Raw genomic sequence first — 132714 nt, 5'->3', positions numbered from 1 at the left:
CTTCCAGGGTGTGCTCGACGAGCAGGACTCGCCGGACGTACATTACGAGGACTTCCAAAAGCTGATGGAACATGCTACGATTTCTTGCCCCTTAGTCAGGCCCAGCCCAGACAAAATACCTAGGAAGCCATGGGTGCTTGGAGAACTATGCATGTCTGACGCCACCGACACTTTTATGCGAAGCATATTACGAGGGCTCAACCCAGCTCCTCAGGCGCGGCGGTGACCATGAAATCACGTGACACCGTGACGTCACGACAGAGGAGAAGTGGCTTTGGCTCAACTCTTGCAAGACGGGCTGGGTGGGAATCGAACCAGGGTCTCCGGAGTGTGGGACGGAGACGCTACCACTGAGCCACGAGTACAACGCTTCAAAGCGGTACAAAAGCGCCTCTAGTGAATGCGGTGTTGCCTTAGAAACGCGCTGTTTCTAAGGCGTGCGTCTCTTGCTCAGGCGCACATTTCGTTGCCGCGCCGAACGCTGCTTTGCTCGACGCTCACCGCGTCCAATGCGGGGCGCGTAGTCGCTGCCCTGTAGCCCATTGTCTTACACCCCTTGGCGGGTCGACGGGAACGCTGTCGCGTTCCACTCTTGAAGGCGAAGAAGTAATGCATGAGTTGTTTCTTCGTCTAGCCGAACCAAATATAGCCAAGCAACAGCAGTTCACCAGGCTAAACAGTGGTTCAACAACTAAAATAAAGGCTAGTATGCTTCGCATCCTGGGCTTAACCTTACCTAAGCCACAGCCATTTTTTTATTACACAATTCCATACACACTTTTTTGGTGTATAGCAGCAGCCATAACAGGGTACCTTCGCTACACACCTGGTTCTGTGGGTTATGCCCAGTACTGGGAAAGTACTCTATAAGGGGTCCACCTAGTGAAAATGTCCATTTTTGCCTGCTGCTGAAGTGCTGATTGGCTGAGGGTGCCTGTTTGCTTCTGACGTGCACCACAGCCCAGCCAATCAGAACTTCAGCAGCAGACGTAATGGACATCACCACTACGTAGACACAGAATACCTCTCGCCCCCCCCCCCCCCATCAGGTGCCTGCATTTTACGGTTGTTTCTTTTTTCCCGATAAATACCGATTTAAGTGATATCCAGCTGTCGAAACAAAACCAAGAGTTTCGTCGAGATAGATCTATAGAATAAACGAGGCGTCGGCGCCAAAGAAGCAGAGACAAAGGGAACCCCTGCGGACTTCCCAAGGTGGTGTTAGATTCTACTTGTCCCGCCTGTGAGGGATATATACTATGGAGCTGTCGGAGAGGAATGTGCGAAGTAAGACATAGAGGTTGGCAGGGCAGTGTCGATCCATCAAAAAATCGGAGGCTACGGTTGGCTCGTATCAACACAGGTAATTTCAGGAATTCCCACACTGAGCGCGTTTCTGGTCACAATAATTGTCGATATTTATCGTGAATCACGATAATTTAGATAGTTCATGTTCTACCGCCGTTTGCAATCGTGCCCGCTATGTTCTCCAGACAATTAGTAATGCCGATCCGATATCCGCAGAAAATGCGTGTAGCTGCTTTTAGTTATAACTTCCAAAGGCACGGCGAGTGATTGACCAAGATATATTGAAAGAATAAGGCGCTTTAGAAGAAATGTTGGTTCGTTGCCAGGTTAGGGGAAGGTGTGACACTTGGTTATTGGCGGTGTATATATGTTTTCATTACTGCCAGGAAATTTATCGCTTTCTTGTTCGAGCAGTCAATCTATGCCTCGCATACCGTCACATGCATAGGCACCAAGACAGCCTTCGAGCTCCCTCCATAGCTTTCCGGAGTCGGGGGGGGGTGGGGGGGGGGGGTGGCATGCAGAGTTCCGCCTCCCTGCGCCCGACTTTATCATTGTCAGTCCTCTGTCGCCCACGTATGACGTTTTTTTTTTAGGTTAATCCTAACTTGTCACTTGTTCATTTCTTTCAATTGACTGAAATCTTGTTGCAGTATTGTTCGCACGAATGGGCTCAAGTGTTTTCTGAAATACAATTCTCATTTTGTGCCAATGCTGATGATATAGGGAAAATTGCATTGAAGAAGAATTGACCAAAGTAATCTTCATTTGTAATGGTATACCGGCAGCTTCTACGTAGAGGATGAATATCTTGCTAAGCATTCATTCTTTTCAACACTGCGCTGCGAGTTTTTACAGCGAAGGAACTAGTGTGGCTAGCTAGGAGCACTCCAAAAGTATATATGCTTGTTTTGATGGTGTCCTGGAAGAACTAGATCATTCAAGGAATATATATTTAGAGCTTATAACGTGCTGACAAGCTAGTTAGCAATTCATGACGTAGTTATATGTACGCACAAGCTTGAAATAAACATGAACACACCCAAAGAAGCGCTGAATTTCTTGTGTCCGTATTTTTGCAGTTGCGCTGGCTATATAACTATGCTGAATTGAGAAAGAACGTGGGAGCGTATTAGAGGTACCCATTTTCTTCAGTTTATCAATCTTTTTGTTCAGGCTATCTGTGACCTACGCGATAGCAGGATTTCTAAATTGTTTGCCCGATAACCAATTTTGCTATTCCTTTTTTTATAACCTTGTAGAATGGTTCAAATCGTAGCGTAAGTTTTTTTTTCTCCTATCGTTTTACATGGCCAACATGAGTGGCCACGTCGTAGGCCTATAGGTCCAGGAATTGTGTTCTGGAAGCTTCTTGTAGTTCGTGCGTGAATGTAAGGCCATTGTGTGCCTCCTGGAACTTGTTCACCACAGCCTTGACACTAATATCACTAAGCTTGTTATACTCGATACGTGCAAGATAATCACCAACATGTCTGAAGCGATGGTTTACACTCGCAACTTTGAGCATTTCTATCACGTGTCTCCAGCAGCAAGATATAAATCCCACAGCACCGGTGCTGAGCACGATCGTACGTGGCGATTTCTTCTTTCTGGAAAAAAATAGCTGTGCTCATATTCGATATACGCAGAGTGTATGTACGTTATTTCTAAGTACGTAAAAAAATGGTTCACAAACTATCCCCACGGTACCCGCTTTGCAGCCGTCACCACGCGTGAAGGCTCTCTCCACCATGCTATCAGCCTAGTAACCCCACACGCTGAGGAAGCTGAAGAAGTGGCCATCGCGCTAGCCACACTAGACCCAACATGCCATACCATCGTCTCTGACTCCCGCTCCGCCGTTATCAACTATATCAACGACCGTATTTCACACCAAGCCTTGCGCATCTTGCAACAAGCGCCCCGCTCAACCGACCATCAGGTTACACTCGTCTGGTTCCCGGCTCATGTAGGCACCGTCCACCCGCACCTCCCCAACCTCAACGAGGTTACCCACTCCCTAGCGCGAGGCCTAGTTAACCGCGCGGGAGAAGGGGAGGCTGCCCCCACCGGTAGGGATCGCCTGACACGCTACAATGATCTTGTGAAGTCCTTCTACTTAGAGCGTAGAACCTTCCCCGGCCCACACAACGAACTATCCCGAGCGCAGGCTACAACTTTCCGCCTGCTACAAACCAATACTTACCCCTCGTTACAACTTTACAACAAGATCTACCCAGACATTTACCCCAATCCCACGTGCCATATCTGCAAGACACAGCCAGCCACACTTCCACACATGCTTTGGGACTGTACACACCAATACCCCGACACTAACCCCACGACCCTCTCGTCGAGATGGCACGCTGCCCTGCGTAGCCCCAACCTTGACGACCCACTCTGGGCGACCCAGCAGGCCTGCGAGGCGGCGAAGAGGCAACACCTCGACGTCCCCACGTGGGAGGCCTACGCCCAGCCACCATCTCTTGATGGTTTCAATAAAGTTTATTCAGTCAGTCAGTCAAACTATTTTCAAACGTCTTGGAACATTTCCTATCCGTACAGCTTGACGCACTCATCAACCGTCTTGATTGCAGCCTCCTACGGTATGTCGTAATATAGTAGGTCTGTGACGTCGATAGGAAAACGCAGGATTGGCGGAGACATTTCGGAGAAGTCGACGGCTTGCTCCGAGTTAATCTTGCGTTTTTTTTTTTTTTGGAACCGATCGTCAACCGGTTGCAAAAGACAGGCTTGGAGATATTTAGCGAGGGCCCATTGCCAGCTTCCTCTATCTTCAATAAATGTTCTTAACGGGTGGTCCAGCTTATGGGTCTTGACCGAAAGGATGGCCAAAGAATCAATGTCTTGCGTTGTTCCAGGTTCTTCTAGATTTGTGAGTCTCATATCATGGCATTCCTTCACCGTCTTTTTATTTAGCTGTCCTATTTTCTTTTTTCTCTACATGGCTATTTTCGTATTTCTTCAAGAAAGCTCATTTTTCAAAGGTTGTGTAATTTTCGACGTTCACTATTAAGAAATCGCTGGTTTTGTCCGATAGTAGAGGTTTGAGATTTTCGTTTTTCGTGAACGTTACGAAAACACTTGGCTAACTGCTACATAAACAAATTAGTAAGGTCAACATCGGCCCTTTCGAGCGGGAGACACAAGTTATGCCATCGCATTGGTTCCCTCCCACAACGCCGCCGACAAAGCGGGCGAAGATCCTGCTATACAGTTGATTATCTCTCTGGCGCACAATGAAGGACTTGAACAACAAACATCGATTTGACAGCTGGCAACCTATTGCATACTGTTGCCCTTATAACAACCCAGCAATGGTGCAAGCATGTGCCAATCCTGCCAGAAATTGGTACCGATCTTCAACCAGTATTGGCAAACTGCAATCCAATCCAACGCTGGCCCAGAGTTAAATCCAACATTGGACAAATGTTATGCCAATGCAACAGCCATTGTCCTGCCTACGTAGGACCAGTGCTGAGCCATATCATGATCATTATTAATGCCAGCTAATGCCAGTGTGTCCCCTGCATAGGAGGAGAAATGTCCAGGCAAACTGCCCCTATTTTCGCTATTGCGAATATTCGTATTACTCAGAATAGGCGTTCTGTACTATTTTGCTCCCCACTCTGGGTTTTCTTCAATTCCTTTCCTCTTCATTTCACCATGAATTCTTTCTAGCCCATGTTCTGTTGACAGCCTCCGCCAATGCGACTAACAACGGAATGCTCTTTCATTTAAAGCGAAGCTTTCTTTCTCTCTTTTGACTTTCGCACTGCTGCTGCGGTGGGCTGTGGTCGCGCACAACGCCTCGGGAGGACGAGGGGGGGGGGGGTTCAGAGCCGGTGTATACTAGATGAGAGTGACTAAGAGAGAAAAGGCGACCGGAGAAACTCGTTTTCGCCGGACCACGTCGAATGTGCACAATGCCCTCTGGAGCTCCCTGGATACGCCACGTTAGCCGTTTGGCAGCTCTAATTATCCGTGACTCCCCTCTGAACAAGTCTGTGGCCGCCGTTTAGCTTTTGCGGCTATGGCATTTCTTGAGGTCATGGATCTGATCCCAATCGCGGCAACTGCATTTCGACGGAGGCGAAGTAGAAAACTAACGTGCACTTAGATTTTGGGACCCATTAAAGAACATCACGGTGCCTAAATTAAACCGGATTCCGTCACTGCGGCTTGCGTCTTAATCCGAATGTGGTTTTGGAACGTACCGCCCCCTAAATCCAAGTTTAATATGTCTGCCACAAGGCGATGTGCCATGTGAGGAAATGACCACGCTGAACCCTCTAAGCGGTTATAAAATATGGCTCACAACAACGCCTCAAGCAAACACCTCTCCCTGTTTGTTCTGTGCATTACGCAAAGAGCAGTGGTGCACGCAAGGTAACGTTTAACATCAACTCACCGCTCTCGTGTTAGCCTAAGCGCTGAACAAATTAAGCTTTAGTCGTCGATATCACCGGTAATTATCGTCAATGAAAGCATGCAGCACGGAAAGCTTCGCTTATATCGATTCCCACAGTGCGTGGCATCTGCATATTTCGTTTCTTTCTTTCGTTCAACAAGCACAAATGTTTTTTTTTTCTATTTATCCAGAATCAGACGCCAGGCGTCTAAGACGAACACTGCAAGTACAAAGTTACGACAAATGCCTCATCCTTCCCGATCCGTGCGCTGTGTAAACGACCTGCAACTAAATCTTCCTTGCAGGAACTCGAAACATCCATCCGACCTAGCGACAGCGTGGTTCGCATACACACAGTCTAAAAAAAGTTTATATCTGCAGTGTATATCTGCCACACAACAATAATCGTCATCTGCCTTGCTTGCGTTTCCTTTCTTGAAAACGCAGCGCACGCTACTTTCCTGTCGGCAATGCTATGTCATGCTGATAACGTGCATGCCATTCATTACTGGGAAGCACCGAGCTCGCAGCTTTAGAGAAAGGAAATGCGGACAAGACAGATGATGTTTATCGTTGTGTTACAAGATACGACCCAAAGGGCGTAAACTTTTCTTAGAGTGCACCACAGGTGTCGACAATGAATGAATGAATGAACTTTATTCCCCTTTTTAGGTCGGCATGGTCGGCAGGTCGGCAGGTCGGCAGGTCGGCTGCATGTTCATGCAGCAGTTTATTCATCTGGAGGTTGTTGTGCGTCCTAGACGTGGTGGGGTCGAGCAGGTGCCGGAGCAGTTGCCAGGTCTTTTTATTGCTGCTGAGAGTACCATGCGCTCCTTCGCAAACCTGAGTCCATTGCTGCGCCGCCAATTTCATAGCATATTGTTGGATCTGATAGTCTAATTTGGCGATTCGGATTCGGAGTTTACGATTGTAACGTGCTGTTAGCCATTTCCGAAGTAAAGCTTGCTTCGCTTCCCACATGTGTAGTAGCTTGGAGTCAATTGTGGCCAAGGGTGTGTCTAGCGGGAGAGTGGTGGTATGGGCCTCTACATCTGCTTGCAAGGCGTTCGCCCATTGCTCAATGTCGGTAATGGTTTCTTCGTTAGTGTTGCAGCGAGATTTTCTGAATTCCGTCCAATTCGTAAGCCTTAGTGGTTTCGTGGCTAATGGTCTGTGCTTAAAATCTACACGGAGTTCGAGGATGTAATGGTCGCTTCCCAAGTTGTTTTGGAGGTTTTGCCACGTCGCCTGAGTGATGCGGTGAGTAAGGGTGAGGTCGGGGGATGTATCCCTACTGACGCTATTTCCTAGACGGGTAGGAAGAGTGAAGTCATTGTAGATGGTGAAACCTTGATTTTGTATGTGCTGCCATAGAGCTCTTCCCTTAGGAGTGGATGCGGAGTGGCCCCACATTTGATGGGGGGCATTGAAGTCGCCCGTTACGACTAGTGGCTGTTTATTGGCGTTAGCTTTGGCCTGGGCAAGCATGTTCTCAAAGCGGTGGTGTCGAGCATTGGGAGGGCTATAAACATTCAACACGCATAGGGTGGGTTGGGTGTGGCGTTGAGGTAGAATTTTGATGAAATCGTGGGGGATTTCAGTACTGCTGAATGTGTCCCATTTAACAGAAAGATGTCGCCTTGCAAGTATGGCAGTGTTGGGCTTGTCTATGTGAGGGTCTTGAAACGTATTGTATCCAGGTAGCGTGACTTTCCCGTGTGTTTCCTGCAAGGCTATAATGTCAGGGAGCTCGTTAAGACTCTGTAGAAATAGTGTTAGAGATGCGCGCTTGTTGCGGAACCCTCTGCAGTTCCACTGCCAGATGACTAGACTACGGGCTGGCTTCATGATTATTGTCATTTTGAAGGACGGGAATTTGGGACGTCGCGGAGCGTCTTCCCCAGCTGTCGATTAGCTCTTGAAAACGGCAAAACTGTGCAGATGCCTCACAAATAAATGAATCAAGCTTGCTCTGTAGTCGATTTTCAAGGGCAACAAGTTTGTTATCCAGAACGTCCATGCGGTCAGTGAGGACAAATATGCCGTTTTCAACGGTGTTCTCGGTGTCTGTTATTTCGGCATTCTTCCTTTTTGCGGGTGGGGGCTGCGTGTGTGATGAAGGCAGCATTGGAGTTGCGGCTTCCGTCGTAACAGTGGATGCAAGTGTGTCCATGCGTTCTGTCGGAGGACGTGTGAGTGTGGGCGAAAGCGTTTGTGGGAGTGGTTTGGAAGTAGCAACAGGAGTGTCAGTGATATCGATGGGGGGGTGGAGCATTGCTTTGAGCTGCTTGATTTCGTTTTTAAGCATTTCGTTCTGATTTAGTAAGTATTTGATGAGAGAGCTATCAGCATATTGTGAGGAGCTGCTATTGTGGGAGACTACTCCTGCCCAGCTCACCTTTTTATGGTTGATGGGCGGTGTCTCCTCGCTGCGTGGGGTCAGCGGAGGCCAAGCTTGCTTCGATGATGGGAGCTGCGCCGATGCGCCAGCGTTCTTGCGGCTGCTGCTCTGCGGCGTCTCTTGTCCAGTGCGTTGATTGGGGGCCTGTACAGCGTTCCTGGCCGGAAGTGGCAGTTTAGATTCTGGAGGTGCCGGGGGCGGTGTCCGTGGTTTGTAGCGAAGTTTGCACTCTGAGGAACCAGTCTCGTGTGTTCCGGTGCAGATGATGCAAGTGGGAGTACAGCTGTGGTCCTGAGGAGGATCTGGCATGCCGCATTTTGGGCAGAGACATATGGTCACATTGGGGCAGACGTCTTGGCGATGGCCAAGCTGCCGGCACTTAGTACACGCCTCCACTTTTTGTCGATATGGTCGGCAGCGGAGGTCTGTGCGGAGGTAGTCAATGTAGAAGGGGACCTTTGAGCCTTCGAAAGTGACCAGGATGGAGTCTGTAGAGCCCATTCTTCGAGCAGCTAGGATGTTGATTGCTGGATTGGACTCTCGAAGGTTAGCCAACACGTTCCCCTCTACCAGGGAGGCCGGCAGCTTGATGATACCCCTACACGAATTTTTAGGGTCTGCCACGTGCGTGGAGACTTCGTAGCTCTTGCCCATGATGGCGAGGGTGGCGATCTTCAAATAACGATCAGCCCTGTCCATGCAGGGAGTGCTTATGATGATTGTGTTGTTAATCTCGTTGGCCCGGAGTCGATCTAGCGATGCTGCAGCCGTGGAGAGACCAGTGGACTTGATGACGATGTCGCGGAGAGAGACTGGATGTATGTTGGCGCAGTTGACTCCACCGTGTACACGAAGAATTATTTTGTACTCTGCGGCTGGAAGTGGTGGAGGACGTTGTTGTGGTTAATGACTAACAATTAGAGATGTTGAGAGCAAATTTTAGCTCGAGCCCAGTGCTGATGCCGCCTATCAAATACACGTGAAACCAAGAAGTGCTTTCCTCCGATAACCCTTGGGCCAATTTTACAGAAAATTGTGCCACATTTATGACCCCCCCCCCCCTTGCGCTGCGTCCCGTTCTACGTACTGGATTCTTTTCCTTGTGAGAGCTCACGCTTTGGGACGCTGCGTATGACGTCATACATCCGGGATCGGTCTACGTTCCTCAGTAATTTAACCGCAGAAGGCGACGCTACCTAAATATGGTGTACCTAGTTCATTAACGGCGCACGTTAATCATACCTCGACATTTATTCCACGTGGTACCGCTGTCGTTGTCGTATTCACATAGACAACAGGACATTACATATATGGGTAAAACATGCCAAGGTTGACGACTGGGCTTGTTGGTATAGCATATTATAGCATATAGCGCTCTGTGGTGTGTGTCTCTTCTGTGTGTCTCGTCAAAATGTTCCGCAATCTGACGTCTAACATATATAGGTAATTGCGATTGTATAACACTTAGCCGTAGAACACGTCACAATCGGTGTTTTTCTTGCTGAAGCCCGGTTTGGTACCTGTGTAGAGCCCGATAATCGGCACGTGTCCAGCTGGCCGCAATAGAAATCAAGAAATCGTCTTCAAGGCGGGCGTCGTCGTACTGCCGTTTTTCCCACACAGGCAAGCTCGCATCGCACAAACTAATCAATCTACACGAACGCGTTATTTCACCCGGTAACGCTTTCTGGAGCTCCAAGCAATGCTGGATAGAGGGGTATCTGCAGCTTAACACTGATTCTGATAATATGTTCGAATAACAGGACGCCGATTCCCGCAGTTTGTTGGATTAGTGGAATTATCTATTTTTTACCGACCACCATACACGTGTTTTTCTTTCGGCGTGTAGGTATCTTTCCTGCTCTTCGTTTGGTAGTTAGCAGGATCTCTGGTGCGCTCATTTCTTGGTATGACTGGCGCTAGTAATGCTACCCGTGTCTTCATTTCCGCTTCCAAGGCTCTTCGTTGAAATACAGTGAGGTGTTAAACACGTGTCCGAGTTTCTTCGGCTGCGAGTGCACTCGGAGACATTTCTGAGAAACATTCCTGGCGTTCACTTGTCTGCTTGCCTGCGCGCTGAGTCATCGCCCGTGACAAATGCGGCAGACTCGACAAGGTCTAGGAGGCGATCTTCGACACAATAGCGAAAGAGAGGGTCTTCAAAATGGCTCTTCCCCCACCACAGCTGTGGGGGAGGAGGCTATCGGAGCCCGGTCCGCATCCAGGCAACGTGACTATATGCCATAAAGGCAGCTTGAGTGTCACCGGTCGGTCACTCGTTCTGCATCTGCGTGTGTGGTGGACCACTGGACAAACCTCCCAACGGCACATGATCGCTACGTGTGGACCTCACATTCCACTAGAAGGTGAGTGTTGAAATTTATTCTCCATTGTCCTTTTTATGGTGCATAAGTTGTTGTTTATGTTGCATTTTATTGCACCAGAAATTTAAAAAAGGAAACCGGATACCATGCTTTATTTCAAAGCGACATATACCATGGTTCCCCAAATCTGCGCTTCCACGCTAGGATTTGCGGTACCGGAAGAAACACATTCCATTAGTTTTCTTTTTCGTCCTGTTTTCGTGGCATTCTTGACCGACATACTGACGCGAACTAATCTGCAATATTCCAGAAATTGGGCAAAAAGGCTAGAGAGCGCAATGCGTACGTGATCCTTAGAGCGCATTAGCCAACGTGCCACGTGTAGTTTGCGTTATGAGACTCAGTTACAGTCTTAGAAGTGCCTTCGCTACTGTTAGCGTTATGTAGATGATTTACCCTTCATGCTATGTCAGGCAAACGGCTTTCAGGGAGGTTCCTGCACTCTTGCTTTAGAGATGGGAAGAACCATTATCACATGTAATTCAGCAGTGAAATATATCTTTCTCTTTTTTCGTCTGCAACAAAACAGTTCAACGAGATCACAGTCGTTTTCGCGGCGCCAAACCGGGGAGCTGACCTTATTATCATTTAATTGTACATGTGTCAGTATTTGATGCCATGGTATCCGAGGTAAGGTCGGGCGACGTCCGAGAAGCGAACTTCGCTTTGGGTCCGAAGGCGTGCGCTTGGATACGATGACCGCGACGATAGCCACACCACTACGCATCCCACCAATTTCCCTATCGTGATATGATTACTTCCATACGATACGTGACTGAGTGTTGACGTCGAACAAAGAAAGCTAGAGCCAGATTAAGATGCCACCAGTAAAATGGGCCCTGGTGCATCCTCTGACAAAGCCTAGATAGCTACAAAACGAAATCAACTGCCTCACAAGCGATTCTCAGCTTTGTTCCGTCGAAAAGATTTGCTCGTTTTCTCACTCGCGCTGTGTGCTGAGCTGTCTGCTTGCACACATGAGGTGCCGCAGAAGAAAGAAAACATAATTATTCGGTTGCTTTTCGATCCGCACTTGATCCAGCAGCAGGCTACGACAGGACTCCGGCTTTAAGAGTAGGGCAGTTCAAGGCTAGCAGAGAAACTTCCGGGAATGTGCGGGTTGTTGACCTCAGTGATAGGGCTCGGTTCGGACTGTCGCGTATTATGACCCTTCCTCTCTTGGCCGCATCAGCATATATTTTATGTCCGACAAGGAGTTTCAAGTGCGATGAACCGCGGGGCTGCATTTTAACTGCGGCACTGGTGAAAATGAACTGACCGACCATCATCTCCTTCGCCTGTGGCTTACGACACCCGACGAATGTTTGCGCCCCAGTGATACAGACATTCTTGGAGATTTGTCACTCTTTCCTTTCTTAGTTCTTCCCCTCCTTTTTCCCTTCCCTTCCCCTCCTGCTGTTGCATTTAAAATGCAACCGCAGGGTTGCATTTTAAATGCAACACTTTCTGTTGTGAAAATGAACTGAGGGACTATCATCTCCTTGGCCTGTGGTTTACGACACACCACGAATGTTTGTACCCGAGTGGTACAAACATTCTTTGAGAATTGTCACCTTTTTGTTTAGTAGTGCTTCCTCTTCTTTCTACCTTCCATTTCCATGCTTCTGCCTCCTTTCTGTAGAATAGGCACGCGTCGTGCCCCTTCGGGTGACAGTTGCCAGCCTGCTCCTATCTAAACCTTTCCTGTCTCTATATGTTTTAAAAAACGAATATGAAAATTATGCAGATCCCACTGCACTGTAGGAATCGATGTAAGCGAAGCTTTCCTTGCTTGATGCTTTCATTGACGATAATTAGCGGTGATATCGACGACTAAAGCTTAGTTTCTTTATTCTTTTGCCCAACACGAGAGTGGTGAGTCGTTGTTAAACGTCACCTTGCGTGCACCACTGCTGTTTGTCCGCGGAGTATACGGAACACACAGGGAGAGGTGTCTGCTTGAGGCGTTGTTTTGCGCCATAGTTCATAACCTCTGAGAGGATTGAGCGTTATCATTGACTCACATTTGACATCGCATTATGTCATATTAAACATGACCTGGATCATGGGACTGTACATGCCAAAACCCCAATCGGATTTTGAGGTACGCCGTAGTGGCGAACTCCGGATTAATTTTGACACAGTGATGTTCTTCCACCACCTTCGTCATCAGCCTATTTTATGTGCACTGCAGAACGAAGGCCTCTCCCTGCGATCTGCAATTATCTCTGTCCTGCCTCAACCGATTCCAACTAGCCCCAGCTAATTTCTTAATGTCATCACCACATCTAGTATTCTGCCGTTCTCGACTGCCCTTCCCTGCTCTTGGTACCCATTGTGTAAACCTAAAGTTCCACCGGTTATCTAACCTACGCATTACATGACCTGCCCAGCTCCATTTCGTTCTCTTCATGTCAATTAGTACATGACCACAATTAGTACATGACCGGGGTTGTTGGAGAAATATGGGAGAGGCCTTTGCTCTGCAGTGGGCGTAACCAGGCTGATGATGATGATGATGTCAATTAGAATGTCGCCTATACCTGTTTGCTCTCTGATCCAAACTTCTCTCTTTCTGCCTCAACGTTATGCCTAACATTCTTCGTTGCATCGCAGTTTGCGCAGTCCTTAATTTGTTCTCGAGCTTCTTGGTCAGTCTCCAAGTTTCTGCCCAATATGTCGGCACCGGTAGACTGCATTGATTGTGCACCTTTTTTTAAATAATAATGGTAACCTTCCAGTCAGGAGCTGACAATGTGTGCCGAATAGGCTCCAACGCATTTTTTATTCTTCTGTAAATTTCCTTCTCATGATCAGGGTTCGCTGTGAGTAATAGCCATAGGTAAACGCACTCCTTCACAGACTCTAGAGGCTGACTGGTGATCCTAAACTTTTCTTCCCTTGCCCGGCTGCTGAACCTCATCTTTCTCCTCTGCATATTATCTTCAACCCCACTTTTATACTCTATGTTATGCTCCTCAATCATTTGTTCTTACTCGTCCTTAGTGTTGCTGAACAGGACAATGCCGTCTGCAAATCTTAGGTTGCTGAGATATTCGCCGGTGAGCTTTACTCCTAAGCCTTCGCAGTCTAATAACTTGAATATTTCTTCCAGGCACCCAGTGAATAGCATTGCAGAGATTGTGTCTCCTTGTCTGACCCCTTTCTTTATAGATATCTTCCTACTTTTCTTGTGTGGAATTAAGGTAGCTGTGGAATCTCTCTAGACGATTTCGCACATATTTACACAAGTGTCCTGCACTCCGTGCTTACGTAATGCCTTTATGACTGCTGGTATTTCGACTGAATCAAATGCTTTTAGTAATCTGTGAAAGCCATATAGAAAGCCTGATTGAACTCTGCAGATTTATTGACTACCCACGTGGCCGGACCGGCGGGTGGGTGAGCTTGGGAAGCCTTCAGAGCCGGATTCGAAGTGGCTAGGTTGGGGAAGACCACATTGCGGGCTTGGATTGCTCTCGACCAGCGCGGGTCGTTATTAAAGTCTTCGGGGCTGATTTCGTCGCCTTCTACGCTGTAAACCATCGTTGCCGAGGCCAATACGCAGACGATGCGAGTCTAGACGCACCGGTGGCCGTAGGCCTAACCGGCGGCGGCGGGGGCCCTTGTTGTGCTATAGGTACAACGCGAGGCCTATAGCGTTCCGCGCCTGGCTCGGAGCGGTAGAGTCCTTTTCGGGCAAAAATGATCGGAATTGCACCGAAAATGGTGGGAACGGGTGCCGAGCACCTTCACTAACCGATTATGAGTGGTATCAGTCCATTTCACGTAGAATATCCGCCGTCCCGAGTGAAAATCGACGGAGCCTAGGGGAGGTGTGCCCGCTCGCTCCGCCGGCCCCCTGGCGGTCCAACTTAAGTGACGCGATGTGGAGCTCAAACGGGGCACGCAAAGCAGTAGAGAAATTATCCTTCTCTGTCGTCTTGGGTGCGCCGTTTGAGCTCGCTACACGTGTACGCATCGCGTAGTGCCTGTTTAAGAATACTCGGACTGATTTCTTTTCGCAGTCGCTTGTGGGTGAAGGCACACTCAACGTTACACTCTCACTCCATGGCATGCACAAAATGCCGAGTCGCTTTTATATTGCCGCACCTGCGTTCTGATACTTAACCTTGTCTCAATATCCGGTCATATCAACCGACCGCCGCGGTGAAGTGGTTATAGACCACCTAACTTGTGAGCAAGATGACTTGAGTTCGAATCCTACTTCAGCGCACGTTTTTTTTTGTCCACCCGGTAATTTTTTATCAGGGTATAAATGCCTAATTTCATTAATTCCACCTTTGCGGAGCATCGGAAAGAATTACCGCCAGTCCCTTGAGGAGCATCGGAAAAGGGCAACTGTTAGTCCTCGAAGAAATAAGCGCATGGGGAGTAACAGTTTATCCCATCTCAGTAAGTCCCCAAAAGGACTAATGGTTGTGGCGATCCAGTTAGTCTTCAAAAGGACTAACTTCCCTACCCCTTTCAGCCGTCTTTTTTTCTTAGGGTGCATACTTTTGGCGCAGTTCATTACTTCCGTTTGCGAGTCGCTTAGTACGACTTCGCATTCCTGATCTGTGGGGGCCAGCCCGATCGCTGCCGCTATCTCCAACTGTTTGGTGCATACGCTGCATATAAGATTCTGACTTTCGAGTCTGTGTCTATGGCTACGGTGGTCTATTTATGGCCGCACGGATATTCGGCTGCGTCGACAAAGCGCGCGTTTCTCTCCCTGCCCTGTGAACGGCCCAGAGCCCCGCCTCTTGCCTTTCTTCTGACTCGGTTACAATCGGTGTGCACGTTCCTTGGAATGTTTGCCACCGTAACGGTGTCTCCGATTTCCTTGGAGAGTTGAATTTTCTGGCAGTGCTGGTTGGCGTGTACGTTATGCCAAGCTTGTTCATAATATGCCTTCTCGTCGTGGTGGTCGACAGGCGTCCGAGGTGCGAGATGCGTTGTGCTTCGGCTATTTCTTCCAGGGTGTTGTGTATGTCCTGCAGCGCCAGGAGCTCGGTGCTCGTCGAGTGCGGGAGGCCCGCGGCTACCTTGTACGTTTTCCTGATGAGGGAGGGCGACGAGGGCACTGTTGAACTTTTTAAGGGCAACAGAATTGCACAAGCGGCTGTAGCATGAACAGATGTTTATAGTGCTGCAAGTGCTACAGTGCTGTGTGGTGACGGTATGCGGTGCCAGCATTTGACTGTCATTGTATGTCTATGCTCATTTCTTTCCTCATCTCTACTTTGCTATCACTTTACCTTCCCTCGCCTCACTCCAAACCGTAGCGTAGCAAACCGGATCTACCCATCGGGTCAACCTCCCTGCCTTTCCCCTCCTCTCTCTCTCTCTCTCTCTCTCTCTCTCTGTTTGCTGATGAACGTGTTGGTCTTGTTCTTCTCCCCGATGTACCATTTGTGGTAGGTGGCCACGCACGGCAATGTGGCTGACAATGAAGGAGTAAACATTTATGTATCGACACCTTTTTTATCTAACAAGGAAGTAGAGAAAACGCCACCGGAAGTGGATAACAATTCCGTGTGTTTTGAATGAGTCTTCTACAGTTATCAGCCGAGCCGCCTGGCGTAGCCACTTATGCTTATGTGGGCATTTTTAGAAACTTCCGCGGTGGGCGAAGTATACATCTAGAACCGCAGCGCCCCGCCCTCTACGTGGTTGTACGGGACTGGCGGCCAAGCATCATTACGCAACTTCCCAAATAAAAATACGAGTCGGTTTCGGCACTTCGATTGGTGGAGCAGTAAACGAGGAATCCAAACAAACTGTGATTTTTCGGCAAATATATATTTCTGTATAATTCTTCCAGTCCTAATTCGATAGACGTTGTTGTAGTCGGATACAACCTAAATCTGCAGTGAAGCCCGGCCCAGGCCCTCATAACCGCCAGCCACTGTTCCGTCGCGAGGCTGGAAATAATTCGTACTAAAGAGTTTTCGTGTTAACCAAATAAGGCGCTATGACCACAACAAATAAAATTATTAGCAGATAATTTTATACGTTTCCCCTCGGCGGTTACAGTGGAATAGCGAAAGCCTAATCCTTTTATTGAACCGAAATAAAATGCTTGCTTCGCTGCAACCATTTATTGTGATGTTTTACTTCAGTTGGCAGTGAAGCTTCATGAGTAAAACGCGCTAAGCAGTGAAATGAACTGTGCCGCAGAAATGCTCAGTGGGAAATGCTCAGACTCCACACACTTTGTCCATGTCTGTTGCACATCTCGTTGCTACCGCCGATGAAACGACTCTTCGAGAACAGCAGATGCTCCGGAGGTGTGAGTACGACGCCATGTTGAAAAGCCCGCATGACGACGATTTTCTTTGCTTCTGTAATTGGCTGGCGCAGTAACACAACCCCATGCGATCCGTGCGCCTTGGTTGCCAACTGCTGTTTTTTTTTTAAGTTGTATTCCACTATAGAAATCTTTATTTTCCGCTTTCGCTTGCTTCCTTGTTTTTGGCAGTGTTCTTCCTGCGCGAGTACATTTCACGTAGTTCCGTGTTTGCCAAGTAAAGCCTTGTCACAGGCTTACCTGTGAGATACCCCTTATTTCATTTCCTTTTGCGATTTCATGCGTCTTTATGGCGAATGGTGGGTGTTATTCACATTTGTACTAGTAGGGATGCGCCCCCCCCCCCCTTATTTTCATAAAAAACGTACGTTGCGTTCCCCCCGCCCTCCCACCAAAAAATATCCTGGGTACGTCTACTTCTATGGAGTTTAGGTGGCTGACTAGATTGCTGACTTGCGATATATTTATAACGCAAAAACAATGATCTTTTTTTGATGATTTCTGCAGAATACTCGTACCTATTATGTAGTTCTTTGACTCGAAATAAACACTGTTGCAATTCAGCGGCCATGTGTACCACGTCATTCTGTGTCCTAGACTCTTCGGGGGCAAAAAACTTCACTAATGGAACGAGCAGGAAAAAATATAATGTTACCACAGGTTGTTTCAGTCTTTCTATCCGAAGTTTACGTTACTCTGTCTATTTAGTTAATGTATCTATGGCAAATACAGGGAAGCAGCAATATGCACCGACCATTTAAAAGGCTACTCCAACGATTTCTCATCATGTTAAGGCTATGGAAGTTGTAAGTCCTCAAGAGGCCCCTGTCACGCGTCTTGTTCGCAAAGTTCTTGCGGAAATTCGAAAATCATGTTAAGTAAACAGGTCCGTTTGCAAGTTACACGCAGGACTGCCAAATTTGGCAGAGATGTTCACAGTAGCCCCTACTGTTAACGGACTGGTTAGGACTCGTTTAAGTCAATCTTAATTAAAACAATGTACCCTTCTGCAATCCTCTCTTAATTTGCCCGTTATTTTTTTTTCTCTCCCTCCGGCGCAGACGGCACCCATTCAAGCGTTCAAGTACGTCCTCGGTGTGGAAGCACGACCTTCATGTTGGACTTCCACCTGCAAGCTGTACGTGAAAAATAGAAAAGGTCACGCACTACGACGAAGCACAATATGGAACCCCGCAACCTGTGCGTCCCGTGCACCAAGACCACCGACGAGAGATGCCAATTGCTTCAGCACCGCGAAGCCATCAACGAAGTGCTCCTTGGCGCGGGACTAGAACTGTGCGAGGACGTCCGACAGGTCGGTGGCGCCCGCCTGGGACTGACCCAGATTTACGCCTGCAACTACCCACTCTGGGCTCAACCGGACGACCCGGTGAGAAGCTCGGCGTTCAAGCTCGCCAACGATCTGCTCACTTGTCACTCGCGTTGTTTCACTGCCTTGGAAATATACTCCACGGTTTGCTGCACCCGTCAGGCGCTTGACGCACTCGGCAAGAGTGCCGCCTTGAAAAGCTTGACTGTCTGCTTAGTGGATGACGACTCTCGCCAGGACCCCAATCACCTTCCCGTTTTCGGGGTCGTACACTCTCTGCCATCACTCGACGAGCTCGTCTTCAAAGCCAAAAGCGATCCGTTCCACCCGACGGTTAATTTTGGCCGTGGCCATATTCTGGGACGCGCTCTCAGAAACCTCACGACGCTTGATGTGAGGGCTTTGGAAATGAGTATATATAACGTGCAGCAGTTGGTCAGGGCGCTCATAGCCAACCGCACCGTCGCTGATCTAGCTGTCGGATACTGCGTGTACAGAGCCAGCTTCAACGTTGTGCCCGGCGAAGTATTTGCCCGTTACCTGACCAAGAGTGCCTCCACCCTGAAGAAGCTAACGCTGAGTGACGGACCCATTCACGGTGCCCGCGGTCTCTTGAAGACGCTCATCGCGGCACTCTGTGAAATGACCACGTTGGAAGAACTGAATCTCGACTGGTCCATCGCATATGAAATCTTGTAAGTGACCACTCGACTTCATTTACTTAACGCTTCAAGGGCAACTCGGGTAATTTTTCGACGTCGACGGATCTGAATGATATTTGCTGAGTGCGTTCTTCTGCATTTTCCCTAAAATCCTGCAACAATCAGGCTCGAGAGTTGCGCAGATTTCTATAAATAAATTTCGCTCATTTCCTCGTACCACCTACCTTGCCTGCTCCTCAGCTACTGGCCACATTGCGTTATGCCCTAAAACGTGGTATACACAGAGCATGCTGGGGAATGGATGACAGTGTCGAGGAGTGAGCTAGTGATAGTTATCTAATGTTTGGCTTTAGAAGTTGCCGTCGCAAAAAGTTAGGCTCTGTGTGGGCGGGCAAGAGTGAAGAGGCATGTGATATTGCGTTGTTGGCAGCACAAACTTCAACCGTCGCCATTCGCACATACAGTTTGACCCGATGCCAATCGCGTTTAGCCGAGGTTAAGCCTATACGTCACAGCCGCGGAGTTCGTGCGGCTGCTGCTGGTGGAGCTGAGCTTCCGACGTGAAGCTAACTAGGCCACTAGGACGGAAAAAAACTGGTTGTGTAGTTCAGTTTTGACGATAGCAATTTGAGATAAACCATTCCACATTTCGTACAGTGCACACGGAAAAAGCTGAAAGCGACTACACGGCGTGCGTTGCTCTTCTTGAAGGCAGCCAGTCGCACTCGCCGTCGCTTCCCTAAATTAAACTTGGCTACGTACATTTACGTATTTTTACGTATTAATTGTTATGCTGATTCATTGTTTAGCTTCCGAACTGCACTGTTTCCCACGTACGCCAACTAAGAAGCAAGTGGAGGCCCCTTCGAACACCATACAGCGCTAACATCACCCTCGTTCAGTTGCTAACGGTGTTAATACTGACATTGGCGCTTCCTTGAGAAAACTAGAGAGAAAGAAGTTTAATGACACGAAATGCCGAGAGGTCGGCCTGAGGTATATTCCTCTAGCCAGCTACTCGGCATTGGGGGAAGGGGAAGTGGGAAAGAAAGAGGGAAGAAAGAGGTGCATGATGGGTGACGATGACGATAGAAGGAAGATGTAGAACATATGGCAAGCAATTTGGCATGCTCAAAGTCTGCAGTCCAGGCCCGTAATTTTTAAAAAGTTCAGTAATGCCTTGATGGCCTTGAAACTCGACTGAGCGTCTGGCCAAGAGCCTAAAATAACATCCTCCGACAACGGTGCGCTGTCGAGACGCGTAAGGTCCTTGACCAACCTATCACGCTCTTCCACAAACTTAGGGAAGTCACAAAGCACATGACCTATAGTCTCAGTCACATTGCACACCTCACAGTGTGGAGACTCGGTGCGTCGCATGAGGTGCACGTATCCGCGCGTAAACGCTACCCCCAGCCTTAGTCTGCGCAGAAGACTGGCATAGCTTCGTTGAATTTTCGGTGGTAGCCTAAAATTCATGGTGGGGTCCAATCTCTGGAGTCGTCTGTGGCGATTATCCGGATTGTCCCAGTGCTTTGCTGTCAATTTTCGGATGACACTGGAGAGGAGACAGTTGGCGTCCGCTCTTGAAAAAGGAATTGAAAGCAGTGACTCTCGTTCTTCGAGTGCTTTCTTCGCTTCGGCGTCGGCCAGTTCGTTGCCCTGTATACCACAGTGACTAGGGATCCACTGAAATGTGATGTGGTGGCCGTTTTCTTGCGCTCGGCAGTTTGAAGAGCCAACACTCTATAAGCGCTTTCTTTCAACACCACTCTAAGTAGTTGAAGAGCCGATTTTGCGTCACTGAAAACTGTCCATATTTGAGGAGGCTGTCGCACAATATATTGACCGGCCTCTCTTATTGCCACTAATTCCGTAGATGTTGTAGTCGTCTTGTTATGCAGACGAAACCGTCGAATGACTGTCGTCCGGGAATAGATAGACGTACCGGTATTTTGGACATTACCCATGGGGGCATATGTTGAAGGTCAGCCGGGGCAAAGTATGCTGGTATGGCAGATGCTTGGCATTTAACGGCTCTTGAAAAAGTGGAGTCCGGCCGCATATCGGGTAGTTTCGATAAGGGATGACGTCCGTGACGGCAAAGCAGTCGCAGGAATACTCGAAGAGGTTCGCATCGTAGATAGACAGGTAAAGGGGTGACGCGAGCCTCCTCAATTGTTCCGTAGGTTGAGGTGCAACGTGGAACACCGAGACATGTTTTCAAGATCTGTGCCTGGGCACTTTCCAGCGTACGCAAACATGACGGGCTCATACTTGATAAAACTGGCAGGCTATACCGAATGTATCCGACGTAGAGAGCCTGGTACAGCCGGAGTAGCGAATGCTCAGATGGACCCCATTTCATACCGGCCAGAAAGCGAAAAACTTGAGCAAGCCCAGTTAATTTTTTCTTCAACATTGCCACATGTTTCGACCATGAAACACCGCGGTCAATGACAACGCCGAGGTATTTGTGGTGGGTGACATATGGGATGGCATTTCCATTGATCATAATTGGATACCAACACATAAGCTTGCGTGTGAACGCTATCGCAGCGCACTTGTCTGGGGCCAGTTGCAGTCCTTGGCACTGCAGATACTGAGACGTTAAAGAAACAGCTCGCTGTAATCTGGCACGAATTTGTGGACGCGTGACTGCGGATGCCCATATGCATATACCGTCTGCGTAGGTACTGATGCGTACTGTATCAGGAATTATTTCCGCAAGGCCAATAAGGGCAACATTGAAAAGGGTCGGGCTGAGAACTCCTCCTTGAGGCACACCACGGACCACAGCGTGTCTTGTCGTTTCGCCAGCATTCGTGGACATGAAGACTGTACGACCATCTAGGTAATTTGCAATCCACATGTAGAGACGGCCAAAACTACGTCCTCTATAAATGAATGACCATAGGCTCAGCATCCTCATTTATGTCTACTTTACGGAACACATTCCTTGTGTGCACTAAGAGATTAAAAGAATGATAAGTAAGCAGCATAACAACGCTCCCGTTCTATGGTCTCCCGCTCGCTGTTTTTGAAGGTGTGTGTTCGCTCATATCAGCGGGACACTGAGTGATGCAGCATTGCTTACTTGCACGAAATCTCGTGTTTTGACATGTTCTGACATTACCTGATATCACAGGTGAACAGCTAGCATTGTATCTCAAGAGAACAACAAGCGGTCGCTGTACCTGCCGATGTTAGCAAATGCACCGTCAATGCTTTGAACTGTCAACGGCGTTCTTGCCGGATACAAATCCGGAAAGACGTGTTCCACATATCATAGAGTATGCGAAGGGCTTCCCTTGGTCTTGTTCCAACACGACATGTTGCACATGGGCGCTGGCTCTCGTGGTGGAAGGTCGAATGGTAACGGCGATTCGTAGCTAGCTATTGAATTCGTCAGATTCATAGCCGTCGCTGTTTGACATATCCGACGAGCTGGTGCCGCTCACAATGTCACCCGAAGGCCAGGCGCAGTCACGAATCAGCTGAGCATGTGCTCTTCGCCGGCATTTTTCGCCCCGCGCGCAAGACCGGCATTCCTTGCGCGCCTCTCCCGCTAGCGTAACTCTCGTGACGTCACACGAAGTGGTACGCTTGGCTGCTTGGTCAATTACTGCTTTCGGTTTTGCCCGTCATTGCTTATTTAAAATTATTTTCGAATTCGGGGGACAATTCTACTATCAAACGCGTGACTGCGAGCTCTCGGGAACCTAAATATTCCATCACGTTGACATGTTCAAATGATCGCCGGAACTGTCCTTTCACGTTTACTCTAGCAGTACCCCATGGACCAACCTGAATAGTCAAGTGGGTTCTACATTATCAAAGCCCTCACCTACGGTTATCGTATCGGTCTGTATTGGTGCGATCGTAGGTCAATGCTCTAAATTGTGTTTGCCTTGCCCGTTCTTTTTGTTATGCTGACGTCGTCGTTCGTTACGTTTCGTTACGCTGACGTCGACATCAGAAGCGTCGTCGACGCTTCTGATGACGCTTCTGTTGCAAGCGTGATCTGCTGTAGTTGCTGCAACAGCTTCTAGTCATCATGCGCTTGTCAAACTAGCCACTCTGTCCTGCCCACGTCTACATCTCGGCTAATCTGTAAATTATATAATTCATGCTCGCTTCTTCATAAGCCAACAATGGGCTTGATTTGCGTTTTCACAAGCTTGTACAAAGTCTCTCTTTTGACGCGTGTTTTTCAGCCCCGAAGTGACCGCTCCCTTGGCCGAACTGGTTCTTCGCTGCCCTACGATACGACTTCTCCAGCTACCTCGGCAAGGACAATCCTTCCGCGGCCACTTCCTGAATCGCTACGGAGATGCACGATACGACGTGGCATCGTGGATGAGAGTGTGGCTCAAAGCTCTGCAGACGACCTCCAGCTTGCACGAGCTGCGCCTCACTTTGCCAGACATGGACAAAGCGCAGTTTCGCACTCTATTACAAACTGTTGCTAACAACAAGACATTGAAGAAGGTGGTACTCCACGAAGTGCCGCTGATCACGGATAGCGAAGGCAGCGCCGACCTGATGGTCCTCTCCAAAGCTATCCAGGAGCTCGGCCTCGGCGACCGCGTCCGCCTCATGAACCTATTCGTAACCTTTCGGAACGCGCCCAAGATATTGGCATCCACGGAGCTTTCCGCCGTGAACTTCGACAACCTCCGCATCGAGTTCAGCGCGAAACACGACGTGCAGGAACCTTTACAGGCTTGCTGCGGGGTGCTCTGCCGCCGCGGCACTCCGTTCAGGATCCGCTGCGGTTTCATGAGTCAAGCCGCGTTCAAGATCTGCTGCGATTTCATGAGTCAAGCCGCGTTCGACACCTTGTTGGATTGGCTAGCCAAGTCGTCCACGCTGGCCCACGCGGAAATTGTCGTCGATGGTTACAGAGGAGAACCGGATTTCTGCCGTCATTGCATAGTCCAGTACGACCTGGTGGTCTCGGCGCTGGCGAGGAACGCCAGCATCGCTAGAGTAAGTTTTGTTGGCGTCAAGGTACAATCGAAACACCTTGACACTCTCTGGGACTGCGCTCGTAAGCATCGAAATCTCATCGGCATCGGCCTGGCTCCAAGTTCCATGGACATCGACACGCGCAACCCACAATACAGGAATTCGCGGAACATGAAGTTCTACGTGCAATGGATGAGGGTAAGATCCATCGTTCTACGATTCATTTTGAGTTTGTTTTTTTGGTGCAGCACATGTACGAAAACTCAGACACGTTTGCGATTCTGCCGACGTGTTCCAGGGGTGACGGCTCATACACGGGACGAACATCCAATCAATCTGCATTTATCTGGCGTGTGAAAAAAAGTTAAACTGGAGAGATAAATGCAAATGTTTCCGTCACGGAATTTCCAGCCGAAACCGCAGTGCTTGTGCGAGTGGCGGTATAGGATGTGAGGCTCAATATAGCGCAGTTTCCAACAAATAATTACCAGAGGGATCATGTCACCATGATAAGAATACACTGTCATAAGAATGTCACTGAATCAGAAGTGACTGTCACTGTCACTGAATAAGAACACATAAGAATGTACACTGTCCAACTGAAGGTCATTTTGCGTAGAGGCGCCAGCCAATTAGGTTCGCGTAGGAAAAACTGGTCTTTATCCAGGATCCTATACTCTTCATATCTGATGGAATATATCGGGCCGTATAACGTGAAACTATTCTAATATGTTTTTATGCCAATCTCCTGACGTCAAATTTGCGTAACCACCGACGCAAGAGTGAAGGGGGAAGTTGGAGACCTGGACTCAAAGGCCTGTCTCCAGGGTCCATTCCTGCCTAGTGACTGCGCACCCTCGCGTGCGCTCGAGGGAAAGAGTAGGTCAGACTGGCCGCCGAACTTTTCAGAAAGAAGTAGAAAAAGATGACTCAGAGGAGATGGAGGGCGCGTAACTTCGCCCGCGCTAGGAGTCGCCCTCTCCCCTTCGTTCTCACGGAAGCTTAAGAATGACGCTAAAACAGATCCTCAGCAAAGAAGAGTTGGCAGAACGACGTCGTGAACGTGCCGAAAGTTCTCCGAAATGTAACACGGCCACGCAAAAAACTTTCTTACACGCAAATAAACCCATGCTCGCCTGCAGGTGCGAGTAGCCAGTGCCTCAGTGATCGGCGGCAGCCATCTTTTATTCCTTTGGGAACTGTGCTGCCTGCGGCTATTCAGAAGAAAATTCAGTTTTGCTCGGCATATTAGTGCATCTTTAACGCGCATACGTCACTTTGACGCCGTGAGTTTGTTCGAGACGTCGCGTGACAGGCAGGTGAAGTCGGCGCAGTCCGAAAACTTTTGACCAATAGCCGAGGCCTATGGTGAAAAGGGGTCGAATGAGAAATGACTTTTTTTCTTTTGTTCGGTCAAATTGTGCATAATCAGTGTGCACACGTCATATCATATGGAGAGCTACGCGGTTTTCGTGACGTCGCGTGACAGACAGGTGAAGTGGGGGTGGTCCAAATAAGTTTTTGACCAATCGCGGAGGGCTGATCGCAGAATTGGAACAGAAAAATTTCGAAAAGTTTTACGTTATAGCGCCCATGGTTTCTTCAATATGGGGAAGTGAGGCACTTCGCTGTGATTTCGCGTGGGTTCAGCACGTTACGTTGCTTTATTTAAAAAAATGTAATTGCTTTGAAATTTAGCAACAATTAATAATTAATTTATCAACAACATAATAATTAGATCCAGAAGAACATTAGATGAGCATTAGACTAATCCGCACGTACCCATGATTCCGTAGTAGCTGAAGAGCAGAAGTTTCGTCCAGCGAGTTTGTTGGGAAACTCTGCTGCAATGGATTCCGTCGTGATGCTAGCGAGGGATTTTCTCCGCAGTCTGTATTGATTACTTTGCTTTCTTTATTGTCTTACAGATGCTTCGCTCGTTGAAACGCTGACGTTCGAGCTATTGTGGAAGTACAACTTTCCAACTCAGCAATACCCTTATATCTGGCGTTGCTTTTCAGTGGTATATCGGCTCTTTGATCTAACGAACAGTAAATTGCCCACAACTTACCTGCTTTACAGGCAACTTACATGACATATTAAGCTGCTCGTTTCTTTCCCCACATTACGTGAAGGTTCTGAAACCTCTAGAAAAAATGGTGACAAACCTAAGATCGCCGAAAGCAACTCAAAATTATTGCTTTTCTCCTGCCTATTCGGTTTTGATTCCCAGAACGATTGTGTGTTTTGACGTCAGCACACATTATGTGGTCACGTTGGAGCAAGACATTGCGATGCCTTGGCACGCGCTCGGGCGTATTTGCTTCCGCGTTAACACATACTGTATAACGACGTCACAACAAACTATCCTTCTGGGAATAGAAATTGAACTATAGCAGTCTAAAAGCAATTATTTTAAGTAATTTCCGCAGCAGTGACGTCTTGCCGTATTTTTTTACTGGTTTATTATCGCAGGGCCCTCAGTTGAAGGGAAAGAAACTCGGAAAATATCGTGTCACTAACCGCGCTAGCGATATTTCGTGATCGATGTAAGCCAACATTCACCTCTTAAGACTGAAAGCAATTTTTCCCTATAACTCTTTACCTTTCTTTTAAATATATGAAAACAAACTAAAGGAAGTAGTCCGGTTGTTACATGTAATGTGTCTCTTCTGGATCAGACTGAATAATATGTACACGTGCGTCTGCACATGTACATCCTTCATGCAGATGTATGAGGCACGCTAAGTTACCGAAATCACATTTTCAAGCTTAAAACTCTTGTTATATTTTGTCGACATGGCACATTCCAGCTTTGTTCTTTCCGAGGCGATTGTTCCCCTTAGGGATCACATATTCTCCAGAATCAAACAGCAAAATAGTGCACTATTTGTCTTGTCTGTCAGTTTCCCTCGTTGGCGCCAGGATATACTGATGTCAAACCGCCTCCTCCTAGAGCATATCTTTTTTTCTATCTCGTAAACCATGTTGCCACACTGCACTGGAAACAAGCGACCATGGCGTCATGGCTGGCGATTTGAACAGCTAGCAGCGAAATGCAAAAAGCTCTTCGTCAGTAAGTGCAGCCTTTTTGCTTCGCGTGTGTAATAACATCACAGCCGGCCGATGCTGTTCAGTATAGTTCTAGCGTAATAACAGTGCTCTGAGTGCTGGCCTATGTTGCGCAAAATATGACTTCCAAGGGGTTAGGGGTATTTTCCTCCACGGCTACAGCGTGGCCTTCGAGATCCGCCTCGTTTAATGTTGAGAGAGCCTTCGCGACGAGGTGCGATGTCGACGCGACGTATTTGCGCACGCGTTCATTGCAGTTTCTCTACAAAATGTTGGAGGAGGAGGGAAAGAGATAAGGAGAAGGCAGGGAGGTTAACCAGGATAACGTCCGGTTTTCTACCCTACACCGGGGGAATGGGAAAGGGGAAAACAAAGATAACAGGGAAAGAGAGGAGGGAAGGAAAGAAGGAAATTACGGTGAGTTCGCTGACGTGTGTGGCCTTACAGAAATTGCATTAATAGTCACAGATGGTCGCACAAGCCCGTCGTCCTTAAGTAGCACAAAAGTGCCTTCACCGCTTCACATTTTGTCCAGATCGTGCTTCATAGGACAAAATGTTGAATATTTGCTACAGCTGCAGGAGCTCATGCGCAAGAACTCCGATCGGATCAGTGCGGTGGCCGGGTTCGTGTTGGGCGAGGAGATCCGAAAGGGCGCCAGGGTCATAGAAGCCCTGCACAAACACCCACTGCTGCTGGAACTGGTGCGGCAACGAGCATCGGTCACCGACGACGAGGCCGAGGCGATGGTCCAGCGAGCCATGAAGAGGGTGAGGGATTCCAGCCTTCGGGACTACATGTGGCTGACCGGCGTGGTCAAGGAGAGTGTGGAGCACCTTGACACCGACTCCGAAAGATTCCAGCTCGCGGACTTGAATGCAGACTGCTGGCTCCACGTGCGCCAATACCTGAAGATAACAGATGTTGTTATCCCACGCGGTGTCAAGTCTGCGACTGGACCACCGGGCCCGTGCAACCCATGAACTCTGTTTTAGCATGGGGCCTTCATCAGCCCACCTTTCCCTCTCTCCGCACCTCCATACCCCCGAAATGGAAATTGTGGCTAGGCTACTGTACTGCCCGTAAAGACCTATCTCTTCGTGCGCAGTGCTGCACTCGGCCACGTTATGGATGTGAGCAAGACTACACAGCAAATACCGTATGCATGCGCTTACCAAGAAATAAAAGAGTTATTGTGTACAGAGAATAGGGTTGTTCTTTTCGTTTCTATAGAAACCTTATGATAAAAAATCACGCGAATGATTAGCATTTCGATTCTCCAAACAGATCAAAGATGACCACATTTATAGCTATCGAGAATTGTTGTCGAATTACCCTGGCATCGTACAAGATGTGGACGTGCTCGGCAAGGAGGAGGAAACAAAGGAGAGGAAAGACAGGGAGGTCAGCCAGTGTAAGTACCGGCTGGCTAACCTGTGCTGGGGAAAGGGGTAAAGGGAATAAAAGGAGAAAGAAGAAGAAGAGGAAAAAAAGAAAAAAAAAGAAAATTCACAGTGCGCTGCAGTGACCATAGGCTGGTAAGAACTCGAATTAGCCTAGACTTGAGGAGGGAACGGAAGAAACTGGTACATAAGAAGCCGATCGATGAGTTAGCGGTAAGAGGGAAAATAGAGGAATTCCGGATCAAGCTACAGAACAGGTATTAGGCTTTAACTCAGGAAGAGGAACTTAGTGTTGAAGATATGAATGACAATCTTATGGGCATCATTAAGGAGTGTGCAATAGAAGTCGATGGTAACTCCGTTAGACAGGATGCCAGTATACAGCTATCGCCGGAGACGAAAGATCTGATCAGGAAACGCCAATGTATAAAAGCCTCTAACCCTACAGCTAGAATAGAACTGGCAGAACTTTCCAAGGTAATGAACAAGTGTAAGACAGCTGACGTAAGCATATACGCTATAGTGTAGCGTACGCCAAGCAGCGCACGCTTTTTGCAGTTCTAGTTGGTCTGCGAGATGTTACAATCTCAGAGGCCATATGCCATGGATGCGGCTATTTTCCGACTGTAGAAATAGGTGGCGCTAACATCTCGAACATTTCTTTCGTTAGGCTTTGACGCGTTCGAAACGAGAAGCGATCTCGAAAACACTACAAGGTTATCATGATACTTTGTTGTCGAAGCGGCCTGAGACTAAGCGAAATCCATTTACACAATGATTTGCTACGAACGAAGTGCATTTTACAAAAGCATCGCCAAATTCAATTCGAAGCGGACAGCCGGGACCGCCACCATGTTTCACGCAAACTATGCAAACCACGCGAAGAAGCAAACGCTAAATCTGAGAAATAGCGTGCGTGGTCGTTTAGCGGGTCGTTTAGGGTCGTTTAGCTATGGGTCGTTTAGCATCTTGCGCATGCGCAGTGACGACCCGCTATCATAGCGTACGCAATGGTATATCGTACGTTAATCTAAAACTAGACAGCTTTAGTACTAGAATGGTATAGTAAATAGTGATTTTCTTCCCCGCAGACCTGCAGTCAATAAAATGGAGAAAGAGCGACAGAAACAACGCTAACGACACGACAACGAGGGTGCGTCGAGCAGACAACAGCCACTCAGCCCGTGAGCTCGCCTCAGCCAATGGGCGCGGCCGAAACAGGCGAAACTTCAGGAGAAGGCGACGGCAGCGCCGCCGCAATTTCAGCGCTTCTTGCAACACTCTCAGCGCTTGCCAAACCGTCCGCTGGAACCACTCCCCCATTCCAGACCCTCTAGTTTCGTTACAGTGTACTATCTAGTACACTGTAGTTTCGTGTCGCGGGAGCATCCGGTATATCCCGCGCTTGTTTGGAAGTGAGCGTCCTACCCGGCAGATGGCTCTGCATCGCGTTCCGGCGGCGCGGTGGGCAAGCAATGTGCACGAAGCGAATTTCGTCGGCAGGAGAATTCCGTTCGCTGTCGACGCCGGATACCCCAATGTGAACGTACCATTATTCTTGAACGTCACCTCAAAACGACCCGCACTAAAATAGGATCGGGAGATCCGATTTTGGGAGAGGCTGCTCGGGTGAGGCTGCTCGTCATTGCAGTGGTGCGAATCCGTTCTGGGGGACACCTAAAATGGCGTGACGTCCTCCAACACAGTTCGTTCCCATGCTGTTCGTCCAGCTCAGCACCACGATCCTGTGCTTTGCATTGAGCGGCCGTGACAGTTCAGCAGTAACCGCGTCTCCAAGGTTTCCCGGCTGTTGTGGCGACAACTTTTCTGAGAAACAGTCCTGGGGAGGGCTGTGTTTCGGCGCATGTCCCACTGCTGGTGCGCCCCCTGGCGTTCAGCTGGCTGGCTGCATGAGCGGTGAGTCATCGCCCGTGACAAATACGTCAGCACTTGACAAGACCTAGGAGGCGACCCTCGATACATAGCCAAACAGGAAGTCTTTAGATAGGCTCCTCTCCTTCCAGTGGGACAATCGGAACCTGGTGCGCAGCCAGGCCGCATGACTCTGTCATGACGTCACCCTGACTGCCACTAGTCTGTCACTCGCCCTGCGACTGCGTGTGTGGTGGACCACTGGAGATACCCGATCGCTACGCGTGGACCTGACATTCTACCAGAAGGTGAGTGTTGACATTTATTCTCCATTGTCTTGCCTATGTCGCGTAAGAGTTCATAAACGTATATGTTGCATTTTATTGCGCTAGAAACTAAAAAAGAAGAAATTGGATACCATGTCTTCAAAGCGACATATATCTTCGTTCACCAAACTGTGCACCAAGCAAGGTTTTGCGGCTCTCCTTTTCCTTTTTCCTTTCCTTTTTTTTTCTTGGCTATATTGATTGACATATTATTTCTAACTAATCGGCTAGACTAGAGGACGCAATGTGTAACTGATGTTTGGCATGCATTAACCTGCGAAGGACTGCGAAGCCCGACGTTTCGGAGCCCATTCGGCTCCCTCTTCAGGGGTTGTTCTTCGGGGGGGGGGGGGGGGGGGCGCTGTGTGCAGCTTCTAAAGGGGGCCTTTGTAAAGAAAAGAAGGGGAGAGTACGGAAGGTTGGGAGACAACACACGGGAAGAGGGAAGGGGGCGGGGGGACAAAAGGGTCAGACTGCTGGCGTGGTGCTGGGGAGCTTGACCCGCGAGAGTGCCGCTGACTGGAGGCGGTGGAGGGGAGGAGGGGAAGGAGGTTGAGGGGCAGCGCGGACGTTTTGGGGCGTGCTTTTCTTCTTTTCTTCATGTCGCCAAGGTCACGGATATACAAAGAGGGCAGGTTGCCCTTCATGCGGTTTATGCTACCCCCCTCGCCCCTCCACCGTATTCTGAATGTGCCATGACTCCAGTAGTAGTCTTTTTCGCGAGTTCGTCTCTGTTTGAAGGATTTGAGTTTCCCGGAAAGCAATTTTGTGGTCGGTGCCTTCGGAGTGTTCGGCGACTGCGCTGCGTATGCGGTCGAATGTTCTGACGTCGTTCTCGTGTTGCCTGATCATTTCTTTTAGATTTTTTTTTTTCCGCGATGTACGACGCCGGACAGTCGGCACAGCTGATTTTGTAGACGACGCCTTGAGCTTTTTCTTTTGGTGGACGATCTTTCGGCTTAGGGAGGAGGATTTTTGAAAGTGTTTATCGGTTTGTGCCCCACTTTGAGGCCTTCCATTTTTAACATTCGGCTGAGCGCTTCGCTGGTACCTCTGACGTACGGGATGGACACTCGCTTCTGGGGTTGGGGAGAAGTCAATGGCTGATGGTCCCGTTGTTTGTTTCTTCTTTTTTGTTGTCGGGTTGTTTTTCGAATGAAGTCATCTGTGTGGCCATTCCTTTTAAGTTCGTTGATAACCGTGCTCCTTTATTTCTTTTGATCCGATGAGGAATGAGTTTCGGCTCTATTGAATAAAGAAGTTACAACAGACGCCTTGTGGCTTGCCGGATGGTCAGATCGGAATTGGAAGGTAGCGGCCCGTGTGAGTTGGTTTTCGGTAGACCGAAAATTTTAGAATGCCGTCTGTTAGTGTAATTTGTGCATCTAAGAAGGCGAGCGATCCGTTCTGTTTGCGCTGATATGTGAACTGTATATCCGGGTCTATGTAGTTTCAACTGTCTCTGCAGGCTTTCGACTTGCCCCGTCTTCACCATGCAGAAGCAATCATCTACGTACCAGAGGAAAACTTTTGGTTTCTTCCCCGAAACCAAAAGTTGTCGGCTGCGTGAGCCCTGTCGTGATTGCGATCTGCGATGCGGAGACTGTAGGCGTCTAGGCGAACCGAGGGCCGATAGTGTCGTGTGGACGCTTGCTCGGCACCCGCATTCACGAAGTGAACCGCCACTGTAACTTTTTTTTTTTGGCTGTATACTTCAACCGTGAACATAAACTGATGGTAGGATTCCCTTTCTCTCACTAAAATGTCCATTACCATTATTTAGAACATCTACCAACTTTCTATTTACTTTACTGACAGTCTATTTACATTCACATTCTAGTAACATTTGTTCATACTCTGTCAAAATACTTCCTTCTTAATTTTGAATAAAGAATGTTTTAAATACACCGTTAAAAGACTTCCTTCTTACTTTTGTATAAAGAATATCTTAAATACACCGTTAAAAATACTTCCTTCTTACTTTTGTATAAAGGATGTTTTAATACACCATTAAAACACTTCCTTCTCACTTTAGTATAAAGAACCTCTTAAATACACCGTTAAAAGAGTTCCTTCTTACTTTGTATATAGAATATTTGAAGTGCCCCGTCAACATGTCTTCTTCTACCTTTTGCCTATATAACAACTTTAGTACTGCGTCAAAATGCTCGTTGCTTTTGTGTAAAGAATGTTTTACTATACATCATCAAACTATCTTTTTTTTCTGAAGGACATGTACCCTCAATACGTCCACAGCTCGTAATGTTTGCCGAAAAATATTTAGAATGGGAAGTAACTTGATAGTTTTTGATAAATTTTTCTAACACATTTTAATGCCGATATATGGCATACTCAGGAATCAGGCCCTTTGTTTTAAATCAGAGTTCCAATACAAGTCGGTAGCGAATTGTTGACGGAGTGCTACTAAAATGTTTAAAGAAATATGTTCGTAAACTGTTAGAACAAATCTTTTTGAAGCTTCTGCTGGACTACGTGAGCGTGCGGTGACGTCAGCGCACTTCGAGAAAATTTTTCGAGCTAAACCACCTGGCTGCTCTGATAGTGGAGTACTGTGGAGGCCGCGCACCAGTTGCACAGCTTTATTAACCAGCCTTAGGGCTGGTTAATTAAAGGCCGATTTACGCTTGAGCTGTGACACCGCACGCGTGCGCAAAACTGCACATTTCGCACACTGGTTCACAAGTTTTGGTATACACTGGGCTCGCACATTCAGTGTAAACCGCAATATGCGTACCAGTCTGTGAAATGTGCAAGTTTTCACCCGACCACATGCGTGCGGGAAGGTGGGTGGTGTGGCGTGGGGCTCGAGCGTAAATCGGCCCTTACCACCCACCGCTATTGCAAGGCCACCGTTTCGCTTTGCAACGAGATAATCAGGTCAGTGCACTCCGCGGTATATATAGTACGCCCTAAGCTGGAACGTGTCAGCAAAGTAGCGTCACGATATTTGTTAAGAAGAAGAAAAAGAGCCGAAACTCGGGGTAACACGGCGCTGTAACATTGCCGCCCAAAATATCCAAAAGGCTGCAAAATACTGCTGAGTGCTCCTGAGTGCGAACGAGTGTTGACCTGAGTAAGCGCACAGGTTGACTAGAAAGAGAAGCTGAATTCTTTGCAAGAGACGCCTTTTAGGGAAAAAAAGAATGAAATTATCCTTACTGTATAAAAAAATGTAGCTTTCTGCATCTTTCTTTCTGTAGCTTTCTTTACTGTATGGAAAATTCGCACGCTTTCGTCCCTACCTCCTACCGACGGCTTCTCCACATTAGAGGAAACTAATGGGACGTCGCATCAAAGTGAAGGCAAAGTAACTACATCAACTGATCTGCTTTGCGGCGATGGTAGCTTGCTGTGTGAGAAAACAGATCGAAAAGGGACAATTATACACTCTAAATACTATGCACTCTAAATATTCAATGATTTCGCTTCGCAACACGGCGACAAAATTCTGAGCTCCGGCAAGGTGTGGCGGTGCCTTTATGACACCCGTAATTATGGCATTCCGGATATCAAAGGCGATGCTTTTGCCGTGTTTGGGGCGTCTGAAAACCGGTAACGGCATAGCCGCCACGCTTTGGACATCTATTTGACTATAAAAATACTACTAGAATAGACTTCAAATTTATTTTGCGCTGGGTGCCATGAAGCAATTTTTTCTCTTTGAAAGTGGCAAGTACGAAACGATGTTTTTGCGCAAAATAGAACAACCACATAATTTGCCCTATACGATCTTATTTTACTATTTTCATTATATATCTAGAAACAAGTCGGTTTTCCGAACAATAATTGTCTCGAAAGATAAAATCATACAGCCCCTAAATGCGCAACAAAATTAAATCGGCTGTCTTGTCAGGTTCTTTTTCAACCTCGCCCATCCCCTTCAGGGAACTTCACTCCCACCTCTGAGCGCCGTTCCCAGAGGGGGAGGGGCACACAAAGGTCCGCCGCAGCTGTCACCGAGAAGCGATGAATGTGTAGGTTTCAGTCAACCCTCGCAAGGTAGGGGGGGGGGGGGGGGAATACAAGGTTCGGCGTAAAAAGGGGCTTTAGTTCTGCTGTGGTCAAGGTGAAGCGGGTGGATGGAAGGAGTGTCACATGCCTCTTTCGCGCATGCGCACAAATTTGACAGTGGTCCGAGCCGAGGCAAAGAGGGAGACCATCGCAATCGCCAACAGTACCTTTGCGACGCCGGCGTGGTACGGTTGGAGCGATGTAGGTGTTTGGTGTTGGCAATCTTGCTGTTTTTGCTGCTGTTTATGCTTATGCTGTGTTGTGGCTTATTCATCGATGCAAGCCAACCGGCCAACGTGCTTGAGAAGCCCACGGCGCTTTCTTCGTTCCGTCATGTGAACGTTTCCACAACTTCTCAGCCAGGTGCGATGCAGTGTCGTGTGCGGAGATAGTGATTTAATATTGGCCCTGTCTGTGTTTTACACTGCACATTGCACAAGTAGCGAACAGCTGTACCTCAAGACAGCACTGCGCCAAAATTTTGTCGTCTCCAAATTATAATAAAAGGTATGTTCTTTTCCATCATTCTTCATAAACAATATTTTGGTGTTATTTTGATTTCAGTTTCCTAAGGTGCATGTAGGCAGGTTATTACAGCGCGAACTGTAAGATGTGAAATGTTTTAAGAACTATTTTCTTACCTATACTTGAACTATGCCGCGCCATGCGCTTCCCTTGAATTTGCTATAATCACGAAGCGTGCAAACACTATGTTTTTGCATTGGTCGCGATGACTTAATGTGTGGTAAATATTGTCTCATCATGAACTCATGCTTTGCTCTATCCTACTCTTACTGTACAGGATGAGAGGTAGTGAAATATTGAGCGTATAGTTCCACGGTTCACAATGACATCGGTTGCACTGGTTAGACAAGTGTGACTGTGAAAGAAAATCATTCGCACTTGTCTAACCACTGCAACCTATCTCACTGTGAACCGGTATTTTTGACACTGATATTTTGTTTTCGAGCAAAAATAAATGAACACGTGAAATTACAGATGCGTTCTATATAATAAGGCGTGCTTAAATATGCATCAGTCAACCATTGGTTGCGGTCACTGACAAAGAATTTGTATTCTTGAGTACTGCTTCAAGCTTTGTAATCTGTTCATATAAAAATGGATGACACGTTTTGAACATGCGCGGTGCAGCTAGCTGGCACTTTTACGTTCTGTGTCATTCAAAAAAAAAAAACTGTTGTGAATAAGCGCTCGCGTGCACACCTTCTCTGCGTCCGTGTGTATTCTGCGGGCTACAAATTTCGCAGAGAGTAAACCGTATAAATGACTTTTTGAGTGAGTAAATTATTGATGCATATAACTGGTTAAGAAAACATTTTGGGAAACTGAAATTATTCAGGCGACAACTTTGGAGCTATAACTATAGTTTTAGGCTGTTCCCTTTTTTGCGGAAACGACCTTGCACACTTTCCTAATTTTAATAACACGTAGTGAATACAACAACGCAGCAAAGGATATGCATTGCGAAATGTGCTCCCTCCTTGCCATTTCCTGTGCAAGTAAACAGGGATGACGGCTATAATTTTAGCATTCATATGAACTTGCATGTGAACCTTGTTAAAAAAGCTGTTCTATATACCAACATATATGATGTGCTAACCTGAACATGATGTTAACACTGACCATCTTGTTTCTGCGCAGGGTTCACTCTGCAAACATTCTCAGAGACATCAGATCTGAATGTAAAAAATACATTATCATCGATGCTTGCTAGAGATTATGCGACAGCTGCCGTGCCGTAATCAACGAAATCATTATTATTTATTATTTTTATTAATTTCTCTATTACTTTTTTCATAATATTGTGTAAATATTTTTGTGCGAATAAACTTCTTTTAGTGCAAACTTCTGTTTTCCATGTACATGCACCTCCTAGGTTGCATACTGCCTTTTACCAACATGTTCACACATACTGACAAATTTTACCATAGGGGGCTAGTAAAACGTCAGTAGCAAGTACATAAGCACATGCAAGTAAACTAGTGCCACAATGTTACTACAGAACCTAAACGCTTATGTTGGTTGACGGCTACTAGATTGTTTAGAGTTATCTATGAAGATGCTTCAATTGAAGTACAATGTCCAACTGTTTACAGGATGTTACTAGGATGTATACAGACAATGGTTAATAGGTGATTGGTAGGAAGTTGGCAGAACGTTTACAAACATTCTTCAATTGGAAGAATGTTAATACGTGGTTGGTAGGAAGTTGGCAGAAGATATATGAATATTGTTCTTTTGAAAGAATGTTCCTGGGATGTATAAAGACAAATGTTCATAAGAAAGTTGTAGGAAGTTTAAAGACATCCTATGAACACGTTTCTATGGGGGGTTGGCGAATTGTTTCTAGGGTGCTATTAGAGCGTTGTTAGGATGTATAAAGACAGTTGGTAGGACTTCAATTGACTGTTGGTAGGTTCTAGTAACAATAGTCTAAAGACAGTATAAAATATGTTGCTAGAAATTTTTATAAGGCAACGGTTCAAGCCGTGTCTGGTGTTTTGTATATACCATAACTCCAACAACAGTCGTTTTTGTTACTAGGTCTCGGTTGTCAGAATTTCTGTTCCTTTGAAGGCAATTTCATGGTTCGCATTTTCGTGAGTTTTCGGCTAGGGGGTTTCGCTGTCTGGAGACTCTTCTGACATCGTTCTTGTGTTGCTTCATTCTTCAGTCAGGTTTTTCGTTTCGCCAATGTATGCTGCCTGACAGCCGCAACATTTGATTTTTTTTATATAGAGAGAGGGCGCTCGCTCTCCTAGTGAATTGTCCTTGGGTTTCGGTAGGAGATGGTTGATTTTGTTAATCGTATTGTGCGTGACATTTATGCCTTCTTTCTTTGAAATTTGGCTGATAATACTGGTACCTTGGACGTAGGGGGGGGGGGGGGCGGAGAGTCGGGGGCTGTTTTCGAAGTTCGTTTCTTTTTGCTGCCGCATTGCTTTTCGTATGAAATGGTTGGGGTCAACGTTCTTTCGGAGTTCAATAATTGTCTTTCTCTTCTTTTATCAAATTCTAAAGTGCCGTGCGTTCCGGTTCTTTTTAATACAGTATTTACTACTGACGTTTTGTAGCTTGCATGCTGATTTGCATTATACTGTAGGTAGTGGCCTGTATGCGTTGGCTTCCGGTATATTGAAAAATTTAGAGCGTCTCCTGTTCGGTTAACTCGTAAGTCAAAGAATGGAAGGGATCCGTCTCTTTCGCGTTCACAAATGAACTGAATGTATACTTCTACGGAGTTTAGGTGGCTGAGTAGATTGATGACTTGCGATGTATTTATAACGCAGAAACAATCGTCCTTCGTGATGATTTCTGCAGAATACTGTTGCCTATATATGTAGTTCTTTGACGCGAAAAAAAAAACTGTTGCAATTCAGCGCCTGCGTGTGCCACGTCGTTCTGTGTCCTAGACTCTTCGTGTCCAACAAACTTCACCAATGTGTAGGATGTAGCGTTGCACGAAAACAGTCGGAAGAATATATGTGATTACCGCAGATTGTTTCAGTATTCCCATCCGAAGTTCAGGTTAATCTATCTAATTAGTTAGTCAGCTAGCTATGGCAAACACAAGGAAGCAGCAATATGCACCGACTCCTTAAAGGGCTGCTGCGGCTATTTCTCATCAAGTCAAAGTTATGGAATATTTAGACACCCTAGACGCCCCTGTCACGCGTCTTGTTCATACAGTTGTTCCGGAAATTCGAAAATAATTTTAAATAAACAAAAAATTTCGCGCTCCGCTTGAGAACAGTACGCGCCGCCCACGAGGCCAAGCAGGCCCAGGGCCTTACTTGAGCCCTAACGCTCAGCCACGTCCCTCTTTACCCTTCCCCCTTTCAATAAAGTTTATCACCACCACCACCACCACCCACGAGCGCAAAATTTGGCAGAGATGTTCACAGAGTATCCTATCCGCAGACTGGTTGAGGACTTGTTTAAGTCTATCGTAGTTTAAACTATGCACCCTTCTACAATCCTCTCTTAATTTGCCCTTTAATTTTTTTCCTCTCTCCCTCTGGCGCAGACGGCACCCATTCAAGCGTTCAAGTACGTCCTCGGTGTGGAAGCACAAGCTTCATGTTGGGCCTCCACCTACAAGCTCTACATGAAAAAAAAAATAAAAATAAAATAGGCGCGCGCTACGACGAAGCACAAAATGGAACCCCGCAACCTGTGTGTCCCGTGCACCAAGACCACCGACGAGAGATGCCAATTGCTTCAGCACCGAGAAGCCATTAACGAAGGGCTCCTTGGCGCGGGACTAGAACTGTGCGAGGACGTCCGACAGGTCGGTGGCGCCCGCCTGGCAGTGACTCAGAGTTCGGCCTGCGACTACCCACTCTGGGCTCATCCGGACGACCGGGACAAAAGGGCGGCGTTCAAGCTCGCCAGTGATCTGCTCACTTGTCACTCGCGTTGTTTCACTGCCTTGGAAACATACTCCGGCGCTTGCTGCACCTGTCAGGTGCGAGAGGCGCTCAGCAAGAGTCCCACATTGAAAAGCTTGACTGTCAACTTACTAAGTCGCCGCTTAGAACAGCACGGGAATGACGCTGACGTCTTCGCTCTCGTCGAGTGTCTGTCATCCCTCGACGAGCTCGTCTTCAAAGTCGACAGCGACTCGGCCTACTGGGCGGGTAGACCTGTCGATGGACTGCTCCTGGCACGAGCTGTCAGAAATCTCACGACGCTTGATGTCAGTGGCCTGCGATTGAATCCGCAACATATGGAGTGGTTTGTCGGGGCGCTCACAGCAAACCCCACCATCGCTGATCTAGCTGTCGGAGGCTTCTTCTACAGAGCCGGCGTGCACGGAGAGCTATTCGCCCATTACCTGACCAGAAGCGCCGCCAGCCTGACGAAGCTAACGCTGAGAAACGCCTCCGTTGACGAGGACCTCGTTCTGTGGAGGATACTGACCGGAGTGTTCTGCGAAATGACATCATTGGAAGAACTCAATCTGGACTTGACCATGGACTACGAAATCTTGTAAGTGACCATTCGACGCTATTTACTTTAGGCTTGAAGGTAACTCCGGTAATTTTTCGAGGTCACCGTATCCGAATGGAACTTACTGAGTGCGTTCTTGCGCATGCTTCCGTAAAATATTGAAGCATTCAGTCTCGAGAGTTGCCCAGATTTGTTTACAAATGAATTTCGTTCATTCTCTCGTGCCACCTGCCTTGCCTGCTCCTCAGCTACTGGCCAGATCGCGTCAAACGGTGGTATAGGCGGAGCATGCTCGAAATGCATGGCAGACGACAGGGTTGAGGAGTGAGCTATAGTGTTTGGTGTGAGAAGTTGATATCGCAAGAAGTTACGTTATCTGTGGACGCGTAAGAGTTGGGGGGTAGGTGTTGTTGCGTTGCTCGCAGCATGAACTTGAGCCCTCGCCATCCGCACATAGCTTGGGCTGATGCCGATCGTGTTCAGCCGAGGTTAAGCCTCACAGACGCCGAGTTCGTGCACTGCTGGGCGACCTGAGCGACTGACCTGAAGCTAATAGGGCCATTGGGACAAAAAGAAAACTGTTTCTGTAGCCCAGTTTTGACGATGCGGATTTGAGATAAACCATTCCACATTTCTTACAGTACACACGGAAAAAGCTGAAAGCGACGACACGGCGTGCGTTGCTGTTCTCGAAGGCAGCCAGTCGCACTCGCCGTCGCTGTTTAAATTAAGTGTGACTACGTACATCAGAATATTTTTGCGCATAAATTGTTATGCTGGCTCGTTATTTAGCTTCTCAAGTGTATTGTTTTCCACGTAACCCACACCAAGTGGATTCCAGCAGGTATATAGCGGCCCCTTCGATACAGCATGCAGCCTAAACATGCCTCAATCAGCTGCCAATGGTGTCAATACCAACCTCGGCTTTTACTCGGGAAAACTGCGCGCTCTCTAAATGAATGACCATACACTCAACATCCTAATCTATGCCTACTTTACGGAACACATTCCTTGTGCGCATTAAGGCAATACGAAGAATGATAAGTAGGCAGCATAACAACGCTCCCGTTCTACGGTCTCCCGCTCGCTGTGTTCGAAGGTGTGTGGACGCTCATATTAGCGCGACAATGAGTGATGCAGCAGTGCTTACTTGCACAAAAACTGCGTGTTTTGATATCTTCTGACAGTAATTTTAATTGATGTCACCGGTGAGCAGCTAGCGTTATACCTCAAGCGAACGACGAGCGGTAGCTGTAGCTGCCGATGTAAACAAATGCACCGGTCAGTAATTTGAGCTGTCAGCGGTGCTCTTGGCAGGATACAAATTCGGGAAGACGTGCTCCACATCTTACAGTGAGTATGCGAAGGGCTTCCCTGTTAAGAGGTAAAGCACCTGAAATAGCAAGCAGCACGTGTAAGATCAGTGATTAGGGCTGCCCTTCGTCTTCACGTTACAGCACGATACGTTTAACATGGGCGCTGGCTCTCGTGGTGGCGGTTCGAATGCAAACGGCGATTCATGGCTATTGAATTAGCCGGATTTATAGCTGTCGTTGTTTGACAGAGCCGACGAACTCGTGCCGCTGACATTGTCACGCGAAGGCCAAGTGCGGTCAAGAATCAGCTGAGCCTCTGCTCTTCGCTGGCTTCATTCGCCCCGCGTGCGAGACCGCCACTTGCACCTTCTGACGTCACACGAAGAGGTTCGCTCGGCTTCTTGGTCAGGTACCGGTTTCGCTTTTGCGCCTCATTAATTTTTGAAAATTAATTTCACATTTGCGGAACAATTCTGTTGTCAGACGCGTGACCGGAGGGTCTCGGGAACCTAAATATTCCATTGCCTTAACATGGCCCTAAAATCTCCGGAGTGGCCCTTGAACATTTACTGTACCTTTTCCCCATGGACCAACGTGAATATTCAAGTGGCTTACATATTAGTAAAGCCCTGCGATACGCTTATTCTATTGCCCTGCATTACGGCGACCGTAGTTCAGTCCTCGAAATTGGGTTTGCCTCGCCCGCCCTTTTTGTTACGCTGACGTCGTCTTCGAACACACCCGACGACGATTTCTTGAAGCAGTGCGCATTCGGGAGTCGAGTGGGCTAACCCCTTAGCCATGTCGGATCAACCGCGGTTCTATACCACGTGATGCAAGGCGGTGCGTTGCGCGCAGACTCCAAACGCAGTGGCGTCTGTGCATGCACTTCGGAGGCCAGAACCAGCGATGACGTAGTATACCGGGATCAGGTTATGTGGCGTCGCGTAGAAGATGTTATTGTCAAAATGGTGATGAGTATGCGTGCGATTCTTTGTTGTGATGCTCGTGAAAACAGCATCAGTAGCATAATAACATACACACACGATAGAGGATGCGCTGGATTATAAAAAGCATCGAAAACGAGAATGACACCATCAAAGTCGCAGTGAGCATGCCAGGTAGGTTACACAAGATTTCACTGGACTACATGGTACGTCAATAGACGCGATGGTAGAACGAATCGCCAGTGTACCAAATACTTGGCGGAGCTGCTGCTTAAAGGCAGCCGAGTCAGTAAAGGCGATCTCGTGATTGAAGAACCAAGTCTTCGCCACATCCGTCAAGTAGAAGGAGACATGGCGGAGCTTGAGGGGTTCGTCCCAACGATTAGCGGAACTTACTCGATCGAAGTCGTCCAGCCAGTGCTCCACATCGTCCCTACGAAGACCAGCGAAGAGATGGGGGTCACGCTGGTGGCTGCTTAGAATATACGGGGTGGCTTGCGGTGTCGCAAAGGTAGCGGTGGAAGTGGAGGGTCGGTTGGCCTTAGACATGCTAGCCGACAGCGGGCGCAAGAGGCCGCCTGAAAGAAGCTCCAGGTGGTAGGCTGAGTGGGTGGAGTACTGAGTATCGAAGAGTCACCTCCACCATCGTATGTCGTCTCTGTTGGAACGACGTTTATTTGGCCCGATCAATGGCATCGAACCAGCCATGGCACACATCTGATGATGATGATCCCAAGGCACTGAAGATGAGGATCGATCAACGTAGGATAATGATGATATACAGATGAAGAAGTACGTGCGTAATAGACGCCCACAATATATTCACACTCATACCAACCAAATGATCGCGGCATTCTCGCAGACAGACAGAATGACGGACAGAGAACTTTAGTTAGGTCCTGAGGTACCCTACGCTCAAGGCGGTAGAGCAGCGGGCCGGTCCCAAGTCGGGACGGGTAGGCCGAGCCTCACCGCCGCATCGTGGGCCCCCTCGACGGCCCTGAGTTGATGTGGAAAGTTCGCAAAAATAACTATTGTAACTCCTGCGAAAAATTTACTGGAGCAGCAAAGAAGAATACATTTCGTTACTGATACTGTGTATGGTCGAGCTCTGTGCCACCAGGTGGCTGCACCGTGCAGACCATTCACATTTGCGCTTATGCTCATCCCGTTGAGCGGCACAGTCAAGCGGTCAGACCCTGTCCCCTTGAGCTTGCGTTTTCCCTCGCGAAACGCTATTGCGTTTGTAATCTTCCAGTGTAAAGTGGCGGCCGCAAACGCGCAAATCTAGGCGCCGATCGGAGAGCGGCAGTCCGATGCGCTGCAGCCAGTCCGCTCGTGTGCTGCCTTGCAGATGTACACGATGTCGCAGCTTGACATATTGCCAGTCGCTACGTTTGCATTCCACAACGCAACAAAGTCGAATCATAGTGCTCGCGAAATGAATGAGACCGAATCTAGCCGTGGAGCTCTCGTCAAAATGGAGCACGTTGTAACACAAGCAGACGCCGCTTGCTGTGTGCCGGAAGTGCTGAAATGTAGTGAGAAACAGTTCTTGTGCATTCTCTTTCTGTTACTTTCTTTTTATAGAAACAAATTAACTAAGATTCCAACTATTACGAACATCATTTGTTCGTCATAAAGGTGGAAAAATTATCGACGACACGCCCTGAACAGCCAATCAGATAGCTCGCCCTAATGATGTCATATGGATCATCTACGTCATATGGGTAGGGGCGGCTGAAAATTCCGCCGAGCAGTGTGCTGCGATCGGCAGCGATGTACATTTTTAAAACCCTGTAACAAATTACACGCTTTACGCGGAGTACTTAGATGAGTACGCATCATTATCATTAATTGATCATTATTGATGATTGATGATCATTAATTGACGTCAATTAATGATCAGAAGGAACTACTCTAACGATTCCGTACGTTTGTACAAAGTCGTTTCAGGGTCCGTGTAACGAGAGGTGCTGCATGGGTACTTATCTGGCACAAAAGCGGCGGCACATCGAGGTGCGCGAAATGCTGCAAAACATCAGAAAATGAAATTATGGAATTATGGAACCACTTTCTGATTATGAGGCACGCCGTAGTGGAGGACTCCAGGAATTTCGACCACCTGGGGTTCTTTAACGTGCGCCTAAATCTAAGTACACGGGTGTTATCGCATTTCGCCCCCATCGAGATGCGGCCGCCGTGGCCGGGATTCGATCCCGCGACCTCCGTGCTCAGCAGCCCAACACCATAGCCACTGAGCAACCATGGCTGGTCAAAACATCGGAATGGCCTCGGAAAAGCTAATCGCTGTCGGGGCAGTCCTGGCAACAAGGCTGCGAAGACACGCCTGAACGTTTGATGCCAGCCAATTTTCGCGCACTTAACTGGGCCATGAAGAATGTTGAACGAAGCAAGCATAACTATGACTTTGGGTTGACTTGTCTTGACGCATTTAAGAAGCAATTCTGATACACCCTGCGGTTAGCATGAAATTTGGTAGCGTGGCTATGTATTTGGGAAGGCGTCATGTGGTAAAATTGAAAGCCATATAAGATGGCCCCACACGTGGCCCTCTTACGGTAGGTCTTCGCAGGGTGACAGATTTGGCTAGCTGGTCATTCATTATCGTGAATGTTTGACCTTACGTTGTCCACGGTAACGTTTAGATGGCACTAAAGGCAAATAATTTGTCAACAAAACTGTTGAAATACGATTTCCCACACGCAGCACACGTTTCGTGCCAAGAAAACACTTCAAGAAAGCCGCATCCGAAGCGTCTGCATTCGTCTAGCGCAATTCAAATCGGCCGTCCACGAACAAAGAGCTGTGACGTTGCATACGCCATTACTTCCTTTAACTACCGTCGGTGAGTATAACTGGCGGTACAGTTATCATCATTTTCTTTTAATTTTTGTTTTTTTTTTTGCGTAGAACGCTAAAGTGCCGCAAACCGACCGATGACCCAGTCGAGAGCATCGCCAGACTCCACGTGGACGCACAATTTTGTGCTGCTCACAGAAGTGCGGCTTGCCGCCCGATCCGCCCGTTGATCCGTGATTCGCCCGTTGATCCGTGATTCGCCCGGTGATCCGCCCGTTGTCACATGATTGCATAACAGTAGAGCGCACCAGACTATGGTATTCTAGTACACTCTAAAACAGTAGCAACCACACTCTAAAAACCGTTGCACCCTTTGGTGTGTGCATTTGCCACACAACGGTAATCTTCATCTGTCTTGTCCGCAGTTCTTTTAATGCGGCGGGCCCGGTACTTTCCTGTAACGAACGGCATGCGCGTTATCAGCATGACGTAGCGTTCCCGACAGGAAGGTAACGAGCGCGGCGTTTTCAAGAAAGGAAATGCGGGCAGGACAGATGAAGATAATCGTTGTGTGGCAAATATACACTCCAATGAGTGTAAACTTTTCTTAGAGTGCAGTGAGCCCGCCTCGATCTGAATTGGCTCTTGCTACTTGCCGTGACAGCAAGAAATAAACGGTAAAATCACTCTCACACGGAGTGCAAAGCATCCGAGATTGCCCGCGTGGGCGGCAGTCTCGGTTACTATGGAGTCACGAAAGTGTTTGGATTCCTAGCTGTCAGATGGCGCCACATCATTTGCCACTGGTGTCGTGGAGTGTAGTGGCGATGACCGCACATTTAGATCGTTGGTGTTGCTGGTCGTCTGATAATTTTGTTTTTCTTTTTTTTTATTAGGGGCGTACTATGTTATTGATGCGGACAACAGCGAAAGTTGGTCGCAACATTTTTTTTTAAGCGGTTCTTTACCCATGTAAATAGTTTTTTTCCACAGCGAGACGCCACAGTACGGCAGGGGCCGTCAATCGCGTCGCTTGAATATCGCGTGCCCATCTATTACGGGCTTCGCGAGCCAGAAACACAAGCACAGCAGACTTCAATAGAGAAACTATGAAAAACATGAGAGCGATGATGGCGTAGAGTCGAGCGAGAACCGTCTGACCGCCCGGTCTCGTCGTTGTCAAGTGTAACGTTAATAAGTCTTTTTTTTTCCTTCTAAGAATCAAATTGATGCCAACAAGTAATATTTTCTTTCGTGTTATAATGCAATGCAATTATCTTTTTTTATTACCAGTGGTTGAGTACAAATGACAGAATTATAAGGAGGAGTTGCTATGTCATTGGGCTTAGTAATATAGTATGTCCCCGGGGAGTCCCAAGTCGTGCCATACACATTGAACCTTAATTTCTCGATTACCGAACCTCTAGCTGTTCTCGATAATATTGACGCCTTATACGTTCTCGAACATTATCAGTTTAGATTGACTTAACATTTGCATATTTATAGCGTCCCTCTGATCTTTGTTCTGTACACTCACTGCAGGTCATCGTGCCACCCACCCCCGCACTTACCGTGCACTCTTCTGAAAAGCGAACGCGAGAGGCGAAAACGTTTAGCTTGCCCACTCGCGCGTTCAAACGAATACAATAAATACGTGCGCTACATGAAACAATCGGGTTGGCGGGAGGGGAGGGGGGGATGCACGAGCACGGCAAACGTGCACAGCAATTGAACAATTACGGCATCGATTAACGATTTCCTGAAACAAAACGAACTGGGCCGAGTTCGCATAGCACAGCCGAGACTTGGACGTCACGTGCTAAGCACTGCACAGGAGGAATGAAAAATAATGTGCAGTGACCATCGACGATGATTGTCAATGTAAGCAAATAGCCCAAATGAAAAAGCGAGCGAACGACTGACAGTCCCCACCTCAATCTCGCCCATCCTCCCCCTTTTCTCTTCCCCACCTCCCCTTGGCCCTCCTCTTACGTCGGCTGCCCGAGTTATTCTGTTCATTTGTTTAGCTTTTGCAGTTCTAATATTGCGGTGCGACTTCGTTTTGGCCCATGTCGCACTTTCAATCTCTTCAGCGCACCCCTTGCGATACTTAAGCGTGCATGCAAATGGCGAGTGCATGCGCCCTTCAAAGCCAAATAGTTGCGAAATCAAAGTCCGCCTTTACGTACTCTCGTGTACATCATGGCCACTTTACCCACAGCCCAATACGACCGCGCCTTTGTAAGCGTCATCTGCTATATAGTTGCGGGAATATCCTCTAGTAATGATGAGCTTTTTTATATATGTAGCGACTCTGTCCTGCCCACGTCTACATCTCAGCTAATCCGTAAATGGTATAAATTTGTGTTCTCTTCTTCATAAGGCAACAGTGTGCTTGATACATGTTCGCACAAACTTCTAAAGCCTCTCTTTTGATGCGTGTTTTTTCAGCACTGAAGTGACCGGTCACTTCGCCGAAGTGGTTGTTCGCTGCCCTACCCTGCGACTCCTCCAGCTACCTCGGCGAGGAGAACTGTGCCGTCTCGAGTTCCAGAATGCCTACCGAGGTCCACGATATGACGTGGCGCAGTGGACGAGAGCCTGGCTCAAAGCTCTGCAGACGACCTCCAGCTTGCACGAGCTGCGCCTCAATTTGCCAGACATGGACGAAGTGCTGTGTCGCACTCTCCTACAAGCTGTCGATAACAACAAGACGTTGACGAAGGTGGTACTCCACGAAGTGCCGCTGGTCGCGAATTACAAACCCAGCATCAATGTGGCGGTCTTGTCTAGAACCATCAAGGAGCTCAGCCTCGGCGACCGCGTTCACCTCATGGACCTTTCCGTGACCTTTTGGAACGCGCGCAATATATTGGCATCCACGGACCTTTGCGCCGTGAACTTCGACAACCTCCGCATCGAGTTCAGAGCCGAACACGGCTTCGAACACGTAAAGGCATGCAGCGAGGTGCTCTTCCGCCGCGGCACCTCAACGTCGTTCAACATCCGCTGCGATAGGATGATCCAAGCCGCGTTCGAGACCTTGTTGGATTGGCTAGCCAATTCGTCCACGCTGACCCACGTGGAAATTGTCAACGATGAGCACATAAATATAGCGCACGTATACTGTGGCTGCGCCGACATGTGCGACCAGGTGCTCTCGGCGCTGGCGAGGAACGCCAACGTCGCTAGAGTGAGATTGGTTGGCGTCAGGGTGCAATTGAAACACTTCGACATGCTCTGGGACTGCGCCTACAATCATCGGAACCTCGTCGGGATCAGCCTGGATCCAACTTACTGTCTCTTCTACCCGTGCATAAATCACAGAAATTTGCGGACGAAACAGTTCTACGTGACTGCCTTGAAGGTAAGGTCGATCGTTCTATCATTTTTTGTTTTTGTTTTTTGGTGCAGCAAATGTACGAAAACTCCAGGCACGCTTGCGATTCAGCCGCCGTGCTCCAGAAGCGACGGCTCATGCACGGGATGAACATCCACTGAATCTGCATTTACCTGGCGTATGAAAAGAATTAAACTGGATAGATAAATGCAAATGTTTCCGTGACGCAATTTCCAGTCGAAACCGCAGCGCTGGTGCCAGCGCCGGCAGGATGTGTGGACCAACAAAGTGCTGTTTCCTAGAGACCGTAGAGATCTCTGTCGCCGTGATCGATGAGAACGTAAGAATGTACACTGTCCGACTCAAGGTCAAATTACGTAGATGCGCCAGCGAATTAGGTTCTCTTAGGAAAAATTGGTCTTGATCCAGCATCCTACATTCTTCATATCTGAAGGGGTATATGGTTTCTTCAATAGGAAAGTGAGACACTTCGCAGTGATTTTGCGTGCGTGCAGATACATTACCTTGCTTTGTTTAGAAAAAAAGTAATTGCTTTAATATTTAGCAACATGAAACATATAATAATTAGACCCAGAAGAACATTAGATGAGCATTAGACTAACCCGCACGTACCTATGATTCCGTAGCAGCTGAAAAGCAGTAGATTTCTCCAGCGAGTTCGGTTGGAAACTCCGCTGCAAGGCATTCCGTCGTGAGTAGCTAGCGAGGAATTTTCTCTACAGTCTGTATTGATTGATTTGCCTTCTTTCTTGTCTTACAAATGCTTCGCTTGTTGAAACGCTGACGCTCGAGGTATTGCAGACGCACAACTTTCGAACTCAGCAAAACCAGTGTGTCTAACGTCGGTTTAAGTGGTATCGGCTGCAAATCTAGCGAACAGTAAATTGCCCACAACTTACCTGCTTTGTGGGCAGCTTACATGACATCTTAAGCTACTCGTTTTTTCCCTGCATTCCATGAAGGTTCTGAAAACTCTAGAAAAAATGGTGACCAAGCGTCATATCACCGAAAAGTACTTAATTTCTTTTCTTCTGCTAATTCGGTTTTGATTCCCAGAACGATTGTGTGTTGTGACGTGAGCACTCATTATGTGGTCACGTGGGAGCAAGATATAGCGACGCCTTGACGCCCGCTCAGTCGTCCGCTATGCTGCCACATCGGCCCTCCCAATGAGTAGCAGCATAGCGGACGACTGAGGGGGCGTGAAAGCGTCGCAATGTCTTGCTCCGGCGTCACCACATACTATGTAGTGACGTCACAACACACTATCCTTCTGGGAGTCGAAACCAGTTAGCAGTAGAAAAGCAATTATTTTAAATAATTAGGGCCGCAGTGACACCTTACTGTATTTTTTCCGTGCTTTATTATCACCGGGCCCTCAGTTGAAGGGGGAAAAAACTTGGAAAATAACGCGTCCCTCACCGCGTTAGCGATATTTCGTGATCGATGTAAGCTAAGATTCATTTCTTAGACTGAAGGCAATTTCCCCATTAATACTTCACCGTTCTTTCAATTATATCAAAACTACGTAATGGAACTAGTCTGGCTGTTAGATATTACATGTCTCTGCTGGATCAGTTTGAATACACATGTACACGTGCGTCTGCACATGTACATCCCTCATGCAGATGTATGAGGCACGCTGAGTCACCAAAATCACCTTTTCAAGTTTAAAAATGCTGTTAGATTTTGTTAACATGGCACATTCCAGCTTTGTTCTTTCGGAGCGGATTGTTTACCTGTAGGATTAGGAATTACATATTTTCCAGAACCAAACTGAAATTGTAAGCTATCTATCTTGTCTCTCGTTTTCCCTTGTTAGCGTCAGGAACTATTAATGTCAAACTAACTCGTCTGAGAGCATATTGTTTCAATCTCGAAAACGATGTTGCCACACTGCACTGGAAACAAGCGCCAGCTGTCGTCATGGCTGGTGTGTTTGAACGGTTAGCAGCGAAATGCACAAAGCTCTTCGTCAGTAAGTGCAGTTTGGCATGGACCAGTCTTTTTGCTTAACGTGTGTCCAACATCACAGCTGGCCAATGCTCTTAAGAATAGTTCTAGCGTAATAACTGTCCTCTGAATGCTGGCCTATGTTGGGCAAAAATATGACTTCCAAGGGGACAGCGGCATTTTACTCCACATGCAGCACGGCTACAGCGTGGCCTTCGAGATCCGCTTCCTTTAATGTTGAGAGAGCCTTCGCGACGATCTGCGATGTTGACGCGAGATATTTGCACACACGTTCATTGCTGTTTCTCTACAAAATTTTGAACACTTGCCACAGCTGCAGGATCTCATGCGCAAGAACGCCGATCGGATCAGTGCGGCGGCCGGGTTCGTGTTGGGCGAGGAGATCCGAAAGGGCGCCAGAGTCTTAGAAGCCCTGCACAAACACCCACTGCTGCTGGAACTGGTGCGGGAACGATCATCGGTCACTGACGCCGAGGCCCAGGCCATGGCCCAGCGAGCCATGAGGATGGTGCGAGATTGCAGCCTTCGCGACTACATGAGGTTGACCGGCGTGGTCAAGGAGAGTGTGGAGCACCTTGACACCGACTCCAAAAGATTCCAGCTCGCGGACTTGAATGCTGACTGCTGGCTCCACGTGCGCCAATACCTGAAGATAACAGATGTTGTTATCCCACGCGGTGTCAAGTCTGCGACTGGCCCACCGGGCCCGTGCAACCCGTGAAATGTGTTTTAGCACGGGGCCTGCATCAGCCCGCCCTTCCCTCTCTCCACACTTCCATCCCCCCGAAACGAAAATTGTGTGCTTGGCCACGTTATGGAAGTGAGCAAGCCTATACAGCAAATCCCGTATGCATGCGCTAACCAAGAAATAAAAGCGTTATTGTGTACAGAGAATAGCTTTGCGCTTTTCGTTTTTATAAAAACCTTATGATAAAAAGTCACGCGAATGATTAGCATTTCACTTCTCCAAACAAATCAAAGATGGCCACATTTATAGCTATTGAGAATTGATAGAGAACACTTCCGGGCTGTATCAGTCAGACGAGTGTATCCAGTTGCCCCTCGGTATCATTCTCTAAAAAAAGTGTGCCACTATCTTGGACTACAATGAGAATCAAAACAGATAGTCGTCTTTGTTTATTTGTTGTCCTTGGTCTTGTTCACGCCTCACTGCGGTGAGAGCGCGCGTGCCTCTCAAGCGGCGCACTATAGAAAAACACGGGTCTTTGACTAATAAAGCAGTAGTTGTAGTCCAGAGTCTGTGTATGACGTTTTTCACGTGTGCGCAAAGGTGTGTCTCTTATTGCGATAGCGATTATACCGACACTCCAGGTGCATGTTTGGCGTCCAAGGGCGATAACACCATTGCCGCGTACGGTATGCTGTATGTGCGAGCGAAAGCACGCGACGGGAGAAGACAATTGCGGCTCAATCGGGCGCGCGCGAGGGAGGGAAGCGGGGAGGCAGAGCGGGAGGGGGGGAGGGGCTTAGACTCCGCCAGCAACTGCGTACTTAGCGCGGTCGCGCGTGTCGTATCTTGCAAGCGATCTCCACACGGCTCATACTTTTGTGCGTGCTGTGTTGTGGCGGCTCAGTGCACGTTGAAGAGATCGACAGCACGAAGGTCACTTCGCTCGCTGCTGCTGCCGCTTTTCCTCACTGCAGCGTTTTAACGGCGAGTGCGCGCAATGATCGAATGAGATGTGTTCATGTGGGCTTGTGCACGCGTGACACCATGCTTGTTAATTTAGTCAGCAAGTCTATTGGCGTTTTTCACTGGTCGATCTGGAGCAGCCGCCTGAATCCTCGAGCGAGCGCTCGGCTTTCACCAATCCGAGTGTGCCAGTGGAGCGCACGAACGCTCCGCGGGAGATCACACAGGATGTCTGCGTGCACGTGACACAAACCGGTTCCGCAAACTATGCCCAACACAATGTTGTGCGTACCGACCGGGTACCGATTTCGCTTGAAGACGGAAGTGACGCCATGTGACGCGTTCTATTTCCGCCCGAATCTGCGTCTCGGCGGCGGAGCAAGTGAGAGCGATCCGGCGCGGAGCGAGTTGATCCGAAACGACCAGTGGAACGCGCGAACCCGCTCCAGATCGACCAGTGAAATTCGGATTCGTTGCCGCGGAGCAAAAAATCCTGCTCCGAATCGACCAGTGAAAAACGCCATATGTTTACGAGTCTATACGGCTCATAAAACTACCATCCTTACTTCGTATAGCTGCCCACTAAATTGCTATCGCAATCAATGCTTCGCCTTTCGGGCGAAACTGGGACATCTTTTCAAGTGTGTTTCTTCGTCAATATCCGTTCCAGGGTGTGGTCGACAAGAAGGACTCGCCGGGCGTATATACGAGGTCTGTTAGAAAAGTGTCCGACCTTATTATTTTTTTTGCGGACACCTTGTGTCATTTATCATATGTAGCTGGGATGCTCAGTTGGACAAAGACAGAGCTAAGCAAGTTGAACAGATTAATTAAAAGGCTAGACAAAACAAAAGTGGGGTTACCGATTAACACGCCGGGTAATAAATTCATGAAACTGGGGCTCCAGAACACAATAGCCGAGATAATTGAAACTCAGCAAATTGCCCACAGAGAGAGGCTCTCTGGAACAAGGTCAGGTAGAGCAATACTAGGAGAGGTAAGGTGGTGCCCAACCGAATCCAATGTTTCTGGTGAAGGCACAGTATAACTAAAATATCGCATAAGAGAGATAATCAAGACGACTCCTTTCCCCAGAAGTATGCACCTGGTGCACAACCTGGAAAGACGAAAGGCAAGGGCCAAACCTCTCCTGCAAGAGATAGAACACGACAGCGAACATGCAGCTTTTGTAGACGCTGCATGGGTCAGAGGAAAGAAAGCCTTTACGGCAGTAGTAGTAGATGCAGATGGTCTCACTCGGGATGCTATCACAATCATGACTAAAGACACGACAGTCGCGGAACAAGTAGCGATAGCATTGGCTTTAAGGAATAATAAGTGGTCGAAGATTTACAGTGACTCTAAGATGGTTATTAGACACTTTACCAATGGCTTTGTAACCAAAAGGGCTGCCCAGCTAATCGGCGAGTTGGACAGCCAAGGGATCGAAATCCGCTGGTTTCCTGCGCACACGGGCTCTGTCGATCCATCTCGGAAGAATTTAAACGAGATGGCTAACGCAGCTGCACGAGGACATACTATACGTGTACTAGGCGAACAGGACCTTAACAATATACAGGAGGAGAACAGGGACCAATTACTTACATATAATGAAATCACGAGGCATTGCTACATGAACAGAATGGAATTCCCAGTGACACACGCTAAGCTCAATAGAGCTCTAGCGGTGACTGAGATTGTTGCAGACAAGAACTTATCCAAGTCTTGACTTTATTAACAAGATATATCCGGAAAGAGAGGTACCAATCAATTGCGAGAAGTGTAGTGGCATCATTACTCTGGATCATATGCTTTGGCAGTGCCCTGTGTTTTCCACAGACTGTGACAAGGAGGGAGACTGGTGGCGGCGAGTCCTACACAGTGGAGTTCTTTTCTATCAAGTACAGGCCGTCCAGAAGACCCACGATACGGCGGTAAGGTTAAACCTTACTGTCCCGACGTGGAAGCCGCCTGCGTCAACGGTTGATCTTCAGGACATTAATAAAGTTCATCATGCCATATCATACCACACCTGATAGATATGGAACAAGCGCGCTTGCATCAGCCGACCTTCAACCTTCATGCGCATGCCGATAGCATCAGTCGCTGGGACGCAGCGTTTGACTGAGGTTGTGCGCAGTGCTGTCGTCGGTTTTTTTTATTGCGAGTAAAATGGCGGGGCGAATGGAGCAGCGCTACTGCATCAAATTTTGCCTGAAACTGGGTGACAGCCAAGTGGAAACCATTCGGAAGATTTAGACGGCTTTCGGTGACAATGCTATGAGCAGCACACAGATTATGGAGTGGTATAACCGGTTTAAAGACGGCCGCACATCGGTGGAGAGCGAGCCACGCTCCTGTCGGCTATCGATATGCCGAAATTACCGAAGTGAACGCTGTGGCGGAGCGGGACCGTCGTGTGACTATCCTAGAAATTGCGGAAGAGGAGGGCATCAGCACTTTTTCTGCACATTTCATTATGACTGAAGATTTGGCCATGAAGAGAGTTGCGGCGAAATTCGTGCCGAAGCTGCTCACGGTGGAGCAAAAGCAACTTCGTGTTGAAGTCTCACAGGACATGCTGGATTCCACAAAAAGTGACCTCGACTTTATGAACATCATATCCACTGGTGACGAGTCTTGGGTGTACGGGTACGACCCGGAAACCAAATCCCAGTCGTCACAGTGGAAGCATTCCACGTCACAAAGACCAAAGAAGACCCGCGAAGGGCGCAGCAACGTCAAAGTGATGCTGACTGCTTTGACTCCTGCGGTGTGGTACACCACGAGTACGCACCACATGGTCAAATAATCACTAAAGAGTACTACGGATGTCCTCCGTCGTCTACGTGATGCTGTGAGGCGCAAGAGTCCGGATTTGTGGTCAACAGGAAATCGGCGCATCCATGACGACAATGCTCCTGCACATTCCTAGCACTTGATTAAGACTTCTTGGCGAAAACCCAGACTCCTGTAGTTCAACAGGCGCCTTACTGTCCTGATATGGCCCCGTGCGACTTGTGGCTGTTTCCCAAAGTCAAGAGGCCATTGAAAGGAGCGCGATTTCAGACAAGAGAGGACATTATTGCTGCAATAACAGCTGAGCTAAACCCCATTCTGAAAGAGGCCTCCTCGGAATGCTTCCAACAATGACAGCACCGCTGGGAGAAGTGTGTGGAGTCCCAAGGAGACTGCTTTGAGGGTGATTAGGTTTCCAACGCTCCAGTTATGCCAGTTCTTTTTTTTTTCTTCGGCCAAAGGTCGGATACTTTTCTAACAGACCTCGTATTACAAGGTTGAGGTTCTTTTCTTTTTCAAAAGGTGAAGGAACAAGCTACGATTCTTTTTCTTTCGTCAAACCCAGCACGGATGTACCTAGGAAGCCATGTGTGTGCGCAGAACTATACACACATATTTCGCTGACGTCACTGAACATCACCTCTTACACTTCCAGTATATGCAGCCACCATCACTGAATACCTTCGATATAGGCCCGGCACCATGCAGTCCCGCGGGTTACACGCGATATATGGCGCATGCATTTTGATGTGCTTTATTTGCCGCGATAACCATGCCAATTTGCGCGACGTTCAGCTGTCAAAACAGAAGCAAGAGTTTCGGCGAGATTGAGCTCTACAATTAACTAGACATCGTTTTGTTCAACTCATGGCAGCATGTTCAGTATAACAAACAAATGTTCCCCAAAAATCCCTGATCCTGTGGCTGGCTCGTGTCAACGCAACAAATTTGCGGAATCTCCGCAACGTGAGCATGCGGGGTCGCCACTTTATTACAGGGAATATTCGTTAATAATTTAGGTAGCTCTCGTTATTAATGTTCTGCCGCCGTTTACAACCGTATCCGCGGTGTTCTGCGAAGAATTAGCAACGCCAATTCAATATCCTCTGAACATGCAAGTAGCTGCTTGTAGTTCTGACTTCCAAATGCGCGGAGATTGGCTAACCTGTATCTATTAATGAAGGAATAAGGCGCATCAGAAGAAATGACGGTTCGGTGCCTGATTAGGGAAATGTGGGACACTTGGTGACATGGCGTTACTACTAGGAAATTTATTACATACTTCAAGCTCGCATACCGTCAGATGCATACAGATGCATGTACATTAAATGGTCAATATGCATGCGAAGGTAGAAGTTCCTGTGTGAAGTACATCCTAGGCTGATATTTCCTTAATCAAAAGCAAGAAGAGCTGGGCGAATTGGTGCGGTAATACAATGAAGCAGCTGTAAAGTTAAATGCAAAATGAACAAACAAATAGCAATTGAGTTATCGAAGGCCGTATACAGCCTGCGAAGAACCGTGACAACGCGCAAGTCATATGCGTACAACTTTTTAACATGTGCGAGTTTTTTTTTTTTTACAGGCAACCAAAATTTGCAGTACGACTACTCGGAACAAACAGCTTTCCTGGAAATTGGAACCTCCATACCGCAAAGTCCCACACGTCTGCTGTCATTTCTTACATGTGGAAAAATCAACCTGCACATTTTAGTTATGCCTGCGCTGGAGGCGTTTTCAACGACACGCGATGCAGACGTGAATTATACGCTTCTCAACATTGTTGCTTCTCTTTCCGAGTAGGCAGCGTCAGCAGCTAGCCAAGTAGCTCTCTTTATTTATATTTACATTTATCAGTAATAAAAACATCGCCACTTCCGCACAGGAGTCTACGCGAGTTATGCGGCTTGTTTTATGCTCCCCGCATTGTACATTACGTGGCCGAACAGTTCCGCTCATTACTGGTTAAACCTGCAACAATAATTGTGGAACGTGTTGTAATTGAAAAATTGTAGTTATCTTCTAATATACGCAGACTATACCCCTCCGCTAGAAATCTCGTGCCCTGTAGCCCTTCGGAACGCGCTCTGAAACTACGTGGCGTATTGGATTGGTGTTCTGTTTAACATTTATCGTGAGTCCATTTTTCGGCAGTTTCGAGAAGCGTTAAATACTCCTGGAGCTGCAGCATGGCTAAAGTTATGGCAGTGCCAAGAAAAAATACTAGTTGCCTTGCAAACGCCACCGGTTCCGGAGCCTTTACGGTGTTATAACTTCATTTACAAGGGGTTGAAAAACCTTTATTTGAAGAGTTTTCATCCCCCCCCCCCCTGTTCTTGGGGAAAAATCAACTCTCCGACTATGATCATTGGTGATAAGGGGTTTGATTTACGCATTTCTCTTTATCACTGAGTTAACTTCATAGTTGTGCTCGATGCCTAGCACCAATCACGAGGCACGCGCTTGTGTACATGAATTTAAAAGCTACGCAAAAGGTGACGTGCACCATACGTATAGTACGTCGTTTCGCAAGGTAGACAATAAAAAAAAACACTTGAATCTCTTTCTCCCTCTTTTCTTTTTCACCTTGATCAAGTATCAAGCATGATGACGGCCGTTGCAACTTACCTCGGCCAAGATAACATTGTTGTGGTAACAGCTGCCTCGCCTGCCAAATTCTTCACAAATCTACTCGCGAAGCACAGTTTCGTGCCTATCGTAAATCGTATGTCTCCATTTCCGCCAGTAGAACGAGCTTGTTGACCAACAAGTAGTTAAACACGTTCACGTGCGTCTTGCGATGCGCAGCTTGTATTCACCCGATATGTACACCGGTGCACGAGGGGATTTTTTTTTTTTGTTCGTGTATATATACCGCAGCTCCGCTGTTCTCTCCCAGCTTGTTGAGGTATATACGCAGGCGGAATTGCATCCGGCTCATTAGATGTCGCCTCACACATTCAAGCGTTTGCGGCTTGGAAATTCCTAGAGTGCTTACGCGGTCGACCGAGCACGTACGGACGCTGGCTGCGAAGCATGCGAGTGTTGCGAGCGTGAGGGAGCTCGGCCGGTCTGGAGCGTCCGTCTCGTCTTTGGAACGCATGTACAACGCACACTACAGGCCGTCCGTGCATAGTGTGAGGTGTCCAACGATGTCGGAGGTGCAGAAAGGCCACCGGTTGTGTCGTCACGGCAAAACTACACAGAGTATCAACAAAAAAAAAACGTTCTCAAGCGCGGTCAGTGGAAGAAAAAAATGTGAAAAAGTTCAAAGAAGCTCGAGACAATTTACTCGGTTCGTGCGTGGCGCATGAATGCATTACTAAAAGAAAGTTTAGAGAGGCAGGAAACGATCAATCGTGAACCTGTGATACATTAAAAAGTGTAAAGTTGTTTCAGGCCAATACGCTGAACTTATTAAACCGACTTCGAACGGGTCTGTTAACAAAGGTGAAGCAGTGACAACCTGCACTTTCTTAATCCTGGTATAGCTATAGCTGCTTCTCCGAAAACGGATGCAACACTTATTTCGAAGTCCACTTGAACGCTCTCGTGCCGCCCCGCGCTAAGTCCCTCCACGAATATTCCGTCTTTGAAGACTAAGCGCTCACAGGGACTCGATGGCGTAAATTTCATTCCCATAAAGGATCATTTTCAGTCATTAAACTAGACTCAAAATATAGAGCATTATCGATAGCACTCCTAGGTATTTATGCTATCAGCATTCTTTGGAAAATATGCCCGCTTTCCGGTTTGTCCGCTTGCACCTAACGTCTTTAACGCGCGGGCCCAAGTCGTCTAATAGCTTGGAAAATTAGGTATGTGCTAGTTGTCTTGCAGAGCAGACCACATTGGGCACTGGGTATGTGACCGAATAGAGAGCTTCTCTCTTCTGCCCTCTCTTTTCTCTTCCCCCTGCTCTTCTCTCTTCTCTTGTTATCTTCTCTTCTAGATTCTCTCCTCTCTCTCCGCTATCTTGTAGGAATCTGCAGTGAGGGGCAAACGTTGGGCGAGCTGAGATGGCTGATGGCTTCGTGTACTCTGTGTTTTCGCGCGCCTAGTTTGTGTTAAGCGCGAAGCACCAAGGGGCATTCGCTCGCCGCATCAGCCACTCTACATCATGCCAGCGTTGTGAAAGCGAGTGTTCGCGATGATCGGATGAGATCTGATTGATTGATTGATTGATTGATTGATTGATTGATTGATTGATTGATTGATTGATTGATTGATTGATTGATTGATTGATTGATTGATTGATTGATTGATTGATTTTACTTGCTTCGTCACAGTACAGTGTAATAGGAGGCGGAGCGAAAAGCCGTTCGAATGACGGTTTGAGGGATCCTCCGCCCCCTTTGCGAACAATGGCAGCAGCTGAAGGACATCACAATATCACAGCACTTTCTTTAAAGTGACACATTGCTTTACGTAAAGATGAAGCCATAAAGGAAAACTGAAAACATAGTTTATGCTTAGCTTAAACAAAAAAGAAAACTGATATATGTTTGCCTGATTGTTAACCGTGCTTTTTGGCTGTGCCTAACTGTGCTTTTTAGTTTGATTAGTAAGCGAACGTTTGCTGTATTTTATACGGCTAATGAAACTGCGAACATTGCTTCGTGTAGTTGTTCAATACTTTATTATCGCTATCAAATCTTCTTCCGGGGGCAACTGCGATGTTTTCTTTTCTTAAGACATGATATTAAACAAACCGCTCAGTGTTCTATTAAAACGTTATCTCCTCTATTTGCTTTTCCTCGTTCTGACAAACGCAGAATCATAGCGAGTAGCATGCTTTATTCTGGTTCAGTATGTGCTCCCGCAAACCCGTAACAGGGCTCTGAAACTGCCAGACAACCAGGCGCAGCCACACACGTGCAAAAACTTCAGTATGTGCGTTTCTAGTTTTGGTTCCTCGCGCCGGGTTCTTTGCAGACGCGTCGTACTGATATAAATCTCAAAACATTTGTCTTACCACGACCAGGGCGGCGTATGTAAAGTGGTGATATCGGTTAATCTACTGCAACGTTCATCTGCCAGCCGCATGTATCCGTGTGAGAGCCCTCGAGTTTACAACCTGTTGATAGTTAGCAAGAAACCGAAAAAGGTCCCGTCCGAAATAGCTTCCGGCAAAAAAAGAACAAAGGCGCTGTCACGCGAATGCTACAGAGAAAACTGCCGCCACCTATCGGCAAAAAAGAGGGTCCTCCTTTTTTTTGCCACAGCGACACCTGGTGATAGGCAGCCTTCACGCACACTTGCGTGCCGAGTGTGTAGTGCATAGGACTAATGGGTTGGGCGTAGTGATAAGGCTAGTGTTTGGAGCAATCTCTAATTCGACCGCGCCTACGTCACGCCTCGTTTTGTCTCCATGACGATGCAATTTGCGACGGCATTTTCCCGGGAGGTTCGATTGTGCATATAAAAAGAAGGCAGAAAACAAGCACCACGAGCCGAAACGCACGAAGATAGAAACGAAGGAGAGTGCCGTACAGCGAAGTGTATATCGACTCTTCTCTCTCGACGAACCCTCCAGGCACACACCTGACATGCGAAAGCCGAGTCCCACGCCAACTCCTTCGATCGGGAGCTATAGCAACAACTGATCGAGCCTCGGGTATAAACGGCGCAGCGAGAATGAAACGACGCGAATCGACGAACTCAGCAAGAACTGGGACACAGACGCACGTACGTACAAAAAAAACTTTAAATAAATGTCGAATAGGGAATACTGGAGAACATTATGGTTTCCTGTTGCGCCACAGGCGCTAGGGTGTGCAGCAGACGACAATGGCGTCTGCTGAGAAGAACGTCGCGAACAGGTGTCGTCTGGAAGGAGCAGACGTCCTCTGATGTTTGTGGTTCTCGGTGTCACTGGAGGAGGCCTTGGTCACGCCGAAACGCCGCCATCGAACGAGGTAAGTGTGGACATGCTTGTGACACAAGTACTCGTGCGAAAGGAAAAAAAATACATTTTGAATAGATCTTACAAGTGTGCTTCAACTGATAAGCGAAAACTCCCATAAATTTGATCGTTTCATATAAAGAAATGACCATAAATTAGGTTATTCGAAATCCCAGCGTGAAATTACCGCGCTAGCTACGAGAAACTAACGACAAACCCGAAGTTAAGTTTGTCGAAGTTGTACATTTTCATGGTTATAGCAGTTGAATGTGGAGCCTACCGATTCATGATGCTCCATTGTAATTGCCACTTTTACGTCCCTATTAGTGACGGCACCTCAAATGTGTTGTTCAAACGCAAGGTTCTGTCAGTTTCTCGTGTCTATTGCACAATTTTGTCTTTAATTTAGGGTCGTTATTTCTTTACCGTGAAGCGCCGGCTCACACATCTAACCGGCTTCACAATTACTTCAGCAGCATTTTTGTTCGAACACTTTCGTGCAATTCACTTGCACCGCACAGTGCAATTCGCCTTTTGGAATCGTCTTCCCGGCAATTTAGTTTTCATAACTGACTTCATAGCCTTTCGTGGAATGTTCAGTCAGCATACGTGCAAACATGCCTATCTTGGTTTCTTGGTATGCGCACCATATAAATAGCAGCTAGCCAATGAGATTGCAAGGCATGCATCTCCAATTAGAACCAATTCTAAGGATGGAATCGCTTTGGAGATGTCCGTCATTGGGACTTGTGATAGAAAAGTGCTTTTATTCCACTGGTTCATTTTAAGAAAACGCTGTTTTATGAATTGAATAACAGAAACAACTGAAACGGCAGGGCATTCGCATAATTAGGGGACAATATTTTGAAACTGGTGTCACACTGAGAAATTGTCCGTTGCGAACTCACCGGCTGCAATTCGTAAATTAATATACGCGATGTGAAGTAATCATGTAAAAGCCTAATTAGTGTTGTAATAATTAGTCGTACATGCATGTCTCGTGCAAGTAATGTCCGCCTCTTCGAGTAGCCTAGCTCTAGGACTGTAACTCTACTATCTGCCACAGGTAATTTTTAAATATTCTGTATAGTATCATAAACACTCGGTGTACCATCATCTTATCTTACCGTGCGATTGAGACCTTGTGAAAGCAAAACATGTCACATTTTTTCGAAACCTATAAAGCAGCCTGTATGTGAAAATTGTGGCACGTTTGTTTGGTGGTTTAGGAACACACTGGTAGTGCTAAAAGGACGCGCAAGACAGCTTTAGAGCTCACCTGAAAATCGTGAGAGTTGGTTGACGCTGATCTCGATGAATAAAGTGTTGTAGAACGCTACATGAGACGCCAGGAATAGCACGGGGTTCCACGTCATTCCTGTCTTCCTGTGTGCTTCACTGCCCTGCATTCATCGAGATGACATCTTTAAAGCTGCAGTATGGTAAATAATTGGGCCTAATTACGATTATTTGGTTTTATTATAACCACTAGAACATGCTTAGGCTGGCTTGCTTCGTGTGAACGACGGGACCGCCACCACGGGAGAGCTAAATGAAAAGGAACTAGATACGCAAGCGCTTGGAACACCGACAGGGGGCGGTGCTAACGTAGACATGTCCTACGTGGGTCGACTTTTTGGGCTAAGGTCCAATACACCTTTTCAATTTCAGCTCTCTACATTAGTAACACCCCTAACTGCAGTTTTCTGAGCCATTTTGTTTGTACTTTATTGTATACACCTTTTAGCCTGTTCTCTTTTTGGTTTCGTAACCCTGTATTATGACGTGTAAATAGCATGATACAAAATTCTGTTCTTACCCTTGCGCCTGGGATCTCTATGGTTCACAAGCGCACAAGGGTAATTCAAGGGCGCGTTACAGGTCCCGAAGCCCACTACCCGGAGTCCACTGGGGTATGTGCCGTTGCGCTTGGACCCTTTCTGAACTATCTTCTGGATCGGATCGTGGCTATTGCACACGATAAATGCGCGGAAGACGAGCCTTAAACAGTGTCGCTGCAAAAATCTCTTAGCTAGAATTGTTCGTAAGGGAATATTCCAGCCAATCCTGTTGCTGGACTCATATTAGCGAAGACCTACAGTCAATAACGACCAGAGCACTCGCAAACGAAAGGCTTTGCTAATTCTGCCCCAGATTTACACTTGACATATCGCGACATCAAGACTGGCTCAGGTTGTCACTTCAAGCCCACGCTATTTCGTCACGGTGACTATACGCAACTCTATTACGTGAAAGCATTAACGAGTTGATTATTCATATTAAGGCACACCTATGGAAAAAAGTTTATGTGGAAGCTTACCACCAGTCTATAAAGGTTGTAATTCCCAAATTAAAGAGCAGCTTGCTGTCTACTGTACAGTTCCACTTCTGGGCCCTTTTTTACGACAAAAGATAGTTACATGACAAAAACTGGTAGTTCCGGTACATAAATAATGATTGGCCAAAGATATTCTGCAATGCGCATCAAGACATGGCGAAATAACCACGCTATAATTCCGGTGAACAAGAAATGTACAGCCACAAAGTTGGTGCTAGTGTTTTAGATAGGTCAAACTGCTAGAGTGATTAACATGGCAGGCTACTGATGACCACAGCGTATACATACGTTTTCAAGGTTCGAATTTTGCGCTCTCGTCTTAGAGAGGGAGCCTAAGTTACTACACCTGATCGCCAAACTGTAAACACAAATGAGAAAACGGCAATGTTTGACGCGGCGAGGTTTCAGCCTTGTGTTTACGTGTGATTACGTCTGATTTCGCTTCCTTTTGGCAAGAATCTTTTGCCTGACACAGGAGCAAGCGAGAATTGGCACAGGGGACCACCAGCAAGTGGTAGACTCAACACTGGCATGTACTCACATTCCTCGGGCAATTTTTTGAATTTATTCATATTTCAGGCAAGTTTGCTAAACGCCCATTGATAATCAGTAAGTAAGATAATCGGATGTTGATTAACAAACAAACAGAGAAAGAAAGAAGTTTAATGATTCGAAATGCAGAGAGATCGGTCTAAAGTGCAGACTTCTAGCCAGCTACTCTGCGCGGGGGGAAGGGGAAGAGGGAAGAGAGAGGAGCATGATGGGCGACGATGAGCGCAGGAGCAGGATGTAAAACATATAACAAACAACTAGGTCTACTCAAAGCCTACAGTCCCGACCAGTACTTTTTGAAAAGTCAAGTAAGACTTGGATGGCCTGAAAACTAAATTTAACGGCTTGCCAAGGTCGTAAAATAATGCCATCCGACAACGGTGGGCTGTCGAGGCGCGCAAGGTCAACTCCTGTCGTTCTTCCACGTGTAGAGGGCAGTCACACAGCCCATGTCCTATAGCCTCAGGCACAGGGCACGGCTCACAGTTTGGGGACTCACGTGTACCGAATTAGGTACACGTGCCCCTGCATAAACTGATTGGAGGTAAAGACTTGGAGGTAAAAAGTGTGGCCCCTGAAAATGTGCGATTCAGTATGAAGCGAACATTGGAGCTGAGCACGATGGCATGCTGGGAACGACTTCAAACCTCTGCATCTGGGCGCAGAGCGCAGCTTCGCACATAATGGCCCGCTTCATGTGCCACCATTTGTCTTGGCCATAGGCGCTTGACAGCACTCACTCAGACGCTTCTTTCAATGGCGTAACCGCTAACAAGCTCTACTGTGCATCTATTTGAAGTTCGTTACCAGTGATGCTGCCAACTGGAGCATTGACTACACGTTTATGAAACGCTACAAAAGTAATGCCAAAAACAAACAATCGCAACGAAGCAGTGTTTTGTCGATTATAATGGTGATGACGTGACTGTCCTCTTAAACGGGGTGACGGCTGTACTTATTTTTTGACCTTCCTGCTGCATCTAAACAAGTAAAACTTTTTTTGCAAGGAACATTCTATTGCTATAATAAAACGTTTGCTTCATTACATATATTTCTTTTTTTGCACCATTGATAATTGCTTATGTTGCAATGGTGCACGCCAAGACAGTAAATCACAGGCAAAGGCGCTGATGAAAATAATGGTATTTAAAAAACATGTCACATACTTCTGAAAACACTTCTGATATGACATGGGCTGCAAATTTAAGTAGGACCTATGTGTAAAGCGTTTTAGTATGAATAGCTGTGCAATAGATGGCTAGGAGTTTGTTCTCGGTATGGGCATATATGCCGTTCTTTAGCGGGCTCATTTGATTCATTGTATTTTTCTCACAATATTTTACACCAGACATACTTTTGACGTTGCTAGATAGGTGATTTTTTTAGTATGCATAACATAGTCTATGTTTTCATGCCTGACGTTCCTGTTATAAAGCCCCAACATATATGGAGCCCGTGTTCTGTAAACTTGACAATGGAGAAAGAAAAAGATATCAATCTCTTCTGTATCTGTATCCTTTTTGTGATCCTGACGATGCAGAAATGTAGTGAAATTGCATGTTCATTGCACATAATTAATTGGTGGCGGAAGTGTATGTCCTCCACCACATATTTGTTGACGTAGGCTCTACAGCCATTAGAATTAAGGTATCGGGGAGGCTTATTACTTCCGTGTTTTAATCGCTCGATGGATACAGTGACAATCTTCTAGAGCATGTTCAACGGTTTCTGCACCGTTTCCACACGCTTTCCACGAATATTATTCTCAAATATTTCTCGTGCGTCTCCGGGCTTTCAAACACAACGATCTGGCTTCCAATGCAGGTACACTACCCTGTTTCCTGACGATTTGATTCGTAGCTGTTCGATAGGTCACTCTTGTCCTCCTGACGGTCAAGAACATTTCACAGCTGTCGAACACTTTCGTTGTCCTGCAGTATACTAGCTGTAACCGCACGTAGTATATTACAACTCTGTCACAACTCTCGAATTACAAAGCTACCCCCGTAACCATACTAAAACCGCGCCCCTAAATTATACTATAGCATCGCTTTCAAGCCTTCCCGCGTCTTTCACTGCAGCCTTCGGGTATGCTGTCTCGGAGGTCCTGCCAAGAGCGCCAGTGCTCGGGCGGCGTCGTTGACGAAGAAACGACTCGCTACGTGGGCCCATCTCCGTGGCGCTTCGGCAGCGTCATCGTCCTCGGCTTCTTCGTCAAGCTGTCGGGCATCCTCTTCATCCTGGTCGGCTTCAACTCGTCCGTACCGGCCCTCCGGCTCCTGGGATTCGTCGCCATCCCAATCGGCATCTTGGTCTTCAGCGGCGGCGTCCTCTGGGCCGCCATGGAAAGTTGGCGCTACCGCGCGGCCCTCATGGCCATCCACGCTCTGGACCCGCTGGCTGCGTCCGGGGTGTTCCTCAACGGGACCTCCGTCAGTTCTGTGTCTGTGAACGTGCCGCCCAGGAGTGCCGTGCATTCGGCGCCCCCCGTGGACCCCGACGGCCCCATGGCCGGCCTGGAACCCGTGCAGTTCAGCAAGTACCCCATCGTACTCCCGGTGTACGCGGCACCGGCCCAGACGTCGGTCTCTTGACCCGGAAGAAACGCCCACCGTACCTTGGCGGTGCCGCCGAACGCGGTGTGCGGACCTTGAGCCCCTAGCTGAAACAGCGACGTCCACATCAAGCGGTGCTGCATTTTGAAATGAAGTGGTTGTGCACTTCAAGCGGCACCGTCAAACTTCACCCGTTCCTGTGTTCGAAAGTCGGCTCGTGTCGATGTCATGTGAGGATACACCTCGGTCAGCCGCAGTAAAGATAGTTATTGTAATTGAGGATTTAGCTGTCGACACATGTATGTCGTTCAACGAAAGTGGTGCGGTTCAGCAAGAAGCTCGTCATGCATCGGTGTATGCAGTGTAATGACCCTGACGTCGGTGCCTTGACTTGGAATGAACGCGCACCGTCCCATGGAGTGGGGCCATCATTCGAGATGTGCGGACCGTGACCATTTCTAAACTTATGTGCACGCCCTGCTACATCGACGTGAACCTTCCGCACGTTTGAAGTAAATTAAACACTTCTGCCAAACAAGCACCATAAAGCACCTCCTATGTCGGTGCTTGGAAGCCCAAATTTGGTCTGAGTGCCGTGCGAAGAACAAATCCTCGGTCAGCCGCACATGGGCGATCTTAGAGCAGAACATTTAGCTGCTAACTTTACGCTGGATGGAAGTGGTGCGGTTCTGTGAGTACCCAGTGTTGTTTACACTGTGTGCAGCGCTGGTCGACCCTGACATCACCGTCCTGATCAGGAAGAGATGTGCACCCGTAACGTTGTAGTGTCGCCTAACGTGGTGTATAGGTCTGGAGTGCTGAACCCCGAATGCAAAGCCTACAGAGAACACATTTTCGAAATTGAATGGCAGAAAAGGTTGGACTTCGCTTCCCATGCGTGTACAGCTACAGAGCTCTTCAAGTGAAACTGCATGGTTAGGTAAACCACTACCGTCGAACTCCACCTATGTCTGTGTTCGAAACTCACGCAATATATGTTGAAGAGAGGGGCTTGTTGGGCTAGTTGGTCTATACTAAGAGAATAGCAGCAAACTTGAAAAAAAAGGAGGGGGGAAAGAATCGAGAGGTAGACAAAGACAAAGCCAGCTTCCTGTCACTTTGTCTACGTCTACCTCTTGATGTTTTTTTCCTTTTTATAGTTTGCTGCTATTTTCTTAGTATAAAAATAGAGCATGTAGGTAGTGTGAGGGTCTGTCTATACTCTTCGGTTAACCGCAGTGGAACTAGAAAACTGAACGCTTGGCTGTTAGCACTTGTTATGTTGTTGACCGGAAGTGACGCAACTGAGAGAATACCACCTTCGTGCTTTTACCCATGTCACTTCACTGTTCGAAGCTCAAGGTGCTCCGACACGAAAGTTTGTTTGATTGTTTGTTTGTTAGATTGATTGATTGTTTGTTTGTTGTACGTCAAAAGCGAATCCATGTGCCATGTACATGTGACCTCTCGCGTGAAGCTCAAAAGCAGGCCTCAGATTTTATTTAAAATTGATGAAAGCTGAACTCTGGGCGCCTGTTAAAGTGTCGTTATCATTAATTATAGTTGTTGACAATTTATCAGCATGCGCGCTGCAACCCTCGTGACATTTGCACCGAACAACTGTATTTCAGCAAGTACACGGCCACCATGCTGCCGGTAAGCGCCTTTCTTTCATTATCGATGTCGTTAACTACACTCCTGGTAGTTTCTGTAAAAAATCTGCGAAATCATAGGGAGAAGGTGCAGGAACTTCAAGATGGCGCCGCCACCAGTCTTTCCTTTCAATGTGTTTTCGGGCTCATCAAAAGAGAGAAAGAGAATGATAAATGAATGGCAGGGAGGTGAACCAGCACTATGCCCGGTTGGCTACCCTACATTGGTGGAAGGAAAAGGGAAGGGAAAGATTATCAAGCTTCCCCTGTGGTAAGGGTGGGTGTTCTATTGCAGAAGTGCAATGAATCATTACGACTTAGCTGAATATTGGTATTTCTTTGCAGCCTTCGAGTATGCTGTTCCTGAGGTCATACCAAGAGCACCAGTGCGTATTCATGTAACGCACTCGCTTCAAGTCAAGTCATACAGGCCAGAGGCTCTTTTGAAGTTATTCGATTGTTTTTTTTCATACCGAAAAAATATTTTCATTAAAAGCGCTGATTGCACAAATATCATGCAGCCCCAGTCGTCCTAGATACTTTGTTTAGTCTATTAGATTAAGCCAAATTTTTAGTCAAAATTATTAAATATAATGGCTTTCTTAAACTGCGGACCGACCAATCACCGAGTTCGGTTTTTCACCCTTCACAAAACTCTAGCTCTTGGCTCGCACCCACTAACATGAAATTGTTTGCGCGGTATTTCTTTCTCTTTTTAACAATATGTTGTACTTTGTGTTATCTTTGCATTACATGCTGTCTTTAAGGTAGACTGTTAATACTATCTCGGGGCCATTTGTACAATGTCTGGCATGTCTTTTTTGTTGTGCCAAGCGGTGCCATTGCAAACATCATTGACAAAATTCACCTCCACCACAGCTGAAAGTCTATTCAAAGCAGCATGTGGCCAATTAAGTACATCCGAATTTCTTTGACAGTTCTTAAGGGGTGGGTTCTTGTTTCACTCAGCTGAAGTGTAGAGTTCAAGTTTTACCATCGTGTTTATTTACCCAGACGTCAAACCCTGTAAGGCTCAACGTATCATATGTGCTACGCTAACTGAAATTTTTATTTAAACGCGATAAACTTAAGGCACAGCCGATAGCGACATTTTCATTACACCGGTACAAGGTCTCAGCTGTTGGTAGTTCAGCAAAAACAATTATTCATGCATGCTGTAACAACAAAGTTTTAACTCAACCAATGTTTCGTTGTTTCTCTCTTTTTTTTGTACAAATGTACTCTTAATGGCCAGAAATAAAAGTCGACAAGTTGTTCTCGTTTTCTTTGATGTGTAACTGTGTTTGACCATTACAGAGCTAATGTCCATAATCAAAACGGGGAACTTAGATAAGTTCGCTTCGCGGGCTAATCTTTTTGGCTCGCAGTCGGCAAACCTTGCAGTTTTTCGGTTTAATTGGACTGCGCTGTTTCCTCCTGCATGCACAGGAACGTACGCAATGTTGTTGCATTCATTCTAAATGTCACTGAGTTCGGGAGATGCCTGTAGGTGAACTGTAATTTGATCATCTTTTTGCGTTGTGACAGTGTTGCGTTATTATCCAAGTCGATAAACAGACAAAAAAAAAAGCGACGACGCAGTTTCGTTCTCGGCTGCTGGTTTCTTCTGGTGCTGAAGTTTTTGTCTAATTATGTGCTTTTTCGTGCGTTACTAACAGCAACGATTTTTGTGCTAAACCCCGAAGACTCCTACTCTGCTGGGAGATCCTCCCCGCAGAGCTTGCCATGGAAGAGATGGTCTTGGAGTCGTCTGGCAGTCAGAACAGACCATCTGGGGCTCGGAAGTGGCTCAGTTCTTCAGTAGAATCAGACGCTGCTGATTCTCTCAGCTTTCTGACTCACGATCAGAAGACTTGGATGCTTTCATAGCTGCCAAACAAGGCCGTTCAAGACGGACGACTACGGCATCGTCCTCGACTCTCATATACAGCAACACCCTGACTACGACAGTAGCTTTCATGCCAGTCGACGTGATGGTATGCCTGAATGCTGTCTTCCAACAAAAACTTAATAATTTCTTCTTCATACTTGCCCCTGGACTAATCCAAGAGGCTCGCGTGAGTCCTTGGAAAAATATAATTGGTGTTGGGACAACAAATCATAAGATGGTGCAAACTCTGCTTGGTTTTTCTGAAACCTGTGATGTCCGCATGCGGTCTTACATACCCCAGGGTGCGCATACAGCAGCTGGTGTAGTTTTTGATGTCGACTTGACAACCTTTTTAGGATAATGATCATTTTCGCGCCAACATGCACAATAATTAGCGTTCGAAGGCTGGGCTCATCATAGTGTATGAAGATACTGTTTAGCTGGGGAAAGCTGCCTAGTCATATAAAGTGTGTGTACTTGTGCGCTATCCTGTTCGGCCTTTCGTACGAAGGCCCTACAATGTCATATATCTCTTAATATTGGTCATGTTCAGGGTTTTTGCCATCGGATATCTGGCCTGTGTCAAATGCGATGGGAATCACCATGTAGATTCCTGTGAAAGTCAGATATATCGATGCCCTAACTGTAACGCGAACTGTACGCAATGGATAAAGGATGCCCCGCATTGAAGGATAAACTAAAGGCAATAAGAGAGAAAGCCGAAAAAGAAGGCAGCAGGAGATGAAAGCGTGCATCACCCCGTAGTGGTGGTTCAGTGACTGTAAATGCCTCGGTTAAGCAAAAGGCTGTGCGTTCAAGGAATGACAAAGACACAACGAATCGAAAAGGAGGGAGTAGGGGCGGAACCTTCTACCTATCAGTCATCGCGACCAGCGCTGCTGTCGAAATCGTCGGAACAAGTCTTTACAAAGACTGCGACCAAAATTGAGAGCATTCCAAACACTGTACCTAAACAGGTCTCATCCAACGATAATGTGCAACTTGTTAATGTTCTGAAAATACTTGTCAACATCATCAGATCTCTGATCACTGGTCGTCAGACACCAGCAGCGTGAGTGGCAGAACAACTTTTGAAGGCTATCGTTCCAGTCACCGACGGCCTTCACTAGTCATTATAACGGAAATAATCTTATAAATTGTCTACAGCCTCACCCCTTTGTGCTGCAATGGAATGTCTGGTCGCTTCGAGAGCGGCCGGCTGATCTAGTTCTTTGACTCATCGCTATGAAGACTCCACCAGATATTATAGAGTTACAAGAAACTAACGTAAGAAACGACTAATATCGACTGCCAGTCTTTGTGAGTGCACAATGCGCGGAACCAGCTTGTGGCTTTTCCCAGTGTGTAGAGTCGGCGTATACGCGCAGTGCTTATAAGCATCAGTACAGGTACGCGCTGACTTGGATTTCGCGGTTCTTGATACAGACGACATCTGTGATGACGAGGTTGAGTATACAGGTTTACTGTAAGCCTCAGGTGCGATTACGGCAGCGGCAAACACATACAACCGGCCTACACGTTCTTCAGACACCTCACTACTTGAGTGCTTAATCTCTCGGTGTGTTGCATCGTTTGTGTTATGCGGGTATGTTAAGGCCCACCATACGCGGTGGTGTTGACAGTCGTGGGACAGGGATAAACGAGCTTATATTATCAAGATGCAAATACTGAATGATCGACGGCTCCCCTACCCTTATAGGTACAGGAAGGAAGCATTCCACAATAGATCTTGCGGTATCAACAAGAGTTGTGTGTTTAGCCTGGTCATGTGAAGCTGATCCCTGGGGATCAGATAACCTACCCATTTGGTTAACAGCAACACATAATCGTGACTGTACACTGTGTGGCGTAGGATGGCACGGTAACACCGTGTAACACCGGGAACGCCTTGGCAGACTGCGTGACAGTGCCCACAGAAACAGTTCTGTATTGTATGTGTGTGTGGGTAGTTTTTTCACATTTTTTTATTCTTTTTCTCTCTCTCACCTATCGCATCCCTTTGCCCCTCCCCCGGTTCAGGGCAGCCAACCAGAGACAACCTCTTTCTCTCACTCTCTCTCTCTCTCTCACACTGCGGGCCGCCAGACTGCGGACTATACAATGAAAAACAGGGAGAAGTTCCGTCAACTCATCTCAAAGGCGTCATCTCAAGACAGTCTGTTCAAATTAGTGAGTATACTTACGACAAGCTGCCATACGACGACAACGGAGTATCGGCAAATCAAACCCCGATCTTAAGCTGTTGCGGCACCGCGCATGCCTACGCCGTGCTTAATCTTGTTTGCACAGCGCTCTAAACCACGCACCGACTGGACTCTAATGCAGCCATACGGCGGCATACAAAACAGCTTTGTCGCAAAACCTGGGCAGCCTTATGTAGTTCGCTGCATACTGGAATTGGTTTTGGTAGTGTATGGCAGGCACTAAAGGCTCTTCGTAATGCTGAAACCTGAAAGCATCCTACGGCTGCATTGTGCATAGCGACTGGCCTGTCACCAAAAGTTATTTGCCGACTTCTTCGTCTCTATTATGTCTAGTGACACCACAAATGGCGGGCTTCCTTCTTTGACAAATCAGAGTACCATAAGTGCTTTATACATGGTCCAGTCTGCGAGATCCATTCGGCGGACTTCACTCTTGAGGAGCTGCGACACGCGCTCAGCATCTTCAAACGCCGCACTGCCCCAGGTGAAGACGGTGTGACGTACCAAGCATTGCGGAACATGGATAAGAGCTTTCATGGCTGTATATTGGAGGACTACAATAAAATGTGTAGAACCTGTGTAATTCTTGCTGAATGCAAATCGTCAGTGGTAATACCGATTTTAAGGCCCGGGCGCCCTGCAAGACACCTCAAGTCCTACCAGCCTTGATCTCTTCACTTTTGATATAATCAAGTTAATGGAGCGAATGGTCCTGTTTCGCCTAGATGTTATGCTATAGAGAAGCTGCATTTTTTTTCCCTGATGTGATGAGTGGTTTTCGTTGCCACCGTTCGGCTTTGCACAGCACTTCAGACCTTGTCTCAGCGCTTGAATTTGCTGAAGGAAACAAACATTCCGCCTACATTCTCTTCCTATAAGCATACAGCAAGCTTTCGACTCGGCTCCGCATAACACGATTATTTTCGCACTTGGAACCGCGGGAATTCTGCGTCATCTGCTTCACTTTGTGCAAAATTTTCTATCGGAGCGCCGGATGAATGTGCGTGTCGGAGCAATTGCAAGTGGATCCCGCCATGTGAAGTACGGTGTCCCACAGGGCAGCGTTTTATCGCCGCTTCTGTTTAACATCGCACTCGCCGCGGTTCCAAATCGCTTGCCTCGGGACAGCGACTTCCCTGTGGGTATAGCTATCTATGCAGACGATATTGCCCTGTGGATAAGTGGCCCTTCGCCCCTTGGTCCGCGACTTCGTACAAGCTTGCAAAGCGCTTTGAACACGGCTTCGGAGTACTTGGGCGAAGTTGGCCTGCAGATATCACCTTTTAAGTCAGCTGCAACAGCATATCATCCTAAACAACGCGCTCGTCGAACAGTGAGCCTACTGTACCCTAACGAGACGCCGACAAGCTGGGTGCAACAACACTCTTATTTGGACTCAATTGGGGATGATCACATCTCTTGGCGCCCTGCCGTTAAACCTGTACCGTGCAAATCGAAATCCCTCAAGTATGTGGCCACCTTGACAGCTAGAGGTACCGAATGCAACCAAACAACGGCTCTGCACTGCTCCGCAACGTCTGTACTCTTAGGCATGATGTATGCGTTACCAGTCCTTAATGTGCCCCCTACTTTGATGGTCCAACTGGAACGAGATCATCGCGTTGCCCTGCAACTAATGCTAGGGTTACCTCGCGAGGTGCAATCTGTTGCATTAGTAGCTGAAGCGCATCGGTTGCCCCTGAGGCTGCAAGCAGACCAGACAGCTCTATATCATATTGAGCGCTAGGTGCACCGCTCATCGAATGATCTATCGCTCCTCGATCGTCGGATTCAGCGCCGGTTATCTCGCATGAAAAAAATGGTGGCATTGTTTACGAACACTGCTGGCAGTAATGACAGGCTGCTTCAATTGCGCTTCCGCCCCCGAAGGATATCACCAAACACGTATTTCCCATTCGTCTCACAATCCACGGCACACGCAAAAAGTCCCATATGCCTGTTTCGGCGAAATTCCAATTGGCTCTGTCTCACATGGGCAAAAAAGTTACATATTATCTTCAAATATTTACAGATAAATCGGTACAGAGCAACAGTCAAGGCACCTCCACAACATTTTTCTGCCCTTCGACTCAAGTACAACTGATATTTCACATACCTCCCCTAGTCTCGTCAACAACTGCACAGCTAGCAGCGATTAAAGTTGCACTGAAATATATCGTGCAAGAGGAGTTTATCGCATCGAAGTTTGCAATCTTTACGGACTCCCGCGATACCGTTAGTAAATTACAAAGCAACGAGATTGATTGTCCAGTTGTTGATTGTCCAGCCTGCTCCTCACTTTTCCTTACGTGTCAGGTGTACATATGTATTCAAATCGATATTATTATTATTATTATTATTATTATTATTATTATTATTATTATTATTATTAATTTATTTATTTTATTCAAGTACCCTGAAGGCCCGGGCAGGCATTACATCGGGGGCGGACAACAGTAAGCACAAAGCAACGCAGCACTACGACGTGTTCAGAAGTCGCTGGCCTTTAACAGCATGTTGAAAAAAAAAACTCAAAATACAAAGACAGAAAGCAACAAGCACTTATAGAGAGTAGCGTTATATATACACGCATATATAGAAATGGGGAAAGGGAAGGATGAAGGTTACAGCTCAAGGTGACGTTTCAGGCTGGTTACAAACGCTTCGTAATCAATGACAGATGCAATGGTGCCAGGCCGGAGATTCCATTGACAGATGGCGAGGATGGATTAGACTTTGACTAGCAAAGATGGATTAGACTTTGAGTTAGTGGTCAATGCGTGGGAATATGCAATGCGCTGGCGTGAAACGGGACATAGCAATAATAATAACATACAGATTGGAGACCGAGAGAAAAGCGCTTTATTCTCAAATCGTCATTATCATTATCGATGACGCTATTACGTCGACGGTAATGGAGAAGAGTAACATCGATAAACGTAATAATGTGCGTCTGCCCTCTGCGACACACTACTCCACATGTTGCCTGCGAATGTTATCTCATTATCTGACCAGCGTGACGGAGAGCGCAACTTTCAACTCAAACGCACGTGCTTTGTATTAACAATAATCACCGGTCGCAATAGAGTTCCATTATCGTGGCAGCACATTCATTATCTAAGACACGCGCTGCGGTCTGCGCGTCTCTGACGTAAGCCTGGCACTCGTGGATGAAATGCTCCACGTGAGAGGTGAAAAGAGTTGGGAAAGTATATGGGATTCTCACCACGCTGAAAGATAAGCGCCGATCGCAAGTACTCTTGTTTCTGTCACACTTTTTGTGCGGAGATAAAACAGTGCTGCAGAAGCCGCAAAAGCCTAACATTGATTTAGGTTCACTGTTCGTTTAGAAAGTCGTATAGTAGCTGGTTGAAAAAAAAAAAGCAGAGGTTGCGCGCGGATGTTTCAGGAGACAAATATCGAAATACAAGTTTGTCTCTTGTGATGCAGTATGTTTTGAGTGACCAGCGTACAGGCAATTCGCCGATCACACTGTACAAATATTTTCACCCTAAAAAGTGAAGAAGGGTGTAAATATGTCTATAACTCAGACCCTTAGGGTGTCCGTTATATAGATAACACCCTAAGGGCGTGAGTTATAGACACATTTACACCACTTTTAAGCTTTTAAAATAATTTACACCCTTTTTAACTTTTGGGGGTGTAAATTATTTTACAGTGCAGCAGCCTGAGCCGATCCAGAATTGACTTCGCGGGCGTTTTGGCCGAGCACAGGGAATTAAGGCCACGATGAGCTGACGTGAGCCGCCAACTGGCAACAGGCAGCACGGTTTTATTACTGTGACGCATCGGCAGGTAAAACCACCCTATCTGCCACAATTTCCCAGATAAGACGCTTCTTGCCCGAAAGCTTAAGATAACAAGTTTGTTTCTCCCCTTTGTTGTCAGTCTTGACGCCTTTCTGGAGTTCGTCCTCTGTGTGGACTTCACGCATGCGCAATGCGCGTAAAGGATGCCCTCTTACGACTCTGTGGGCTTTTCAGTCGCGAGCCATAAATTCTCACGTGGTCGACGCGTGGTAAACAGCCCGAGTTTTTTTCCGTCCGAGCGACCATAGCAAGTTATTACAGCCGATTTCCACTTCGGCGTCAGTGCAGGATAATGCCTGTTTGCCTCAGATCCACAGCCGCAGGCAAATCCTATAGAGCTGTTCTGTTTTTGTGATGTTTCTGCGCTGCTTCTCGTATTTTTTTTTATTTTTTTAATTCCACGCGTTCGCTTCCCTGTTTAGTTCAAGTGAGTTGAAGTCCCGCAAATCGCGTAAAGTTTATGAGTGAGTGAGTGAGTGAGTGAGTGAGTGAGTGAGTGAGTGAGTGAGTGAGTGAGTGAGTGAGTGAGTGAGTGAGTGAGTGAGTGAGTGAGTGAGTGAGTGAGTGAGTGAGTGAGTGAGTGAGTGAGTGAGTGAGTGAGTGAGTGAGTGAGTGAGTGAGTGAGTGAGTGAGTGAGTGAGTGAGTGAGTGAGTGAGTGAGTGAGTGAGTGAGTGAGTGAGTGAGTGAGTGAGTGAGTGAGTGAGTGAGTGAGTGAGTGAGTGAGTGAGTGAGTGAGTGAGTGAGTGAGTGAGTGAGTGAGTTTCTTCTATCACACCCCCCGTTTAGTTTAGTTGGATTCGAAATCCCTTTTGTTTACCTATCCGTTAATTCCTATGATTAATCCCGTATTGCTTTGGCTGGATTCCTTGGCAGTGACTTCTGATCCATTTTAGATTGCTTATCATAAACCACAAATGGAATTTGACGACAGACTCACGTTCGATCCAGTTCCATTTATTTACGTTGCCATTATTTTTATACATACGTTCTGTATATACAGAGGCTAGGTACAGATATGTGAACGAAGCCTGCAGAATGTTGAATGAAATTGGCTCAAAAGCCAAATATTAATTTTAATAGTACATAGAATATACAGCTTCGAAAGACCAATGCTTAAAGTAAATTACCCTTTTACAACACCAAAAAAATCATTTTTACCTTGAGAAAGAGCTTGGTAACCCAGGAAAGACGCAAAAACGAATGGTGGGGGCGGGGGCGACCCTGCCTTGAGGTTTGCCCACCACAACACCGTGACGTCATAAACTTGGATAGCGTCTGTTCAGGCCTAGTTAAATTATTATCGGTAGACATGGAATGCATTGTATTCTAAAATAATGTTAAACACTGAAGTTAAGAAGCTTCACGGATTTTGATCGACCACTACAACCCAAACACCAGAAAACAAAGTGAAATCCGCGACGTGGCACTCCTGTATTGGCACTGCGGTTCTGGCAATAAAATTTAAATGACCCTGTCCTGCATTTCCTTTTCTAATAATAAACCTATTGCGCTAAATAAACGAAAGAAGCTTTGAAAAATATTTTATCAGTATACATTTATTAGTTTTTCCTCTTAGTTTCACCTTAAGTCTTAACTATTGAAAGCATGATCGTCATCAGCGTCATAGTCTGTTTATTTAGATATGTGCTAGCGCCTAAGTCATATTACATTCCGCACTCAACGCCTGCGAACGTTGCTATAACAAAGAATTGTATTGAGGGGCGTTACGTGAGTTTTGGTGCAGCCCAGAAGATACTGGAATGAGTAGTGATTAACGCCCATCGTAGAAGATAACTGGCGTGAAAGCAAATATGCAGGCGACTCCCGGAAGAAGATAAACGGTACCGGCTTCTTGGCTCAAGGACAACGTTCGAAATGTAAATGATACGTATCGCAACTGTGTCTCGTAATCGAGATCAAATGAGGACTCCATCAATTGCGTAATATCGCATTAATCGGTTGCAAATACAAGTTACGATTTTGGCCGATGTCATTTCAACAGCTCGACCAACTCCTCTACCAATGTCGGCAAACTTCGATCATCCCGCGAAGAGTCACAATAGGCACGTCTTATCGCCGTGGGCACACATTGCTGACTGTACGTCCAAGCTTGTGAGTGAGTGAGTGAGTGAGTGAGTGAGTGAGTGAGTGAGTGAGTGAGTGAGTGAGTGAGTGAGTGAGTGAGTGAGTGAGTGAGTGAGTGAGTGAGTGAGTGAGTGAGTGAGTGAGTGAGTGAGTGAGTGAGTGAGTGAGTGAGTGAGTGAGTGAGTGAGTGAGTGAGTGAGTGAGTGAGTGAGTGAGTGAGTGAGTGAGTGAGTGAGTGAGTGAGTGAGTGAGTGAGTGAGTGAGTGAGTGAGTGAGTGAGTGAGTGAGTGAGTGAGTGAGTGAGTGAGTGAGTGAGTGAGCGAGCGAGCGCGCATGGATTAGTAATTGCATTCGCTAATAAGTGACTGAGTGAATCTGTGCGTAAGTGTGATTACTGCTGAACGAAGTGAGTGACAGCGTTAGTGGTTTTTCGTCAAATAAGTGAACGAGTGGGTGAGTCAGTACGTGCGTAAGTAGGGGAGTGAAAGATCGGGTGAGTGAATACGCACGTAATAAATCCTTTGAGCACCGGGTTTTCCTTCGGAATGCTCCTCATCCCCGGCCAGAATTCGTTATTTTCTATTTTCGGAGACATATCGTGCTACCTAGAAGCTTCTTTCTCACCGCCGCTTGCGCCCGAGTTGGAATATCGGACCTGACATCCGCAATCACTTAGCTACAGGATGAGTGAATAAGTGATGAGTAAACAATCAACGGAGCGCGATGATTCAACGGATCATTACTGACCGAACGGGTGTTTCTGGGTACAGTGTGGTCCACTGTTAGAGAACACTCAAATAAGCGCTTGTCACTTTGCTGGCACCCTAGCTACAAGTGGCTGCATGTGGAACCAACGTCAGCACACTGCACCGGTGTGTCGAAAAAAAGTCGAATCTACCAGCCGCAAGTTACCCGCTGCAAATCTATGTGATTGTACTCTTTTCGGACATGCTCTGCACTCAAGTGTTCCCTTTAATCTTTGTTGCGTACTCCAGGGTAGCGTATCGTACTGCTGCCGAGTTGTAGCGACGCCTGCTTATCGAAGCTCGACCGACGTTACTATTGGATAGCGTGGCGTTGTCGACGGGCTGCAGGTATCCGGTAGACCATGGCGACCGGGCAAGGGCGAGACGATTTCTAGTGCGAAACTTGCACGGTTTATTGAAAGGTTGATGAAAGATGATGAGAAGAGAATGAAGTGATCTAAAGGTACATTTCGGAGCCCCTCAAATAGGCTCTGTACAATCGTGGGAGGGATCTTGCTTCCGTCGACGTCACGTGCCCGGCACAGAGTCTGATTCGCAGAAAGAGGGCCCCTCCTCCACTGGACTCCGGTTATACCAAACCTCAGGTGCGGGAATTACAGACGCTTGTCCTTCTCGTTTGGGCGTTGCTGGTTCGCGGAAGTTCTCCTGCAGAGTTTGACCGTTCGAGGAAAGGGTCCCTCTAAAGTCGCACACACACACGCAAAAGAGGCCTGTAAACACTGCGGGGCTTTCGCCAGACACTCGAAATGGTCATGGAGAATTAGGAAGTCACGCTTCGTTCAGACGAGGCATGGTGGGTGAAGGTCGGGTGAGAGAAAGTCCTTTCTGCACGAGGTGCTGGACGCCAACCGTAGCAGAAGTCACGTCTCATTTCGACGAGGCACGGTGAGAGAAGGTCGGGTGAAATTCCTTTCTGCACGTGGTGCGAGACGCCAACCGTAACACCGTGGACCCCTTGTACATCGCTTATCAACTGTACTTATACCTGTTATTATGCCATAACATTTATGTGTGACGGTGCTCGTACGTAGCTCCAGCCGGTGAGATGCTAATATTGAGTTTCCTAGAAAAAAAATCACCACAGGGAAGTGTGGCGCTAGTATCGGCGGTAGATGCATGCATGGCGACTGAACCAACATGGAGAATAATGTTCAGTATGTGGGTTTCCCTAAACCTCATCCTTATACGGCTTTCAATGGGTTTTGTGACTTTGGGAATCAGTCATGTTGAACAACGTTTTGCTTTATAAATGCAATAATTGGCACTAATAACGCATGCGTGCAGATACTTATTGTCTTGCTGTGTTTAGAAAGCTGCGATTGCTTGGAAATTTGGAAACGTAAAGTGAATTAAATAACGGCCCAAGAGCGTCTAAAGCCGCAAGTACGAATGTTAGACATATTTATGTACGTACTAACCACCCTACCCATGACAGCTCAACGATTGCAGCGCCAGAGTTCCCTCGAGAATTTTTTTTTAGGGAACTCTGCGGATGCTACAAAGCGTGACAGCAGATGGCTTCCTAGTTTCTACAGAGCTTCGTTGCTCTAGGAATGCAACAGACAACCTGCTATATACGCGTCTAAGGGTAACTTCCGATCGCACACAGGCGTATCATTAGAGCGACTGTGTGGTCACTGAGTTACCAGTAGAATATCTAAGAGACTGGGAGGTGCTTGGGAGCGCCTCGTCCTGTTGTCTTTCTTGTGTCCGTTGTTTTGCGCCAAATAAAGTAATTATGGATTCCCACCAACTAGCCCGCCAACGCATTGTGCTCCATGACCAGATTTATCCAGTGTCATTCTGACAAGCACCTGAACTGGCAATCACGTCAGTGAGCGTCTTCAGTAAAAAACCGGAGTTTGACGTCAGATCTGGCATGTTTGTCATAACATTTAGGGGGCCGCACGAATGATGAAACGACGTACAACGCGCTCAAACGTACATACACACTCAAACAAAACAAGCGTTTCTCCATTCAAAACTGCATTCGCAAGGTGTCCAATAAAACGATAAGCCCCCCGCCCCCCTCTAAAAACAAAAGAACGCAAAATGTACTTGATCAACTGTGCTTGATTAAAGGTCGTCTCTGGAGCTGCAGCGTTTCCACAAGAGGACCGGTCTTGCTTAAGGCATGACGTAAACAGGTCCCCTTGTCAGAACGTTGGCCTAAGCAGTCCTTTCTTCGACCCATTGTTGATCACTTCAAGTCTACATCTTTCTGTAAACTCCTGTCTTTCAAAGTGTATAGTTGTCGAGAGAGAGAGAGAGAGAGAATAAACATTTTTATTCGATGAATGAAGCTGTGGAGAGGCGTCCTCATTCCAGAATGCCTTGAGCTCGGGCCGCGTCCTGGGCCCTCGCAATCAGCCGTTGCTCATCCTCGAGGTCGGAGCTGGCCAAGGCTCTCTACCAAAGCTCGTTAGTGGGGTAAGGGTTCGGAGGATTTAATGGTGCCGCTCTGCAACCCCTATGTGCCTGAGGGACCCGGGCTCTGCGCAGAAGCGGAATTGCGGAGAGAATTTTGTAGGGTCTATGAGGTGATTTCTGGTTGGGTGCGGGACTGTATTAACCTGTAGAGCTTGGAGGAATCGCTCCTGCTCTCTAAATAGTGACTTGTGTGGGGATGCATATGTTCTGCGGGTTAGCTTGTAGTGTTGTGTGATGTCTTGGTAAGAGACTAGAGGGTGCATGCGCTCGTGTTCAGATTCCTCGGCGTCGGCTCGGTGGGTCAGATCTCGAGCCACTTGGTTGGCGACCTCGTTGCCAGGAATGCCTTGATGAGCTGGCGCCCAGATGATCATGACTGATCTCGTTGGCGGCTTTTGATTGTCGATCTCAGTGTACTTGCGTACCTGTTCACCATGTATGTACGTTTCGATGGACGTGCAGTACCCTTAAATTTATTCAAGCAGCACTCGGGTCCAATTCGCAAAGTTTTTCATTCGCAAGCGTTCTATTGGCCAGCGACGTTTGCTAATAATATTTCCAGCATCAGGATTGGCTAGCATTTTCTCTTACAAACAGTTATAGTAAGTTAAGAGCTCTTTGTGCATACTTGTTCCGGTTTTTACTTCGGGCTTTTGAATATGAAGGGTCACAGGGCGCCTGGAGCACGCAGAAAAGGTGTCATCGCCATAATACCAACCTCCTCACTCTTGCCTAAAAAAAATTACGCAAATTCATCGCACATCAACGGGGGGTCATAGTGCTGGAAGACACGGACGAGAGCGAGACAACAAGGACGAGCGCTGTGTTACCAACCATAGCCCAAACAACCACGCTTGTCAACTTCATCGCGCATGTCGAAATCGACGTGAAACGAAGCTTGCGCGAAGCGGTCAATTAAAGCGACGCGTTTAATTGTTCATTGTCAGCGCGGAGTTTTGCAGCATATCGGTCACGCGCCTGCCCGGCAAGATTGCAGGACGCCGAGACCCCCACCACGCGACCCGCGCGACCACTGATTACGTTGCCTCCGGGATCGGCCCACTTTGCTCGGTGAAGAACTGACCGAACAGATGCGCCAATTCCTGGGATAGAAGTAACAGAAAGCTTCGCTTTAATGAAGTAATTGTGCGCATTAAATGCGCGTATTTGGTGCAGTGTGGATATTTAGGCATCGTTTGCCGCTTTATTGCGCAGTTCAGTAGACCTAGGACAGAGGGACAATGGTAGGGATACAGTACAAGGGGCTATGGTATAAGCGGATTCGTTACATGTGTGCTGGTTCGTGTGCCAGCCATTTGGCAAGAGAGCAGCAGTAGCCAGCAGCTGCCATGGTAAGCAAAAGTCCGGGAGGTTTCACAAAGAAAGCACTGCCTTAATACTGTATACAGTCACGGCTGTTGGTGCTGCATGGTCCGAATAAATTCATTCGAGTGCATTGTGATGCGAGAAAACAGTACTTGTAAAGGTGTGATCGTCGCATAGGCAATACCCCCGAACGTTCCTACCCACAAAAAAAAAAATGCTCAGAAAGCACTCTGCATTGCTAGCAGGCCACGTGGTCTAGAAGGCGCCGGCACGTAGAGTTCAGTTCGGCTGACGTCAGCGGTTGTCACGTGATCGCGCGCTCATTTATAATGCAAGCCGCATGCCAAAATGCACATGTATTCAGCGCATCAAGCAAAAGAAAAAAAGAGAGATCTCGCCGGGCCGCAGTAACATGTTTTCGTGTCTTTTGTTATTGCGTCTTTTGTAAGTATACAGCTTCACTTAAAGCTTAACGAGCGGTACAGTGTACCCCGAATATACACAAGGTGCGAAAATAAATGCCGACAGTAGTATTAGGGTGGCTAGTATTAGAGTGGCTACTAGGGTGGCCCTTCTAGCCACCCTAGTAGTATGTTCCGTCGTTGTTGAACTTTGCAACAAATGAAAACGTTAATACTGATTCCCTGAGAAAAAAAAAGGGGTCAAAAAGAAAAAAAAAGTTAGCAATTGTTCAAAAACTTGCAGTAACTGTTTCACATGGGAACTACCATATGTGTGCGATATTTGTGTTGCTAAAAATACAGAACTCAGCTTCTAAAATGGCGCTATTGTACAAGCTAAGAGAGAAGCTTATTAAAGAATTGTGGTTTAGTAAATGTGACAGCTAGGTTGTTCAGTTAGAAAAGTTCTCTTCAGGATTCCTGTGTGTGTTTTGAAACACTTTCAGTTTGCAGTACAGGTTATGGAACTGAATGTATAATGGCTCAAACTGTTGACATTCCAAATTGTGTTCTTTAATTTGTTATCATCTACCAGAACGTCACTAGCAGATATAACTTCTGTTAACTGTGTTCGAAGTGTTTGTGCAGATGTTAAAGTGCATGAGGGCAATCACTACCATGTATCCCATATAAAAGTGAAACAGTGCTTAAGTGGCGCTGAAGTTGCCGAATGTGTGAATCGATGTACTATAAACATTGAGTATCAGCATTAATAACACAAAACTGATCTCAAAAGGGCAGTGAGCTTTAATTAAACAAAATTATTTCCGCACTGAAGTCAATATGATCGAGCTGTATATACATACACACACACACACATATATATATATATATATATATATATATATATATATATATATATATATATATATATATATATATATTGGATTCTACGGCATGGAGCAGGCGCGTTTGAAACTGAATAACTGTATCTGTTTTCACGGTAATGGCGAGCAAACATGGGGTCGGGCAAGCTGCAATGCGTTCAATGTACCCATTGTCGCGTCCTGATTGAAGTACACGTGCGCGAGATCACATCGCCACGCAGCAGGGACAATAGATACATAGCCACACGGTTTTCCTTTTTTCAGAATGCTCGCAAAGGTGGCCGCCGGAAAGCACGGAAAAGCAACATGGTGAAACGAACTTGCACCTACTTGGCGCAGTCTTCGCCGGAAAACACTCGTTGAGTATCTGGTTATCTCGTGCGCGCTGTTCTCTCATCAGAGGTTGCCAAATGGAATGGCGTGTGTAACGGCGACGTACCCGATAGCGTATTGTTTGTCAAGATGCGCCTACATCGACCAACCTCATAAGCGCTCAAAAGAAGGATATAATGGATAGAAGCACCACTATATATAGGTATCTCTTTCAGCGCAGAAGAAAACTGAAATGAAGCGGGGAAAAGCACAGATGAAATTAATTTTTATGTTTTAATTAAAATGCACATAATGTACAGGAACAACTCGCCGCGGTAGCTTACAGTGGGTACGGCGTTTTGCTGATAAGCTCGAGGTTGCATGTTTGATACGGCCCGCGGCGGCCGCACTTCGATAATGCGAAATTCACAAAAACACTTATGTACTCAGGTTTAGGTGAGCGTTAACTAGTGCGGTCAAAATTATTCCGACGTGCCTCATAATCAGATCGTGGTTTTAGCAAGTAAACCTTCAGGGCCTTATTTCTTTTATAAATGTGGAAAGAATGTGGCTCCCATCTGCGTCAAATTGTTGCTCCGTAGACTTTCACTCCCGTATTGCTTTTTATTTCTACATCGCAATCAAAACGTACGAATTTCTCCTGTATCCTTGCTTTTTCTGCTTAGAAAATAAAATGGCAATTTCGCCCGAAAGGTGAAGCACTGACCGCGATTGCAAGGTTTGGCGTTGAGCTTCAAATGCTCGGACAGTGCTCGAAATACGTGAGGGCTCTAATATACCAGGACACGACATAACGCCGGTGAGACAAAACTTTCTGGCATCTTTAAAAGCACACATACGCCTTGTGTATGTCTATGGGACACCTGCGTCACAACTTGTTGAAACGACGTGCTCGCCTCTGAATTGTCGAAATTTGTGAACCCCGCACGCTTTATTGTCTCCAGCTGCCTCTGTCGATAAACAATATAGCTCTAATCCCTCACTCAAACACGGCTGAATCCGGCCCCTCAATAGCCACAATAACAAATCTTGTTTTACGTACGTAAAAGCAACATCTCGTGAACGGCGTTTGAGTGCATGTTACTCAAGGCAGGGATCGGCGGGACAACCAGACCCATGCTGCTGAGCGTAAAAGACTGTGGATTCGCTATGCGGCTGCGTTACAATGGGGCCAGGCGCAAGAAAACGCTCGGTTACCATGCTTTGGGTGCAGGTTCTCCAAATGGCCGAAATAATTTAGAGAACCTGCATCGCTCATAGCCTCCGACGTGAAAAACCAACTTTTTTTTTTCGTAAGCGACGCTGCGATGCCCAGTCGAAAACATCCCCTTCACACAGAGTGTTTATTTAATATATTTGGCATCTATGTGACGCGTAGATTTCTGAAATTTTTCAGGCAACACTGTCATGCTTTGCAAATTGCAGAGTTAAACTGTTGTTCGGCGATACTATCGCCTTCGCGTGAAGCAGTGCTCAACGAGCCAATCAGCTCATCCGGTTTTGCTCAACCAGCGAATAAGGGGGCACCGAAATAGATATCGCCGAAAGTGGTCGTCCGGGAATACGGCACCAGGCAATCCATCAGGAGCCATCATGGGGGGCTCCTGATGGCTCCTTTCTGTGGATATCTTGTACAGCCCGACGCTGATTGGCTAAGCTAGAGGGCAGGGCGCTCCCTAACGCTCCCCTGAAACTTCGCGCTTTCTCTTCTCACTTCATTAGCTGTAATGACAAGAAAGTTAGGCCACTGGAAGGATCGCGGCTAAAGCAATATGTTAACTAGGCGAAGAGAACACTGAAATGGTAAGGGCTAGTGATGTTAGAAGACAGCAGTTCAGCTTCTCTGCCTGCCTGCAAAACGGACAGCAATAAAAAACCATCGAAGTAGGTTCGGGACCATGAAAGAAACAAACCAAGAACATCAGTAATAAAGTATAAGACCTGCGTGGACTATATTGTCATAGGAACGTGGAGAAATGACAGAGAAACACGCATAAATTACTGGTCAACAAGAATTCATCATGTAAATCTACAGGAAAAAAATATTTGTACAGCTTTGACAGCGAAGCTTTGTTTGTGCGGGCGTTACCAGGATCCAAGAATTACCAACACTGATAAAGGACGCCTACCGAAAGAGTTAAGAACACTGCGAATTATCTCTCGAGAGAGGACTCCACGTAACATTGAACGTATATCTCCGACAGCTGGCAACGCAGGACGTGTACCGTCACGGAGGTCGGCGGCAAATATGTAGGGTGTTCTTTGTTTTTCTTTTTAGCTGCACCGAGCTTTTAAAAGCTGCCTCTGGCCGATAGTACAGTTCTAACCCTTGATCTAAATTACGCTCATTGATTGTTCAATTAATTATGTTATGACACATATTTTGACCTGCGAATTGTAGCTATATACTCAATTCGCAAGGCGTATCAAAACGAATTCTCTCTGGACGGCACCAGTTTCGAGATGTTAATTTTCAAAGTGTCCGACGAAAGGCATTGGTGTTCCAGTTACTTTTATGCTTGAGTGCTTAAAACAGCATCGTATCTTTAAAAGAGTAACTGTAACGCCAATGCATTTCTTCGGACAGCTTAAAAATTAATATCTCGACACTGGTACAGTCGAGAGAATTCGCTTCAGGTGGATGCGCCTTTGGAACTAACTAGTTACAATTCGTAGATTAAAATGTGTGCTATAAAATAATGATTGAAACGGTTAATTAGCGTAATTATGTTATTTCTTCTATTAAACATTTTGATTTCTCGTAGAAATAAAAAATAACAGCTATTTTCTACTACGGTTGGCACCGCTTTCTAAGAGGGCCACACCTTATGAGAGTCGAAGAACACAGCCATGACATAATCAAAGCGTGCAGAACCGAATACGGACAACAAATGTTAAACAGAACGCTACCGCATTTGTTAAATTTCCGCCATAACAACGGATTCACTCCCAAAATAGCGTCGAAGCAGGAACTGAAATTGTTTTTCTGTAGCAAAACTCCTCTCTCATGACAGAATTTCATGTGGTTTGTCATCTCTGCGCAAGTGCGCTATACGCACAGCAAAGTAAAAATGTGCTGTTCATACTACAAAACGTGTACCACTTTTCTGTCATTTCTTTCATTATGCAGCATTTCTTGCTGGCACTTTTTTCATGTTTGTATGTTTCTTTTCACACTGGTGTTTCACGCAGTTTAAAAACGTTTTATTTCTAGAGTCAGTTTTTCTCACTGTTGTGGACGAGTTATTGGTGCATCACTATTTCTTTGGGGTTTTTATGTTGCTATACCAAAAATGTTCTGTTTCTTGTATTTTGTACTCCGGGGAGCGGAAAAGTAGTCAAGCTCACTAGTCAGCTTTTCTTCCCGCACTCCCTGCTTCATGAGTGAAATAAAGGATACTATTAATATTATTATTATTAAGCAATGACCGCCTCCACGAGTCATTTATATGAAGATTTAAAATCGTCCTGTCTGACACAGGCAATTTTTTTTCAAATTTGGTGCAGCTAAAGAAACACCCTAGATGTTGTATGTATGTGTGTATATGTTACTACACGCAGCATTACGGATGCCCGGAAAAAGCCCAGTTGCGCTGAATAACAGTGCACAGTTATCTTGTCAATCTCCTGAGCCGCTTGTGCGTGTTGCGGTGGCGTCGTGCACCATGCCTTATAAAGATAAAGTCAGTCGCGACGAAACAAGATTGTGGCTGTCCACAAGGTCCTCGCGGCATTTCTCTTTCCTCGTCTCGTTGTATTCTCTTTCTACTGAAGAGAGGCTGCAAAGAGCCCAGCAAGACGAGCAATGGAGTCAAGGAAAAAGTTTCACGGAGCTTTGCAAGCCGTTTACTAGCCCACACTTTCAGGCAAGGCCGTAATGGCTTCCGGGCTTTTCAAAAGTGAGCAGTGTGTACAACACTTCTCAGCACGTGTAGATTACTGTAGCGCAAATAAGGCACAAAGAACAGAAGGCCAGACACCACGGACACTTAGACTGCAGACTATCGACTACAGGTAGGTGCTACGGGACTGCAATAAATCACGCATAGCTACCGTAGCGACCATACGAACAGCGCGCGCGCTCTAAGAGTCCGTGATGTGACACTAGATTTTCATAGATCGCGTGAGAGATACCTGATGCTAGCGCTCTGCGTAGTGCATCGGTATTAGCCCCGAGAACGAACACGAGCGGCGCTGCGAGCGCCGCTCGCGTGACGTCAGGGCACGGACTCGCGCCTGTCGTCTGCTACAGTTCGGGCGTTGTCCGGGCGCTTTCTGCGGTGTTTTAGTTTGTTCGCCCTCGTTCTCTCTGCTTGTATACTTATGGTGGTCGTCTCAAATATATTTTTACGACGTCTTCATTTGCGTACATTTATTCAAGGAGCTAATTTCTTAGACAACAATGCAGCTCTCGAAGGCAACGCTACAGTGCCAGCCGAAGCGACGCAGACCAGCCGATTGCGGGTTTTTCATACGCGGATAGACAATCCCAAAGCATAGACTATAGGAATCCAGTTATGATACCATACCTGCCGCGGTGCAACAAGTATGTCACAAAGCTGGCTATACATGACTTCTACAGCAGTTACGTTGATTTCATTCCGCTAAAACAGGTTTGCTCACGACGAGTAGTTCATGGTATAATATCGAATTTTTGCATTTCCTCACAGAAACGCTCGGCAGTAGCACGGGGACTTAACTAATACTGGAGCTTAGATACTACACGCCTCACTTGCTTCTTTAACTGCTTGTCAACATTGGGCGGTTCTTCACGTGCTTATTTTTTTTAAGCGGCGGCAATTTGAAGTAAAGTCAATGAAGGCTTACAGCTATTTACAGAGTACAAATAGGAATGTAGCAATATATATTCCCTTTTCCGTGCTACACGTTCAACTCACCTCTTTAGAGCGCGTTTGTTAATGAATAATAATGTATGTTATGTTCCTCTTTTTTGTCTATGTTACCAAGTGTATATCATTTATTTATTTCAATGCCGCAGTGTGTTTTGCATTGTTATTGTGGAGATATTTCACTGTTCTTTCATATATTGTATAACTGCAATGTTTTATGGCCACTATATAAATGTAATTTATATGGCGCTTGATGAGTTACCCCATGTAGTCATATTGTACCTAAAGGGGTGAGGTTACCTCAAGCCGCGTCTTTGCGGCTTTTTTCCCTCATCCACCTCCATTTACCACTCCTCTGTGCATGTGTGTGTGTAAATGGAAATTAATAAATCAAATCAAATCAAACTCACTTGAGAAATTTACTGGTGCTTGTTGCTTGAGGAATATACATGACGAATATGTTTGGCGAACTGACACAGGCTGCTCGGCCCATTTTTTTTAGTGAAGTATGCCTGCTGGACCGCATAGCTGCAGCCAGAAAGAAGTCGAAGCGTCAATTACTAGTAGTATGGGACATATTGAAGATATCGAAATTCCTCCGGTGGAGGGTCAAAAATCAAGTGAAAGTATATGCAAGGCTTGTGGTGCTTTCTTTATGAATGTTTACGATTGGAATGGAGCAAACTTAATTTAGCCTGCAAGATTCTCTTTTATGTACAGACGAAGCGAATAGTTATCCGTTTGTATAATTAAATAACGCTGGATCGAGACATGGTGAGACAGAAGGTGCTTGAATTTTCCTTTTGTAGGCAATCTAAGCTGCGGTGTAGTAGCTCGAGAATACTTTAGCCATTCCAGTTGGCGCTGTAAAAAAATGCTTTATGGTTTTAATTCGAACTTGTAGTGAACTGATGGGTTTCGCGAACATAGCGTGCCTCGCAATACGGCCAGTCGATTGCTACCGTTACGTGATCAGGGGTGTGCCATATTGTCGATAAAGGCTACTGAGGGCCACTATGAAACATTTCATCACTTTCAATCGATTGGCTCTCGATCTTAACAACGAAACTTTTCTCTCAGGTGATTGCTACTATGGTGTTTGTGAATTAACTATGTAAATACTCTACATGACGCGCCGTCGTGTTAGCAGCTATGAGCAATTCATTTTTTGGAGGCCTGTTTCAGAGGGGGATGAAAGTAGCAGCAAACTTTTTCATAAGAAATGCGCGCCTAACTATTTTTTTACGCAACAATGAATGGCCATATTTGAATAGAACAACACACCAGAGTAATAGGAATCGTGATGACGGCTTCGCTGGGCAGTGTCTTTCTAAAATCAGATAACATGTTGACGCCAATCACCAAATTTTTCTTCCACGTAAAATGCAATGCCTCTCATAGCTAAATACTAAAGGAATGTTAAATGTTTAGCGAAGCATCATACACAACTTCGCGCGTTGAATTTGCAGATATTCTTTTTTTAGTCAAAATTTACCGATAGACACGGCGCATATATGCATTGCAAAACCTTGTAGACCCCTTTAACGCTACTTAGCTTGCGATATCCAAGTCGCAAAGTTTCTCGACTCACACGCTTTTGAAGAAGAAAGTGTGGTTAAGGTATTGCAGCTGAAAGAAGCCGACTTATTCTTCAATACGTACGGCTCGAGTCACCTATACCCCAAGCATACACGAAGGGAACGAGAGCGCGCGGCGGCCGAGCGAGCCGGAGCGAGCGGCGTCCTGGCCGTGACGTCACTCGCGAGAGGGCGCCATTCCTCTTTCTCGGGGCTAATAGTGGTGCAACCAGCATCAGAACACCGACGGTATAATGATGGACTGCCACGTGGGCTTCAGAAAACATCGTCCCTCTGGCTTCGAACGTGATGGTCTCCGTTGCATGTTAACTTCCCCAGGCTAATTTGTTGTGGCAAATAGCTTATATATGCCAATGAGTGTAGTTGACAATGCTTTCCCCTCCTTTTCGTTCAAATAGAGTGGCGGTTAGGTTTCATGAAAATTGTTATTGTTATTATTGCAATTGGCACTGACATAGACTTAGCGCACTCTCCGTCCGTCCGTCCGTCCGTCCGTCCGTCCATCAAAACAGGACATCAGTTCGTCGCGCCTGTGCTATCGGCGGCAAATTACCTAAATGCAGCTCGATTGCATGGAGCATATTCAAGGTCTCTTTCTACCAGAAGGATTTGGCAAACATTTCTGAGTTTTCTTCCCCGAAATGGCGCAAAAGTCTGTCGCAATGACAGCTACAGAATAGTTACAGGATTTCGTTGTTATTGAGCTAGCAATTTCGTCTACAAGCATATTACCCGCAACGCCTTTATGGACGGATGCCGAACATAAATATATATGCTAGTTAGAATCATGCATAATGCACAGAAAAGAAAATAGACAATTTATTGCAGGAATTCTATGCTTCCACAGAGACAATAAAGCTTTGACAACGCTTAGCGTGTCTGTATATAGAACTGCCTTTTGTATTTTTATTTGCTCAATGTGCTTTGCAGCCGAAAATAGTGTATAGGCCTCAGCCGTAAAGATACTTGTTTCCGAATTCAAAACAGACTCTGAGAAGGATGGACCTAATGCTGCGTAAGACACGCCAGCATGTGACCTTGATGTGTCAGTGTAATGCTGTGGGCATGAATATTTCGCCTGAACTTCTAGAAAGTGCCTTTTAATATGTGCCTTTGGGGCGTGCTTAGTGATCTCAATAAATGATGTGTCACATTTTATGTGCCGCCACTGCCACGGGGATAACAGCTTTGCTTGAGGCCTGAGATGATGTTCAAGGAGTCGTACACCCACTTCTTTGTTGAGGTCCCTCACACGCAACGAGAAAGGCTCTCTTGCTGCAGGTCGATTATGAAAAAAGTGTGGCACATGTCAAATCATTCACACGTGAGTGAAAAGTATGATCAAGGTAGGAGTGCACTTTAAAAAGTATGTGAAACTAGTATACGACCTTTGCAGTTGGAGTGACCACTCATTGGATTGTACATAGAGACTTTGTGCAGGGTTTGTCCTGAAGGCTCCTGTGACCAATCTGATGCCTAGATGGCGCACAAGATCGAGCATTTTTATGGCATTCAGTGTAGCAGACTGGTAAACTAGGGCACCATAGTCCAAGCGCGGACATACGAGGCTTTGTACACGTCACTTAGGAACTTCCTGTCACTGAACCATGTTGTGTGCGCCAGAATTTTCACTAGATTCATTTTCTTTGAGCATTGGACCTTGAGGTGCTTTGTGTGCGGAACAAATGTTAGTTTGCAATGAAGTACAATGCCTAAGATATTATGCTTAGTAGTTTCAGGTATATACTGTGCATACATTTGAAGATCGCGTTCTGGGGCAAGCCCTCTCTTTCTTGTGAAAAGAACACAATAAATTTTCTGGGGTTTAACTTAGAGCCCGTTTTCTTCTGCTCCCTTAGACAACTTGTTCAAGCCATGCTGTATAACCACACTGTAAGGCTATAGGATGTGAATTATATTTGTGCAATGTCGACATAGACGGAATAAAACAAGATGGCTGGTGTTAGTGAACCCGGGAGCGTGTTCATCTTAACGACGAAAAGCTCTCAGCTCAACACGCCTCTCTTGGGTACACCAGTTCCTTGCGTAACGGGACGGGACAGCACATTGCCGATTTTGACGCGAAGGGTACAAACGACCAAGTAGCTTTCTATTTCGTTCAGCATGTTGTTCCCGCGGATGCCGATTACCGACTGGTTTCGCAGGATTCCGTAACACCACGTTAATAATAATAATATTTGGGGTTTTACGTGCCAAAACCACTTTCTGATTATGAGGCACGCCGTAGTGGAGGACTCCGGAAATTTTGACCACCTGGGGTTCTTTAACGTGCACCCAAATCTAAGCACACGGGTGTTTTCGCATTTCGCCCCCATCGAAATGCGGCCGCCGTGGCCGGGATTCGATCCCGCGACCTCGTGCTCAGCAGCCCAACACCATAGCCACTGAGCAACCACGGCGGGTCGTAAACACCACGTTGTGTCATGCGTATTTTTCATATATATATATATATATATATATATATATATATATATATATATATATATATATATATATATATATATGAGAGAGAGCACTGATATTATACTAGCTTATTAAAAATAAAAGAACTGTCCGGACTGACACCGCCTCAAGGGGCGTCCGAAGGCCGACATGTTGACAAGCTAGAGACCTGTCTGCAACAATTGCTACACCACCGGACGAGGTGTCAGTCACGTCACGTCTTTCTGAAGGCGGCGTATTGACGAAGGAAGTTTGTGTGCGTCTGAGATGGGTCTCTTGAACACAGAGCAACATTGCATTATGTTTGTGTAGGGGTTCCTCGGCGTCATCGAGATTGTAGAAAAGGCCGCTGACATTCCAATATAACACTTCTGTGTATCCACGGTGAAGGAGTTTTTTGTGCTGCGTGTGAGGAATGGAATGGAATGGAAAACTTTATTCACTCTTTTAAGGTTTTAGCGGGTCGAGGCCGAAGTCCTCATTCTTGAAGCTTGGGTCCTCTTCAGCCATGGATGGGCCCCTAGTCCAGGGCTCCACTGAGCCGGGCCGCCTCGCACGCGTGCGCTATTAGAGCTCTTTGAGCCTCTAGCTCGCGGCTGGTGAGCCAGCTCTCGCATTGCTCCGCACTTGGTGTTTTGTGTTTGCGGAATGCCTGGTTTCTTGTACACTCCCATGTAATGTGGTATAATGTTGGTTTAGCTCCACTCCACGGACAGGTTGCGCTATACTGCGTGGGGTCGATGAGGATAGCAATAGGGGCTTGTTGGTACGGCATATCTTATTTTGTTATAGCGCAAGCTTGACAAGGACAAAAGAAGGCACACCTGACACACACAGCGCTACTTTCAACAACAGGTTTATTTCTCGTTCTCGTCGCTATATATACACCCTCGACCCGTCATACACCGTGGTGTATGACGGGTCGAGCGCTGTGTGTGTCAGATGTGCCTTCTTTTGTCCTTGTCAAGCTTGCGCTATAACAAAATAAGACTGCGTGGGGAACATCCTACTTAGAATGTCTGCGTGTGAGGAAAACTACGTTAGCCCACCGGGCCCTTTCCAGGCCCCCTGATGCGAGGTTTGTCTTTCCTGGCGTCCTCCAGTGAACTGCGCCGATCCTTCGGCGTCTGGGACGACGGTTCCCTTGGTGGTCATGCATCCATGGCCTCCACCGAGGCCATGGATGCTCCACCGATGCCCGTTCGCGGGGGACGCTTGCGGGTGTTTTGGGCCTCCCTGACCGACCAGAGGGTCTACAGCTCGCAGGCACGGCAGCTCGCTGGCTCTTGTTGCTAGGTGGCGTAGCAGAGCAGGCTGCTCTGACTGAGGGATGGCGTTACACGCCTGTCCAAGCTGCATGGTCCGGACGGTTGCCGAGAATCGATGTGCAACTGCCCCCTGCCGTGGAACTTCGGCGTACGAAGTTACCTGTGCAAATGAAAGCTGCTTGCGCGCCTCTTCAAAAGAAATGTTCTTTCACTTTGAGGGTTATTGTTGTACGCAAATATTGTCACCTAATATAATATACGCAAGGTTGGTTTAACTACGCCATATTAACTGTTGCTGCCGAGAAAAATGGATGCAAAAGGAAGTGAAGACAGGACAGACGGGAAGTGGGAGAGAAAGGCGAAGATTTCAGAGGAGAACAGGAAAAGGCAACTGCCGATTTCCTCCGGGAGGGTCAGTCCGGGAGTGCCGTCTACGTGAAGCGGAGACCAAAGAGGTGTGTTGCCTCCACCGAGGGGCCATAAAGGTCCAAACGCCCATCGGCTCAACCCCCTGAATCCCCTTTTCCCTGGACACGGCTAAGTGGAGTACGGCTAGACGCGGGAAAGTCCAACCCCCACGTGTTGGGGTCCGTGGTGTCCCAACACTCCAAACGTCTGCTGACGTAGACGCCCCTTCGGGGGTCGAATTCTTTCTTATCTATACCATTTTGATTCTCACCAGAGATCGATATTAAGTCAATGCGTATTAGTAAATTGGGCTTCTGCAATGGGTGGCGTCCGAATTCATGCGCCATAAGCTGGCATCCTCTGTTTTTACGATGCGGATCTAAAGGGAATGCTTTTGCTGTTTGAACGCGGCGGGAGTGATTTCGAGAGCCGGAAACACGTCATAGGCGCCCGGTTTTGGACACCACCTACTGCGCGGCCACCTTTTCCGAAAAAAATTCCAAAAAAGAAATAAGACGGCCAGAAATTGCCGAAAAAAGCGTGCCGTGACTTCAGGAATTTTTCACTTTGTGTGCTCGAGTCTACGTAATTATTTTTCAGTGAAGAACAACAACGCATTCTATAACAGGACAAAACAACTGAATCGAGGAAGCTCCGAGAACCAAAACGGCTAAAGCACGACCAAATATTTAAAATGCGTGACGTCACACTGACGTACAAGCGCGGAGGATCTGGCGCGAAATTTAAAGGGCCTGGCCTTCGCTCTTTCCAGTAAATCAACATGTTTTTGCGTGAGGAATGAAATGGGAGTTGTGAAATAGGGGGAGGAGAATGGTGCTAGGTACGGGCGGAGGGCACGAGCCACGTCATGAGGCAGCAACAACAACAGCAATCTAGCCTTGCAGATGCATATTGCAACGATCGCAGTGCCCCAGACCTTACTTTATAAAACCATCTCAGTATTTCAAAGTGTTACAGACAGCCGTATAGCCGCATTTAGAAGCAATCCTCCGTCACCGGAAAGTACAGATGTTAGTCTCTTCGTGGCCACAGCCCGCGGAACTTTCTAAAACGACTCAGCCGCCAAGACCGCATTGCTGCCAAGCATAGTATTCTGATATCGCGCTGGAACGTGTGTGTGAGAGCACAACGCCGTCATCCGATAACGTTATGACGGTGAGCTCGCCGGTTACCTAGCGCGGGCCTGTTGGCGTGTTCTTTCTTGTTTTTATTCTATTTCCTGCGTCATTCTTTTGCACCCAAGTGTAGGTGCGTTCCCTTCTTCTCTCTCAGTGCCTCCATCTCACCGGCGCAGGGGCCTGGCGGAGCATTCATCAAGGCTTGCTGCTGGCACGGTCACGTATTTGACAGTTATGTGCTAAACGGAGGAACGCGGGCATTGTATATGCTGCACGTTCGCCTTCGTCTGCTGTACGCTCGTCGCCGTCTGCTGTGCACGCATCAGCGCCATCTGCAAGACGCCCGCTGCCGATCGTCTGCTTGAAATCCGCCGTCTGCATCACGCAATGTTCGCCGTCATCGACATCGCAGAGAAGGACAGCTTTCCCAAGTCATTTCGATAGTGTGCCGCCCTATTTATTTTTTTCTTTCGTGTTTTGCAACCAGTGCTAAGAACGATACTGCTTCGCGGCGCCTGGAGGCCATTTTGAAATCTTCTCTACAAGGTGAAAATATTAGTCCAATTGCACTTGTCTTCAAGTTCAAATGTATACATGTGATCTTTTGGTATGCTTCTTGTGCTACAGAGAAAAATGACAAAATATTCCATCAAAAAAATGCGATCATTGTACTAAGCTTCATATCTGAAATTGCGGCGGCATAAAATACCAAACACGAACATTGTATTTTTAGTATTGCTTATCTTATAAAGTACTTGCAGTAAGGCATATACTTTTCAAATCTATGCTAATTCTCTACTGGCGGCCTCAAACTCTCCTGCATGCACAATAAATGTTTTTTTAAGTAACGCATTTAAACGAAACTACCACATCTTCTTGATTTGCATGGCCTATTTCGACGGTTCTATGTAGAGACGCGTCAGATGAATATAGGAAGCACCCATGTTTTATTGTACCTTGACGTCTTAATAGGCAAAAAAATTAAATTATAGGGTTTTACGTGCCAAAACCACTTTCTGATTATGAGGCACGCCGTAGTGGAGGACTCCGGAAATTTCGACCACCTGTGGTTCTTTAACGTACACCTAAATCTAAGTACACGGGTGTTTTCGCATTTCGCCCCCATCGAAATGCGGGCGCCGTGGCCGGGATTTGATCCCGCAACCTTGTGCTCAGCGGCCTAACACCATAGCCACTGAGCAACCACGGCGGGTGTCTTATTAGGCAAGGCATGATAAATTTGTAAGAACGTGTAGTCATGGAACACGCCCTGTAAAGCAATTATTAAATGCGATTATTTTAATAGAATATTATGACTATGTACGGACGTTGCCACAACAAATGGTGTCATTGCAGTGATCGCGGCAGCATTTCACTCGGCTTATGCTATGGGGCCATGATCAAAGGCGCACTTGGAGCAGAGCTCAAGAATCACGCATTGCACACGGCTATACCACGGTAAAAAATGTCGTGCGTTTGAAGCATCGGGAGAAGATTACGGATTATCTGGAAGCACCTTATTAAATGTTCGAAAGTTGCACATGTGGAGGCATACGTGACAGAAAAAGAGTGATATATAAGACCAAAATTGGTGATTTTCTATCACAATAGCCTATAGCTAAAATTTAAAAGTAAAAGATTTTACTAGCGCGTGTGAAATCATTGGAAACTAAAATTTGCTCTTGGCTCGCTAAGGCCAACTGTTGGCAGGCAGCAGATAGCAGGGCTTCCCTTTATTAATTACTCCTCTCCACCTTGCGGGGTTTCCGCAGAACTGTTACGTCAAACTCTCGCCTTTTCTTCGTGTTGTCGACAGATTCGACTTCGCCCTGCCATCTGCTAGCCGCCTGGTTAGCGCAGAGGGTAGAGTGGCTGCCCCGGAAAGACGGTGGTCCCGGGTTCGAGTCCCGGACCACGACGAATTTTTCTTCAACTGCGAGGTTTTTCTTTCGAGGAACCCGTATGGGTTTCCTCTGTAGCAATGGATACCACAAAGAGGGTATGATGACGACAACAATGAGATGAGGATTCTTAAATTATGACGATGGATTAATGACGACAACCACGACATGAGGGCAATGGGTTAACGACGAGTGTAAGACGACGATGGTGTTGTGAGCACGACGGCATGTGACGACGTAATGACGATCATTTCATGGCAACGGCAGCTTAATCACGATTGAAGATAGCGTGATAACGATAGAGTGACGAAGAAGGAATGGCGTCTATAGAACGATGAAGGCAGTAGGTAGTACGACGGCATGAGAACGGGACGACGTTACTAAAGTGATGACGATGGTAAAGCGCGGCATGATGACAACGTTATGACGGCGATGGCATGGCGTGAGCCGGATCACGAAGCTAGAATTACGATGATGAAACGACGGCATCGCAATGGAGATGACAACGGTACTTACTTTATTTATTTATTTATTTAAGATACTTTCAAGGCCCGAAGGCATTACAGAAAGGAGTGGGTGAACATAACAAAACATTTGTGCAATATCCAAAGACATGTTCAACGTGGCGTTTCATGAATGCTGGTTTTGAAGGTGTCGGTATGCAGGATGGCTGCAACGGTGGCGGGAAGGTGGTTCCAATCTTTGCTTGTGCTAGGGATGAATGCATTGCTACAAAGTTTAGTACGTGAAGACGGCACACGAGCTTTGAAACTGTGTGTCAGAGCGAGATGATATGTATGACGGTTGGGTGATAAGCTGTTCTTTCAACAAAGGGTTGTGGTAGTAGATTTTATGGAATAGCGAAAGGAGGAAGCATCTACGACGGAAAGACAGTTCTGGCAAGTTAAGTGTTGTCTTCATTGAGGTAACGCTAGCGTGTCGGGAGTAGTTTGGTAAGATGAAACGCGCTGCACGATTTTGAATGGCTTCTATGCTGTTTATGAGTGTAATGTTAGCCGGGTACCAAATGGCGCACGCGTATTCTAGTTTAGAGCGAACTAATAATGTATTGTAGAGAGTTAGTTTCAGTGACGATGGTGCGGATGAGAAGTTTCGGCGCAAATAGCCCAACATGCGATTGGCATGTTGATATGAGGACAATGAGACGACGAAGAGTGTACGACGACAATGGCGTTATGAAGACTGCGTCACGAAGCCTGTGTGACGACGATGGCAAGACAAGAGGCGAATGACGAAGCTGCAGTGACGACAATGAGACGATAACGACGGCGTGATGCACGATGGTATTACGACAGATGCACGATAGCGACCGTCTGACGGCGATGCCATGACAATGGCGGCATAATGACGGTTGAAGGACCGCAGCGTGATAGAAATAGAATGAGGAATAAGGATTGACGTCGACGGAATGACGAAGGCGGTACGAAAACGGTGGCACGACGACAGTGGGATGACGTCACCGAAGTGACGATGGCAAAAGGAAAGCATGACGACGTAGGCATGTCGAAAATTGCGTGACGATGGCTGTGCGAGGACGACGGCGTGATGACGACGGTATGACGAGAGTCGAATGACGAAGTTAGTATGACGAATATGGAATGAGCGTGACGACATCACAACATCAAAACTTCTTTCTGGGCGAGTTGGTGCATACCAAGGAGTACGAAGTACGAAGTACGAAGGACGAGACACAAGCGCTGTGAATGTGAACAAGCGCTTGTGTCTCGTCCTTCGTACTCAGTGGTTGCAAGTGTTTGCGCTGTTACAATTTTTATGTCAAGACATCACAACGTTACGACAATGAATGCATGACAACAGTATGACGACTATGCTATGATGACGATGGCATGACGACGGTATAAGGACAGGGGGATGACAATGAGCGTATGAAGAAGCATGTATGACGTCAGTGGCACGACGGCAGTCGGATGACGAAGTTGGAGTGCACGACGACAACGGATCCGACAGCGACGGCATCACGACGGCGGTGTGAAAGCGAATGCGCGACCGTACGACTACGATGGAATGGCGATGACGGCATCACGTGAATCGGATAACAAGGAATGACAATGACGCAACGACTCCGACGGCATCGTCACCATGCACAAGCACATGTTTAGTGTCCCAAGCCAAAAGACATTGAGTCACTGGGTCGGCGTATGAAGGCGTGACGAGGACGGCGTGACGAGAGTCAGAACGTGAAGCTGTAACGACGAACGACCACAGCGGCATCGACGAGCATGAGCACGTACCTAGGGGCCGGACGGACGGACATACAGATAGATAGATAGATAGATAGATAGATAGATAGATAGATAGATAGATAGATAGATAGATAGATAGATAGATAGATAGATAGATAGATAGATAGATAGATAGATAGATAGATAGATAGATAGATAGATAGATAGATAGATAGATAGATAGATAGATAGATAGATAGATAGATAGATAGATAGATAGATAGATAGATAGATAGATAGATAGATAGATAGATAGATAGATAGATAGATAGATAGATAGATAGATAGATAGATAGATAGATAGATAGATAGACTCAAAACGCCTGAAGTAGACGAAAACTGCTAACCGAATTAAAATAAATTTATGCAACATTACACAAAAAGTTTATTTCTGTGGTAAATGTACAACATACGGCGAAGATACATGATTGGACGAAAACATCAAAATAAAATGACTTCTTTTGGAGCGTGAGTGAGTGAGTGAGTGAGTGAGTGAGTGAGTGAGTGAGTGAGTGAGTGAGTGAGTGAGTGAGTGAGTGAGTGAGTGAGTGAGTGAGTGAGTGAGTGAGTGAGTGAGTGAGTGAGTGAGTGAGTGAGTGAGTGAGTGAGTGAGTGAGTGAGTGAGTGAGTGAGTGAGTGAGTTTTTATTGGGTCCAGCAAAACGCGATAAAACGCGCACCCAGCTAATCCCACGACGGGACTGGCAGATATAGTCCGCCGGCCCGATCGCGGGCGCGCTGGACGGCCAGGATTTGGTCCTCAAAGACGGGACTTCTAAGGAGCGCGTCCCACTCTTCCTTGTAGAACTTCGGGCCCAGTGACCCGCACTCCCAGAGCATATGAGGCAAAGTAGCAACCTCACCGCAGGTCACGCAAGAACATCATACCTTGCTAGTGAAGCAGCGCACTGACACGGACACAGTGAAGACAAACAGGAAAAGACGACTCTTCACTGTGTCCGTGTCAGTGCGCTGCTTCACCATCAAGGTATGATGATCACTCACCAACTAGCCCAACTTTCCACTTTACTGAACACTCAAGAACAATTCGGATAAATCTCGGGATATATGCTGTTAAGGGACGCCGGATTCGGGTAGGAGTTCGTTTGCAAAAGTCTGAGCGTGACCGCCTGCGGCGTGCTTAGCTTGGAGTGAGGAGGCCGGAAAACCCTTCTCTCTAAGTGAAAGAATTTAGTAAGTTCATTGTGCGTGGTAGGAGCTGACCCCGCTTAATCAAACCGACGACAATTATATGCTGCGCCGGATGTTTTTACGAGTGCCAATAAATACAGGTCAGTTCAGCTATCGGCCTGTATTGTAGGCAGCGGTACTTAGAAAGGTGCTAATCTCAGCATACACCACTTCGGTTATCACTTCATGCGCACAGTACATAGAAGTGTCATAGAAGTCCCTTCATACAGCTAGGATGAATTGTCGTGTTCCTCTCCACCATCTAAGCTTGGCTGTGAGAAAAAGAAAATCGACACACAATAGCAGCCGATAGACGTGCTTTTCGTTGCAGCTTATCCAAACTTAGCAATGAGTAGAGCTGTTTCAGGCAGGTCCCGTAACAAACAAGCTGCAGGGTTTCGCTAAGTATGGACAGCTGGGCTAGTTGGTTATGATTAGCATTGTGAAACATAGTTCCAGCGCACATTTGAACAAGGACGAGGCGAGAAAGACAACACAAACGCCGGACTTCAACGTTGAAGTCCGGCGTTTGTGTTGTCTTTCTCGCCTCGTCCTTGTTCAAATGTGCGCTGGAACTATGTTTCACAATGCAGGGTTTCAATTGTGTATTTCAACTTCTATAGCTTCTTTCGGTGTCAAATATTTACCGTTTTTGTCGCGTAATCTGTGTGCTTAGAATGCTTTCCTTAGAATGCGCCTATTTTGAACAGGCCGCTCGAAAGCCTTTGAACACGTCGAAGAGGGCCCGAAGAGCATCGCGAATGAGCTAGTGACCTTTCTCGACCACTCAACGTTCACTCGCAACCGTGCTGTTCCCCACGCCGCGTAACTGATAGCGAGCCTGCTATCTCCTAGTTCCAATGCCAATAAGCTGTGAAAGAGAAAGAAACGATTCGAACGTCAGAAATCAATAAAAGGAAAGAAGCGGGCCAACTCGCAAGGTCCCGCCCATCCGTTTCGAAAGGTCAGCCGTCCCCGACTGTGGACTCAGACCAAAATAGGTTGCAAAACAAGTTTCGTGCTGCGCGTCAAACTAACACAGTGCGAACATGGAATGCGACATCGTGTTTGAGGCTTCCATTGCGCTTTTTTGGCATCCTCCCCTCCCCCCCCCCCAACAACGGTTGCATAGCACGTGCACAAAGCCGCCGTTTGCGCCATGGTTTTTTCTGGTTTGCCGACCCCGAACACAATGGTCGCATACGTTTAGCGAGGGGCTTGTTACTGCGCTTGTTTTCGGCCTCAACAAAGGCACGTTTTCAGTTAAGGGATGTATACGTGCACGAGCACCTAGATTTAAGAACAACAACCCATTTCAGCAGTTTACGGCTGCGTTCGTTGAAAGTCGTGAATGACAGCATGCCTGTGGCATGCGCCGTATAGGTCAATGGCACAATGTCTCGTTTTTTTTTCCCCGAACTTCAGCAGACGTAGCGATACCACGCCGGCGAGATTAGGCGAACGAGACATTTACTCTCGAATCAGAGCAAAAATCGACTTTTCCACCCAGAACCTCATGCTTAAAATAAAGGATTGATTGATTGATTGATTGATTGATTGATTGATTGATTGATTGATTGATTGATTGATTGATTGATTGATTGATTGATTGATTGATTGATTGATTGATTGATTGATTGATTGATTGCAAAATAATTCTCGTTCCAGTCTGCACCTGCCGGGAGGAGATTTAGAACGAGTTACTTGTTTACTATAGCGAAAGTGTTGTTTTTCATCGATCCTCAGTGTGCAATCGAGTACAAATTGAAACGCAAGCGGTCGGAGCAGACGTTAAGCGCAATCGCTTAATGTTTCGACGTGCAATTGCCTCGCACGTGGTACCTAAACACTCTTAACTACTAAACTGCGCACTGAGACCACGAACGACGTCAGTGTCACAAATACTGGAGTGCTTGCACCACACGGCCCGCACTGCATTTGTCCGAACTTCGCGCGTTACTTCAATAAGCTTTCGTGACTGCTCCCTAGCTTCTTTCACAAGAAAGAAAGGTAAAGCAATGAGCTGAACTGAATTGAACCTTGTTGTTATGTTAAGAAATACAGAAATTCGAGCGACTAGGTATAGAGATTCATGTTATCAAAAATGTGCAGGTCCAACGCGCATGTCGGAATCTACGTGAAGTCAAGGTTTCGTGAAACGGTACGACCGTGGCTTGAGTTCGACCATCGGTGCCTGCTGCGATTTGTTTTTGTCTGTGATATGGTGCACGAGTTGATTGCACTGGCTTTCAGACCTTTCTTCTATCACACTCCCCGTTGAATTCAGTTGAATTCGAAATCCCTTTTCTTAACCTTTCCGTTCCTGTGGTGAATTCCGTATTGCTTTGGCTGGATTCCTCGGAAGTGACTTCTCATCTATTTTAGATTGCTTATCATAAACCACAAATTGAATTGGACGACATATTTGCGTTCCCACTCCATTTATTTAGGTTGCCATTAATTTTGTGCATACATTCTGTATATACGGAGGCCAGGCACAGATATGTGAGCTAAGCCCACAGAATGTGGAATGAAATTGGCACAAAAGTCAAATCTTCATTTTAGTAGTACGTAGAATATGCAGCTTCAAAAGACCAATGCTTAAAGTAAATTACCCTTCTACAACATCCAAATAAAGAAAGTCATTCTTATCTTGAGAAAAAGCTTGGTAACCCAGAAAAGACGCAAAAACGAATGGCGGGGGGGCGGGGGGGGGGGGGGCGGGGGGAAGGCGACCTTGGCGTGGAGTTTGCACACCACAACACCGTGACTTCATTCATCAACTTGGATAGCGTCTGTTCAGGCCTAGTAAATTTGTTATCGGTAGACATGGCACGCATTGTATACTAAAAGCAAGTTAAACACTGAAGTTAAGGGGCTTCAAGCCCTTTAATCGACCACTACGACCCAAATGCTAGAAAACAAATTGAAAGCCGTGAGGCCATGAGGCTATGGGGTTCCGGCAAGAAAATTTAAATGACGTTGTCCTCCGTTTTCTTTTCTAATAATGAACCTATCACGCTAATCAAACGAAAAAGAAGCTTTCGAAAGTATTTTATCAGTATAGATTTATTAGTTTTCCCTCTTAGTTTCACATTAAGTCTTAAATAACTATTGAAAGCATGATCGTCATCAGCGTCATCGTCTGTTTATTTAGATATGTCGCCTAATTCATATTACATTCCGCACTCGTCGCCTGCGAACGTTGCTATAACAAAGAATTGTCTCGAATGGCGTTACGTGAGTTTCTGTACAGCCCAGAATATACACAAATAAGTAGTGATTAACGCCCATCGTAGAAGATAACCGGCGTGAAAGCAAATATGCAGCTGACTCCCGGAAGAAGATATACGGTACCGGCTTCATGGCTCAAGGACGACGTTCGAAATGCAAGTGATACGTATCGCAACCGTGTCTCGTAATCGAGATGAAATGAGGACCCCTATCAATTGTGTAATATCACAGTAATCAGTTGCAAATACGAGTTACGATGTGGCCGGTATTATTGCAACAGCTCGACCAACTACCCTACCAATGTCGGCAAACTTGGATCATCCCGCAAACAGTCACAATGGACACGTTTTATCGCCGTGGGCACACATTGCTGACTGTACGTCCAAGCTTGTGAGTGAGTGAGTGAGTGAGTGAGTGAGTGAGTGAGTGAGTGAGTGAGTGAGTGAGTTAGTGAGTGAGTGAGTGAGTGAGTGAGTGAGTGAGTGAGTGAGTGAGTGAGTGAGTGAGTGAGTGAGTGAGTGAGTGAGTGAGTGAGTGAGTGAGTGAGTGAGTGAGTGAGTGAGTGAGTGAGTGAGTGAGTGAGTGAGTGAGTGAGTGAGTGAGTGAGTGAGTGAGTGAGTGAGTGAGTGAGTGAGTGAGTGAGTGAGTGAGTGAGTGAGTGAGTGAGTGAGTGAGTGAGTGAGTGAGTGAGTGAGTGAGTGAGTGAGTGAGTGAGTGAGTGAGTGAGTGAGTGAGTGAGTGAGTGAGTGAGTGAGTGAGTGAGTGAGTGAGTGAGTGAGTGAGTGAGTGATGATGAAGGTAACCTTTCAACCCGCTTGGGTGGCTCAGCTCAACTTCGCGCTAGGTCGTCGGTTTGCTTCCTCACCGCCGCAGCCGCATTTTTCATACCAGCAAAATGAAAAAAGGGGAGAAGAAGCGGGAGAAGAAGCGGTAATGTAACGCGTTTTGGGTGCACATCGGAGAACCTCAGTTCGCCAAATAAACCCTGACTCCTCCACTAGAGCGTCTGCCCCCAGTGCTGGATTCGATAAGTAAATAAATAAACATTTCTATATATAATCAACCTGCCTCAATTCAAGAAGTCAGTCAATCGATAATTCGATCTCAGTCCCGGTTCACCGAACCATCGTTCCTCCCGTTGGTGTTCATGCAAAAAGCGCAAAAGATAGGTCATAACCGCGAGGGGTACGACCACACAGAGAGAAATCACATGACACGACAAACGTTCGACTTCCGTGCCAATTCCTTTTCCCCTTGCAATGCATTTGTAAGTACGGCGGGTCGAGAATGGGGTATTCGGTGATAAGCAGCAGCTCGCCCGAAAGCGCATACAAGATTAGGAAAAGTGCGAATGTTTCCCTGTTTTTTTGACCTTGCACTAGTTTGCGTGCGCGCCGATCTTCCCGACTTCTTCCATCTTGTTTCAGTTGCATCTCGTACCGTCCGCCACCTGCGCGTCTTTCTTTATCTTCGTTCGCTCGTTTCATATCGCCGACAAAGCGATATGGCTCGAAGGAAGTGCAATGCACAATGATCTATCACCTCTGAAGAGGTGAAGCCGTTCCAGCAAGACACACACACAGAAGAGAGAGAGAAAAAAGCCCTCCGTGCAAGCGAGAACTCGAGATTCTGAGGAATCAAAGAGCTTGGTTGCTATATATTTATCGTCCCTCGGCGTAGGCGCCTACACTCAAAAGGCCCAGACTTCCTCCCAATGTGTGCATACATGCAGATGATCGTGCCAAGAGATCCCCGTGCTTACGCCACTCAAGAATACCGTCCCGAGATAGCGCAGTTCTCGGGCGGGGTACTGGGGCACTCGGGTGCGTGCAATCCATCGCGAACCTCCTCATGAGCGAGCACGATAGTGTGTTTTATGCCTGCGAGCACAGCATTAGCGTCCATAGACACTGGCGCGCGGGTCGAGTTGGAAGTCGTCTTGACACGGCTTAAAAGAAACGTCTTATACACCTCTTAAAGAGACACCATATACTGCTTGGTAAGTCAATGCAACTTTCCCCATGTTTATCTTCTTATGATTAGACCCTTTCCTGTGTGTGTGTGGCTTTCCTTTTTCTTTCCGTGCGAAGCAAGATTTCTAAATTTTGTAGTTACGGGTGTTCGTTCGCGTTTTGAGAACGTTAAGAGGCATATTTTAGCGGATTCACAGTGCAATTACGCAACTTGTGAATTTAATTCTTACGGAAAACCGGCGGCACATCGCGACAGCAAGTAGATATATGTATAATTTTTAGCTACCTGATTATGCATCTTCTGATATGTAATGTGCGACGCGCCACATCGTATGGAAACGCCTTTAGAATGGAGCGATGTACCTGACAATTTCGGCACCGTAATTGTGCATAAATTTCAACGCTAAAATAGTGCAGAATATTTACGTTTACCAGAAGTTCCTTCCGTAAAGTTGCGCTTTCCAAACTCGAGTGTTTCACGTCGTCATAGACTACAAATGGCGTGAATCGATGCGTCGAGAAATCGCGACAGTCGGCGTGTTTGTTTGTTTGTTTGTTTGTTTGTTTGTTTGTTTGTTTGTTTGTTTGTTTGTTTGTTTGTTTGTTTGTGTGTTTGTTCGCTGGTCTGCTCGTTTGCTTGCTCCTTACTCGTTTGTTTGCTTGCTCGATTGCTTGCTTGCAGGTTTGTTTGTTTCTTTCTTTGTATTTCTTTGTTCGTTTGTTTGTACGCTGGTCTAAATTATTTAATGATGTCTCTGTAATCAGAGACATCATTACATTACTGCTATTACATCATCTGTAATAGCAGCCTGGAGTTCAATGAAAGCATGGTGCCAAATGAATTTGTACAAACCGAATTCAACTGTTTTTTATTTATTTTTTTTCCTTAACAGTAGCTGGGCCTACAGAAGGGATCATGCACGGGTTTTTAGCATCAAATTGATCTTGTATATCACAACACTAGGCTGACGGGCAAGTAGGTTTATGGCCACAAACTTGCAGCACGCAATAAATAGGCCAGAAAAGTATAGTACAATCGGCCACAAAACTTTACGAGACACAAATTTTTTCGAAAAAGCTAAGTTACCGCGAAGCTTTGGCACATAGTTTCGATTTCGAAGTTTCAGTGTGCTGTAGTCATTGCGACTTATTTGAATTATTTTAATGGACTATCTGTACGTATATATATATATATATATATATATATATATATATATATATATATATATATATATATATATATACATATATATATATATATACATATATATATATCCGCAGACTTTTGTAGCCGAACGCATGCATGCTTCTGTCTCTCTCCTGTTTTAAAGCTCTGAAAGTTTGCGCCACCTATATTTAATAATGTAATACTGCTCTTTAATGCCCATGATGGTGGCGCCCGTGGTTTTTGGTGGTGGTAAGGATGACGATGCCTATGGTGATATCATTATGATGTCTTCAGGCGAGTCTTCTCTCAAGTGCTCTCGCACTGACCATGACAGTCCTCGATAGATTGCCTGTATCATAGCCTTCTTTTTTTGTAATCGACACCCCCACCTACAATAGAGAAGTGCTTAGTGTAGTGAAGGTGCCTTTGTTGTCCTTATTACACTAAATACTACGGCATTTGATTTCAAAGCATATCATTGGAATGTGATGACTTGAGACGACATTCCGCACGTATGTAATTGGTTGTTTATTTATATCAACATGTAGACAAGTAAAGAAAAGGAAATTACTACTGACCGCAGTAACTGTACAGCAGAGTCTTGACAGCTGAACAGTAGTCAGCAGCGGAGGCGGGGATGTTAAAAGGACAGGGAGACAGCATAGCATTGAATATAACGTAAAGGTAAAGCATCAGTCACGTTCATGTCGTCACAATACGACAAGCTTCTTGAACAGTGCAATAGCAACTCGCAAGCAACGATGAGACTTGATCAGAAAGTGGTTTGCCTTGAGGAAACTGTATCTGAGCAGGCAAAACAGATCAGTCACTTACAATCGCAACTAAATGACAGTGAACAGTATACTCGCAGAGCTAACCTGGAAATAAGCGGATTACCGGTCACGGCAAATGAGGACTTGCCGGCAGTCTTGTCGGACCTGGCTGTGAAGCTTAATTTGCATGACCATACGGCGGAACAGGTATGTGCTGTTCGCCGCTTATCAGGAGGCCAGGGAAAAATACCGGTGGTATTGGCTAGATTCACGTCACCAGACATGCGAGACAAATGGCTGCAGGCAAGGGCTCGATCAGGGCGTTGGCTGAAAACAAACAGATTCCTGACATTTTTTTCAGTGAGAACCTGACTCGTGCGAACAGTGAACTTTTTTGGAGGGCTAGGGTTCAAGGCAAAGCAAAGGGATTTAAATTTGTCTCGGTGCGAAATTGGAAAATATTTGCGAGGAAGACCGAGGGTGCTACTGCTCTAAAAATCTCGTCTGTAAGCGACATTGATAAGATGGCCTAAGATTTGTACTTCCTCGCAAAAGAGTATGTCGTTTCCAGATTTCGACTCCTTTGTTAAGACCTTTCAGCCAGCGTTGGGTTGTTCTTGTACCATTCTTCACATTAATATTCGGAGCATCAGGAAACACTGGGATCAATTTGCGGTTACGGCCTGTGCTCTCAGTGACTTTGTTGACGTGTTTGTATTAACGGAAATTAACATTACCGACACTCGAACCGATGTATTTAGGCTTCCCGGTTACCATGCCTATTTCATTACACGCAACAACAGCAGGGGTGGTGGCATTGCGGTATACTTCAAGGAATCATTGATGATCTCCGAGGTTACCGTTTCCTTCGGCACAGCGGAGGTCATGGCCGTTGAAGTATCCTGTCGTGGTATTTCATTTTATCTTCTTGCTATGTACCGACCTCCTAGTCAAAATGTGTTGGGATTTATTGAAGAATTACAAACTATACTGAAAACCAACTTTGTTGCTAAAAACGTGTGCATGATAGGGGACATCAATATCGATTTGATGAAGGGTGATCGCCATGGCACTGAAAGTTACTTAACAGTACTCGCAGAATTTGGCATTGAACCGCATGTCGCCGATCCTACTAGAGAAGAATTTCTTAATAATCGCATTACAACTTCTTGCATTGACCACGCTAACGTCCGTGGGTCGGACATTTCTTCAGTGTCCGGAGCTGTAATCAGACAGAAACTGGCAGATCACTATTACATTGCGTGTCGCCTTATGAAAACAGACTCTATGCAGCACGCTAACTCTACCAGGTGTGTTGTGACCATTCTAGACAAAAAAAAGTTCGACAATCATGTCACTGAATATGATTCGGATTCACTTACTCATCATAACACTAACGACACTGCGTACGATAGCTTGGTCAGGATATTAGGCGAAATAAAGAAAGTGTGCAAAAAAACTTTGGTTGTGAAGAAACGTAAAATTGACTGCCAGTGGCTGACTGCAGAAATCCTGGCTGCTATCAAAGAAAAGGACACTTTCTGGTCTCGATGCCGCAGGGCGCCAAAAAATGACAAACTTCGAGCAGAATATCGTTGCATCAGAAATAAGGTAACCGCGCTTATCCGCTTATCAAAGACGAAGTTCTTTGCACAGCAGTTTCACAACACTCGTCGCGACGTAAGGAACACTTGGTCTCTGATAAACCAGTTACGTAGCTTGTCCGTCCAAGAAGCAGTGGAGCATAATTTCGGTGTAGTGTCGCCTATTTTGGCTAGTGAGTTCAATAACGTATTTTCGGCTGAGCAACGGGTCGCAGTCCAAACTTTGAGCTCGACAAAGATTAAAAACAGTGTATCGCCATCAGCCTTCCTTCCTCTTATGACAGAATCTGATCTTTTCAGCATTTTGTCTAGTCTGAAACGTAATAAATCCGCCGGACTTGACAATATTTTCATAGCTGATCTGATAAGAAACTTTACAGCTCTGAAACATGTTCTGCTATTTATTTTAAACGGCATAATTGCAACTGGTACATGGCCAGATTCACTGAAGAGTGCTCGCGTTGTTCCTCTGTACAAAAGTGGGAAAAAGAATGATATTGCCAACCACCGCCCTATTTCTGTTCTTTCCTGCATATCCCAGATTTTAGAAAAACACGTACTTTCTGTGATGAATGCATTTGTTGCTAAACATGACCTAATGAGTGTGAATCAGTACAGATTTGTTAGTGGGTCTGGAACACAAGTGCTATTAGAAAATCTCTCTGATTTACTGCACCAAAGCCTGGAAAACCATGAGGTGGCATTTGGTTTTTTTTTTTTGACGTATAGAAGGCTTTCAACACAGTAAATTATCAAATTTTAATCTCTAAACTGTATTCATATGGGTTTAGGGGTCCTTTCTTGTCACTAATTAAAAACTATCTTCACAATCGCTCACAAGTAGTCATGTTTGGGCCTATCTGCAGTGACGCGGTAAGTCTGGTGTGCGGTGTCCCGCCAGGGTCTATCTTATCTCCTTTGTTGTTTAACTTATATGTGAATGATATATGTGACCACGTGAAAGCATCCAGCGTATTCCTTTATGCCGATGACACTTCACTAGTGTCAAGCAACCCTGAGTTTTCATGTGCCCTGGCTAACCTTCAAGAGGACGCTATTAAAGTTAGTGATTGGTTTGCCTCAAACTTAATACAAATAAATAGCACCAAATCCAGACTTGTCTGTTTTCGTAACCCGCACAAAGATCTACCAAGCGTCGCTTCCATATATTTACACCTTGCTCTTTGTGCTCTTGTCAACCTATAGCTAGCGTCCAGTCGGTTAAGTATCTTGGTGTGCACATAGACAGTGATCTGACGTGGAATACTCATTTGAACCACATTTGTAAGAAACTTAGAAGTGTTGCATGTTTGTTGTTTAATTTAAAAACCATGATGCCTTTTTCTATCAGAAAACTAATCGCCCAAGCTCTGGGGTATAGTGTTTTAAGATACGGTATGTGTTGTTTTTTAACTGCTCTTTCACATGGAAATGTCGAGTTAATAGGATTTTGAAAAACATCGCTACAAGCGTCCTCTACATGCCACAGGAGAATTTGCCCAGCAGTGTCCTTAGAACAGCCGGTTTGCCTTCTTTTGAGAATCTTTTTAAACAAATCGTAGTACTCAAATATTTTTGTAGCAGTGCATACAGGCACATAAATACGAAACCGGTACCGTTGAGACATGTTCCTCGTTATCTTAAACCGAGAGTGCGCACTCACTACGGTAAAGCAACAAGACGCTATTATGTTCCTGCTATCTTCAATGAACTACAGGACGATGTATTTTCTTTGTCCACCCGCAAATCACTGAGAGTTGCTGTTCAAGCGTTAGAGAACCTTTAATATGTACTGATGTTATCAGTGCATCTTTGATAATGTGTGATGGTTGTGCTAAATGCACAGCCAGCTTCTGATGGAGTTCTGGTGTGGCGCGTAGATTGCCGCGGCTGCCGGTTGTCGCCGCACAAGCCCTCTTGTGGCTTCAGCGCTTCCCTTTTGTATACTGTTTTAACTATACTGAATAAAGATTATTATTATTATTATTATTATTATTATTATTATTATTATTATTATTATTATTATTATTATTATTATTATTATTATTATTATTATTATTATTATTATTATTATTATTATTATTATTATTATTATTATTATTACGTATTTACAACAGGACCACTGCGTATAGATATCCCTAGTTCTCTTGTGAAGCGACTTTGTCGAGGGAGTTGGTCACCCGGCCCCGGCATACCGGCACTGTTGGGTCCCGTAAAGCAGCCGGATGGCGCGGCCAGATTGCTGAGGAATACACACTGTTTTGTGAGCTGCCTCCCGCGCGTGAGGAGGGATCACGTGGCCATATAATAGCGCGCGAAAAATGAACATATTTTGCCTGCATTACACGAGCTTGGGAGATCGCGGCTGGCCAGTCTGTGCTCCTGCCGTCACTGCCACCAGCTATTGCGAACACGCGTGATAAGTATACAGCGAAGCTTAGATAAGAGGCAATCAACGATAAACATAAGGCTGAGGCTGAATGTTGGCGTGACTATATGAAAAACACACATGTAGTTATTCACATCAAATTTATATAACTCAATTTTTGAAATGCTTTTTTCCAAGAACCAGTAGCTCTGAGCGCATGCTTACCGAAGGTGACATTGGGAGATAGTTTAATGAATCAGATTAACGTTTCAAGATGTTGTTCATAGTAATTGCCATGTAAATGCACCAAGAGTAGTGGGCCCCGTTCTCCAAAGGGGCTCCCCAGGTTCGCTGCATGCAGCCTACGGTCGGCGCTTATCTCTAGCCTGGTGATGATCTGATGTCCTTCTGGGGCAATTTTATTGCCGCTAATATTCTGAATCTGAGTAGCCGACCTGCCAGATAAGATAAAAGACCGAGCTAGAAAACTTTTCCGAGGACTCTGAGCGTCCATGAACATACCACGACGTCACCAGCTTGCATTTACAGAGACAACAAAGTGAACAAGCTAAAGAAGCTAAACTAATTGTGTAATGACAGAGTATACACTTGAGCCAGTGGTCAGCTGTCTTCGTACGGTGGGACATGAAGGATGTGTCAAGTGCTGCTGTTCTACCTCTGCTAAGATCAATAGCAATACACAGAGACGAAAGAAGTAGTCATGGGACTCATGTGACATTGCAGTGTCTAGTGCAATAGCATCGCGTGTATATATTCCATTAACTACGACACACTAAGCAAGGTCTTAATGTTTCATTTTTAGTTTCCGGAGTTTTCGCAGAACTTTCTGTGTATTAAACTCCAAAAAAAGTTTGCACCCTTTAGGGTGTATATCAGCGACACAACGATAATCATCATCTGCCTTGATGCGTTTCCGTTCTCGAAAACGACCCGCCGTGGTTGCTCAGTGGCTATGGTGTTGGGCTGCTGAGCACGAGGTCGCGGGATCAAATCCCAGCCACGGCGGCCGCATTTCGATGGGGGCGAAATGCGAAAACACCCGTGTGCTTAGATTTAGGTGCACGTTAAAGAACCCCAGGTGGTCAAAATTTCCGGAGTCCTCCACTACGGCGTGCCTCATAATCAGAAAGTGGTTTTGGCACGTAAATACCAAATATTATTATTATTCTCGAAAACGCCGCACCCGCTACTTTCCTGTCGGGAATGCTATGTCCTGCTGATAACGCGCATGCCGTTCGTTACTGGAAAGTACCGGGCTCGCAGCATTAAAGAAAGGAAACGCATCAAGGCAGATGAAGATTATCGTTGTGTGGCAGATATACACCCCAAAGGGTGCAAACCTTTTTTACAGTGTACGCGCAACCGCTGACACACGAGAGCCAACATTCCATCACGATTACAAAAACAGAGAAAGAAACTGCCGAATCAGTAGCAGCGTTCAGGGGTGATACTGGTCCCCCCAAGAAATCTTTGGAGCAATGTGGTATTTCGGCGTAGCATCACTGTTCTACCATTGTGGTTACTGTTCCCGCTTGCTATATACCACATGAGCATGCACGTTGAATCTCGCGCATGTACAAACGGTGGCAGGCGACAACGGTAATGGTAGACGATATGCTAAAATACTATTATATAGGAACGATCATCTCGCATTTACCACGACATATGCTGTGTACCGCGTAACTTAGCTAACGCTTTAAAAAACTGCAAATGTCACGTAGCTGGACCGAGCCAAATTTTGTTCGCCGACGATTGGGGCAAGTCAGGCTATTTCTTTTTGTATTTCGGCTAAATACGTAATCAGTTGTTGTTGATTAAGCAAATGCTCAAATATTATGTTCAGCGCAAAAGTGTCCATGAAAAAAATTGTAGACCATCTTGGAAAATTCCAGATCCAGCATTTTGTTGCTGAATGCGTGCTACATAAAAGTTTTTTTTTTTAAAGGCCTGGGAGAAACGCCCCGAAATACGGAAATGTGTCACAAGGCACTTTCTGGTACTTCGTATTCATCATTGATACTTTTGCTCTGGATATAATAGCTGAGCAGCTCGTTAATTAATAATAACTAATCCTGCAGTTAAGCAAAATACAAACGATAGTCTGACTTGCTGCAAGCGACAGCAAAACAACATTACCGAGGTTTTGTCGAGCTACGTGGCAGTAGAATATTTTTAACTTCTTGCACAAGTTACGGGGGCCACATGGTACAATATGTGGTGAGGGCCTGGAGTAAGGGTTCTGTCTCAAATGAGTTTTCACAAACCCCAATGTGTACCCATTTTTGCATGCAGCCGCTGTAACACTTAGACATTACGATGGCTACGGCTGTACCATGACCTCCGTGCAAGAGATAACCCAAGCTGCCCTTTCAATTTCACAGTTTTTATGCCCGATTCTTGTGTATATAGTACACCAAAATGCAGACCACAGTTCGTCCTTCCCTGCCTTCTGGACTAACCTTGAGAATAGCGACCTCGCTCCCCAGACTACAATCAGCGCTCGTAATTAGGCCAATATGATAGCACTCGAGCGCTTATAGAAGCCAACGGTCGCACATGACATGACGCGGTTTCTAAGCAAATATGTTTATCCTGTCCCGTATATCCTGTATCTTCCCGGCATTTGAAACGTTTGCACCGTCTTGAACATACGCGTTCACAAATCACTATGGCCGCTCTCTTCTGCTGACGTTTCCGCGTATGCTCTTTTCTTTCGTGCTCAGCGCCCGTTTTCGTCTGCTTGCCGTCACGCGTACTCGAAGGCAACGTGCCAATACTGTCGTCTGCTCTCTTCCCGCAGAACAGAAGGCCATGGTCAAGTTCCACCTGCCTTCGGCGCTGGCGCGAAACGCCTGGCGCGCCTTCAACGTGGGCCTCTTCCTCATCGTCATCGGCATGGTTCCGCTCCTGCTGAGCATCACTTCGCGGACGCGGCTAGACGTGGTCTTCTTGGCCGGCCTAGGCCTAGTCTGCGTCGGGGGCACGCTGTTCCTGGCCTCTTCCTGCGTAGCCGTCTGCGACCACGTGCAGAGCGTCGCGCGGCCAACGCCGGGTGACGACGTCGTGGTCGACGGCGGCGGAGAGCCGGTGTGGACCATCGATGCACCGCCCAGCTACGAAGAGGCGGTGGCCACGATCCAGCTTAGTCCGTCGAGTCCCAGCGTCCACGATGCAACGGCGCCGCCCGTTGTGACCATTGCGGGCAGCGTGGCCGTTTCCGTGACTGACGCCGTTGCCGCTTCGAACGCTTCGGATACGGCGAAAGCGAAATGCTTGATACTAACAGTGCCCGGACCAAAGTCTTCCGTGTGTTAGAGAACATTCGCTGCTTCCGTGCCGAGCGTGCGGTGTGAACTTGCTGCCCCCGTGCAGTATATTGGTGAAATCTTTCTCGTCGGATTATCGATCGAGAGTTTTTCGATCGTGCCGGGAAAGTTGAGCACGCCTGTTCTTCGCATGCGACGACACCCTTGCATTGCGCCGCCAGTGAACTTCAGGACGGTGCGTTGTTCATCCTAGGTCGATGAGCACTTCTTACGAACAACTCCTGTCAGTGCGAAGCATGCGTAACATTGACCGACTGGGGGCTAAAGGCGGCACAGGGCAGAAGACACCTATAATGGAGAGATACGAAAGCGGGTCTTATCCCTCGTTATATTTTGCCCTGAGTGCACCAGTACCTATTATCGTAGTCTGAAGTGTTGGGACCGGTGTGAACGCCTCCTATAGGGCTATGCTTCAAGTTTCTCCGTGATGGTTGCATGTCATGTTTCTGACGATGCTGCGCGGACTTCAACACGCCTGGAAGTCAACTGTCACTGTCGCTTCACTCAAAGGCGACGCTGAGACATCGGACGTCTGCTGAATCTGTGTCACCGAACTACGAAATCGGGAGCACTGTGAATGTGCTATAGATTGAAGGGAAACAGATCTGATAACACCAGCCAGGGGTGACAGTTATCCCCCTCTTACACTCGAGTAATGGTGTCATTGCATGAATACTGAAGCAAAAAAAGAAGATTGATTTTTTATTACTCTTTTATTTCCGCCTAGAAAAATTGTTTAATCAAGCACTGTGCGCATTTTCCTCTACCTGTACAATTGTTCAAAAAATGCTTCCTGATGCCAACGGTGACATAAAGTATTTATTTTCGACTGAACTACATAACTTGCATTATCGTATATTTAAACTTTAACAGACCATCTATTCAAAGAGAATTTGACACAATAGCGTACCCGTGTAGCGAAAACTTCGTGCATCGACATTTGAAATGTGCGCATAATGCCAACGTTGCGAAATCGTCGACATTGAGTGTCAAAATCGCGTGGTCCAGCTTTGAAACGAAAACACAACCGGTATAGTACTTAGGCGTTAAGGATGGCCTTATCATTGAGACATGCGGTAAAGCGCAACAAAACTCATTTTTTGGAAAGCCCAAAAATTTTGGCGGCACTATAACAGTGCCTATACAAGGAGCAGTGTCATAATCCGTTGGCATTTCTTGCACACGGATGTATCTGAACAGGTTGGCATGTCGCAGAACGACTTGGCGGCAACCAAGCGTTCACTCAACCATATAGGGCACGACACAGCAAGGTTAACTATTACCTTGTGATCCCGCATTCGTTCAGGAGTGTCAACTCCTGAGCTGCTTATCTGTGTAGTGCATACATTTTTGTTTCTCTTTTATTGCGTTTCGAACGTGTACATAATATTGACTTGCCTGAACAAAACTGCCCGGTTGGAAGTAAGCCACATATTGTGTAGCAGCACTTCTGGCTTTCTTGCGTAAGCGTTAGACTTTCGCCCGCCGTACGCACACGACTATATACAGCATGATAAACCGAACGCTGATAGCGAAAAGAAAGGGTGCAAAACAACGCGCATAGAGTCAACGTATACGAACAGGTGAACTTGTATCCGTCAAGGTCTTGACAACGCGGCCTTGGCGAAGACCTCGATGTATCAGCTATACGTCCCGATAAAAGTCTCTAGGAGACGAGACCCCTCCTCGAAAAGCTGAGAGCAAGGCGAACGAGAGAAGTTCCATCCTGTATGATGATGTGCACATCGCAACAACAGACTACGAACAGAAAGGCACGACGGTGGCTCCCAAGCGCTGACTCCCAACTGAACTTTATTTTCTTGAATGCGTACGCCCACATGATCACAATCGTCAAAACAAAAATAACTCTAATGTTTGAGAAGAATCAACGTAGGTTAACAATATGACGCACCCCTCCACGCGAAATTTCACGTAAAAAAGTTCCTTTTCGTACAAGGCAAACGAAGGTTTGCTCACACAAGAGCCTTTAGCAAAGCCACGGTCATATATCCGCGGCCAAAGTCACGTCACGATGTCCTGCTCCCACGCGACCACTTTCTGCGTCATGATCACGAGAGTGTTCAGTTTCACTATTCTATGCCGCTCTGACAGTCGCCTCCCGGGAAACGAAATCGAAATTGGCTGTAGAAAAGCTATAAGTAATTTAGGGCGCTCGATCACTTGCCAGTATTTCTTGCATTCGAAGCCAAAGACCTTAATTTACCGCACAAAAAGAATGAGTCGGAATTCTCATGTCAGCACGTCTTTAATTTGATCTGACTAGTACGGCGATGTTGCCGTTGCACTTCCTAGAGTCCGAGCGGTCGACAGGGAATGTATACAGGGACCAGCGAATGTCCAGTTTCATCCTAATCCCTATACCACCCTGCACCACCTCAATCCCCAGCAAAATTGCTCTCATAAGACGTTCAACTTTTAAATGCGTGAGCATTTCTATGCCGACTCTATGAGGAGAGCCGTCCGTCCGTATGTCCGTCACGTAAGGCGAATCGCCATAAAAAAAAAACATAATACATAAAACTAATAAAAAATCTAAAGGGCAAACATTGGCGGTAGCGAATTTTGAACCTTCGACCCTCCGCTCAGAAGCCGACTGTCTTACTTGTACACTGGGCTGAACAGCCCTCCCTCCCTTTTTCTTCTTTATTGCCACATTGAACAGCACAAGCCCAGTATAACAAACATTCGGGGAACCAGTCTCTAGGAACTGGCCTCATTGCGCGATTCCGTTAATATTGGGGCATGTTTAACAATGCTTCAACCCAAGGGAGCCATTCAGGCTCTGGAGTTTGAAACTGGTACGCAGCTATAATTCTACTTATGCTTTCCTTGAAATATACCCTTGACGGCTTCATGTCTACGTCAGCGTTGCGAACTGCCATCCTAGGTCGTCAAATGCTATGGAGTCCGAAGACACATGCTTGCAGAAGGTGAGCATATCTGAACCATATGAATGTGTTCTACCAGCGGTACAAAACAAATGTCAAAGGAGAACAGTTTCTATGAAGGCTTTGTTGAAATATTTGGTGATGGTGGAATAAAGACCATCTCTAGGACTACGTGTAGAGCCGACTTAGAGCATTGTAGACATCAGTAAAGTTCCGACTGCGAAAATTTAATGCCAAACACGCCACACCTTCGATGCGTTTCGGTGGTCGGGGGATGCGCCTTCCGTTGAGTCTTTCCTACACCGACCGAAATGCCACCGACCTCTAAGGACTTATGCGCTTTGCGTCGCACAACACTGACAGATAAGCAGTCAATGAGTTGGTAAGGATTGCAAGCAGTTATGAGGGGTTACATGAGTGTCAACACGGTTGGTAACAGTTCGACGCGGATGGCTATGGTACTAAAGAGCGTTAAGGACTTACAAATGGGCGCAATTCTGATAAGGTTGGTAAGGACTGATAAGAGTTGATAAGAGTCAGACTGAGTTCAATAATGTTTATAAGGACCCATAATAGTTTATAAGGGTCGGATAATGTCCTGTGAGGTTGATAAGGACAGATAAGAGTTGATAAGGATCGAATCAATGCGGTAAGGTTGATAACGACCGGTAAGGGTCAGATCGAGTCCGATAAAGTTGATAACAACCGATAAATGTTTATAAGTGTTTATACTGGTCCGATCAAGTTTGATAAGATTGATAATGACGCCGGGCTGCGTGGAGACGAGCAAGTGGCACAATGCTTACGCATGCTTAAGACAACTCCAGTGGAGTTTCTGCTATAATTTTTTTACACTGGCCCTAAATATTGCCTGCGGAATGCCGTACCGATAAGCAATTGTTCATCTCTCCTCCTCTGCAAAGGCTACTCCCGTGTATTTAGGAAGAAGTCACTGCAGCCATAGGCTGTCTCTGAGCCCGATGGAGATCAGTGTAACCGCGCGCTCCACATGCACACGAGGAATAGCAGAGACACGATCACACACCTTTTGGCAGCATACGCTGGCCAAAAACGCGCCATTGAATGGTGTTATTATTATTGCGAATAGCATTATTTGCCTAGCTCAGCCATTTTGAGCATATCTATCTTACGCCGGCCCAATGGCCCAAGCTGTCTACTTGCTTGAGTCCCCAAGTATGTGCTCCTGGCCGTGATTCCGTCGTGCTGGTTCTGTCGTCGTCATTCCAGCTTCGTGTCTGTGTACTTGTGCACTTGTGTCTCACGGTTTTATAAGCCAGGAGTTATTTCTCCGTGGCTTGAGACATTCCTTTAAGGGCTTGAACGTTCGAATCGGAAAACATGTGCTTAAGCATATTTTTATAAATGTTTGCAAGAATCTTTCGTAAGCCGCATCTGCGTTTTTTCTTTTTTAGTTATACACGTCATCCTAAGAAAGACCTGTGGGACAGTCTCGAAAATGAAGACAATGTTCTCGCATTTATAAGCAGACCAGAACACGCATGATGCGGCTCTTATTGTGTACCGATGCCAATGGCGATGGATATCAACACGGGTAAGTGATCACTAATTGCGTAGAATAACACACCGCATCTTACAGAAGGCACGTCCCAATTAGTTACATCCTCAGACGTCGCAGAAACACGCCTAAGAACCCACCGTGGAGGGCGTATAATCGCTTTAACTTTGCGCTGCTAAGCACGAGGTCGTGAGATAAAATTCCAGCCGCGGAAGGAAGGAAGGAAGGAAGGAAGGAAGGAAGGAAGGAAGGAAGGAAGGAAGGAAGGAAGGAAGGAAGGAAGGAAGGAAGGAAGGAAGGAAGGAAGGAAGGAAGGAAGGAAGGAAGGAAGGAAGGAAGGAAGGAAAACTTTATTTGGTCCTGCAAGTAGTGATAATTCATCACTAAGCGGGCCGCTCCCACGTCGGGACCGGAAGGCCAAGCCTCACGGCCACATCGTGAGCCTGCTGGACAGCCCAGAATTGTTCACCTAGGTCCGGGCTGCGAAGTGCAGCCTCCCACCTGGACGCATCCTTGATTGCCGAGTCTTCAATTCTTTCGCAAGACCAGAACATGTGTTCGAGCGTGGCTAAAGCACCACAATCTTGGCAATAAGGCTCTGTATACGTCTCTGGATAAAACATGTTCAGTCTCCGTGGGCAAGGAGAAGTACCAGTCTGTAGTAAGCGTAATGTAAGTGCCTGAGCCCTGTTTAGTTTAGGATGCGGCAAACTGTAAACCTGGAGGCCACATTTTTATGGGGGACGGAAAAAGAAAACGCCCGTGTAACGTGCACCCAGAACCGCAGGTGGTCAAAATAAATCCGGGGTGCCCACTACGGCGTGCCTTATACTCATATCGTGCTTTTGGCACGTATATAAAACCCCGGAATTAATTTTTCAACTCGCGTAATTGACACGATAAAGTTTTGACAGAGATGAATAGTGAACAGAGATTCTCATTCTAATTCCATGTTACTCTCACCAATCATAGTTATACTGAAGTCACCTCCAGAAACTAGTTGATACCTGTTTGTGTTATCAAAATTCTAACAATGAATCGAAGCATGACAGAAACTGCAAATACTTTCGTGATGGCGGTCGGTAACAAAAAAAATCTAATTACTGCATTTAACCCTTTGAGGGTCGACTCCGTAAATATACGGCGCTGCGAACAGGTCCGAAAATGGTCGAAGCCGTATATTTACGGCGCCGTCTGTACGTTTAAAACGCGCGCTAATTTCCTAACTTTTTCTTGCTTGGCATGTGCTGCCACTATGTGGGAATACATGGATTTTTTTCCTCGCGTCTCTCTCTTTCGGTTTTCGGTGTATAGTTCTTTTTTTGCTCCGGAGCGTCTCCTACCCCTCGCGCTTTGGCGCCCTCGCGCGCGCGCGGCGGCTGGTTTTGGTTTTGTTCCGGATGCAGTTTCGCCTTCTTTCGGTCGCAAAACTGATGGCTGTCTCGTTCTTATCATTCAAAGGGTGACCGCCTGTTACTCGTAGTTTGTTACTCACAGGGGTCCGCATACGAAGGATGCCGCCGTGCATGCGTTTCCTTTTTTGTAACTTTATTGAGAAGTTTCCTCCCATGGCTGCTCAGGGAAGCAGTACCCAGAGGAGGTACCACGTATGCGCCAACAACACTCAACAGCGAAAATATCGCAAGGACACAAGGTACATGTGCGCTGAGTGCAACAAACCACTCTGTGTGGAGCCATGCTTCAAGGACTACCGCTCGCTGAAGAAATATTAGTGCAAGAGGAACGTTTGAGACTTGCGAAAATTTTCGTGTGCGCATTCTTCTCGTGTATTTTTCTCGTGTGGACATTGTATATAAAAAATTCGGCAATTTTTTTAAATTCTTATAACTTTATTTGCTATTTTTTGTTGTTTTTCATGAATAAACAGTACATATATGCAAATGGAAAACATTTTTTCTCACTTTACGGTCACCCTAGAAAAATTAGCGTAAATGTTTTTCGACAAAGGTCCCTCTGAAGAATTTAAATGTGCAATAAAAAAAATCGACCCTGGGTGGTGACATATGACGAAAAAAATCGACCCTCAAAGGGTTAAGAATAACAGCTTCAAAGTCAGGTTCAACGCAACAAAATTCAGAGTGAAGCTATGAGTTAAGAAAGAAACTAACATTGACACTTTACCGCAAGGTTAAATTCTCACTGTGCTTCACGTAAAAAGACTTGCAACAAAGAAAAGTACACACATCTTATGAAACAAACCGTGTTTCCGAAAACATGTCGTTAAACCACCCTTCTAGTTTGCCCCCCCCCCCCCCCCCCCCCAAATAAAGTCAATTTCATTTTTATGTTTCCGGCGGATGCAAGATTAAAATGTGTGCAGCTGCATCATTTCGAACCTTGGATTCTGATTATATCTAAGCCAGCAAGATTTACTCAGGTCCATGAAAAAACAAGGCAATCAATAGGTTATCTAAGTAACACAACTGTTGCACAGCTTATCGAGGTCGGCCGCGCAACGAATGATAACCGAAGGTTCGTGTACATTTTTCGAGCAATGATTTTTATGTTCGCGTGCTAAGCGAATTGATAACCATTATTTATTTATTTTATTTATTTATTTATTTACACTCGCAATAAGTTTTCATTCCTTCGCGCGGCGCAGCAGTTGGGCAGTCGTCCGTTCTGTACGGTCACGTTTTCACAGATTGAAATGCTGGAGTTCACGCTGCTTAAAACTTTCCATTTTTCAATCCACCTGTCTCGCAGTGGCAGCTCTGAAAACCGCACGATACCGAGTAAACTGCTTCGTCGGTAACCTATGTACCACATCCCAATCGCTATGGCCATCAACTGTGACAGTTTCAACGATTTTCCCATATCATCTAGCTTTGCTAGGAGGTTTTCATTATCGGATACCGGAATTCCATGCACTTCGACCATGCTTCGACGTTCAACTTGCTGCTGCATCATGCAAGGTCATTTACTGAGGCCATCGAGAAATATACTTAAAGAGTGGCCACTCGAGCCGTTTCGTAACCGAGCAAGTAAGGGTCTGACCACTCGCCAGGCGGCGTAGCAATGCCCGCTTCCACTTTACCCCAAAGGTAGAAAGCTTATCATACGTCCATTGGGTTGCGCCCACGCGTCCCGTTTCCATAGAGACGATGATGCTGTGCCGGTCATGTGCCGCTGGTTACGCCCACCCCACCGCGCTTTTTCAACGCGTCGCCAGGCTTTTGCGGTAACGTGTCTACTTTTGTATGCAGAAATAATTTTGCCGGTTCTTGTGTTAGGAACATTGAATGCTGAGGCTCCGAGTTGCTGGATGTCGCCTGGGATTGCATTGTCCTCGATTTTAGAGACCGTTTCCTCCAGGCTGGCTATTTGCTTTTCTTGTGCTACTAGACAATTAAGTATTTGATCATATTTTTTTGGACACTAGCTGAGTTAAGGCGTTCGCTTCTACCTGCTGCGGCACGCTAGCAAGTTTGCCTATAGTTTGGGGGGCTAAGTGTACCAAAAAGACCGAAAGTTTGGCATCCATGCATCGCCTGTCCATTTGCTGTTTTAGCTCTTGGCGCTCTTCGCGCCGAACATGGTCATGCCTTGCGTCCGTCCTTGCCTTGCTTAGCGTCTGAATGCTGACTCGCATCATGCGCAACAATCACCGGAAGGGAAGCCTTACCCACACTCGGAGCACTTCGTGAAGCGACCACCTGTCGGGTGGGGGTCGTTGCAGAAACACACGGCCTCTACGTGGCTTCACTCGGTGTATACGCCGCTGTGCACTCCACACCAAAGCACTCGACATAGAGAGCACCAAACAGCACGGTGGCAACGGAGGTGGCAGCGGCAGAGATACGGCGCAGAATAGGTAGCTATAGGAATAAACTTGAATTTGCAAACCCACAGAGGGTAAAGATGTAAGGGGACCGCTCCTTCCGCCGCCAGCGTCACCACCCGTGTGACCTGCTAATCAACTTGGCCACCACGAGCGCGACCAGCACATCCAAGTTGAATATGTAGCTCGTGACTTCGGATGCGGGCGTTTTTCGCGACACAGCGCGACACCGCACGAGAGTACTGCTGAAGCGTAGCAGAAACAGCGCCCCGGCAGGTACCAGGAGTCCCACAACGCTGACGCGATGGGTAACGACGGCAGAGGCGTTACGGGCGTCACAACTCGGTGCTGCACGAGATGAGACCGGCGGAAAAACCAAAACGTCAGCGATTATTTTTTTCAGCAGCCCGTGATAGGATTGAAAAGGTTTAGCTCTACGCTTTCAATCTGTTCCGTCGGTATGCACGCAGCTTGCAGGAGCACGCTAATATATGTGTGCGCAACGCTCGTGTCAGTATAGCGGAAGCCATGGAACGCTGCCCCCTGGCTTCGCCATAGCTGATAGAGCGTGAACGTGACGGTGCCGTCCACTTGGTTTCGTCGAGCGGACACGTTCGGCTTCTGCAGCCAAACGCGCTGCGGCCACGCGCATGCGCCGTCGGTATACAGCAGCACCGTCTGGCCACCGATTCAAGGTACTTTCCCTCCCCAAGTAAAGTAATTACTACACCACATCTCCACTCTGGCGTAGAATTTAAGTGTAACGCATCAAACACGCCATTCTATGAGTCATTAGTAAACATGTAATGGAAGAAAGCACATAGGTGAGCAATCAGAAATAAAACGAAAGCAAATAAAAACCTGAACATAGAATCCAATATCAATCCAACGGAATCCCAAGGTTTTCTGCGGCCCCTATGGTTAAACGTGCTGGTGAAGCGAGGTGAGGCGCGACGTACCGCCCCTTCCGTTTCCCCCTAGATGACGAAACGCCCCTGCGCCGATACCAGGACAGCACGTCGGCGCCGACGCGAATGCGCCACGACTGTCCGCACAATCGCAATGAAAGAATCGCAGAAGCGAAACAAGTGCTATTTATTGTTTATTCGTTTAGTAGACCTCCTTCGCCTATACTTGCATTACAGTAGGGGGAGTACAACCTACACAAGGAGAGAACATTTTTAAGTTTTATGCGATTTTAAAAAATCGCCTGTGGCAGATGGCGCAGTTCTTGTCCTTGAGCTGGATTATTCGAAGAGGCGAACGTTACTAGCACGAGAAATTGAAACATACACAACTAATTGACTTCTTAATTAATTACCTTATGGCACATATTGCAAGGAACTGATTGTAGCCGGTGAGGCTGCAAGACGTATCCAGCTGAAATCAATTTCCAGGATGACACCAGTTTCGAGATACATTATTTCCCTAAGTGTGGGGCGAAACACATGGGCATTCCAGTTATTTTTGTGCTTCAATGCATAAAATAGCGTTTTATTAAGAAAGTAAGTGGAACAACAGTACAATTTTTGAGCATGTTTAATGATACATACCTCCAAACTGGCATCATTCTGGAAATTCATTCCAAGTGCATAGGCCTTGCGAAGAACTCACTGGCTACAATGAGTAAATTGCAAAATGTACTGTAAAATTATTGATTTAAAATATAATTAGTGGAATTTCGCTAATTAGCTGAATATGTGTTTCCATTCCTCGTGCAAGTAATGTCGGCGTCTATGAATAATCCAGCTCAAGGACTAGAATTATGTTATCTGCAACAGGCTGTCTTTAAAAATTCCCTAAAACTTAGAAATGATCACGCCATATACATCGTACAATTGACACTCAAATCAGGCACACAAAGCATGATAGAAATTATCATTGGACACTATGTAAGCATTTGCAAGAAAAAAGTTTTTTTGCAAGATTGCAAAAAAAGAAAAGAAAATTTTAGTGTCTTATCGTTCAAGGGACGAACGATTAACTCAAGGCGTCACCTCCAAAAGGAAAATCATAAATTTTCAGATTATGGTCTCTCTCTCTTTTCTGTACGATATATGATGGCAGTGTAATATACATTCCTTTATTTATACCTGTTTTAGATTAGTATATATGAAGAATCGCAGTTTTGCCCGAAAGAAGAAGCATCGATTGCAATCGCAAATTATTAGACAGCTATATGAAGTAAGGATAGTAGTTTTATCGGCTGTCTAAACTCGCAAACATACTAGCTAAATTGACAAGTACGGTGTCACGGACGCACAGGCAAACATGAACAAATCTCACTCGATGAGCGCCGACACTTGTCAAAACGCTGGCGTTAGGAAGAGCGGCAGCAGCAGCAAGCGAATTTACCTTCGTGCGGCCTCTCGCTTCAATGCGAACTAAGCAGCGGGAACACAAGGTGCACGAAGCTATCAGCCCTCATCGCACTCTGCTCCCATCGCAGATCGCTTTCAAGACGGGGTCCGCGTGGCCACGCCATACGCAGCAGACGCCAGAATGGAGCTTGTGCAAGACCACCGACAGCAAAACTTGTTTTACTTTTATGCTTTAATGAGTTAGCATATGTCTGGTAATTGCAAAAATGAAACTGTAAATTATCCAACATCATGTAAAGTTATTGAGATTATCATTATGATGATCAATTCTAGCGTCATTTCAAAACTCGCGTCCAAGCCATAAGAAACGAGCGCCGCACCGCAGCAGTCACAACTGGTAGGTTACGTGATCACATGACCTAAAAGATCGGCGATGTTGAGAAGCGCACATGTTGATTTTCTAGTTGCGGAATTCGCTGGCTAGTCGCGAGCGTATTACACTATGTCATCAGCATCAGAATCATGGTCATCAGCATCGTTAAGGCCGACAACTTTGTGCAAGTCAGAATCTCTACTGTAGTGGATGTAGCGAATCATTTTTAGGTTGGCCCCTACAGAGCAGCCAGTCAGAATTTGGCAGTTCATTCTAGTTAACCTTAAGGGAATTATTTCGTATAAATATCGCTAAAAAAGATTCGTGTGTTCAATATAGAACATGATTCATATTATTTCGGTTCATTAACCCCACGGAGCCCGTGTCACTTTTGTTACTCAGTTTAATACCTTAAAATTATAACTTATCCATGGAAAACTTAACGCAAAGGCCTTGTAGAGTTTTCTATATGCTCCAGTGAAGTTTGGGCTGTGTATGACTTATGACCCCATAACGAAGTAATTATTAAGTGTACTAATTAGGTTTTAGAAATTTCACCGTACTTTTAGTACGCATAAACTTTCCCTGGCAAGAAGTAAATGTTTTCCCATTTTTTCTTGATATTGAACAGTGTTTGGGCTTTGTGGGCTCATAATTGTCTTGACTGCAGGTAGCACCACATCCGTGTAACTGCCATCATGCATTGCAATACAGAGAAGTGCACCGTGCGGCTCATGATCAACAGGTATGACTCTCATTGTTTTATTATTCCAGTATATGCATAGCTGTACATATATGCACATGTTCAGGCACATTATCACCGCGCAACTGTGTACACACGATTATGTACAGACACCAGATACAAATCTTGCAGAACACGTACACAGTGAGCAGATACATTGCACAAGCGACAAAAAGTGTCACGTGATCGAATTATGAAAACATTTTCCACAGTGAGATGTCCAGGGCAGAGAGAGGTGCAAACATTGTCTCGCGATGCCCTTTACGTAAAATGCAAAGGGAAAACACTGAAATATGATAAAATTCAAAAAAAATTTTACCATATCGAAATATGATAAAATTCAGAAGTTAGAATTCATATACGTACTAAACAAAGTAAATTGCACCATGTATGCTTCAACGCATTCTTCTGTTAACAGAAAAGCAGAGAGGACCATCCAGTGGACATTGCTGGTAGGTTACCCATCGTGCTGTGATAAATTTCACATCCATGTCTAAATGGAAAGTTGGTGATAGCCACTATGAGATGGCACAGCCAAACAGGTCCTGTATCTTTCCGTCTACTGATCATATGCATATGTTCAAACATGACTGGGTGCGTATATGTACTTGTACAAAAGTCATAACTGTGCTTTATCAATTTTTTAAAAAATCAGATCTCTCTGGAAGTTTCAATTACCGCTGGTTGACTGTGTGCAATCTCTTTGCAAGTGAAAAGTTTTAATGGCAATGACAACGAAAGAATACTGAATACCTAACGAGCCAAACACATAAACGAACGTGCAGACTCAATTCAAGTGAAACTTAATTGGTCTGAGAACTAAACTTCTTGAATTCGTGATCTGCAGACAGTTGAAGTGCCATTGAGGACTTCATAGAGCATCTCAGTCATTTGTTGGGGTGACAGTGGATGCTGTTTCCAATGTACCAGTCTCACAGGCTGATAACAAGAGCCTACAAAACTCACTTGACTGCATAATCTCCAACATTCAGTGCCTGAATAAAAAAAAACGTCAAAAAATGGCACAAAGAGATTTTGCTCCAGAATAAAAGTTCAATACAAAAGAGAGTTTGCCACATTTTTCTGTCCTTATTTCAGTAGCCATGACTGCTAATGGCACAATAAAAGAAATATGACCAAGGTCTCACGCTTAGATTTGCTATGAGACTATGTGAAAATAGGATGAGCTGGCAAATGAAACAAAGCTTTGCTGCTGCAGCAAGATAGGCCTCCATTCAAGGTGGTGGCTTGAAAACGACTCTACAGCAAACTGACTAGAAATCATGCAAATCTCAAATTACGGGGAAGAAAAAAAGAGAAAAAAAATGCATATTTGTAAACTTGTACTTCATGGGTTCATAACTAGGCTGCACAGTAAATTTGATGGATGCATCGTGAAATCGCTACTTTTTGCACTTTCTCTCATAAACAGCTGACTGACAGATGTTTCACAGAACCTTGCTCCCCCCCGCCCCTCCATTACACTATCACATTTCACTCACACAAACACAGAATACAAGCAATGCACAATGCTATCTACACAACACTGTCATCATAATAGTTGTCTCAGCCATCATCATCGCCACAGAGGGACAAACGCCTTCCTAAGCAGCCCTCTTCTGTGCCAGCCAATCATACCCTACCTCTGCCAGTTCCCTAACATCATCCCTCCATCCAATTCTACGCTCCCTCGTACCCTATCTCACCAATTCCATGCAGTGCAGCAAGAGCTGGAGCGCACATGTCAGCCAATCAGCAACAAAAACTGGCTACATGGCTGCAATTTTCTAGCGATGTGTTCCGCTCAATTCTGTGCCACTCTTATCATCCACTCATTCTGTTGATAATGTTGGCGGAGCATTGCTCTGATTGCTGGTAGAAGTGCAAAAAATGAATGGCATCGGAAAAGGCATTGCTATAAAATCGTGGCCCTTATTACGAGAGGGAACGCTCACCCCATTGCGCACTACTGATTCTACCATGACTCTTTCATTCAGTTGGCATTGCACACACAGAGGATGATCAGTGACAGATAATGGAGGAGCATTCCTTCTGGTCCTCTCTTCAGGATGGCTGATGCAACCCACAGCTCTCACTGCTCCTCAGAATTGATGGGACGGGTTATAGACCATGTTTCCCTTCCCTTGAAACCTGTACCGTTGCACCAACAGACCAGCTGTTCCATGCTTTACATTATCCGGCGAATGGTTCGCATCAGCCTTACATTAATCTACTAATGCAATGAAGGATAAAATTTGCTCCACAAGCTCCAGTGCACTTCGTAAGTTGCCCCGACCCTCACAAGAGCCGCCAGTGCAACTGTGACTTGCGTGTTTCCACAACTCGGTTACGGAGTCTGACTAGCAGTGCTATGGATTGTGCACGCAATAACGCCTCGTTTGGCACCGCACAACGGCGCATTCTTTATCGGCTCATTTTGCAAAATTCGCGCGTTAGAGCGTGCGTACAAAAGACGTACAAAATCTGGCACACCAAGACAACTAGAGCTGATTATGCTCGTGCGTCTTGCAGGAGTCACGGAATGGTCTATTTTTCAAGGCCATTGCACTCACCTGGCTCACGCACCTGCACATTTGATAGCAATGGAAAAGGCGTAACTCCCTAGACAGGATTGCACATCATAATCATCGTAACACAAACATTACAAGTACAAGGACTAGATCACAAGGGGGTACGTAGCACACAACTACAATGCTTTATGTACCAAGAAAAAAAAACATCTTATTTTTTTTTTCATATTTGTGATGAGTGCTTACACACTTTTGAAGACAGGAGCAATATGCAACCATTTTCGTGTGCAGCTGCTAACATGAAAGAAAATGTTACAACACATACTCAGTTCTACAAGAGTTGTATGTATGTACATTACTACTCACACTTGAGCCCAATAGTATTTTTCTTTAACACACAGCTAAGCTAAGCACTTTAACTGCTTAACTGTTTTAATCATAACTTGTGCCAAGTCATGCTGTCATAATTACAGACTCACTACTAGAGCACTCAATGGTTTTCGACAGAAGATCTCATAAAGCGAGCGCTTTAGGTGTGTTTAGCTTAAAAGAATTTCTCCATGTAATGAAATGGTTAAGGGGTTAAAGTTGTACAAATTTCACTTGAACCTTCCACAGTGCTGAATAGGTGACCTGAAACTTTAGCACACTATTACAGCTGCTCCAAGTTTCAAAAGAACAACAAAAAGTTCTCAAAGGGGAAATGATTATAACTAAGCTGTCGTTTCGGTTATTCTTTTTTTTTCATCGTTATCTTTCCTATTTCTTGTACTCTTGATATCACATTTCACCACAGCGTGCTCGTCACAAAGTGAACGCAACATTAAAAGATGGAATGTATCTAAAATGTGGAGAAAACCAATCCAAGTGTGATTACCACGACATAAGGTGTGAAAAACATAGAATATCCACTATGTAACGCTGTATGTGCAAAGCACGCAACACACATCTCACATCACACTAGCTTGCGCACATACAGCTCTGCATGCTTTGCAGTAAAGACAGTGTCACAGGCTGCATGCTGTACAAAGGATTTGCGCATTTTGCTCAAACAATTCAACAAATTAATCCAACATGAAAAATAAGGTAACAGTGTGAGGGGCTGCAAGGATCGGGTCTTGCCAAAGAGTGCCGGGAAGAATAAGAACATAAATGGCGAAAAGAAAAGGAAAATTGCAAACTAATGGAACATTTTCACATTTTACAGCAAGATGAAACTTAAAGCATGTTAAAGTAAATGTCACTCATTTTAGAAAAGCACTTCAATTGAGCCAGAATGTGCCTTGGCTACAAGCTGAAGAGTATGTTCATCTGGCCTAACTATACTACTTTCCAGTTTTCATTTACAAGCAGTTGGAGCAATTGGAAAACCAGCAAAATAAGAAATTAAAGAAAAAAAACATGCTGCATGAACTGGGAATAGTTGGGAAACAAACCAGTTCAACCAATCACTTATTTCCAGATGGGCTAGAGAGCGAAAAAATTCAAAACTTATGCCAACTAGGACATTGTGCATTCCAATAATGGCTGCAGAGCAAACAATCCTAAAAAAATAGGAACCGTGAGTCAATTATCCAGGAACTTGACTAACGTATAAAGTTCTCACTATTTAGACCGTGTGTCTCACTTTCAAACTGACTAGAATCACTTTGAAAAATGCTGTTTTTATCACACAAGCAAAAAAATACAGGAGGGTCCCTGGTTTTTGTCAAGTAACTATTAGAAAATTAGAATTATTAAATATTAGAAAGAAGCCTTGGATCTCAAGTTCCTTTCAAATACACATTGGATGTAGAAATGGTGTACCCAGGCAACTGCTGTGCCAAATTGAAGAGAACGTGTTGCTGTTAAGATAGTAAGTTCAATTCTGTTTCCAGTTTACAGTGGATGCTTTGCTGAGGCACTGAATTTCAATTAAAAGGAACACTGACAAATAATCATCAATATATCTTAAAATCTGAATCGTCATATTTCCAAGCCTGTTAAGACTGTAACGAAAAAACACCTAGGGTATCTGCAAGTAGCAGACAGAGCATTCAAAAAATTCAATTTCACTATGTTAGGTTCCATTTATTTCATTTTTAGGTCAACGCATTATATAGCTTAATAAAGCAATAATTCCATCTGTGTGAGCTTTCCAGAGGCCTTATTTCTACATCTTAACTCCTTCAAAATTACCCGACGCATTGCTGCTACGCTACTCAAGTAATTCTTTCAACTGATGCCTTTTTGGGTCTTTTTTGTTACTCGCACACTGACCGGCTCTTCTGAAGCCACAAAAACATGCCACCAACGATACTCCTGAATGCTCCGTAACTTCTCGCCTCCCCAACACCCTCCCGTGCCCTTCTTTTTTTTTTCTTTCTTTTCCCCCTTGGTCTCTTTTTCTTTCTTTTTTTGTTCTCCCCACCTTTTCACTCTCCTACTCTTGTCCCCTCATCTTAGGAACCACGCTTACAGGCATCAGGTGACAGCGCTCATTTTCTTTGCACTCACTTCGCAACCTGCTGCCACCGACAACAACTGCACGTGACGTCACCCTACTAACCCGTTAAAACTAACATGCCAAGGATGACAAGGCCGCCTTTGACGAAAATAGGTCCTCCTATCGAAATGTTGGCCAGCCTTTCTAAGGCACATTATTTCTGTTTATAACGTTTATACCACAGTGTGCTACCCCATCTGTCAGTGCCTCTCTTGATTTTGGATTTCAAAGGCCTTATTAGTAATTTAGGGGTGTTTTCTGACATCGTGTGCAACAGGCCAATCATTTGTTTCTTGAACACTAAATCTATGCATCGCAATGCTTCAACTTTCTTTCATTACTTTTTTTTCTTTTTTAACTTTTGTAAAATAATTGAAAGACTGCATAAAATCTACTCTACAAGAGTTCGCAGCCATTTGACTTTTTTCCTTTAACTGCAACCAACTTCTCTCAAGTCAATTCAACCGTTGCCTAAGCAGCCTGCACCTGCATTGCCTTGTGTTATGATGTGGAAATTAACTGCTAAACATTCCTCTCAAATCACTTGCACAGAATGCTTCTTCTGAAGTAAAGTGAACGCACTGTTCACTTAACTGCCGCCAATGTTTTTGAAGTACAAAAACTGCACATCACTACGGCCTTCAGTCAATCTGAAAATGAAGCAGTAAAACGTAGCATGTACCCGAACAAAATATCAAAGAGCAAGGAGGCTGCATCACAGTATAAAACCGCAGCCAGAAAACAAAGTCAGCTCGACGCTTTGGCGTGCCGCGGTAAGCTTTAGTGTCTTCTGTCCCCGCCCTAGCATGCCGAGCACACGCTCTTCTGAATAAGGACAACGCACGAGACAGCGATGTGCGACTGTCACAGTCTTTGGTTTCAACAAAGACTATAAATGTATACGTTGCAACAATCAATCGAAGTTGCACAAGCA

The 132714-nt window shown here is 46.3% G+C and overlaps 3 protein-coding genes and 1 long non-coding RNA gene across 4 annotated transcripts; 3 read left to right on the top strand and 1 right to left on the bottom strand.

Annotated features, from left to right (window-relative positions):
• The first annotated feature begins 38681 nt into the window (after positions 1 to 38681).
• LOC139049318 (uncharacterized) lies at positions 38682 to 48067 on the top strand. Its single transcript, XM_070524696.1, has 3 exons — positions 38682 to 39519; positions 47018 to 47933; positions 47981 to 48067. Exons 1-3 carry the CDS (start codon positions 38687 to 38689, stop codon positions 48065 to 48067), a joined length of 1836 nt encoding a protein of 611 aa, XP_070380797.1. The 5' UTR covers positions 38682 to 38686.
• Positions 48068 to 50091: 2024 nt separating this feature from the next.
• On the bottom strand, positions 50092 to 123943 carry LOC139049134 (uncharacterized). Its single transcript, XR_011508132.1, has 2 exons — positions 123173 to 123943; positions 50092 to 50547 (listed from the first exon to the last, which is right to left on the bottom strand). It is a non-coding gene; the product is annotated as an uncharacterized lncRNA (long non-coding RNA).
• LOC139048577 (uncharacterized) lies at positions 59642 to 65803 on the top strand. Its single transcript, XM_070522994.1, has 3 exons — positions 59642 to 60042; positions 60120 to 60272; positions 65231 to 65803. The coding sequence occupies exons 2-3, from the start codon at positions 60207 to 60209 to the stop codon at positions 65741 to 65743; spliced, it is 579 nt and encodes a 192-aa protein (XP_070379095.1). The 5' UTR covers positions 59642 to 60042; positions 60120 to 60206; the 3' UTR covers positions 65744 to 65803.
• Positions 105830 to 115919, top strand: LOC139049128 (uncharacterized). The gene is made up of 2 exons (XM_070524356.1): positions 105830 to 105846; positions 114555 to 115919. The coding sequence occupies exon 2, from the start codon at positions 114566 to 114568 to the stop codon at positions 115067 to 115069; it is 504 nt and encodes a 167-aa protein (XP_070380457.1). The 5' UTR covers positions 105830 to 105846; positions 114555 to 114565; the 3' UTR covers positions 115070 to 115919.
• Positions 123944 to 132714: the final 8771 nt, after the last annotated feature.

This window comes from Dermacentor albipictus, chromosome 8 (assembly GCF_038994185.2).
Source record: "Dermacentor albipictus isolate Rhodes 1998 colony chromosome 8, USDA_Dalb.pri_finalv2, whole genome shotgun sequence".
NCBI classification, from domain to species: Eukaryota; Metazoa; Arthropoda; class Arachnida; order Ixodida; family Ixodidae; genus Dermacentor; species Dermacentor albipictus.
Note: the sequence above shows the minus strand (reverse complement) of the source record. Positions and strands in the feature narration are given on the sequence as shown.

What these genes read in the sequence shown, in the direction of transcription:
- LOC139049128 (XM_070524356.1), top strand. Translation starts at nt 114,566, where the DNA reads ATGGTCAAGTTCCACCTGCCTTCGGCGCTGGCGCGAAACGCCTGGCGC.
- LOC139049318 (XM_070524696.1), top strand. Translation starts at nt 38,687, where the DNA reads ATGGAACCCCGCAACCTGTGTGTCCCGTGCACCAAGACCACCGACGAG. An exon ending in ACCATGGACTACGAAATCTT is followed by an intron (nt 39,520 to 47,017) that starts GTAAGTGACCAT and finishes GTGTTTTTTCAG; the next exon opens with CACTGAAGTGACCGGTCACT. An exon ending in TCTACGTGACTGCCTTGAAG is followed by an intron (nt 47,934 to 47,980) that starts GTAAGGTCGATC and finishes TTTTTGGTGCAG; the next exon opens with CAAATGTACGAAAACTCCAG.
- LOC139048577 (XM_070522994.1), top strand. Translation starts at nt 60,207, where the DNA reads ATGTTTGTGGTTCTCGGTGTCACTGGAGGAGGCCTTGGTCACGCCGAA. An exon ending in AAACGCCGCCATCGAACGAG is followed by an intron (nt 60,273 to 65,230) that starts GTAAGTGTGGAC and finishes CTTTCACTGCAG; the next exon opens with CCTTCGGGTATGCTGTCTCG.